Source organism: Anthonomus grandis, chromosome 1, assembly GCF_022605725.1.
Source record: "Anthonomus grandis grandis chromosome 1, icAntGran1.3, whole genome shotgun sequence".
NCBI lineage: Eukaryota > Metazoa > Arthropoda > Insecta > Coleoptera > Curculionidae > Anthonomus > Anthonomus grandis.
In genome coordinates this window covers 18,373,439-18,517,617 of record NC_065546.1, presented here as the reverse complement: position 1 = coordinate 18,517,617, position 144,179 = coordinate 18,373,439, and the positions used below count along the sequence as shown (strand labels likewise).

The window sequence follows — 144,179 nt, the reverse complement described above, 5'->3', positions numbered from 1 at the left end:
TATTACAATAATTCATTTCGTATCAGTAAACGAAGTCGCCTTAACTTTATTCCGGTAAAATACTTTTTGCTCGTTGTACGACTAGGCACATGGTCTACACTTAAAAAATTCGAAAAATTGCAAAAAAGCTGACGTACCGCAACATACAATTGTTAATTAAATAAACCTCTACCAATATACAGGGTGATTGGCGATGGTACGTTAGCCGTATATGGAAAATGAAACGTAGCATTTTGCTGAAAAATTAGTAGCCATTGTAACAGACAATGATCTATTTTTAGCACTGCAGCGTTGCCACTTGTACAGAAAAATGGCAACGGCGTAGATTTTTTGAATGGAACACTATATTTTTTAAAAATTTTGATTCCCTGCTTCATGTTTAATCATACTTTCCTATATCTAGCGGGCTTCAAGAAAAAAATACTTTTGCGTGTTTTTTGTTAAAAACCAACTAATTGTTAATTTCTCAGCTATATAAGTTCCTAAAACCCTCAAATTTTAAACATCATTTTAAAGACCATCTTAATTAACTTGACCAGCCTGATTTAATCAGAAATGATGCTGATTGTATCGGCGTTGTATGGCCCTGTAAGAACAGGGTCGGCGAAAATTAAATTATAATCTTTCGTTTATTAAAATGACGAAAAGTCAATTTTTTTTAAATGGAACAACCTATATTTTATGTTTTATTCCGATGGACAGTTAAAATACGTTTAATTTATTATAACATATTCCTATATCTAAGTGTTTTGGAAATAAATAGTTATTTTCAGGAAATTTCTTAATTTTAAACATTTTTATTTTGTAAATTATTTAGTAAGCCATGAAAATGTCACAATAAATAAATGAGAGTGACAGTTTTAATTATAGTACAGTATAACTTCAGTATAACATCCGGACAATCCAGTGATCCGGACACTTCTATTATTCAGGCAGTTTCTAAATTTTGCCTCTACAATCCGGGCGCAAAAATATGAACGTGTAAAACAATGGAATTTTCTTGTCTGAACAAGTAGGGAAGAACCAGACAACGAGAAGTCCGCGACAACAAGTTAAAACAAAAGTAGCTCCAATAAGTCTGAAGGATTTGGAAAAAATAACAAATTCTTTAAGAGTCATTGATCCAAAAAAAAAATAATTTAAACAGCAAAGACATTACTAAATTGGCTGTGGGGGAACAAGAAATTGTAATAGATTTGGCTGAAGAAGAGCTGGTACAAAATGCCATAGGAAACAATATCGAAAATCAAAACGAATCTTCAGAATCAGATGAGGATGTTAATACACAGAAAGTTAAAAATGCAGATGCGGTTAGAGCGTTATTGTACGTAATTTTTTTTAACTTTAATGTTTTAGTTTTTTTTTTAAATATTTTAAACTCACTCCAGTAATCCGAACGACTCGTTAATCCGGGCATGTAGCGGAACGATATCTGTCCGAACTACTGAAGTTATACTGCACTACCATTATGTTTTATAATAACAATTTAAAAAAAAGGAACATTATTATTAAATACTCAAATGAAGTTATGATTGGACTATTTATTTTCCATAGACAATGTGCTCAAATAATAGGAAGAACATGTAGAAAATTTAGCATTATGCTTATTATTACTAATTATTAGAAATTGTAAGAAGTCTTGTAAGTAATTTATTGGAACATCTGCCATTGCAAGATTTTCATACTTGCAGGTTTTAACTTGACGGAGCCCCGACTCACTGTGGAGACAGTCTAACAAGAGACTTAAACATGTTTGATGATAGATAGTTTAGGCCTATGGAACCATGGGATTGGCCGGCAAGATTGCCACATCTGGCACCCCTTGATTTTTATTTGTGGTGTAATATAAAGGAAAGGGTGTACGAAACACCAGTAAACAGTAAAGAAGACCTAACTCAGTGAGTTATTATCTTCTTTAAAAAATTAGGAGAGCGACGGATATATCGTTAATAATAATAGAGACTAACGATAATAAGTCAGTTAATAAACTTTTTTTTTCTATTGGCTATAAATCTAGATACAATGTGTGAAATTTTATACATGTTCCTGCTATTATTTGAGCAGATTGTTCATGGAAAATAAATAGTCCCATCAAAAGTTTAGTTAACTAAGTCATTTATAAAATAATAATGTTTAAAATTAAGTATCAAATTTCACGAAAATAAAGAAAACAAGGGCACTTAGGTATAGGCATGTGTTATATTAAATTAAAGAAATTTTAACTTTCTATTAGAATAAAAAATAAAATATAGTAGGTTCAATTTAAATAAATGGACTTTTCGCCATTTTAGTAAATGAATATATTAATTTAATTTTCGACGACCCTGTATAATGCTGATTAAATTTGGATATGAAAAGTTCATTAAGATCGTATGTTAAAGCGATGTTTAGAATTTAATAGCCGAGAAATAAACAATTAGTTATGCTTTGGTTTTTAACAAAAAATACGCAATTTCTTTTTTCTTGAAAACCGCTAGAGATAGATATTGGGAAGTATGATTAATTAAAGTCTAAATGAAGCAGGAAATTAAAATAGCTAAAAATATAAAGTGTTCCATTTAGAAAGACAAAAGTGTTGCTATTTTTCTATATAAGCGGCAACGTTGCAGTGTTGAAAATATTTAAGACCGATAGGGCATTAACACTTACCATGACTACAAAATTTTGAGAAAAATACTACGTTTTATTATCCATATACGGCTAACGTGCCATCGGTCGTCAATCGCTCTGTAGAGTTATTTGTCCCAATGCTTCATTCCGAAGAACAAAACCAAGAGTTGTTTGGTATAATTTATTCCTTTTGATATAATTTATACCCGCATTTTATCCCTTGGATTAATGTCGAAATTTCATCCAAAGAAATAACTCTTTAGTTTTTAAAGTTACAAACCGGAAATTTTCCACTCCACCCTTATGCAGGACTGAAAATGGTCTCAGTGTATGTTTATTTTATAAACTATAAACTATATTTATATATTTTATTTAAAATATAAGTTATAGTCTATAAAATAAATATATACTCAAACCATTGACTATGAGTTTTCTTTCCTTCATCCTCTGAAATATTACTAAGAGATTTCTTTGAGGACTTTTTTAAATGGATTACTTTTTTGAATTTGAAAAATGTTCCTTTTTCAATTGATTTCTTTCTTATACAAATTTGCCATGACTTCTTTAAATTTACAAGTTAATTTTTATATTTGTACATTTATGTTTAAAATCATAATGAAAACATCTTTCCTTTTGGGTAAAAATATATAAGGTGTTATCTTAAACAAAAGTAACATTGCTATTATTTTTTGTTTATACGATGCCCATTTTTTTTTGAGAAGTCCAAAAAATAATCGAGGGAAATCAAATCAACTGTGTTTTAAGTGTTTTTTTCTAATAGCTATGGTAACCTCTAGGTAGGCAAGTATAAATAATAACTAGGACATCTCGTGCGTTTGATATAGTCGTACAAATTTTTTTAAAATATTAAAATATAAAAATAATTTTTTTTTTAAATATTAAAACATTATAAAAAAAAACAGTTTATAGCAAAATTAGTAACCGATTGTTACTAAGTTTTTATCAGAATATTGTTAATATAAAAAACTTCATATAAAAGCGGGTTTCTTTATTTTAACAAAAGTTTAAAATTTGACTAGGACACGATTTTAATCGATAATTATTACTAAAATGTCTGTATAAAAGGCATATTTCAAAATACTTGGATATCAACGGAAGTTTTTACGAGAATATAATTTTTGACACAACGGATAAAAACAATACTAAAAAAACTCTAATTTGATTTTTTTTTAATTATGAATTATTTTTATAATGCATGCATACTTAATAATGCAAATGCTTTAGTTTCTGCCATAAACAATTCTTTACATATTGGCATTTTTCCTTCATGTTTAAAACAGGCAGTGGTTATCCCTCTTCATACCACCCTTAGATTTGGATCAGCCTTGTAATTTCCGTCCCATTTCTATTTTGTCTACACTCTCTAAGATAGTTGAAAAACTTGCAAAAAGCAGAATTTTATCCTTTTTACATCATAATGGCATTTTGTCTGCAAATCAGTTTGGATTTCAAGCCGGTAAAGGGACTCATGATGCTGTTTTTAGCTTTTTGGAGAGCGTCTATGTGTCCTTGAATTCTGGAGAGTCATCGGCGGCAGTGTTTTGTGATCTATGCAAAGCATTTGACTGTGTGGATCATGGAATACTGTTATCTGAGCTCGATAAATATGGTTTTAGGGGCGTAGCGTTGCGATGGCTTGAGTCCTATCTATCAAATCGTACACAGAAGGTTACAGTGTCTAGGCGTTTGTCTGCTTCTAGATCCCTGAAATGCGGCGTTCCCCAGGGTTCAGCGTTGGGACCACTGTTATTTTTACTGTACGTGGATGACTTGACTTCATTGAAACTGCAGGGCAAGGTGGTTCAGTTTGCTGATGATACCACCATATTATGGAGCCATAAAAATTCTGATTATATTAAGACTTGTATCCTTGAAGACCTTCAGATTTTATCAGGGTGGTGTGCTTCCAACAGGCTCGTGTTTAATGTAAGAAAGACGTCTATTATGGGGTTTAAGTGCGATGTTCAGGGTCTGATGTTTGACGAAAATTCCCTCTTGCAGAATAAAGAGTGCTGCAAGTTCCTAGGAATTACCATTGATGGTCGCCTTCGGTTTGAGATCTTCTAGAAGTTTTGCAGTAAGAATGGCAAAACAAGAGCTGGGAGGGGTGGTTGCAGGTTCAGTGTACTTTTTACTTATTGAATCTCATATTCGGTATGGCTTGCCTTTTTGGGGTTTAACCAATAAGGGGCTACTTAACATTGTCTTTGTTATTCAAAAAAAGCAGTTAGACCTGTGTTTTGCTAAGTTAAGAGATTCTTGCAACCCCTCTTCATTTCTGAAAAAATCCTAACTCTTTTTTTACTCTTTATCTTAGAAACAGCTGCTCTTATTCACAAAATTCCCAAACTACCCTCTGACACAGGCCATTTGACTCATCGTGTAAATGATGTTCCCCTACCTATTCCTACGTCTTCCCTTACCAAAAACTCATTAATTTACATAAGTAAAAAAATCTACAATCATGTTCCTCTATGTGTTAGACATACAGTCAGTCAAAATGAAACTCGTACACCCCTTACATTTTATTTGTTTACAAAAATCTATTTTATACTTACATAAAAAATAATAATATATACATTTTATATGATGGCCTTTGAAAGACAAAATAAAAATAAAAATATATTTTTCACAAAAAGAAGTTTTAAGAAAAATGATAAAATTAAAATTACATTCGATTTTACAACTCAAAATGAAACTCGTACACCATTAAAAATATACAGGAAAAAAAACATAAAAAAGAGATTAATATTTTGTTGGTAGTCCTTTATTATTTATAACATCTGCCAAACGATTGGGCATTGATCGCACCAATTTTTCACAGTATTGGGGTGATATTTTAGACCATTCTTCTTGAATCACTACTTTCAATTGCTCTTTGTTTGAAATTTCATGGTTTCTTATAGCAACTTTCAAATGTGACCATAAGTTTTCAATGACATTAATATCCGGAGTTTGCGGTGGAGTTTCAAGTACTTTTGGACAGTTATGGAGCAACCAATTCTTTACTTTCTGTGCCTTATGCTTTGGATCATTGTCCTGGTAGAATTTAAATTTTTTTTCAATTCGAAATTTTCGGGCGCTTGCCTTTAAATTCTGCTTAAGTATGTCCAAATACATGTTCTGATCCATTATACCCTCTATAAAATGTAGATTTCCAGGACCTGCAGCTGACATACATCCCTAGACCATGACCGAACCACCTCCGTGCTTTACTGTGGCTCGTAGATTTTGTTCTTTGAGAGATTCATTGGGTTTTTTACACACCCGTTGCTGTCCATCTGATCCGAAAATACAAAATTTACTCTCATCTGTAAAAATTACGTCCTTCCAAAATAAAAAATCTCTGTGTTCTTCAGCAAAGCTTAACTTATTTTATTTACCTTACTGATCCAAGGTTTTCTTCGAGCCACTCTACTATGAATATTATTTGTTTTTAGAAAATTTCTGACTGTTTGAGGATTAACTGTTTTTCGTAAATATTTCTCAATTTTTTTTGCCAACTTCGGTGAAGATATTTTCGGGTTTTCCGCAACCTGAGGATCCAACGTTCGTCGTACGAATTAAACATTTTTCGAGGGCTTTTCCTTACTTTATTTGATATTCTATTTTCACTTTTATAACGATCCACAACTCCTTGCACGGTAGAGTGCGGCCTACAAACCATTTTGGAAATTTGTCGCAATGATTTTCCATCTTTCCAATGTTGTATAATTAATTTGCATTCTACAAGGCTTGTTTGTCCACGCTGACGCCCCATATGGTAAAAGAAGGACAAGAAATTAATTAAACTCAATTAAAAATTACACAGGAGTGTTAAAAGTAACAGATGCTCTTAATACCAAGTGCTAAGTATAAATAATATTAATGTTATTGTAAAGTAAATATGATGTGCGGGTTTCATTTTGACCATAACATTTTCTTATCTCTTATACTTTTTTATGCTCAGCATGCATTCTTTGCATATTTTTGCTCAACAACTTTAACATTTTATGTTGATTGCAGATATATATAGTTGGAAATATTTTGCACGTTATTTGTACAAAATGTAAAAGAAACCTTAGGTGTACGAGTTTCATTTTGACTGACTGTATATCGGATGTTATGAAATTTAAAGACGCTTTTATTGGCTAAGGCATATTATAACCTGGATGAATTTTTTAATGATAGGTTTTAACCTTGGACATATTGGAAAGTTTTTTTTTTCCTTTTTTCTTCTCTAGTTTTGTCAACAAGTTTACCTTTATTTAGTAATTGATTGTTTTATTTAGTTACCTTTAATTCGAGTATGTTCAAAAAGTTTTGTCTTCTTGTGTTTAATTTTGTTCATTGTTTTGTCAATTTTTGAAATTGTATTTTTGTTTTTTTTTTAGCTTGTAGGATGCTTGTACACAAGATTATTCTTACGCAATATAGCACATTTTCTTTCTTTTTTTCATGCTATAATTGCTTATATAGTTGGTATTATAGGAAGACGGAGAGTACTTCGGATACTAACTACATAGGTCGCTGGTTAGGAAGCTTTTTTAATTCGTAAATTGCAGAAACAGTATAGTACTGAGGTGACGGTGATGTTGTTTTTACGGAAAAATATCTTTAATATTAAATGTGTATGGCCACACATACGGCGAAGCGCATGGCGGAAGGAAGCGTACTTGCTACTAGCTGATAGCGTTCAAATTTGTTTGATATTTTTACGTATATTAGGTTATTTCGTATTAATTTGGAGAAGTACACGTGGAAAATTCTAAAACTTTCAATTTTAAATTTACGATTACATACAAACTATTAGCAAGAGATATTTTTCCGTAATAACAACGTCACCGTCATCTGAGTTCTATGCGGTTTATGTAATTTGCGGATTTTAATAAGCTTCCAAACCAGCAACATGTGTAGACAGTATCTGAAGCTTACCAGCTTTATGTGTGGCCCCACACTAATAACTCACCTGTTTTTTGTTTGTCGGCCCATATTCTCACTTCCAATAAAATCTTCATCTGAGGTAAATCGTGTCTAAAGAGCCTACAGCATATATTACATATTGTCATGATGAGATTTGCTTTGAGATTTGGGTTACTTTCTGGTACTGCTTCATAAAGCGGAATAAAATTTTCATGGATTTTAGTGTGTAAAAATTGTACCGGCTGGTATTTTAGGAACAGCGTTATGGTGTAGTCTGACAGCATCGCGGAAGGATTTTCTAAAATAAATAGAATAGTTTTGAGTATGATTTTGGGAAATATGAAGGGGTTGCTTTTATACTCACGAACATAATCCACCAAAATGTCTTTAAAAATATCTTCTGGGTTCCACTTTTCTGTAGGATAATTATAGTATTTAGCAAAAAGATCTCTCAGCGGCATTAAGTTAAAACCTGGCTGAACATCGGTCTTTGTATATGCCAATTGTATAATAACCCTTGCCAATGGGTATTCTAAAAATTTATTTAAAATTAGTTTTTTTATAGAGAAGAACGGTGATTTTTTCTTTTTTTTTTTCACAATAAATTTAATCAAATTGTGTGATATAAAAAGGTACTAGAAGGCTTTGCGAATTTTACAGACTACATCACATATATATATATATATATATATATATATATATATATATATATATAGAATTGATACAAGAAATGATAAACAATAAGTCTATAAAAAAAGTAAAAAATATTACGGTATCTTGTATCAATAGCCATACATATCATAATTATTGATTTAATACATGTCTTTATATGAAACTTTAATTGCTTCTATTTGTAATGTGCGTCGAAATAATGTTTCTAATTCATATACTGTGAAAAGAATAATCAAAAAATTCAAAGGTACTGGTTCGGTTAGTGATGTGAAACACATGATACGAGCTCGTAGAGGTCTATCAGAAAATAACATCAAGGCAGTTTGCGAGAGTGTGACAGAAAGGCCAGAGACTTCAAGTCATCATCGGACACACAAATTAGATATTTCAACAGACACTCTTCAGCGAATTTACAGCTGCATGCCTACAAGATCTAACTGACTTAACAACTTCTGCCAGCAGATCAAGAACAGCGGAGAGAATACACCAATTGGTTCCTTAAGCAACCTACTGCTATGCAATCAAAATCATTTTCAATGATTATATCCATTTTCATCTCGATGGTTTCATTAATAGGCAAACCTATCGCATTCGCATCGTATTGGCCTCCACGCTCTTGCGATTTAACGACTTTAGACCTCTGACTGTGGTGTTATCTGAAGTTACAGGTTCATGCCACTAAGCCTGACTGAGTCCATCGAAGCATTGAAAACCAAAATTATATGCGGTATCAATGAAATATCACCACATATATGCAATAACCTAACTGAAAATTTCTTCAAAAGGGTACGCATATGTCAGTAAAGCCGTGACGGCCATTAACAAGATATTTTGTTTCATACATAATTCCAAAATGTATGTTTTCTAAATCAATAAGCATTTCAATACTTTGCTACAGAAAACAATGTTTTATTGAACATTGAAATCTTTATAACACCCTTGATAATTACTATAATATTAGTATTGAGGAAAATTAAGGCTGGAAAAGAATAATTGATTTTAATAATGTAAGATAACATAAAATATGGTGGCTATTATGTGGATCATAAGAATTTTACATTAAAATTTTCAACCCTGTTAATATTATTTCTGATTTTTTTTTTTTAAAGGATTATATACCCCACTTTGGAAATATATACTACATAATGTACAAAACTGTATGTACCTACTAAAATTAAAAATCTCTGAATCTTATTATATTGAATTAGGTACCTTACAAAAACATTGATTCAGGCATCTACTTAATTTTAGATACCCCTTGCTAGCCTTATATTGTGGAATATCCCGAAAACTTTTCTTTTATGCCCTTTTTTAACTCAAAATTGCATTTTACTTAAGTTATATTTGCGAAATTGCTGGTTTGGGTTTTTCTGTCATTAACTTTTTTAATTCTCTGATTGCAAATTAAAGATTTTTATTTTTGTAAATGGCAAGAAGTATTCATGAGAAAAATAAAACAAGGAAATTAGAATGATATATTTGAACGTTTTTTTTTTAGTTGATGCCTGCCTATCCTGCCTACAAAAAATATTAGATCTTTCTTCAAAAACATCTAAAATTATAGAATAATTTATTTGTACCTTTGTAGACTCTTTTCCCAAAATCTGTTTTTATAGTATATGTTGTATACTTTCGTTAAAACTTTCGCTTTTTTCTATTGCGATTTTCTTTTTAATATTTATTGAGATCAGTTCTTCAGGTGTGCCTGAGTTTTTAAAATTATTTACAAAAAAAGTAACTCTACTTACTATTGAGTTCGTCATTCATAGGTAAAACCTCTGGCCACATAGTGATGACAATAAATAAGATTGGAAGAGCGAAATTTTCGCAAAAGTAAAAACAATCTCCTAAAAATCTTCTTATTTTGCTTATGTTTCTGTTCATCTTACATAACGCTGTATAAACCCTTGTAAGTGGCGATATTATGGGCAGTTCACATGTAGTCCTTTTGAACAGATGTAGTTCTACAGATTTCATAAATTTTTTTATTATACCTGGGTGAGTTACTTTCTCCAATTTTAACAAGAATCCTAAAAAGATAAGAAAATAGACATTAAAATGGCATATTTTAAGCACAAGATATGTAAACTAAATATGATAAAATAGAGAGCCTCTGGAAATATGGCAATATTTGTGAGCTGAAAATATTTAATATACAGTGCATTTTTTTTATTTCGGGTCATAGGGTTTTACGTGTAATATTTTCAACCCCATGTTAGAACCTGTTCTATTTAATCGATAGGATTGAAACTTGGAACAAGTGAAGTTTAAGTTAACAGACTTTAAAAAATCCCATCGTAACCTTCATTACCTTTACACTTCAAAGCAGGTAGACAAATATCTGACAGTGACACAAAATAATTTTTAAATTGCTCCATTGAAATTGTTCAAAAACTCTTTAAAATGTCGATTTACACTACGGAGGGACGCATTGAGATGGTTTCAAACTACATTAGAGGAATGTCGGCGCAAGAAGTGGTAGATAATTTTGCCGTGTCTTATCCTAACCGTCCCGTCCTGTTCAGATCAACTCTACAACGGTTTCATGAAAAATTTATTACGATTGGATGCATCGCCAGTTCTCACTTAAAACGAAAAAGAACCGAAACTGTAGTAGACGAAGAATTTAAAATGGAGGTATGCTTGGCCGTTGAAGAAAATCCAACAAATAGTCTTACTCAGTTTGCTGAAGTTACCGGAAAAAGTAGGAGTAGTTGCTATAAGGCAATCAGAAAAGAAAAATACAGATCTTCTAAAGTTAGAAATGTTCAAGAACTCTTGCCTAATGATTATATTCTTAGAAGGCAGTTTTGTGAACAGTGGATGGAACGAATTAACAATGACCCCACAATTACAAACAAAATACTATTTTCAGACGAAAGTACTTTCTGTACAAATGGTACAGTCAACAAACAAAATACTCGAATATGGGCGCGAGAAAATCCTCACGTCATCCAGGAAACGCATACCCAAACAAGACAGAAACTTAACGTGTGGGCAGGAATTCTTGGAGATCGAATATTTGGACCATTTTTCATAGAGGGTAGCCTGAATACTGCAAAATATTTAGAATTATTTCAGGTGCAGGTCATTCCCGCATTAGGAAACGCTGTTCAAAATGGCAGGATAATTTTTCAACATGATGGAGCCCCCGCTCATAGTGCAGCGACTGTTACCGAGTTTTCGAATGCCACGTTCCCAGGACGCTGGATTGGACGTTTTGGGCCATCTAAATGGCCGGCGCGAAGCCCCGATCTTTCGCCTTTAGATAACTTTTATTGGGGCTATCTATCATCGAAAGTGTTTGATATTGTTAGAGGCAGACCCAACAATATCGAAGAACTTCGTAATAGAATTATCGAGGCTTCGCGTACCATTACTCCCCGGCAGCTCCTAAATGTTAAAAGACATTTCTACAACTGTCTGGGCTTTTGTTTGGCTCAATTTGGAGGTCACTTTGAACAATTTATTTGAAAGGTTTTATTTGTTTATTGTTGATATTTGAAAATATATTTTTGAGATTTTGAGGAAATTATTTTGTGTCACTGTCAGATATTTGTCTTCCTGCTTTGAAGTGTAAAGGTAATGAAGGTTACGAGGTGCAGAAAAAGCAAACTTTTTCATTAGAAAAACGTATTTTAAATAGGTTTCTCGCAAATTTTTTTGCGAAATAATGGGATTTTTTAAAGTCTGTTAACTTAAACTTCACTTGTTCCAAGTTTCAATCCTATCGATTAAATAGAACAGGTTCTAACATGGGGTTGAAAATATTACACGTAAAACCCTATGACCCGAGATAAAAAAAATGCACTGTATAACTGTAGTGGCAGTGGGAATATTAGATTAGGGGTTGCGAAGTTATACCATAAATCGTCAGATCAGGATTCCTCAAAGCAGTATACCAGGCAAACTTTTGTATAATGTAGAGTATCAACATGATGAAATCCCTAAACTCTGGCTGATGATGCCTTCTTTGCTTTTTTGCATTAAAATTTATCGAAAACAGTTGTAGGAAAAACATATAAACTATATTATTAAATTTTATAATTAAATAATAAATCCGGTAAAGTTAAAGGGACGCCTAAAAACCGATTTTGATTGAAAAACATACAAAAATTTGGAAATTATGAGGATTTTTCTACATACGCTAAATACGTAATTATTGCCGGCTTGCACAAGATTTTTTAGCTCTTAGTTTTGCTATATTAATAATATTTTTATTAATAAAACATACATATGAATAACTAACCGCAACCATAAGAACCTATATCCAAAACCATTATCTAATGATTAAGCTATGGAATTAATTTCTAACTATTCATTAATATTAACTGTTATTCTAAATACATGTCTAAAAGAACTAATACGAATTTATTGCAAAATGATGAACAAAACTCCAAAGTAATGAACTAACCTACACCTTACCCTCTAACTTATTAATTTCAAAACTAATTATACCCTACAATAAAATTAAGTAAATCACATAACTTATAAACTATAAAATCAGGATTCACAAAACAAGTAGCAAAGCAGCATTTAAAAAATTGAAAAAGGGTATATTTGAGGACATAACATCTGCCTATTTGCACTGTTAAATTAAAAGTGGCATCTGAAGATGTTCTTCCATATCTCTGAAACCATAAAAATTAGCCAATTAATTCCGCTAAAAATGGAGAACTTATGACGTCGAGTTTACGAAGAAACTTCTTCAGATGCGCCCAAGGTCCCTCTATAAAATTTGGGCAAGCCCCTGTTTGGGGATCTACAAAATTTCTTGTGTGATTGACTGTTTTGTAAACTGTGAAACCCCGCCCAAAGTATGTGGGTGCCGTATCCTCTCCAGCGGTCTGTCCAAATTTCAATACCTGGCTTTACATGCCCTATAATCTCCCGCTCTATCTAATCGATCTAATCGCGAAAGATTTTCTTCGACCTATCATTAATACACACAATATACGATATTTTTGTTTAGGCATGTATCATGCCCAGTACCCACTTTTTACCTCACTAAGCGACTAACTAAATAAAAGCACTAACTCATCTATTTAGACGTATATCCAGAACCTCCTATAAAAAATGTAAATTAGACAAAATTAACAGGGCAACCGCACGCATGTCAAATATATTAGATTGGGATTTGACATACGCAAGGGGCATACGCTTGTATGTACACAAGCATATACATGCGCACGCACACGGGGCTGTCGCCTATTTCCTCAAGCCAATTTCATTTCTTATTTTAAATTTCAAATAGGGCTCAAACGACTACCTAACTCACTACTTGGCGCCAACCCAAGCTTCCAATCCCTTTTTGCGATTACAAATCCACATGTGCGCCAACCACACAGTCCCATGTGCTCCCGCCTTTTATGCGCACACGAGGCTGAATAATAAAATAATATTTGTTGACGAAAGTGACATTTGACAGTCTTTTTTATTTATGAATTTATCCGTATTTACATATTTGATATTCTTGATTTGCCTGTGGAAATTTGTGTTTATAACCTAAAGAAATGATGTAAATCCTTCTTTAAGTTACAGAATTTGGTTACTTAAGGCTTTAAATGTGAATTAATAGAAAATATAATGATCAACGGGATGGCTAGTCGCAAATAGAGTGTAGTTAAGCCAGTTCTAATTGTGAATTATACGTAAGTAGAAAATCCTTTATAATTTTTAAAATTTTGCTTTTTTTTTACTTCATCCTCACTTTTTTATTAATAAAATGTTCGAACTCAACATTCTATGTAAAAATTAAAAAAAAAAAATCGGTTTTTCGTCTTTTAACTTTACCGGACCCAAATATAATTTACTATATTTAAGTGAATTATATTTTATGCTCAAGCTGGTTTATTCGTATAGATATTATCGCAAAAAACTTAAAACCATGTTATGTAAAGCCTAAGTCCTATTTCATTTTATTTTTGCTAATTATTTATATGGCCCAAAAAAAAGCACCAAACTCTTAGATTAATATTTGGTATAAGATGTCGATAAAATATCTCTTATATATATAATATTCACAGCATAAAAACTTTTAATATCCAACATTAAGATGCCATTCAGACATTGCTCTTGATATCCCTTGCATCCAAGAGCTTAGTAATGGTGACATATGTATTACAGACATGTCATGTGACTAGATAAATGGTAGATAAATACTTTTGTGCAAAACTCTCACTTTATAAATTTAAATGCCAAAAATGATAAAAACTGGAAAATTTGAGTTTTTTTTCTTACCGAAAAGTATCCTTTGAACAGTAGTCATAGGCGGACTAGGGGCCAACGTAGTATCCACCTTATTACTAACGTCCAAACATAACTTATTCATAATTATCCTGAAAATTTGATAAGACTTCGTTTGAATATGTTTTAAATGATAAAACGTATTGTATACATACCTAATCATGTAGTCCATCTCCTGAAACGCAAATTCCATAACAACTTCATCTAATATTACTTCTTCGTTTGAATATACTATCATCCTTTGCATCAAACTGACGATTTTACCTAATAATAAATAGATGAAATGAAATATATGTTATACACTTCTTCTTTTAAACACTTACTTGGGGGAAGCTTCTGAGGCTTTGTCAAAGGTATTAATTTCGGTGGGGGATTAGGCTCCACTTCTTTTAAATTAAGATCTGGAGATTTTGGACAATCTTTATATGGGTCTACAAAAATGTCAGGTTCCACATATAAAGCTACATTTTGTTCTTGTGTTGGTACCCTAGGAAGCTGAGGAACGACAACTTTTTTAAGCTGCATCTTTCTGCAGGGTCCTGTTTTAATCATGTCTTTTATTACATTAGAAACCAGATCTACAGGAGCAGTATCAATCTTTAAATTATTATTTATGTTTTTTTTAGCGGTCGTGTTATCACGTGGTACTGTTATCTTGCTGTTATTTCTCAAAGGACGTTTTATTAAAATTTCACTTTTGCTATCTATAGAAAGTTCTCGCTTTTTTGTACATACTTTTTTCTCCGATATTTTTGATACATCTTTCAATCTTTCTTGGGACTTAGATTTAACTATTTTTGGTCTCTGATACATTTGAACTTTGGTCTCTATATTTGTAGTTGTCCCTTTGCTAAGCAAAAGATCTTGTAAGATTATAACATCTTTCTTGGAGGCAGTTGTTTCCGTGTCAGTACCGATTTCCATATCATTTTCAGTATCGCCAAACAATTCTTCATATCGCGTTTGTATGTCTTTAGGTTGTTCAGTAACATCCTCAATTTTCTGAATTTCAAGGGGTTCAGGCTCCGAGTCCGAAACGAATTCTTTACTGCATATTTTTAAGGAGTTTTGCTGTTTGGTTTTGTGGCCTTTAATAGTTATTGATTTTTTTACAGAATTAATTTTTTTTAGTTTCTGTTTATTCAACCCAAGTGTTACTTTCTCCACAGTATTAGTATGATGAGTTTCTAAAATTTCTATATTATTTTTGGTTTCCGGATATTTTTCAGAATCATTCTTGGATTCTTCCAAATCATCCACAGAAGCATCCAGCTTGTTCTTCAAGGGTGAATCAAGTCTCTGCCTAAGTTGAACCATTTTTTGTTCAACATTAGTTGGATTAGGAATTGGCTGAATTTCTTCTTTAACTTTGTTTTCGGTAAGAAAACATGTGTTGTTCGTTTGGCAATTCTTAATTGCATTCATATTTAAAAGTTTCTCAGTTTCTAAGTTTTTATTCCGAGATCTTAATGACATCACAGAGCCAAACTGAGAAACTGATAAAGATTTTACACACTGCTCTTTCTTTTCTACTAACTTTTTATCGTCCGTTTCGTTATCGACTTCTATTTCGTTCCTAAGAATGGGTGCAATTTCAACAGAGACCATAAGAGAAGAACTTTTTCTAGTTTTTGTTTTTTTCTTTGCCGGACTAAACAAACCAATTTCGTCAGCGGTTACACAACATGTACTTCTAGTTCGACGTCTTTCTACAGAACAAGAATTCAAGTTTATTTCTTTACGGCTTTTAGTTTTATCTGCTTCTGCTGCTTCCTTTATGTTATTGTTGTTTCTTACAGACTTATTACAACTATATATGTTGTCCGTACCAGTTGTTGAAAGCTGATTCTCAGTGGACTGTTTAGATGGAGTTGGAATTCTACTTTCCATTTCTACATCTTCCACTTCATACTTAGTCGTGCAAGCAGGTTTAGGAGATAAAAGAAGTGACGACCTTTTCCTAGTGTTTCTTCTTTTTCTGGGTGGACTAAGCAAATCATTTATATCTGAGGTTATAGAATATGTACTTCTAGTTCTGCGCTTATTTACAAGTATTTCTGGATAATTAGCCAAAGTGTTTTCTGCAATTCTATTTGTTTCAGTAACTGAATGCAAAAAAGATGCACTTCTGGTTCTTCGCCTAGTAAAATCAAGCTCAGATTTCTGAAACTCTTTTGCGGTTTTTGAACTTCCTGTAGAATCTATCACAATTTTTTCAAAATTTACTGAAACAGAGCTTCTTCTATTCCTAGTGTCATGAGCCAACTCTTTTAATCCTGTAAACACACTTTCAGTTTTTCTTACAGGAGTCTCACTTTCCTCTTGGTAAAGTGCTATTGAAACATCAGAGGGTTTTTCAGCTAATGCAAGCGTTTCAATTTTAGTCTGACACTCAGCTGGACTAACTGACACATTTTCTACCAACATAACTGGGGTCTCGCTAGTTATCTCTGATTTTTCTTTTGCAACATCTTTTAACTTTGAAAGTTTTTTATTATAATTAATTACAGTAAACTGTCCACCTTCAGCCAGTCCGTCAAAGGTAATTTTTTGACATATTGATGATTTGAGATTAATATTTGCTTTGTCTGGTGGCGATCTTTTAACAGAAGAAGTCATAGGACTAAGCAAGTTGGGACAAAACGGCGGACTCTTATAACCGTCAAAAATGTCTTTTTGCGATGGTACTTTTAATGGGATTTCGTTATCACTGCAGATGCTGCTAGTACTATCTAACTTTGATGAGGCAGTAACCAAACCAGAATCTCCCATAATTTCCGAATCGGATCCGGCAGATTGCTTTTTGGCCGCCTCCAAAAGTCTTTTGTTTCTTTCTAAAACATTTACTCGTTCCTCAAAAAGCTTTTCCAGCTCAGATTCTGTTTCCGACAGAAAATCTGAATTTATTTTATTTTTAAGTTTAAATCTGCAATGTCGCGACAAGTTAGATGGTTTTTTAAAACGATTTGGCATTTTAGTGTGATATTTCATTTCCTTTAAGAGTTCTTGCATCACCAACTTGGGTGGTTGAGGATTTGGCTGATTTGTAATGGTAAAGTTGATGTTGTTTCTTTTTAGCGTTTGTAGTGCCCTCAAGATTGTATCTTTGGTGTTAATTGATTGTTGCCTACAGATTTTCTTGCGTTTGGGTTTGATGAATGGAATCATATATGGCACCCAGAATTTTTTTGGTTTATTTTTTGTAGGAACTTTTAGAGGAGAGTATATTTCAGGCTTGTCAACTAGAATTACTCGCTTTGTCTCTATCTTTGAACGGAAAAGATCTACTATAGGCGATATTGTAGAATAACGTTCAGATTCTGTCTCACTAAAAATGTTTTGTAAAGTTTTCTTCTCACTTTGGTCTACTTCTTTGTCCTCAATAATATTTTCTGTCATATCCATGATCACATCAAAATCATGATCTAATGTACTCAATTGTTTATTTTCATTTGATACACATGCTGTATCTTTTTTATTTCCATAAGGTCCTATCACACTTTCATTAAAGGCTTGTTCGTCTGCAACAGGCTTCATTATTACTTCACTCTTTTCAGCACTTTCCTTAATATTTTCGCTAGATTTCTCTGATACACTTTTTAAGTTACTTTCCTCTATATTTTGTACATTTTCAGTAAAATTATGCTTTCCAGAAAGCAAGGGGTAATGTGCTGTAATGACATCAATATTAGGGGTGGGTGGTGTGATGACTATATTTGGCAAATTCTGTTCTGAATCTGTCATCTGCAATTTATTATTTATGGGTGTATCCGTAGGGTCTTCCAAACATAATAAAGGGCTATCTGAAAGTTAAAAAAAAACTTCAGAACCTTTAGGTAAATATTGAAAAAAAAGTTCTTTTAAATATTGGGTCATAATTTCTGTACCGAGTGACACAGCATCGTTCTTTCTCAGATAAGTGCATTTCATTAAAAAATTATACATGAAATGACAACTTATATGACAAATATATTCACAAAAGCATGACAAACTGTTATCAAGTAGATTCTAAAGTTGGAAGCTGTTTGAAAATAATAAGGTCTATTTCTTACTTTTTATGTAGGTATTAATTCAAAGTCAGATAAAAATCCGGTCGCGCAACCTTCACCATGCAACAGGCAATGCTGATGCCTAAACTACCTGACCTTTTTTTTCTGATGACCTTTTGTCAAAACTTTGTTTCTTGGAAAGTTTGTAATCAATTTTGTTGTTTGACAGCTAATTTTTTTCATATTCTAGAGCACTTTTTAAATAAGAAGCAATTTGTATTTTATTGAATGGTTGGCTTGTTTTTGTCAATTTAATAATATTAGTGTTTTCACTTCTCTTAATCCATTTCTTATCAATAGATCATTAAAAAATAAATATATAATTCATATTCTATAGGGCCAGATTGGTTAGCATGCTTGATGTTGGGTAGGGCTGGTTTTTAATTGTTACGGGTATTTATCTAACAACCGAATCAATTTATCAACAATATCTTGGAGCGGATTTTTTTGTAGCAAATGAGTTAGTTGATCTAAATTATGCACCCAAACTAAGAAAATCCAGGTTCTTCACAAATGAAGTAATAACTAAATAATTAACTAAGCCCTCGTACTAAATTTCGGAAAAAATATGAGCCAGTTTTGAATTAATGAAAGAAGAAACGAGCTTAAACTTGTCATTTCCTTAAAACATTGAAAGGCTAGAATTAGTAAACAACAACTTTATTTGAATTCAGCATGTGGACAGGGGCAAGGGAAGTGTTTTTTGTTTACAAACATATTCATTGATTCTCTGTTGTCAAGTTTACACACATTTTCAAAAGAGGACATTTTAAGCTATATATCAACACATATAATAATGTTAATTTAACTTATTGATGTTAGATTTTGGATTAAAAATGAAAAGTAGAAATAGATATATCTTATTTTAACCGTAAAAATAACATCTTCAAAGCAAAAAAAATTATTAACATTCTTATTCCTAAAACCGCTTGTAAAAATTTGAAATTGCAAACAGCTTTGTGTTTACACTCGGCATTTGTGAAGTTTCGTATTTTTTCTTTAGTTTTTGGTTCAAAAAGAAAAAAGGTTGAGACTTTTAAGTGTTTTGTGAACTGTTACGATAGTATAAACTTGTGCCGTTTGTGCTGCACCATGGGAAAAAGGCGATTCAACCCGATCTATTCACAAGAAGGGTCCGTTAAAGTTGAAGGGACGTCCAAAAACCTATTTTCTTTTGAAAATTTTTACATTGAATGTTGAGTGTGGTCAAAACATTGATAAAAAAGTTAGAATGATTGTAAAAATACAAAACTTTGGCAATTATGAAGATTTTTTTACATAGGTTAAATACGTAATTATTGCCGGCTTGCACAAGGTTTTTTAGCTCTTGATTTTGCTATAATAAAAAAATATACAGTAGTGGCAGAAAGTAGAGCAACTTTTAAAAAAATAAAATTTCTTGACAACTAACAAAGGAATAACAATAATATTTATCCACAATACTTTTGGTCAAGTAGGTAGTCTTAAATCAGATAAGGATTGACCTTCTAAATATTTCTGTTTATTTTTAAACTGATAAGAATTTGTGTACCATTTGTGTGAAAAACACGAATTATAGACTGTCACAAAAATGGTGAAAAACGAATCAATATTGCAAGAAGGTTTAGTTTGAATAAATCTATAGTATCGCGAATAATTTCACGTTATGTGAAGCATGGACATGTTTTACCTAGAAAAAAAACAGGAAGACCAAGAAAAACCGATAAATATCAAGATAAACAAATTTTGAAAATATCTCAGAGTGATCCATTTTTGGGTTCAAGTAAAATAAAGCAGCGTTTATCAGAAGAATTAGGCGTTCAGGTATCTTCAAGGACAATAAGAAGTTAGATTATGCGAGGCCAAATTATTTGCAAGACGTCCAGCAAAAAAGCCCTTATTATCTGCAAAAAACAGACGATCCCGTCTTCTTTTTGCTTGATCTCATTTGCACTGGACTTAATGACTGGAAAAAGATAATATTCAGCGACGAATCAAAGTTTAATTTGTTTCAAAGTGATGGAATAGCATATGTTCGACGTCCTGCAAACCAAAGGTTAAATCCCAGATACACTTGTCCAACAGTAAAACATGGTGGTGGATCAGTTATGGTGTGGGGCTGCTTTTCCGGTTTCGGAATGGGGCCACTTCATAAAATTGATGGGATAATGGATAGATTTATGTACAAAGATATTCTGGAAAATGAAATGGTTCCTATGCAGACGAGAAAATGCCCCTTAGGCACATTTTTCAGCAGGACAATGATCCAAAGCATTCTTCTAAATATGTAAAGGCTTGGTTTAGACAGCAATATATTCAAGTAATGGACTGGCCAAGTCAATCACCAGATTTAAACCCCATCGAGAACCTATGGGAAATTTTGGATAGGAAAATAAGGGGGAAAACTTACAAAAATAAGGACGAATTGTTCAATGCATTACACGAAGCTTGGATTAATATGGACCCAGTAATAATTTCTAGGTTACTGCAATCTATGCGCCACCGTTGTGAGGAAGTTATCAAAAATGATGGATATTTTACAAAATACTAAAATTGTAATTGTATTTCAGTTTTTACTAAAAGAAAAACATCAATTCTTAAAAAGTTGCTCTACTTTTTTCCGCCCCAGAATTAATTTTTGTACATAAAAAATATAAACAAAGAATATTAAGTTAAGTTGTTGATAGATTTATAATGCTTAGATCTTATTGGTATTATATTTCCAATATGATTGTATTTTCTTACTAAATAAAATAGATGTGTTTAAAATAAAGAAGTTGCTCTACTTTCTGCCACTACTGTATATATTGGGGCAATTTTGGAACTTTTTGGGGCCTAAATTTGTAAATGTATAGGATTTTTTATCACTAAAAATAAAACAACCTTATTGACAAAAAAGGAGTGGCTTCACTATGTCCCCAGTAGTATTTTTTGGTTTTGTCTGGAACACTTTTTAGTTGGATGGGTTGGCTGTGGACTCAATTTTAAATGATAAAGGCATAATATAGTTAGAGTTTATATTACATGCACAAAAAAGATTTATCAGGTGTTAAAAAATAGGCATTATTAAATTATTTGATATTTTATTTAATTTAAGATATTTAATTATTAATAGGTAAATAATAACGATCAGGTTTAATGTAAATTAACTTATAGTCAAAACAATAAATATCTTTATTATTAAAACATTGATATAAATAACTAAGCGCAATCATAAGAACTTATATCCAAAACTATAATCTAATGATTAACAGGGCTACCTCCTGCATGTCAAAGATATTAGATTGGGACATGACATGAACATGGGGCGTACGCTTGTATGTACACACGCCTATACAAGCACACCCACACATAATGTATATACAGGGCTGCCGCCCCGTGTTTGTGCCTATAATTCCCATTTTCTAACTGATATCCCATTCCCTAAATAGGGCTCAAACGACTACCTAACTAGGGATGTAAAATGACGGTCATTTATTGGTCATTTTTGTAATTTTTGTCATTTATGGTCATTTATATTTTCTGATTTTCAATATCAGACTAGGTACTTATTATAGCAATAAAAACACACATTTCAAACAAAAAAATATAATACAACGTAAAACAAAACATTAAATTCTCATAATAAAAAATATTTATAAATAAAACAAAGTTGTATTATTAAAAAATAACATAAATATGTAAATTCAAACTAAATGCTTATAAAGGTAGGTAATAAAAGTAATAAAACTGGATTTAACTAAAATTCGTAATTTTCTTCTTCTTCTTCAGTCTCATAATTATAGATATCACTGAAGCTAATATATCAAGTTCATTTTGAGATTTGGAAAGTATACCTTCCAACTCTTCAATAAGACTAATGCTTTCGTCAGTGGTACTACCTTCTTGGTCACTGATACAGCTTACATGTTCATTTCCGTTATCAAGTAAGGTTTTAGAGGTGGAGGTAGAGCGTAATGGTGATTTTGACTGTCCAGACGGTTCCTCAACGGCATCGGGAATAGTTTTTAGAATAATACTGTTTTTTCTATATTTCTTAAAATAAAAATAATAATGTTAATACCTAAACGATTTTGTTCTATCCTAGAATACACATGTCTGACATGTCTCTTCTTGTCAACTAATCCTAATCCGAAACTTATATCTTTGCTCGGTTTAACGCTTTTATGAGGAAATAGTTTTAGATTGTGATGTATATAAGCTAGCATACCAGCTCTTTTTGTTGTTAGACGATTCCTAGTTTTAGAATGTATAAATCCATAAGAACTGAATAGACTAGACACTAATGTTGCACTTGTCTGACTCCAAACGCAAAATCCATTTCTATATTGGTTGTAATAAAGTTAAAAAATGTTCGATTTTCGTCCAGAATATATCATCAAGAATATCATGTTTATTCCTTTTTTCAAGCAATGTCTGATACTCTTCTATGATTGCCATTGCTTGAAGAGTGCTTTTGTTTTTTTGTAGGCTCTCAAAACTTGTAACTATGGAAGCCCATCTTGTTGCTACTAGAAGTTTAAGGGTGCAGAATTCACCTTTTTGCTTTTCCTTTGAAATTCTTTTAAATCCAGAAGTTAAAACCGATTTATTTTTTATTGCCTTTATTATGGACTTCGAGGCATTAAGAAGAGTTTCTGTGGTCTTGAATTTCTTTATATCAGTAACCAATAAATTAAGTGTATGTGCTGCGCAACTGTAAAATGAAATTGGTTTGTCTGGATATCTACTTTGTAGCAAATCCTAAGATTTCTTCATATTAGCGGCATTGTCTGAGCAAAAGCCGATTATTTTGTTAATTCCCACCTCATTGTATACCATTTCTATTTGATCTGCCATGTACTCACCTGTATGTCTACTTTCTTCAGTAGACAATGATTTGTAAAAAACAGCTTGGGGTGTGGTTATAACAAAATTAATTATGCTATCATTCCTTATGTTTCTCCATGCATCGCATTGAATGCCCAGGACTTAAGCATTAGTTAAATTATCTGTCACTTCGATTTCAACTTGATTAAATACAGCATTTAAAAGCGAATTTGATAAAACAAAACGTGAAGGCAACGTCAAGGACGGTCTGATTTTTTTAAAAAGGTCTATCCAATATATATTTTCTGTTATATTTAAGGGCAGACCTGTAGCATAAATTGCCTTTGCTAGCATCAACCAAATTTCATCTTGATCGTCGGGTTTAATGTTGTCAATAAAACTGCTTAGAGTGCTTAGGGTACTAATTGAGCTACATTGACTACGACTACCCATTCTCTGGACTTTAGATGCCGAAGGCCCCGATGCCGATAAACTATTCCTTACCTCTTCTAACTCTGCTTGCTGTTTGATTTTTCTGACTCATTCAGCTTTAGTTCACTTTTTAACATTACTTTAACATTGTCAGGGCACATTTCACATGTAACAAGATGTAAGCCCATTCATGGTGTGCAACCTGTTTTTTACAAAATTTACACTCGTAATATTTCAATTTCTGTCCTGGCTTATTTAGAGTATTAAAGTATTTATATACAATACTTTTAGTTCTACCCATTTTCTTGATGTTTAAAAAACAAAACACAACAAAAAATAAATAGGCACAGGAAAAAACTTTGAAAATATAAAATAGCTCTTATTGTAAAGGTACTAATGCCGCGGAATAACTGAATTGACGCGCCGATCACGAGAAGAAGCAAGCAAGCCTACCAAGCTAATGTAATAAGCAGGTTGCAGCTTGTCTTAAGCAGTAAACATTGAAAATCAGCTGATATTTTTGTGACAGTAATTTATTTTTTGTGACTCATTTTTTTTAATGACGGTCGTTTATTTTTTATGACCGTCATTTATTTTTGCGATAGTAAGATTTTAATTGATTAATTTTAATTTTAAAAAAATAAATGACGATGGTGTCATAAAAATAAATGACGTGACCGTCATTTTCAATATGACCGTGACGTGACCGTGTCAGCAAAATTTGCTCACATCCCTATACCTAACCCACTTATTTAGCGCCAACCCAAAGTTCCAATCCCTTTTTGCAATCCCACACCCGGCCTAACTCCACATGTGCGCCAACCACACGGTCCTTCTAAGTTACAGAATTTAGTTACTTAATGCTTTAAATTAATAGCATATATATTGGTCAACGTGATGGCTAGTCGCAAATAGAGTATAGTTAAGCCGGGTGTAATTGTGAATTATACGTAAGTAGAAAATCCTTTATAATTTTTAAAATTTTGCATTTTTTACTTCATCCTCACTTTGTTATTATTAAAATGTTCAAACTCAACATTCTCTGACCAAATTTTAAAAAAAAATCGGTTTTTAGACGTCTTAATTTTACCGGACCCAATCTATAATACCTAATAAAAAAATATTTAATTTCTATAAAAATGTTTTTTATTAGATAAGTACCTTTACTCTAATAGTACGTTAAAAATACGCATCACGGAGTTAATTTTTTGATGACGTCACTGGTAAAGATTCCTTGTGTCGGTGAAAACAACAATGCGATCGAGCGGCGTTGCGATGTTGTTACCTTTTTCTCTGATATACGTTCTGCATTCATTTAACTTTGAATATTGACTTCTTTATAGAATATCTTATCATGAATATTTTATGAAAAAAAAACTTCATATTAATAAAACTTCATAATAATGCATTTGGCATCATTGTATCAGAAATGTTGCAAGCACACAAACTGCCCATAGTTCCACAGCAATGCTAAGTTTAGCATTTCAATGTTATAAGCTCATCATCCCCATATAAAGTCCAGACTAAGAGATTTTGTACTAAAGTAAGTCTTAAGTCTGCTAGTTTTTGTTTGAAGAATATAAATATGGTAGTTTTTTAAAAACATTTACATCAAAAAAAATCAATTAATCATAGAAAATTTAAAAAAGGATTTAACAAAAATAAAAAAATAGGGTATGCTTATATTTCACACAAGATTCAAAACTTTGAAAAATGCATCTTTGAAAAGACTTTTACAAGATTGCAATCCAAGCAAATATAGACAATAAAATAAAATGAAAAATAGAAATAGTATCAGAATTGGGAATTATAAAAAGAAAAAATATAGTGAATCTGTTATGTGAAACATTTTTTAATTTACTCTATAATTATGAAATAAGAGCTGACAAGGGGTTCAAATGCTATAAACATTTTAAACAGAATATATAAATTTTTACCTGTTATTTTTGATGAATGGATAGGTGACAGCATTGACATAGGTAAAATCATCTCCCTAAAAATTCCAGATAATGAGCTTTCCAGATCTTCCTCCTGATCATACTGTGTTACCTTGGTATCTTCCAAAAATGTGGAAATTTTATTACATAAGCATGAAAAATATTCAAGATCAGTTTGTGTTGAAATGTTACTATGAGCCACACATTGAACTAATTTTACATCACAGGTTTGTGTAAAACAGTTAGCCTTATTAGCTTCTTTAATTTCATTATTTTTTCTTAACAAGTTATATTCATCCTCTACCATTTTCAGCCTCTCGTGGTTAAGTTGCAATTGTGTTATTTGATTTTTTAAAGAATTTACCTCATTTTTCTGATTTGTTACTAAGTTCATATAAAGATTGTTCTGTTCTTTTAAAGATGTTTCAGTGACAGCTAACTGTAAAAGATATAAAACAGAAGAAAATATTTTATGCTTAAAAAAATTATGTTGCTTACCTTTTTTTTTGTGACCCGTAATTCATCATTCAGTTCTGAGTTCTTATTATGTTCCTCCAAATTATGATTTTTTTCCCTTAATTTATTGACTTCTAATATTAACTCATGCTCTTTACCTTTCATATCTGCCACTACTTGTTTTAACTCTTTAATTTTCATTTCCAGTGTGTGTTTTTTTGGTGAGGTAATTTCACTACAAGAACACTTTTTTATCTTTGCTTCTAAATCTGTAATATGCAGTTGAGTTTGTATCAAATGCTCTTGATATTTTTCTTCTAAGCATGCATAATCTGCTTTTACACTATTTAATTCTAGTTCAGTTTGCTCCTTTAATGGCTTTATTTTGGCTAATGTTTCTGCCAGATGCTCATTTGAGAGTTTAAGAGTATTTACTTGTTGTACTGCACTTTCAAAATTACTTTTTAGAGATTTGAATGCCTGCGCAGCCCGGTTCAGTTTTTCAGTCTTTGCTTGATAGAGGTGTAGAATCTCACTAAAAATTAGAATGTAAATAAATATTTGAGAAGAAAATATTTTTTGTAAAATATATTTATACAGGGATACTTTTAATGTTGATATAGTTGAAACAATAATTTTTTTAATTTTGAAAAAATAATTTTTAGAGACCTGAGAATGGTTTTAATATAACATGTGCTACATGAAAAAATTGGATTGATTTGTTTTTTTTTTTTGATGAAAATAATTTATATGACAACCATAACAAAAAAAGAAAGCAACAGCCTAAAATTTGGTTTTTGAGTGGTTCAATGTAACATTCTTAATAATTTTAGTAAAGACCTGCTGCCCTATAATGAAAATATACGTCTTTTCACAAAATTTATAACTAAAGAAAACAGTTAAGAAATAAAGAGCAAAATTATAATTTTTCAGTGTTTTATAATCCTGAATATCTTTAAAACTTTAAGAAAGCTTAGAGGTTGCTAGTTGGTTTATTACAGTTTAAATAAATTGTACTGTAGTTTTTAAATGGTGGTGTTTTTGTTTTGGGATTTATTTATCTGAATTTTTAATAATGCAATTAATATTTTTTATTTAGTTTATTTTCCACATTCACTTTAAATAGTAACTTTTACTTTGATTGAATATTTTATTAAAATATGCTTAGTTTACCAAGGAATCACACAGAAAAATTCTATTCTGATAACAAATATTATTTTGGGAACATCACTAATATCCAGTTTAAAAATTGTAATGTTCTTTTTGCAATAAAGAATTTGTTATTGGAGGTATGTATGAAATTAAGTAATTTTTTTTTGTGATTCTATGGTGCATATTTAGAAGTATAATTAATTAGGCAATGAAATCATGCCCAGATCTAGTAGTTATTAAAAGAAAAGTATTTTTGATAAAAAATCCAGATTTTTAGTTAAAAATGTTATTTTAAACAGATTAATGAACACAGTAATGAACTTAATAAGAAATTGGGAATAACATTGCTAAATAGGATGAATATAATTATTAAGAATCTCAAAAAGCTTCCCCAAGAATCATTTGTTAAGAAGTTACTATTGTAATAGATTAACATCATGTAAATAATTTCAACAGGACACTGATCCAAAAGATACATCTAAGATAGTAAAACAAACCAGACCAAGATACTAAATAATTAGTTTAATAAGAAAAATACAGATGTACATACTTAATCAACCTTCCCAGCCTTAAAGCCCAAGACTTAACCTCCATTTAATATCAATAAATTAAAAAAGTCATAAACAGCACTTAAACCAAATTAAATGAAATAAATTATTTAAAAAAAGAACCTAAAAATATGGCAGCACGTAGCTGCAAGCACAAGCGGCAGTCTTGGATGATAAGGTATTAACTGTCCCTCAGGGTTCAAAGTCTTGGACCCTCTGTTATTTTTGATTCATATTAATAATCTAAAAAATTTAAGGATTCCACAAGATCATTTACTTTACTTGCAGATAACACTTGTATGTTTCAGTATTTGAGCCTCACTTGATTTAGAACTTGGTTTTAGAGTACATCTAGTCAGATCCTACTTAAATTGCTGTTTGTTATGCAGAAAAAAGCAGTTTAATTTATAGAAAATATACTTCCTAGAAAATATTGTGGACCTTATTTTATTTAAAATCATGACTTTGACTGTAATAGTGTTCTCAATTTTATAGAAATACCAAACACATTTCAAATTCCAGGTAGTATTGCAAGACAAAGATCTTTTATGCATAAAAGTCTAAAAATGTTTCATAGGTTGTCTCATCAAATTGAAAGAAACATTGTTTCTGTTTAAAGAGTTTACTAGTTAAAAAACTTTTATTGCTCTAACAACTAATACAAAATTTATTCATTGCCTAATTATATAATTTTTTTACATAAAATAAATGTTCCATATTTATTGCCAAATATTGCCGAAGTAAAAAATCCTTAATGTAGACATGAATCTCAACAAACTAAAAAATATCATTTTGCAGTTTTTAAACCATTATCATTCCCCGAGTCATCTTTCAGTCTAATAGAGCCTTGCCTTATAGGATTAGTTCATAAATCATCCATATACAAGGTGTCCCAAATTCGAGCCTCAAACTAGAAGAGATACGAGGGCGGTTTAATTGACGCAAAGTTGTGCAATTTGGTGCTCATTAAAACGCCCTTTTGAAATTTCAAAAATTCCGAATACTTTTTACGACTCTATTTGAATAGATGTAAGCAGATAATTTAAAACACCCAGTTTATACCACCAAAATGTTAAGTCAGCAGTATGGCCGAGCTAAGGTCAAATGCCATGCCAAAATCAATGGATATATAAAATAAATTACTCATACTCAGTGCTACTTTCTCTATTTTACAAATTGGTGTTGCCAGATTTTCAAACCGACGTTTCGTATTTTAACTGTCATCATCAAGTTTGTTTTTTTAAATACAGTCCTGGATTTTTTAATACAGATTTTAAGAGCCCCTTATGTTCCTAAACCAACAATGTATCGCACTTATTAAAATTTTTTATAATAATGGATATTTCCATAAGGACTCGTGTTAAAGAGAAAGACAAAAATTATATTTGTAATGGTTACAAACAAGCACCTTTTTTTATAATAACGCATTAATAAAAAAAGCTTAAACGCTAACATAAAAAAGAGGTTTAAAAATAACACAATTAATCCGTTTGCTTGGATGCATTTTCTTGTCAGTCATTGAATTTTATGGATCACCGCCGAATAGTCCTTGCGGGGATAGCACTGATCTCCCTTGTTAGGTCTTGACATAAGGCTTCAAGATTATGTGATATTATTACATATAATAATATGAATATAATATGATATGATAAAGACGGTTTAAAAGAAATCCCCAAAGAAAGTAATCTAAAGCGTTTAGGTTGGAGTTCTAGCGGGCTAATGTACGGGTCCTTGGTTTCCAATCCATTTGTTAGGGAACAATTAATTTAATAAATTGGTGATGCATCGTTCATTATGGTGTGGTGCACCATCCTATTGCCACCATAATTGACGTAATACATCCAAAGGTTCTTCCATTAAAGAATCCATTATATTGGTCCTTATTAATTCTGCATATCTTTCGGAAATTAGATTTCCTTCAAAAAAAACGGGCCGATAATTTTATTGTGCAACCCATACATTAAATGATGTCCGTGAGGTCTTACTTCTTGATTCTGCCTTGGGTTTTCTATTGACCAATAGTATTCATTATGTGTATTAAATAGTCCATTTATTGAAAAACTGCATTCATCTGTCACTATAATTTTATTTAGGAAGTCTTTTTTGCCCCCACAAGTGTAGAAGAGCTTAAACAGTTAATGGTTAATATTAAGAATAAGAGTTCATCAGGTTGGGATGGGCTTTCACTTAAAATATTTTCTGCTTTACCTCTTGTTGCTTGCAAGTCTTGGCCGAGTCAATTACCTTTTCATTTATGACTGGAGTTTTCCCAGAGTGCTTAAAAAGAGTAATGATTGTTCCTCTTTACAAGGGTGGCGATCGCGACTGTCCTTCTAACTTTAGACCTATAGCGTTATTGCTTACTTTAGCCAAGATAGGGGAACGGCTCGTTAAGGTGAGGATGGTTTTATTTTTAAATTGGTTTGGCCTATTGAGTCTTCAGCAGTTTGGCTTTCGTGAGTCTGTGAGCACAAATGATGCTATCTTTAGCTTACTAGAGCACCTGTACAACCGACTGAATGTTGGTGAAGTTGCAGCAGCGGTATTCTGTGACTTGTCCAAGGCATTTGACTGCGTGAGTCACAGAGTGCTGCTGATCAAACTGGAGCTCTATGGTTTTAGAGGAACTACCCTTGAGTGGTTTCGTTCCTACTTATCAAATCGTGTCCAGGCTGTCAAATTTAATGGTGGTATCTCTAAGGAACTTAATATAAATGTGGGTGTTCCGCGAGGATCAGTACTTGGTCCTTTATTTTTTCTCATTTATGTGAACGATCTGCCACAACTGCAGGTAACTGGCAAATTTACATTGTTTGCCGATGATACCACCATCCTCTGGCACGACTCTGATGTTTCTCAAATGGAGGCCAATATATGTGCAGATTTGTTAAAAATAACAGACTGGTGTGATGCAAATTTTTTGACATTTAATGTTTCCAAAACAAATATTCTTAATTTTAAACGTAATACAAATGATATATGTTTAAATAATGAAGCCATCACCATGCCACCGTTCAGTAAGTTTTTGGGTCTTTCCATAGACAAGTTCCTTAAATTTGAAGACCATATTGTGAATGTATGTAGAAAAGTGTCATCAGGCTGCTACGCCCTAAGGGTTATTGCCACCAGTCTTAATTTCTCCATCGCCAGATCTGCATACTTCGCGATTATCGAGTCGCACCTTCGATATGGAATTTGCTTTTGGGGTTCATGTTCAAATTCACTTTTTAGTTCAGTGTTTGTACTCCAGAAAAGGGCCATTAGATATCTATGTGGGGCCAAGCCTCGTGACTCATGTCGCCCGCTTTTTGTAAGTCATAATATTTTAACCCTGTATTTTATTTTTATTTTAGAAAATATAAACAGGAACTCCACTTAGGAAGCCACTATATTACGCGACAAAATTATTTGTTGAGGCTACCCATTCCTCATTTTGAACTTGTCCGTAGCTCTATCATATATGGAGGTAGAAAGCTGTTTAATAAAGTTCCACTAGAAATAAGACAACTTCAGACTCAAGAAAGCCTACGTACAAGGACGAAAATATTTCTTGCTAGTAAAGCGTACTATAGTTTAGGTGAATTTTTTAATGATTAGCGTTTAAGTATTTTTCAAAGTTTTATATAATTTTATTTTATTTTAAATTAGTTTCTCGTTTTTATTCCTTTAATGTACAGTCTATTGGCTTTATCTTTTGTCTACAACTTCTATGTTTATATTGACAATAAAGCATTTTTGAGTTTGAATTTGAGCATCTTCATTAACTTTATCTTGCAACCAGTAACAACATTCTAATCATCTCTCAGCATCTCCAGGTCTTAGTGTTTGACTAATATGAATTTTGTAAGGTTTATATCCACGATTATGTAAAGTTCTCCAAACTGTCATACGCGGTAGTGTCACTTCACTTAAGAAAACTCTGATTGAAGCTTGAGGATTATTATTTGCCTTAAAAATTATTTAAAATTATTCATTTTACTTTCTACCAAAGTCCAGTGCTGTATTTAAAGAAACAACTTGATGATGACAGCTAAATTTGAAATTTGGGTTTGATTACCTGATGACACCTATTTATAAAATAGAGAAAGTAGGCACTGAGAATGAGTAATTTATTTTGTTATATCTATTCAAATAGTGTCATAAAAAAATAAAAATAAAATCGCGAATATTCCGTTTTTTCCAAATATCATCAGAAGTATTCACAATTTTTAAAATTTCAAAAAGGCATTTTAATGAGCACCAAAAATTGCGCAACTTTGCCTCAATTTAATTGACCTTGTATCTCTTCTAGTTTAGATCCCAATGGTGAGGCTCCAATTTGGGACCCTGTACATTAAACTAATACAAGTATTGTTAAATGGATATTTATCAGATCTATTTGACTTTTACAATTGACAATCAAAGCTTTGTTGTTGGTTGCATTTATATACCATCTCCATCTCCACTTCAAGCCTATTTAAGCCATTGTGAATCCGTTGAACATCTGTATAGTAGATATTCAAGTAGTTTGTTTGTCTTGGCAGGTGATTACAATTTACCACATGCTAGATGGGAGAATGATGATCTTGGTTTGGTGGTTGGTGGTTGTCTGGAGAATGACAGAGAGTCTGTGCTTTCTCTGGCCAACTGCTTAAGCTTCTATAACTTTTTTCAGGTAAATGGGGTTTTAAATACCAATGGGGTTGCCTTGGATCTTGTATTTAGTAGCTCAGATTAGTGTCGAACATGCAATAGACAAGATTTTTGAGAATAGCTTGCACCATACAGCAATTAGTTTTGACCTTTGTTATGCAGATAATTCTGATGATATGATATATGAGGAATATTTTTATGATTTTGGTAAGGGAGATTACATAGCAATTAACGACTGTCTTGCTGGGATAGACTGGAATCAATTGTTTTTGGGAGACATCTATTGATCTCATAGTTTCAATTTTCTATAATGTGATCTACTCCTCAATGGAAAGGTTTATTCCTCTCAAGAGGTACAAAAGTTCTTCTTTTCTATGTTGGTTTTCTTCAGAGCTTCGCAGTTTGATCATAAGAAACAAATTCACAAAAAGTTTAAAATTGGTGGTCAACAGCAGGAATATGATGAATTTGTATTTTTGAGACATCAATGTGAGTACTTAAGATAGTTGCGCTATCAACAATATATTAATAAGGTGGAAATGAATCTCGCTAGCAATCCAAGGTACTTCTGGTCATATATTCGAAATAAAAGAACTGGTTTTAGCCTTCCCTCCAGAATGACATACAATAACAGGATTAGTATGAATATCTCAGATACTGCAGATATGTTTGCAGAATACTTTTCATCTGTCTATTCGGATGAGCAAGTCAATGACATACCATCTTTTGACTTTGATAAATCTATTTGTCTGAACAATTTGACTCCTCAACACAGGATTTTTATGAGGTTATTACTTCCTCTAAGAATAAGCTCTGCGCTGGACCAGATGGGATTCCGGCATTCTTCCTAAAGAAATGTGTTTGTGTTCTTATGAAACCAATACTGTTCATTTTTAACAAATCTCTAGGTACTGGTTCTTATCCCACTCAGTAGAAATGAAATTTCCAATTATCGGGCTGTGGCCAAAGCTGCTTGACTGCCTGGTCAGTCATAGGATTGCCTGGAGTTTTAAATCTTTATTTAATCCTGAGCAATTTGGATTTATAAAAGGCAGATCTACTGATGCTAATTTGGTGCTGTATATCAACTACCTCTACCTCTGCTTGGAGAAGGGACTTCAGGTTGACTCAATATATACAGATTTTTCCAAGGCTTTTGATAGGGTTAACCATGGGGTACTCTTGCAGAAGCTTAGGGCTTTAGGTATTGTGGGGCCTCTTCTTCAGTGGATCTCGGGATTCATCAGAGATAGAACCCAGATTGTTAATCTTGGAGGTACATGTTCCTCTGAAATTTTGGTGCCATCTGGGGTGCCACAGGGCTCTCACTCAGGCCCTGTTTTGTTTTGCCTCTTTTTGATTGATTTAGTTTGGAAACTTGAAAATTGTCGTGTGCTAATGTTTGCTGATGATGTGAAGCTATTTAGGCCTATCACATCCCTTTCTAATGCTGTGGTCCTGCAAAAAGACCTTAATTGGTTCTTTGATTGGTGCCACTTGAATAGAATGTCCCTTAATATCAATAAGTGCCACAAGATTACTTTTTCTAAGCAAAGAAACCCTATTGCTTTTCTTTATAAAATAAATAATGTAGCAATTGGTGTCAAAACAGAGGTTTCTGACTTAGGAATATTTATTGACTCCAGGTTGTCTTTTAAAAGTCACATCAATCAGGTGACTGGTAGGGCAATGAAAATGCTAGGTTTTATCCAACGGTCTACAACTGATTTGTCTTTGTTTATAAATTTTTAAGGGTGGCTGCTTTTAGATGTGGTTACAGGAGACAGGAGTATTACTATCAGTGGGTCAGAGATAACCTGAACTTACCCACATTAGAGTCACAAAGAACATTACTCGACTTATGTTTTATGCATAAGGTTTTAAATGCTACTATAGATTGTCCCAAGTTATTGTCTCTTTTTAAACTTAGGGTGCCTTCCAAATTGAATAGACAACCAGACATATTTTCAGTCCCATTCTGCCATACCAATTATGGTATTAATGAGCCAATTACATGAATGGCTCGAAGTGCTAATGGTCTGTCAGGACAGATAAGCTTTTTTGACTCTACGATTACATCTTTTAAGGGGCAGTTAAAGAATATTATTTCATAGGGGCTTTAATTAATTAACTCATCTACACCTTTCATTGTTTATAGATAGTTTTGTATCTGAATATATATGTTTGTATGGGTATGCTATGTAACACTTTTGTAAATGGATTCCATAAATAAATATGCCTAAGTCAAATAAACTGATTTTATGATTACTTCTAACAGATATTATAATTAGTGGAATATTTTAGTCATCATTGGGTACATTATAATCTAGCTATTGCATCTGGCTGGCACCACTAAGAAGACACTCCACTTATGAGATGAGCAATTCTCTCAGGAGAGATTATTTAAGTCTTTTCAACCTAGGGCTTTATTGCACATGTGAGCTTCATCTATCATCTTCATCTATTCTCTTCTTTGTAATTTATTTCTTAATTGGGTTTTAAGTTTTGTTTTGTTACAAATATTAAAAAAAAGAAAGAATTTAAAGTTGAAGTTTCTAAGTTGTTTTATTGAAAATGGATTTTGGAATGCACAGCCTAATATTAAATGTCACAGATCAATGCATTCAGCCAAATCTCCATATTGATATGTCGGCGAAACATGGCTCTATATAGGGATGAACAGTTAAAGCCATGCTTCCCAATGATATAATAGGAGATAGTAAAGGTTTCAGATACTTAATAATTATTCACGAAACAATTTGTGACTTCTTTCTATATATTTGTTGGTAAAAGATGTACAATCCTAATGTATTTTCTGTATTTAATAAAAGTATTATACAAAGTTTAGTATTAATAAAAATATAAGGTTACAACTTTAAGACTATCAAGTTTAGACTTGCTTGGTTGATTTTGAAATGTTAAAGTGAGAATTTTGATACGTTAAAAGAGCAAACATTATAAATACTTACTTGGCTTTAATAATCTTTTGTTTCACTACTTCAAAATCCATTTTCTCTACAGTATATTCTTCCATGATGCTTGTGTTAATCACATTAGTTGTGTTCCAGTTAACCTCAAAATCCGGCGTCCTCTTAAATTATCTCGTAATACTTTGTATAGCTTGATTTTAAATATATCTGCGACATTCAGCTATTAATCTATAGACATTAGACAAAATCATTTCTTAAAAAATATATAAAAAAGCAGTGTTTAAAAAAAATTGTGAAATTGTTAAAACATTATTTTGGAACCTCGATAGGATTTTGAAAAATGCGACAGGAGACAGGACAATGTTGACAGAAAGATATATCAAAACTGACATTGACACATGTCAGAATCATCTGAGCTTAAGGAATATTCGAATCTGGGAGCAGAACCTAAATTTAACGTATAAGATAACTACTACTCGTTATATCAAGATTTTAAAATAGCTCTCTAATAATAATTCCTAACCTTTAATTACATAAGAGGCAGAGGCACCACAAATAAGTTACTTTTAGCCCAAATCCAGTTCCAAATTGGTGAAAATGGCCGTAAGTTTTGTTCAAAAGCGTTTTATGTCATCTGGCCTTAAAAGGTTCGCCTACAACCTATCAGGATTTAACAAATATGGACTGTGGAGAGACGACCTTTTGTACGAAAATGCTGACGTTAAAGAAGCCCTAAAGAGATTGCCTCAAAATATTGTGGATGAACGTAACTACAGGTTGCTCAGGGCTGTTCAGTTGAGCATCCAAAAGGATTATTTGCCAAAAGATCAATGGACAAAGCTGGAGGATGATAAGCTGTACCTGACTCCGCTCGTAGAGGATGTTATTAAGGAAAGGGAAGAGAGAGAAGAATGGAACAAGAATTATTAGGATTCTTTTTAAGTAGAACAATTAGTTTTTGTATTATTTACTGTATATGTGTTAAGCATCAAAATAACTTATTCTGCAATTAGGTTTGTTAAGTTCAAAAGTGTTAGCATTTCCTTCTGGATAAATATTGAAGATCGTACATAAATAGTTGTTTTAATCCATTTATTCATAAAACCAATATCATTCAAAAGGAGGCTGGTGGTTGTTCAACGAATAAGTACATTAAACTAAAAATTAACAATACAGAAGTCACAAAAGTGAAATTTGCAAATGGGCTCTGAACTTAATATAATATTATACACTTATATCAATAGACTAAGTCAAAAGATTTTTTAAAAAATTTGAAACGGTTCCATTGTCTTGCCCTACTTCCACTGGAGAATAAATATAGTATAGTTTATTATAATTTACTAAAATACTGTATCTTTAATATGACTAAAATCCCCTTTTTCTTTTTTTGAAAGCAACATTTATCTAATCAATAAATTATGAAATTGAAATTACAATTTATAAAGTTAATACTAATATGTTAAATCAATAACTAAATGAACTTTTAAATTAAAAGCAGTTAAATAATATTGACTTATGAATTAAACTAAGCTTAAGTTACTTTCTAAAGAGATTTTTTTTTAATGTCAATAGACAAATTTCTAAATAAATATTTCTGAAGCTTCTTTAAAGGGATTTATTAAACCTATATTGATTTTTACTGCTTATATTATTTTGTAGGCCTTTTTGACAATTGATTTTGTTACATGCCTAACCCTGTGTGTTTCTATATGTAAAATGCTCCCATAAAAGGAATAATTTTTTCTGTTATATGCTCAATGTGAATTATTCTATTTAAAATTTTCATCCAGTATATATTATTTAAGGATATGTTAATTTGTTCTATTTGTTTTGCTTAAACAATATGTACTTAGTTTCGTCCAAATTTATCTTCAGCTTATTTTCAAGCAACAATTTTACTCAATTGAGAAATTATTGATTCGATTAATTAAAACTTTTAAATTTAAAAAAAATTAAAATAGATGCACTAACTTCCAAGTTATTTGCAAAACGAATTTGTTAAGGATTCCACGCAATGTGAAAATATTCAAGTATTGTCTGCATTAGTTAAAAAGGCATTTGCTCTAGTTTTCACAGACGCACCTTAAATTTAGATAGCAAAACCCAAAATTGTGAAGGCATCTAGCGTTTTTTATTAATTTGAAGCAACTCTTATAAAAAAAAGTCAACAAAAATTAATCATAGTACTATTATTTTTTGTATGCGATTGCACTCACATTTTCTGGATATTGTAATTTCGTATAAGCAAGATCAAATATTTTTTAAATATTCTCGCATTTTAGGACAAACTTCTACACTGCTTGATAATAGGTTTTCAAATATTTTAGCAATAAAAGTTACTTTGGAAGTATGTTTCTCTAATCACAAACCACAATTGGCCTCATTTTTTATTGGCTGATCTGTAGAATCATCCAATTTTAATGTAAAAGATATATCATTCATGTAAATTCCATGAATGTATTTATTTAGTGCTAAAGAGAATTTAATTCGTTAGAATTTTATAGATAATATAAAGAAAAAATCTAAAAACAGAAAAGAGACGTTAAGAAATTAATTTTGAATTAATTAGTTAAGAATGATACATGTAGTAACAATCCACCAAATATTTGTAAAAATATGAGCCAAGAAAATACTGCCGAAGTTCAGAATTATACCAGAAAAGAAATAAATATAGATGTATTCTAGTTAAAATTACATCGAGTGCAGCAGTTTACTTTGCTTTTTTTTAAATTAATTTTAAATAAGCAAAACTTTCAATCGATCTGCGAAGACTTTATTTACATAATGAAGATAACCTTCAGTAACCTCAGTGTGAAACATACACAGACTAGAAACATCATATGTGGTTAAAGATTCCTGAGAAAAGTACCGACAACAATCGAGTGACAATGAAAAAAATTAAACTTATTATGAAATATAAAACTTCTGCTGACTGAGGGAAAGTCATAATTCTGCCAATATTAGACATATCTTATTTATCAAAAGGCTTTTAGTATGTAACAAGAGCCTCGTTTTACATGGAAGAAAGAGCCTGGTAAAACCTTTCGCGGTAGAAGAAAAGTACCGCAATGAAATGAAGATATTATAATTAATTATTTTGAGCCGGGACATCAATATGTCAGCAGACCATTTCCACCATTTAGCGCAGCTATCCTTAAAAGAAACAAGGCTCTCCGGATTTTGTTCATGCTGTAGCCCAAGGATACAGGGTTGCCACCAAAAACTTTCCACTCACAATTTCTCCGAAATTTCGCAAAAAATCAAAAAGCCGTCACACCCGTCAATTATTTTATTTAGGGGTACAAAATAATCTCGCATTTATAAACCTCTCCCAACAAACCCTAAGCTGGCGTTACAGCTAGAGTAGGGGTCGAGTTTTAAAGGTCATTTTATCCTGATTATAATACTTAAGTTTTAACTTGCTACTATCATCCCCTTGAATATGACAGCATGTGAAAATCTTTAACAAGCTACTTTAAACGTTTAAAAGTGACTTAGTGAAGTAAAGCCTGATTTTTTTTATAAAAAAGCCTTTTGAAACCCCCTTCTGATTTTGTAAGAAATGTATGTTAAACAAATTTGTCAATCTTAATTTAATGTACGCAGTACTCATGCTTAATAGTCTTAATACCCAAAATAACACCAAATATTGTTACAATAGTTCTTTGGAATGTTGCCAGGCTGTACAAAATATTGCTAGTTATTAGTCTACGTTTGGTATCGGTTAAACTGACTGTATGACAATTTTAAGTTTTGCCATATTGTCGATTTGCCAAATATTTAATTTAAAATGACTTATACGCTTCAATAGGAAGGTTGAAATGATTTAATTTTTCTTTAGAAATAACGATGGTGCTAGAGCAACTGCATTGTCCTACAATGAATTACATCCAGATCCACACTTATCCCATATGTACGTCACAAACTTAGTGGCAAAATTTCGTGAAACAGGATCAGTTGCAAACAAACCTAGAAATGTAAGAAATCTAGTCCTAAATGAAGCTGCAGAAGTTGTAGTTTTTGGTCATATAGCAATCGAACCCACTAAGTGTACGAGGAAAGTATGTGAAAGACCAAGTGTCTCACGTAGAAGTGTTTAGAGGATTAAAAAAATATCTGAATCGCTCTGGTGCCGGAAATCTGCGTAGGATGTGCTCTGCAGTCTCATCTTCTTCCATGCATAGTCTGCATTCGGCGATTTAAACCAATCCTATTCATGTGGTGACGCAGTCTGCAGTGGCCGGTATACATTCCCATAAGGGCTTTTAGGTTTAACTTCATGTTGAGTTCCCTTATGGTATTTGTTACCTTTCTTGTTATGTCCGCTATGAAAGCCTTCGCATGGTTGTGTCCTGGTAATCTCTCCCAGTAGCACTTTGCTTTGTTGTGAACCAGATGTGAGATTGTGTGTTTTGCCATTTGGAGGCAATGCGTAATGCTGGTTCTGGACCTATCAATATGGATTCTGCTCCTTTTTTGGCTAGCTTATCAGCCGCCTCATTTCCTGTAAGCCTAGCATGTCCCGGAATCCATGTTAGGGTAAATTTGTTCCTTTCCCCAAGCAGTATGAGCTCGTTTTTGCAGCTCCATATTGCTCTAGATGTGCTCTCTAGGAGATTCCAGCGCTTTTAGAGCCGCCTAACTGTCACTGTAGATTCTTGCACAGATTTTAATGGCATGTACTTCTGCCTGAAAAATTGATGAGTGTTTCCCAAGGCAGATAGAAATTTCTGTCCTTGGCTTAGTGCAGTATAATCCAGCTCCTACTGCAAAATTGGTTTTAAAGCCGTCTGAATATTAATTACTTGGATGTCCGCTTTCTCTAGTTCCATCCGTTTCTGATCCCAGTCCGCTCGGTCTGTCATGTTGACCGAGTATGAACTTGTGTTTAGTGTTTTTCTTGGCATTAGGTCTGATAGCATATCGCAAGTGTGCAGTGATTGCATACCTTCTCAACCAGTTCAGTTGATTCCATCTAGACTTTGTTTGCCGAGATGCTCTTTATGACATGGTGCAGCCTGTAAATAGTTCTTATGCCTTTCCCCTGCAGGTATGTCCAGTGGAGTCAGTCCAAGTAGTACTTTCATTGCGGCTGTCGAGGTGGCTCTGATCGCCCCCGTAATGAAGAGATCTACCTTTAAAGGTTGTTAAGTTTTGTTTTTGCCAGTAGTTGTGTGCTTTGCTTTACCACACTACAGAGCCGTAGGATATCGTAGGTCTGATGACCTGTGTGTATAACCACTGCATCAGATTTGGTTTCATTCCCCAGGTTTTCCCGCATACCCTGCGACAGTTCCATAGGGACCGTTTTGCTTTCTTGATTGTTTTGTCGAGACGCGAGTTCAATTAAGCGTCCTATCTAAGGTTACTCCAAGATATTTCGCCTCCGTTGCGTCGTTTGTGTTGGATGGTTTCACCTCTCAGGTTTGGCAGTTTAAGTACGCCCATATTCCTTTTTCTGGTGAATGGCACTATTACCATTTTATGCAGATTAATAGACATTTCCTCCCTCTCGCACCATTTGAGAATGATGTTCAGCACTTCTTATAGTGCTGCTGAGATTGCTTTCTCATTTTTTTCTTTTAACAGGATAACCAGAACTGTCAGGTGGTCGTTACTCTTCTGCCAAACAGCTAACACCCTGTATGTATATCTATCTACATACAGGGTGTTAGCTGTTTGGCAGAAGAATAACGACCACCTGACAGTTCATCTACATACAGGGTGTTACAAAATTCGCTGCATTTGAGCATTATACCCGATTAAACTATCAAAATAGGAAAAACGACGTGTGCTTCTTACAATCTGGAAGGCATTAATGATGTGATGAATGTGATGAAAACCTCGATTGAAGCACTGTCCTTGCATCATATTATATCCCCCCATAAAAAGAATCAAAGGGGTTGCATTCCGGGGTATGTGAGGGCCAAGCTATTGTACCTGTTCACCCATTGGGATAAGTAAGGTCTACATAATTACTCATTGTTATCTGAAAATAAGGGGCAGGGCCCTCATGTATGAGCCACATGTTTTCTCAAACGATTAAAGGCACATTTACCATTAAGTATGTATTTTTGTAAAAAGTCTAAATAAATATCTTCATTTAAAATTCGCCAAAAAAAGAAGGGACCAATTATTTATTCTCCAGCCTTTCCTGTCTAAGCGTATGCTTAGACTAAATTATTGCTGCTAATGTAATTGCCTAATTTCGTGTGGATTTTCGAATGCCCAAACATGTACATTGTGAAAATTCATAACCGTTTCGCTTAAATTGAGCTTCATACGTCAAAAGGTTATGAGACAAAAAAATTAGGATTCCTCATGGATATGTGTGGAAGTGCTTGAATTCAAAGCGTAGCGCAAAATCCTGAGGTACCAAACTTTGGACGCGTTGATGTTGATAAGGTTTCAAGCTATATTGATGCAAAACCCTCCAGACACTTACATGATAAAACACCCAAATCCCGCGCTATTTATGTAAACTCCAGCCAGAAGCGTCATCGGTGGCATTTAAAATATGCTCCTCCGTCGCTGAGTTGCGAACTTCTCGCGGTCTACCGGCATCGCCTCTGGACACTCCCGTATTCCCAGAGGCACCGATGACAATTCGTAACAGTTCGCTTATTGGGGACACGGCGATAAGGAAATCTTATTGCGTACCTTCGTGCTTCCAGCGCACTATCATCAGCAAGATAAACAAAATTAATGTCAACAAGATGTTCAAATATGGTTTAAATTTTATACAACAGAAAATTTAAACTAAAACGAAAAACTTTCAACGGTATCAAAATAATAATAATTAAAAACGCTAGGTATTTACCCTTCGTTTGTTCTAATTTGATAGTTAAATCCGGTTTAATTATGCTCTCCTTAAATTGGATTTACACCATTATTGCGACGGAAAATGAAAAGAACACCTAAAAACCGAAATTTGCAAATTTTTAAGAGATATTATTATTATTTTATTAGATAAAAGCCAAGAATTTACATTCTGTATAGCTCTATGAACTAAGTAGGCATTACATATATTTTAATAAATCTTCAAATGTGAGCTTCCAAATTTAAACACTAAACATGTCCAATTTGTCCAGACGATTCTTAAAACAGTTTACAGAAGGAGCAGTTATGACATCTACGGGTAACGAATTCCACACATGGAACACTCTATTAGGCAAAACCATTTGACGTGTTTTTGTTTTATAAATATGTTTTTTTTAAAATTTCAAAGTGTGACCGTGAAGTCTAATATCCCGATTTCTTTCAAATAGTTCAAACGAACTATTGAACTATACGGGCTGTGATCTGTTTAGATTCAAATAATTATAAAGGATTCTGAATTCAAAAATTAAATCACCACGACGTTTTTCAATAGTTAGCAAGTTTGCATTTGAAAGTTTATTTGAAATTTGAAAGCTAGTCTCTCGCTGTAGGTAGGTCTCAGCTTACGCAAATCATACGTAGAATGATTCTAGATCGTGTTGCGGGTGGCTGCAACAATTCAAGTAAATTTTTGTCGCGCAATATTTTGTGCAGCATATTCAATAATAGGCCGGACAAACGTGGTACAAAACTTCATAAAATTGTAAAATTGAATTTTAACAAAAGCTTTTTGTAGCAAATACAACATAGAATTTGGACGTTTTACAGTTGAGGCAATATGCTGGGACCAAGAGAGATCCTTAGTTACTATTATTCCGAGATCACAATAAGATTCCACTTGTTTAAGTTCAATGTTATTTATTTGGTAGGGTAGCTGGGGACTATTTTTTCCTAAATGTAACACCACACACTTGTCCGCGTTAAGAGAAAGTAACCATTCACTGCACAACTTCCAAATAGTGTCCAGATCGGTTTGCAATTGTTGATGAGAAGTTAGGGGAACTGTATGTATTTTTGTGTCGTCAGCAAACATTGATTGATACCCAATATTTTAGTTCTGAAGGTCAATCACACGTTTAAGCCAGGAACAGGAGAAGGCCGAGGACGGAGTCCTGAGGGACTCCGTTGGATACAATTTTGACATGGTGCCCCCCATTCTCACACTGAACTTTTTGTTTTTTGAAAAGTCTTCAATCCAATTTAACAATTCTCCTCTAATGCCAAGATGTTCTAGCTTATGCAACAATCGTTTCGTGGGAACTCTATCAAATGCCTTAGCAAAGTCGAGGTAGATGACATCTATTGGTTGGTTTTTGTCAAGGCTGTTATCCACTGGTTAAGGCATTGAAGCAGGTTAATAATCGTAGAGCGATCCCTTACAAATCCGTGTTAGATATTGAATATTACATAATTTTCAGTAAAGAATGTTTGCACGTCATCTCGAACAATGGACTCCATAATTTTGCAAACAATCGATACTAGGCTTATCGGCCTATAGTTGCCTGCTGATAACTTGTCGCTTTTTTTTTTAAATTGGCCTAACCGATGCGACTTTCCACTGTTCGGGTAGAGAGATTTTAATCATTTAGTATTTTATTAATTTTGCAAGAAGCGCATCTATCACTTCACTGCAGTTTTTTAGAATAGTTGCCGTTAATTTGTCCAAACCTGCAGACCAATCGTAAAAAACGATTCGTCTGAATCTGATTTTTTAATTTTTTCCTCATTTATATTTATTGTTGTTATTGAGTTTAAGATACGAGGACAGTGTGGGGTAGGTACCACATCTTGTTCAGGCTCTTTAGTGAATGAATGTTCGAAAGTTCTCGCCAACTCTTCCGCGACTTGCATTTCATTTTCACACATGCTGTTGTTGCCCTTTTTGGTAACGGTATTGACACCCTTGATTTAATTAAGGAGCGAATATATTTAAATAGTTTTTTGGGGTTTTTTGTCGTTTGCTAAATTAATTTAAAAATTTTGGCGGGAATTTTTGATTAAGTTTGTAAGCATTTTCAAAAAACTACGATGATTCGTCAGGTCAATGTCATTTCTTGAACGCTTTTATTTTGTCCAGAGATGTTTCTTCCGTTAAACCATGTTAAAAAGATTTTTATTTATCCAAGGTTTCTCTCCTTTTTGTCGCATTGGTTTTTCTTGAGAATTCAAAGTAATCGAGTCGCAAAGAATATTATAAAAAACTGACCACATTTCAGATGAGGATTCACAGGATATAATCATTTGGTCCCAGTCCAACTTTCCTAGATCATTACAGACATGTTCGAAATTTGTCACCAAGTATTTATTTTGACTAGTGCTCTGTTTTCCATTGTAGGATTTTGTAGAGAATTGAAGTTCTGCATTGATTATATTATGATCTGATTTTCCAATAGGGTCCTTGATTTTAATATTGCAAACAAGAGATTCTTCGTTTGTTAGTAATAAGTCAAGGCTCGATGGCTCCTGGTTTTGTCTGTATCTGGTTGGTTCAGTGATGAGTTGGGACAGACAGGAGAGATATTACAATACAATTCATTTTATGAATTCTTTCATCTGTAACAGTAACTTTTCTGTGAGAATAATTACTGATGTCAGACAATTTTAGGTACCGTCACTCTGCCAAATTTATGTGCAAACTTTTATCTTTATATGTTAAAAATACTTTTCTGTCATCCAAATTAGTATTAGCATCTTTAGGTATTAGCAATAGTGGGATAATCAGCGATACACCCTTGATCGAAGGTAGGTCTTCGGTTACGCCTCAACTAGACCAATCTATAGACACCCTTGCTATTGGATCTTCTTTTTTAATAGAAACTCACACCATAATCAAGTTGCCCTAGCATTTCTTAATGTTCAATCTGTGCGTTCAAAAGTTAGCGAATTGGAACTATTTTTAGAATCGGTTAACTTTCCTAGTGTGTTAATTCTTGTTGAACACTGGTTGAGGTCTGACGAGCCTATTGATATCCCTGGTTATGTACTAATTTCCAAATTTTCACGCAATGTGTATATTACATGGTGGTACTCTTATTATGTTAGAGAAAGCTTTTTTAACTAAATTTGTGTTTATTACTATTGACAGATTTGGTCATCTATTGATTGAAAAGGCGTGCGAGTTTTCTATTGTATTTAGCAGTAAGTTAAATTTGTATATTTTAGGATTGTATCGATCTCCATCTGGTAATTTAGATTTGTTTTTAGAAAAGTTGGAGATCCTCTTAAATGAAATTTCGGTTAATGCGATGTTGATTCTGACTGGCGATCTTAATGTAAATTTTTTAGACAAATCTAATGGATCAAATCGAATGCTTTTTAATCTGTTAAACTCATTTAATTTTAAGATGCACGTGGATCAGCCAACCCGGATTTCAGCATTTTCTTCCTCACTGATAGATTACTTCTGTACGAATTTTAACCAACACGAAAATCAGTGTACAACAATCAATGCCGGTTTGTCTGACCATGAGGCAATAGTGGGATTAATAAAGCTTAATAGTGCAGCTAATGAGAATAAGTTTGGACGCGATAGACTTTATACTAGAGCTAATTTCCGCAAATTCTCTTTGCTTTGCAATATGTCAAGTTGGAATAATGTATTGACTACTGTTAACCCACTGCATAGCTTTCATCAAATAGTATTAAACAATTTTAACACTGCTTTTCCTGTTGTCAATATTAAGAAACGAAATGGAAAACCTTGGTATACTAAGGGTTTACGAGTATCTGGGAAAAATATGCGCTCCCTTTTTTACATTAGAAAATACGCTATGAACAATGCAACATTTTTAAATTATTATAACAGATACCGCAAGATTTACAGAAACTCAATCAAAATGGCCAAGTGGACCTACTTTCAAAGGAGGATAAATAATTCCTCCAACAGAGCAAAAGAGTCTTGGAAGATTTTAAATGAGCTAAGGGGCAAAAATAATGTCTTGGTTATTCGAAGTACCTTAGATTCCAATGTCCTCAATTCCTACTACTGTGATATTGTTAGTAACCTTGCAGCCAATCTCTCACAAAAAATAGATCCCAGGAGCTATCTCAGCAATGTGGTAGTAGCCGAATCTTTCTTTTTTTCCCCCACAAGTATAGAAGAGCTTAAACAGTTAATGGTTAATATTAAGAATAAGAGTTCATCAGGTTGGGATGGGCTTTCTCTTAAAATATTTTCTGCTTTACCTCTTGTTGCTTTGCAAGTCTTGGCCGAGTCAAGTAACTTTTCATTTATGTCTGGAGTTTTCCCAGAGTGCTTCAAAAGAGCAATGATTGTTCCTCTTTACAAGGGTGGCGATCGCGACTGTCCTTCTAACTTTAGACCTATAGCGTTATTGCCTACTTTAGCCAAGATAGTGGAACGGCTCGTTAAGGTGAGGATGGTTTCATTTTTAAATAGGCCTATTGAATCTTCAACAATTTGGCTTTCGTGAGTCTGTGAGCACAAATGATGCTATCTTTAACTTTCTAGAGCACCTGTACAACCGACTGAATGTTGGTGAAGTTGCAGCAGCGGTATTCTGTGATTTGTCCAAGGCATTTGACTGCTTGAGTCACAGAGTGCTGCTGATGAAACTGGAGCTCTATGGTTTCAGAGGAACTGCCCTTGAGTGGTTTCGTTCCTACTTATTAAATCGTGCCCAGGCTGTCAAATTTAATGGTGGTATCTCTAAGGAACTTAATATAAATGTGGGTGTTCCGCAAGGATCAGTACTTGGTCCTTTACTTTTTCTCATTCATGTGAACGATCTGCCACAAGTGCAGGTAACTGGCAAATTTACATTGTTTGCCGATGATACCACCATCCTCTGGCACGACTCTGATGTTTCTCAAATGGAGGCCAATATACGTGCAGATTTGTTAAAAATAAAAGACTGGTGTGATGCAAATTTTTTGACATTTAATGTTTCCAAAACAAATATCCTTAATTTTAAATGTAATACAAATGATAGTTCAGTAAGTTTTTGGGTCTTTCCATAGACAAGTTCCTTAAATTTGAAGACCACATTGTGAATATATGTAGAGAAGTCTCATCAGGCTGCTACGCCCTAAGGGTTATTGCCACCAGTCTTAATTTCTCCATCGCCAGATCTGCATACTTCGCGATTATCGAGTCGCACCTTCGATATGGAATTTGCTTTTGGGGTTCATGTTCAAATTCACTTTTTAGTTCAGTGTTTGTACTCCAGAAAAGGGCCATTAAATATCTATGTGGGGCCAAGCCTCGTGACTCATGTCGCCCGCTTTTTGTAAGTCATAATATTTTAACCCTGTGTTGTATTTTTATTTTGGAAACAGTTTGCTTAGTGTTTAGAAAATATAAACAGGAATTCCACTTAGGAAGCCACTATAATACGCGACAAAATTATTTGTTGAGGCTACCCATTCCTCATTTTGAACTTGCTCTATCATATATGGAGCTCTATCATATATGGAGGTAGAAAGCTGTTTAATAAACTTCCACTAGAAATAAGACAACTTAAGACTGAAAAAAGCTTACGTACAAGGACAAAAATATTTCTTGCTAGTAAAGGGTACTATAGTTTAGGTGAATTTTTTAATAATTAGCATTTAAGTATTTTTTAAAGTTTTATATAATTTTATTTTATTTTATTTTAAATTAGTTTCTCGTTTTTATTCCTTTAATGTACAGTCTATTGGCTTTGTCTACAACTTCTATGTTTATATTGACAATAAAGCATTTTTGAGTTTGAATTTGATTATTATTTAATATTAAGTCACTAAAATAGGTTTCAAAATTGTATAGTTTAGGAAATGACGTAAGCGGTCATTTTAAACTAGAAAAATTAAAGTCATTGACTATTACTAAATTTTCACATGGTTTATTTGTTCTATCTTTCCTAAAGATAGTATACGCGGGTAAGTCAACTAAGAAGTCAGGTATTTCATTTGAAAGCCATGTTCCGGTTATAAAAATAAGATTTGGGTTTGTTAGTTGAATTTTGTAGACAAATTCGTTATTCGTAGATATGACATATAACTAGTCAAATGGGTTGCATATAATTGATTTTTTTAAAGCAATTTGCGCAGGTTGTAGCTCTGATGACGGGTATTTTAGGACATCGGAAAAAGTCTTATTTTGACTCTAACAATACGCTCTTAAAATATATGTGCACCGAATTTTGTAACACTCTGTAAGATCTGAATAATTTCTTCAATGTTTTTGTTCCAAAGGCTCTACAGCGTCCTACAATACTGCGTCGGTCTTCCATAAAGCCTAAAAAAAATGGGTTAACATTTTCTAGCCTCTTGAAATTTTTTTGAGACATGATTAGCGCTTGTCTGGAAAATATTTTGAAGTATACATGGTGCTTCAAATAAATGTGGCGATATAAGCGGCATTTTTTTTTAACGGAGTGCCTTTTTTATTTCATTCTTGGGCTCACCTTAGGCTACTTAGTATATGCGCTAAATATGACTACTTTATCATGTGCAATATTTTTTTTTACAAAAAAAAATTAAAAAATCATTACAGTATTTAATTTCATCTTGACATCAGAAATGCTAATTTAATGTCAATATGAGATAATTCGGATTCTAGAAGAAGGATTACTTTGACTTAAATGGTTTCTTTCTGTCATGTGGGCTTTATGGAAGACCGACACACTGTTGAAGGACCTTGTATAAATAGTATAAATAAAAATGATCTATTATAACATTTAAACAAAGAATCAGAAAGCTATTTGCCAATTGATTCTTTTCTTTTCACGTTTGATTCATATTATTGTACACATTTTTATTACTTAATGTAAAAACAATAAGAATAATGGATTCCTAACAAGTTCACACAGTGAAAGAATCACTGAAATCAGAAGGACACAAAGTTTACAATAAATGATTCTTCTTGCATCTTATTAATTGATAGGTCTGCTTTATTGTACACACAATGTGAATAACATAACTTCTAATATTTTTTAGCAATACTTTTATGAACCAACACTATATAAAATATTCACTTCCACAAAAAACGCATTCACACTTCACTTACTACAGCCTTATCTATTCTACCCTTCGTTTCTTAACAATCGATCCCAGCTAAAAACAAAGTAAAAATAATAATTGGAATCAATTTACATAATAAGTAAACTTACAAGATCCGAAATTGCAGGGAGATTATTGGTTTGGTCCTGCATTCCTGTATTATCCAAAACCGTCTTTGATCCTTTGATATTTCTATGTTGTGGAAACGTAGGCATTAACTTAGGGTCACAAGCTATAAAAGAATAAATAAACAGTTAAATAGAAAAATATATATCAAAAAATTTTTAGATCCTTAGCGTTAAATGTAGGCAAAATGTAAAAGGTTTCGAACCTGAAATAAAACTGATTTGATTTCTGAAGAAATACCGACAGTTCAATTTTATTTCAGTTCAAAAAAGGAACTTACGTCCTATATATAGAGATATACAAAAACATTATGAAATCTTATTACATCTATGGTAACAAACACACGTGACAGTAGTCTAGACTATTGCTTTTATTTTTTACAATAAGAAGCTTTTACACTACGATTATGTGTACCTACGATTTGTTTTTGCTATAACCTCGTAATTTTAATTCGAAGAATAATTGAAAACACAAGACTATATGTAATTTGTTTTTCTAGCGTTTGATGCCATACATATAATAAGTTCATAATGTTTTGGCGTAATATATGTTCGAAATATTGACATTTCCTATGGAATGAAATAAATTTTACTTGACGTCACTTTTCCTAACAGAAACCAGTTATACTTTCGCTATCAAAATATAGCTTTTATAATACTAACGTAGAGGAGGTTCTTTGAAGTAACTGCTTTGCAAGCATTCCTCTGCGGTGGCTCTCTTCTTTGGGTCGTACATAAACAAGAAGTTAAGAAGCCTTAGGCCAGCAGCAGACAACCACGGGAATTTCTGTTTAAGATTGTTGTAAGGTTGTTGTTTTAATGAGTAGTTTTGTAAAGCTGGAAGTTGACTGAATCCAGGCCAAATGGCATCTGAAGGTGTACCTAAAAATTTAAATTTAGCTATTATACTTATGTTTATTATTTAATTTTCAAAATTTAGTTTCTTACATTAACAATAAATGTTTTTCAAAAAATCCATTAAAATAAATTAACAACAAAGTCTCAATATCAAGAAAGGTAATAATAAAATATATAATAATAAACATCTTATAAAGCGTTTGCTTTATAATGGGATAAAATCTTTATATACCTTTTTTAATTAGTATTTGTAAACTTAACAGTCTGAATAGTGTAGCTGCATTAACATTCTTTGATAGACGGGTGATTCTATTATTCACGGAACTTTATAAAGGTTCGCTAATTAATCCCTAAACAAAAGGTATTAAAATTATTTTTGAAACTAAATATATTTATCTTATTATCTTTTCTCTGGGCATTGAAAATTATCTAAGTTTAAAAAATATTTCTAGTAGAAATGTGTAAACAAATAGTTAAAATTATCACTTCTCTGTGGGGCGACTGTCTGTAAACCTAGACGTACATTGATATAAAATGATTAAAACTATATTACAGCTAATATATTTACTATTATATAAATAATTCGTACTTTGACTATCATTGTATGGTATTATGACCGTACATAATTTTTTATATCTAAATTTATTATGCTGTAAACGAAATCGACACAAAATATGTATCACTTCCCTGTCACCCGATACTAGATAAAATGTTCACCGAAATTAAATATTTAACGGCGTTGCCGTAATTTAAAATGCAAGTATGAACTAGGCCTAATCTATTATTGAAGTTCTTTTGTTCACATCGTGCACCTGTCAGTGTGTGAAAACATCTTGGTGAGTGCAGACGTATTAATACCAAACAAATTCTCATTTATCTGTCGTCGATTAAAATAGGGTAAGTTTTATTTTATTACCGGTTTAATGATATTAATTCCTTAAGCTGTATTGCATGCGCTTGTTAATCATAAGAGTTATCGATAAAGTTTACATTTATGTGGTGTATTTTAAAAATAACTGCTAAATATCACTTCCCTGCCGTTTTAGAGACAGGGAAGTGATAAAAATATAGAATATCTATAATAATTAATTTAAAAATTATAGAAAATATATTCCTAGTATTTAAACTTTTATGTATTTATACTACATTTGGATATATTTGCCACTTAACTTTTTTTAAAAGTATTTATTGGTAATAATAATATTCTCTTGCAGAATTAAAAATGACCCAGAAAAACTAGCTGCTTTAAAGAAAAAGATAGACAAAAGTATTTAAAAGAAAAAGCTACTGGGGTACGAAAAACCATCTCTGAAATGACTGAGCGTGAAAAGCGGCAATGCAGAAAGTCGTGGCGGGCAAGATCTAGTAAATATTACAAGAAAAAAAGTTCACTTAAAAAAGAGGCTGGGGAATTCATCAGAGCAAATACACCCGTAAGCTTATGTGATGAAGCATTGATTTGTAATTCACCAATCTTACAAATTAATACGGATCAAGATCAAGCGGTTAAGGACTCGCCTAGATTAAATGCGGCTAGACAAAGATCCATTATCCAAAGGAGAAAACGTAATAAAGAAATTAAAGAAAAAGATGAGAAAATTATAAGACTTAAAGCTGAAGTTCGTAAGTATCAAAAAAGAGTTAGCAAATAGCGCAAACAAAAGAAAAGCTTAAAACAAAGTTATCTCCCACATCACAAATGTACAGAATGGCGGACAACCCTTCCACCCGAGACGAAGTTGTTAAAAAGGCGTTATTTGGAGATATTCTTGAACAACAAATTTCAGTTAACCTCAGCAACCTTAAGACTACACAGGAAAAGAAGACCATCAATAAATTGCTTTTAGGCTCTGTGGTAAAGAAAAGAAAAGTTTGGAAAACAAACCAAAGAATTATAACCTATAAAAAAATATGGAATGCGGACCAAGAAAAAAAACAAAACTCAACGACGGCACCTTATGAAGTTAGTTCATACATTCTTAGAAGATGATAAATACAGCAGATTAGGTGCAGGGAAAAGGAATATATCAAGAGAAATAAGGTTAGGAAACAAAAGAGATATAGGCTTGATACTCTTCGAAATTTGCACAATGAATTTTTAAAAACTGGTAAGGCAAAAATCAGTTATTCAATGTTTGCCAGGCTAACACCGTTTTGGATAGTTGCTCTAAAAGTTGCAGATAGGCATACATGTATGTGTACAATGCACAGCAACATACAGTTACTTGTGACAGCTTTAAATAAAGTCAAAGTGCTTAAGGTGCCAACTTATCAAAATTTGCTGATTACACTCTGCTGCGACCGTTATATTGAACGATGTATGGAACGATCATGTGAAAACTGCAACTTGATATCTCTCCCTTTCTGTAAACCAATTGATGAATCAGTTCTTGTAAAATATCAAGAATAGAATACAACTCGTGAAAATATAATTGATCCGAAAACCAAGAAAAACCGTCCAGTTATGAAAACAAAAAAATCAACTTATGAAGCTTTTCTTGGGGAATTAGTTACAAAATTTAAAAACAGCCTGGATAAAATATTTATTCATGAAAGAAATATTGTGCATCAATACCAATTTTTAAAAAAACTGAAAAAGACGCTAACTGAAAAAGATGCGGTCATTCATATGAACTTTGCTGAAAACTATTCAACAAAATACAGTGAAGAGGTGCAGTCTTTTCATTTTAGAGGGTCCCGTCTACAAATCTCACTTCATGATGTCGTGGTGTACTTAAAAAGTTCATCAAGGTGTTATTGCACAGTGTCCAGTAATCTATCCCATAACGTTCCTGCTATATGGGCTCACCTAAAACCAATATTGGCCGGATTACCAACAGAAATTGAAAACGTCCACTTTGTCAGTGATGGTCCGGTAACCCAATACCGTAATAAGCACATGTTTTACGTGTTGGCCTGCAGGTTACCAGATTTAAGTGAAAATTTTTTTACCAACTGATCTTGGAACTACCACGAAGCTGGCCATGACAAGGGTGCGCCAGATGGAGTGGGTGCTACATGTAAACGATCAAGTTGTGGCATTAGGAGGTGATATAACTAATTTATCCCAGTTTTGTAATGCAATTCAAGATCGTTGCCCAAACATTACCCTGTTTTTAATGATCAAGACATTGAAGAAATGGAATGCCTTATTTCCAAAGACCAGCCAAATCTTATTCTGTTTAAGGGTACGTTGCAAATTCATCAAGTACAAGGATGTGCATTTATGATGCACATAAAATATAAAGATATAATGAAATCTCTCAGCTGCTTTTGTAAAAATACATGTAATCATTTCCGATTGGGAGCGATTTTTTAGCGAAGTATTCCTCAGCAGAAAAAGTAAACGTAAATGATGTTTTTGGTGAATCCGACTCATCTAACAATGATGTCACTTTAAATAATACAACTGATTTGACCTTTAACATAGATGATCCTGACGGATTACTTAATATTTCCATTATTGATATAGACCCCAAAGAACTTTTTCCAGAAGACAAAAAAAAATGTAAAAATCAAAAATGCAAAAAAAAATCCGGAATTTCATCAAAATAAAAAGGAGCAAGAAGATGAGTCTAAAAATAACCAAAGAAAATCAAAAGTAAAATTCAAAAGTAAGACTCAAAAAAAGTAAAATAAAGAAAAACAAAAAAGTAGAAAAAGACTCTGATAAAAATTGTTCATGTGTTATTTGTGGTGCTTTGTATCATATTATCATACATCATATTATATGTATACTGGCCAAGATTGGGTTAAATGCCTAAAATGTACTCAATGGGCACAAATAAACTGTATAAAACTAGATCCTAACTTATTTATCTGTTGAAATGTAATTTTGACCAATAATTTTTTTTTTAAGATATTATTTTTTTCTTTTAAATGTTCTATTTTTGTATTATAACACGTAAAAAGCATTTATTTTTTAAACTTTAAAATAGGTACCAATTTCTTTTTTAGTTGATTTAAAATTTTGTTAAATAAAGAGAAATAAAGAATTTCCAAGCACTTTAAGAAATATGTTTTTTTATTCTAATTAATTATAGGTATACCTAATAAAAAAAAAACAATATTTTGTTAAGTAAAAAATTAAAAAAAACTTTATTTGTATTTGTCATTAATAAAATCATAGTAATAATTAGATAAATATTTAATAAACCAAAGAAACCATCACTTTTAGATAAATTATCACTTCCCTGTGGGTCTGCTCACTACCCTGTCCTTTAAAAACAATAAAATGCTTTAAGATAGCTATTTTTTTGTTTATTTATTATATTTTGTTTGGCCGCTTACAAGATAGGGTATTTATGCTGTTTTGTTGATCTTTACATACTATTCATACAAAATATATACAAAAATATGTTTTCACCAAATATTTGCGTTTAATTCCTTTCATTGGTAGAATCACCCAGATAAGTAAGTTTTTAATTAGTATATGCGATTAAGTAAAATGTAGATAAGTTTACATTATTGGACTGATCAATTAATTCATTGAACTGAAGTATGACCAGGTGGCTCAGAATAACAGGAACACTCTATAATTCGTTTCCTTTTTGAGCAGAACAATAAATATGGGTATGTATGTAGGTTACACAGTATTGACAATTCACCTGTTTTCTGTCATTTTAGTTTACCTTTTCGTTCATTTAGATAGAAAATTATCTTTTAAAAATAATTCATAGTAAAATAGTAAATTCACTTGTTTGGGCCTTAACGACCTGGCCCGTCCAATTATTGTGACAAAATAATGACTGCTGGTTCAATGTGTTTCGACAAGATTTATTTTTACGCTTTAAATAAAAGACTAAAGAAATCGTTATGCTAAATGTAATGACACAATGCAGTCAGCACAAGACTGTAAAATGACTGTCAGTGCTACCCTCTCTTTAGTAATTTAGTTAATTATTTTGATTATATTTAAATGAATTCATTGTGCACTTTACTTATGTACTAATTATGTGTTAAATAACAGTAAAGTATTGTAGACCTTGTTTAGTATGTAATATTATATAGTAGCTGCCATAAATCATTCATCTTGAACACCTGCAAAACTCCTGATTTTTACTGGTCACAACTATGGTGCCATCTGCTATTTACATTGTTTTTCAAGTGATCAAAATAAATAATGTGTGGTTGCGACTATACTAGTTCAAACTCATAACATTTAACATGAAACATGGTTTTGTTTATATAATATAAAATTCTAAACATTTAGAGAGATTAGATCATATGCGAGCGTATTAAGGGGAAGCTATACATAAAAACTGAACTATACATAATAACTCTAAAATGCTAATCTAACAGAATTCGTCTGTCAGATACATTAGAGAGGAAATCTGCTACTACAATATTATATATAAATACGCCAAAAGTTGTTTACAGCAAAAACCAAAATATTTAAGATAAAAACAAAACCAATCCTCAAGAACTGTCATGATCTATTTGTGACACAAATATTTAGTAAAAACTGAGATAAATGTAATCACTAAGTATTCATTAGAGTTCATTTATTTCAATTTAAGAAAATTATTAAAAAATCTCTGCTGAAATGAAAAACAAAATCTTATAATATTTACCCTTAAATACTACTCACCTAGTAGATCTACAATTAATTCCAACTGTTGAATTTCAGATCTGCCAGGTAGCAAAGGTTTGTGCCCCAATAATTCACCTAAAATGCATCCTGCGGCCCACATATCAACACTGGTAGTTTGTGTAGGGGCTTGTAATAATAATTCTGGTGACCTATACCAGAGAGTTACAACATGTGGGGTCATGGGTTTTAATGGTGCACCAAACCATCTTGCCAAACCAAAATCAGCTAAAATTGGGAGGTAAAATTACTACTTTTTAAAATTTTTACCTGAACACTTACCAATTTTTACACACCCCTTATCAGTCATAAGCAAATTGGAAACTTTGAGATCCCTGTGAACAACAAAATTATGGTGTAAATACCTTAAGCCCCTAAGAACTTGAAGCATAATACATTTAACTTGGGATTCTGTAAAAGGGGCTTGCATGTTGTCCAACAATGAGGCTAAGTCTTGTTCACAATATTCCATGGCCAAGAATATGCTATAAAGGGAGTTATTTTAGTATTTTACATAGTTTATGGAGGACAAAGTACCTTTCAAGACTTTTTCCAACAACTACTTCCTTTAAGTGGACAATGTTTTCATGCTTGCAGTTGAGCAAGACTTGAATTTCTCTAAGACTGCTTATAGGAATTCCATCCCTCTCTTGGTCCATGCGAACTTTCTTAAGGGCTACAATCTGACCGGAAATTGTGTCTTTTGCTCTATCTAATGAAATATAATAAGTGTGAGTTATCTGGCTATGTCATACAGTGCATTCACGATGAAGGGAAAAAATTCATAATCCTGGTATTTTTTTCTTCTTTTATTTTTTGGACACATCAATTACTATTGTCACATGCGTTATTTAAAATAAGAAATTTCTTTCTATACAGGGTGCCTGAAGTAGAAACCATGGAGTCAACACTCATTTTTAAATACAACACCCTGTATATTTGACGTTTTACAATTTTATTATTGCCGTATTCTACTATTACGCCGTATATATATTCAATGACATCTGGATACCTTTTGTATAATAAACCATATCATCCTAAAGTCAATGGTTTGTCAAATATGATGCCACAGAGTAACACAACATATGAACTCAAAATATAAAAATTTATTCTAGATTTATTGCAAACTAATTTTAGTTGCAGGGTGTCTATTAAATAAAATCAAACTAAGAAATCTGTCTAATTAACTAACTATGACGCCAATCAAACAATGACGCCAACATTAATTTTTTATGTGATTTCTCAGAAAGTAAGTAGACCTTATTATTTTCAAACAGTTTCCAATTTTAAAACCTACTTGATAATGGTTTGTCATGCATTTGTGAGTATAACTGTCATATTAGTGGTCATTTCACTAATAATTTTTATACTTCAATAAAATGCATTTATCTGAGAAATGAAAGAACGAATTGACATACTCATGATGATGAGTTTTGGAGACCGGGTACGTACACAACAAGACCGCTTTTTGGACATTCTACAGTATGAGGTTATCCCTGTCTTAGTTGTTTTATAGCCTGATCCACAAGAGGCTAGTAACGAGATATGCTTTCAATAAGACGAGACACCTTCTCACTTCGCGATCGCCGTTCGACAATTTCTTGATCCAATTTTTCCTAGCAGATGAATTGGATGAGTACCAGTTCAGTGGCCACTAAGGTCACTGGATAGAATCGCATTAGGTTTTTCCTTATTTGAAGTCCAAAGTTTTTGTGAATAGACCAAATAATATTCAAAAACAAGAAATCAGACTTAGCGATCTGCAAGTGATTGAACATGCGCAATTGGGAGTTATTTACCTACCTCGAAAATGCCTTGAAGTAAAGAGGCAACAAATTGAACATTAGTTAATCAGCAATAAATATTGTATACATTTTAATTTTTTAATGTCTTATGTTTCATTAGTCTTTTACGTCAAACTTCACAAATCTCTGACTTTAGGCATATGGTATGCTATACAAAAAGAATTCAGAATATATAGCAGAATTTTAAAATGATTAAACCACAGTTTCTACTTGAGGTACCATGTATAAAAATTTTTTATTGCAAAAAATGCAAAGTGACAATGCTAATCGACGTGTCTGCAAAATAAAAGAAAAAAACACCTGAATTTTAAATGAATTTGATCCTTTTATCGTGAATGCACTGTATGTAGTACCTATTTACGTATTATATTATATTAATATAATGGAAAATCTCAAAAATTTCAGTAATACAGTAGAGTCTCGATAACGTGAACGTCCCATAACGTGAACAGCCTAATTGGTATTCAGTCTATTCTTAAACGTGAACGCCAAAAATATCTCGCCTCTATAACGTGAACAAAAAAATATTTATATCGTTTTACCGTTTTACCTGTAGGCATTAAGCGGCATTTCCTATGTTCCCTTTGTCGGCAACTTTAGTACTAACTTAGTGCTTTTGCATATCGCTGCCAAATTGTATATTTTGTTTGTACATGTTTGGAAGAGATATGAAATTTGCGTCTTATTCAGTGTTTGTTCGTCGATCAATACGAAACAAGCACGATGTCTACTAAGAAAGTAAATTATTTAACTCTGGAAAAAAAAGCCCAACTCTTGTCCGATGTTAGTAGAGGTTGCGGAGTTACCTTTTTAGCAAAAAAGTATGGAATAGCCAAATCCACGGTGTGTGCAATTAAGAAGAAAAAATACCAAATTACTTCAACAGTTGCCTTGACTTTTTCTGGACTAGGTAAACGAAAATCTCAGAGACCTTCTGAATATCCATTAATGGAAAAAGCTTTGTATAAGTGGCTTTTGCGATAACGAGAGAGGAATGCACCAATAAGTGGTTTAATTTTAAAAGAGAAATCCAAGTATTTTCACTAAAAACTGTGCGACAAAAATTCCACTTTTTATGCGAGCTCGGGGTGGTTGCAAAAGTTCAAGAAAAGATTTGGCATACGCTTCCTAACAATAACTGGTGAAAAACTATCTTCTCAGCCCGAGCTGGTTTCACCATTCTTACGTAAACTTGAAGAAAAAATCAAGGACCTAAACTTAGACTATAACCAAGTATACAACGCCGATAAAACCGGCTTGTACTGGAAGCTTTTACCCGGAAAGACTTACGTATCCAGTGAAAAAAAAACTGCCCCTGAAAGAAAAACAGCCAAAGAAAGAATAACGTTTCTAGCATATACAAATGCGACTGGACTACATAAATTGACTCCTTTGGTAATAGAGAAAGCTAAAAAACCACGAAGTTTTAAGAACTCCTACATTCCTGTACACTACAAAAACTCACAATCTGCATGGACGACAGCCGGAATTTTTAAGGAATGGTTCAAAGAAATTTTTGTTCCTGAGGTAAATTTCCTGCCATAGCTATACATTTCAAAATTAAAAGTTTAACTCGAAAAACTCATCCATTATCCCAAAGATGCTGGTCATACACTTTTATAAAAGGTAAAAAACACGAAATCTACAGCATCACAAATACATTTAATAAAATAACGAGGTTACATGTTTCGCTCGACTAGAGCATCATCAGACCTAAACAATAATTAAAATTATGTAACCCGAAAACAGGAGAATTCAACAAAAACTTACCATAACATACACAAAACACCTAATATTTAAGTAAACAAAGATTACAATAAAGTGGCACTATCTATGTACAAAGAACTCAACTAAACAATCAAATCCTTTATACATTTCAGAAATCTAACCATTATTTAAGAGTCTAGAACTACTTGAGGTTATTAAAAACTAGGTGGCCATCAAAATCAAACCTTTCATTAACACAGGACAGATCTGGGCTTTTAAAAGCTTTACTAATCTCCATTGTCTCCAACAAGTCTAGTTTTTTACTTTTGTTGCATTGATGCAGTATTTTTATATTTTGGCTGTCAGGAAAATCATGTCTGGAGTCGAGAAGGTGATTAGCAAAAGCTGATCTGGTCACTGTGATTTCGGTATTTTTAAATTTATTGTATTGGGCCTTGTGTTCACTAATCCTAGTAGAAATCTTCCTACCAGACTGGCCGACGTACACTGCAGGGCACTCTTTACACCTAATCTCATAAACTCCTGGAGAAGATAGCGGGGGTAGTTTATCTTTAGTTTTAATTAGATGTCTATTTAAGGTATTATTGGTTTTAAAAGCTGCGGTTATGCCAAAGGGAGAAAAAAAGCGGGATAATTGTGACGAAATTGGTCCAAAATAAGTAAACGACCTAAAAGTTTTGATATTGTTTGTTTGTTGTCTGATAAAATTAAATGATAATTTATACTTGTTCACATATTGAAAATACATTTTATATATAGGTTTAAGAGGGAAAAAGTTACTGACTGCTAGTTGTTTAATGGTAAGGAATTCTTTTTTAAAAGCTTCACGAGAAAGTGGAATGTTAAAAAGTCTGTAAAATAAAGAATGAAAAGCAGCAAATTTATGTGAGGACGGTGATGTTGAATTATATTGTATAATATTATCTGTTGTTGCTTGTTTACGAAATATTTCAAAGGATATCTTATTTCTTTCCCTCTTAAGTAATAAATCTAAGAATGGTAAGGTGTTGTTCTGTTCCCGTTCAATTGTGAACTCAATTTTAGAGTGAAGAGAGTTGACATAATTATGGAAATTTGTAAGCTCTACCTCACTTCCATTCCAAATCAAACATATATCATCCACATACCGTTTATAAAAAATGATGTTATTTTTAAAATTACTACTCATTATTTTTGTTTCTAAGTTGCTAAGAAATACTTCACTACTTCAAAATACTACACACTTTAGTGAAGTATTTCTTAGCAACTTAGAAACAAAAATAATGAGTAGTAATTTTAAAAATAACATCATTTTTTATAAACGGTATGTGGATGATATATGTTTGATTTGGAATGGAAGTGAGGTAGAGCTTACAAATTTCCATAATTATGTCAACTCTCTTCACTCTAAAATTGAGTTCACAATTGAACGGGAACAGAACAACACCTTACCATTCTTAGATTTATTACTTAAGAGGGAAAGAAATAAGATATCCTTTGAAATATTTCGTAAACAAGCAACAACAGATAATATTATACAATATAATTCAACATCACCGTCCTCACATAAATTTGCTGCTTTTCATTCTTTATTTTACAGACTTTTTAACATTCCACTTTCTCGTGAAGCTTTTAAAAAAGAATTCCTTACCATTAAACAACTAGCAGTCAGTAACTTTTTCCCTCTTAAACCTATATATAAAATGTATTTTCAATATGTGAACAAGTATAAATTATCATTTAATTTTATCAGACAACAAACAAACAATATCAAAACTTTTAGGTCGTTTACTTATTTTGGACCAATTTCGTCACAATTATCCCGCTTTTTTTCTCCCTTTGGCATAACCGCAGCTTTTAAAACCAATAATACCTTAAATAGACATCTAATTAAAACTAAAGATAAACTACCCCCGCTATCTTCTCCAGGAGTTTATGAGATTAGGTGTAAAGAGTGCCCTGCAGTGTACGTCGGCCAGTCTGGTAGGAAGATTTCTACTAGGATTAGTGAACACAAGGCCCAATACAATAAATTTAAAAATACCGAAATCACAGTGACCAGATCAGCTTTTGCTAATCACCTTCTCGACTCCAGACATGATTTTCCTGACAGCCAAAATATAAAAATACTGCATCAATGCAACAAAAGTAAAAAACTAGACTTGTTGGAGACAATGGAGATTAGTAAAGCTTTTAAAAGCCCAGATCTGTCCTGTGTTAATGAAAGGTTTGATTTTGATGGCCACCTAGTTTTTAATAACCTCAAGTAGTTCTAGACTCTTAAATAATGGTTAGATTTCTGAAATGTATAAAGGATTTGATTGTTTAGTTGAGTTCTTTGTACATAGATAGTGCCACTTTATTGTAATCTTTGTTTACTTAAATATTAGGTGTTTTGTGTATGTTATGGTAAGTTTTTGTTGAATTCTCCTGTTTTCGGGTTACATAATTTTAATTATTGTTTAGGTCTGATGATGCTCTAGTCGAGCGAAACATGTAACCTCGTTATTTTATTAAATGTATTTGTGATGCTGTAGATTTCGTGTTTTTTACCTTTTATAAAAAAAAAAAAAAAATTAAAAGTTTGTTTTAATTTTAGGTGAGAAAGTTTCTTAAGAAACAAAGTCTTCCAGAGAAAGCACTTCTTTTATTGGATAATGCCCCCAGTCATCCCCCAGTAGAGGAACTTTTATCTGATGATGGACTAATTCAAGTTATGTATATGCCTCCCAATGTGACACCCTTAATTCAACCTATGGACCAAAACGTTATTAGGTTTACTAACTGCATTATCGCTCCATGTTTTTGGCAATGGTTGTAGCTAATAAATCTAAGGACATGAATGTCATTATCAAACAATACAACCTCAGGGATGCTATTTTAAACTTATCACGAGCATGGAATAAATTAGAACCAGCAACCATTAAAAAGTGTTGGAAAAATATTTTCGAAAGCCAAAGCAATGATGATCGTGAAGACACAATACCCTTGGCAACTCTTCGTCAAGAATTGCTAAGCCTGAATAGCATTGTAGAGACTAACCTCAATTTATTAGAAGAAATTGATCCAGGGCAAGACTTCGAACGTGGAGATATCGAAGAATGGAATAAAGATGACTTCGTTGAACATGATGAGAATTGTACTGCAGTACTAATCTAATGATTCAGAAACTGAACAGGATCAAGATGCAGAGGCTTCTCAGGCTATGGATAAAGTCACTCACAGGCAGTTCGTATATTTAACAGAGGTCTAGAATGGGCGGAGCAAAACAATGCCGACTTCGAGGATATTCAGTCTTTACACAAATTACGTGAATGTGCAACTATTCTTTCAAACAAACAACGTATCCGTCAAACAAAGTTAGATAACTTTTTTCTAAAAACAACGTACATTGTACTTACTTATATACATATACTTACCTATATAATAAATATTTTTTTCTTTATACCATGTATAAACATATACATATACATTTTCAACTATGTATTACCAAAGAAAATAATAGTAAACTATAGAAAATCCATCCCGTGTAAATTTTTTGACCACCTAAAAGGATCCCCGCTTTTCGAGCGAGGATCCATCGGTGAAATTACGCGTTGAAATCTGGCCGATCGCTTGGCTGTGTTGCAAAATTTAATTCGGCTGCTGCGACTCGGCTGAGCAATACAATATTATTTTTATTATTCGCGAACTAGAAGAGAGAATCCTACCTTAAAGATGTTTAAATTTCCTTATAAAAATCCAAGTATTTGCGAAAGTTATAGATTTTAGAGATATAAGATTTTAAATTGCAGTAAGTCCTAGAGTTCTATAAACATACTCAACCTTAACAGTGCCTTAGTAAGTAAGTACAGGGTGTTCCATTTAAGAGGAAAAACGGCATATTTTTTTACTTTCCCGGTATATTTAAAAAAAATTGAAGATAGCCAATCGACGTATTTTAACTCGAAGAATTTCAAAATCGTAATAAGAAAACAATTCCATAAAAAACAAAAAAGACTGACGACATTGTTTTCTTATTACGATTTTCAAATTCTCCGAGTTAAAATACGTCGATTGGCTATCTTCATTTTTGTAAATATACGGAAAAAGTAAAAAATATGCCGTTTTCCTCTTAAATGGAACACCTTGTACCTAAAGTTCGTTTCATGGGTCTTTAACTGTGGCTCCTAGAAGAGCCAGGTATAAATACGTATATTTTTACGCTGAAAGTTACAGCTGAATACCTGTGAAATGAACATCACCTACAATCTATATCTATCTCAAGTTTTAATTGGGAACTATTCGGCAATGAAAATTACAGTTAACCAAAAACTATAATTTTCTGACTTTTAGGTAAATGAAAAATTCTAAGGTGGTAAAACTATGAGGTGATGTACAAAGTTAATTTTTGAATACTGAAAATTAAATTTAAAGAATAAAAATATATAATACCGGTTTAAATAGTCAAATTACAAAACAATAATTAGTTTGAGATAAAACCTTAAAAATAGTACCATAAAAAATAATAATAGTTATTTATTAGAGTAAAATAGGCGTTTTAAAATTACTGCCTTTGCTAAAGCTCGTGTAGTAAACTTCATCATTTTAGTCCCTATTAATCATTTTACTGCCTCATCTGTAAAAGTCAATAAAGTGAACTTTTTGAGTGAAGGCGAAAAATATATTATTTTATTTTATTATACTGAATCTTCTAATCTTGACCAACTTTAAAGTATACAAACTCAAAAATTAGCGAATCGTCGAATTTAGATCATCAGGTTGACAAAAAATATAAGTTACGCTTTTCTTTTTAAATAGGTAGGTATTATATGATACCAATTTTGGGGAAGATTGGGGATCGTTGATATAAATATTTTTGATAGAATTTCTCTTTTGCGCGCCATCGTTTTTTTGTGCTCATGCAGTTTTGTATACTTAGTGTTGCTATTGCTAAGTGGGACACAGGAAATTCCATGTTATTTTTTATAGGGATTGGCTTTCTTTTTTAACTTAGAGAAAAAAGTATTAAAATTTATTAAAGAGCACTAAAATCTACAGCCTATAAAATAGTACAGCAATAAAATAGCACGTCACGCACAGACATTTTTTACTTATTTAAATAGCTTAAATCTCTACCACTTGTTACTTTGATAGTCAAAATACCTTTGACATATATATCAATTCACGCCGGTTCTGTGAGCTTTATTAAGCTTTATAGCCAAAAATATATATAAAAATTAAAAAATTATGTTTTTTTATTGCAATGTATTTACAGGTAACAACCAACATTTTTTTATCTTGACTAGTGGACCGTTAAATAAGTTTGTCATTTTATACATGCCTTCTGTATTGGTAGTAAATACAGTAGTTCAGTCCAAAAGATGTTTATTTTGTCCAAAAAACATTTTATTGAATATAAAATGCAAGATTGTTTGAGTCTCAAAATAAAGAACAAAATTATTGCTCAAAAAGAGATTTCTACTTGGCTAGGAAGTAAGGACGATTCTTGTGACTCACACAAACTTTTTTTAGTGCATCATTTGGTTATCAGTAATATATTTAAATTTTGCAAATGGGACGAGCTTTTAAAAAAAGAACAAAAACAAAAACTAAAAAATTTAAAAAATAAGTAATTTTTTGTATTATTTGTTATTATCAAGCTTTCTTCATTATACAGGGTGTCCCACGAACTGACGCGATCGATATATCGAAAACAATTTTTTCAGTTGGTAACATGATAAGGCTAATGGAGACATATGACTAAAATATGTTCATGATGATGGCATTTCCGGTTATACCATAAGTTTTTGCTAACTTCCTTATTTTAAAAGGCACGCTGTACACTTCATTTAATTTTTTAATTCTACGTTAAATTTAATCTACGAAAAACATTCATGAATGAATGTTTTTTACTATTGAAGGATATTTCCAAACTTTGTGTTCTCAAGGCGCATGCCATTTAGCCAAAATATTTAAAAAATATTCGTATTTGATTAAGAATGTTATTGCGCCTGTTAAAAATTTGACTCCAATTTATTTCAACACCCTGTACCAAATTTGGTACACTTATGTTTTAAGTGGTCCTGAACAATAATCCAGTACCATTTTTCAAAAATAAATATCGCTAATACTACTTCTCGATTTTTCGCACTTCAAACTTGAATAGAGTAGGCCAAGACCTGCTTTCTCTAAATGTCGAACTTGCCATTTTTGACCATCTATCCAACAAAAAAAAGTTTTTGAAAATTGGTCAAGAAATAAAAATTTTTGAGGGGTGGCTAACCTTTAAGTGGGACACACTGTATAGACATAATTTAATATAAGCTAATGAGCATTAACTTCCTGTATAACCGGAAGTGCCACCAGCATAAAAATATTTAAGTCGTATGCCTCCCCATCCCTATCAACCCTATCAAATTGCCAGATTTTATAATTTCTTGTTTTCGAAAACAATTCTTTTGTAAATGGTTTTCGACTACGTTCATCCAGGGACACGCTGTATTAAAAATGTGCATATTTTATTTGCAATTTTTTTGTCAACCGCCCATTTTTTTAACTAGTTTGTGGATTTTTTAGGGAGAAAATTAAGAAAACAATACCCATTAATTGCATCAAAATTTATGTTTTTTTTAATCTGAGACACCCTGTATTCTCATATTTATGAAAAATCCTACAATTTAAGTTTGAACACTTAACTGTATCAATTATATAGCTGTAAATTAAAATAATTTGTATTTCTATTGTATTAGATATATATATATTATATACAGCGTGTACAGGTGTATTAGATGATATATATTATATGTATGTGATGTACATATAAGTATAAGTATTAGAATAATTTTCTTTTTTTTCGTCTAAAAGTGTTAAATATTTGCGAATCCAAGATTTTAGTAATAAATGTTATAAAAATGTAAATATGTACTACCTACATGTATATAAAAATCCAATTTTAGAATAACTTAAGTAGGAAGTATAATATACATATACTTAGTACATATACATATATTATGTAAGTACATACCTATATTATTAAAATTAGAAGTTTTAAAATTTTTGTTATAAAATATAGGCAATTATGCACCAAAATTCAACCCGGCATTCTGTCCTGTTTAATTAGCTTTAAACCATAACTTTAAGTTTTTTTATAAAAATAATATAGGTACTAGTAATGTTTCTTTGATTTTGTTAATTAAAATGTTTGTGAGAATTATTTTTTATTAAAACATATTAAAACATATTCCTCCACTTTGTTCCTAATTAACTTCAAATGTCAACTTTAAAGATTAAGGCCTTATCAATAATAATTCTGCGATGCGGTACAAAGACAAATCAATGCAAAAAATGCCAAAAATTAAGTCTTTATAGATTTGGAATTATTTTATTTTTCTAGGCACGCGCATTTTTTTTAATTTTAGCGTTTGAAATAATAATGGAGAAATTTTAATTTTAATGCGAACAAAACCAAAATGATGACTCAACAATTTTTCGCGATTTTTACAAATTTTTTTAATGCAATAATATGGTAGGTGTAAGATTTTATGTAGTTTTACAGAAGCAAATAATGCAGGCGACAAAACCTCACTATATATTAAGGCCCAAGCAATTTTATCTCAGTGTATCTAAATAAATAAGGTAAAAAACATCACAGTCACAAGTTTCTAATAATAAGTTAAATCAATATGTTAAGAATAAACTAAAAATTAATTAAAACATCCATTTTCCCAAAACTTAATTTTTGCTAATACCTCGTTCTGCCTTTATACGGCGCGGCGCGAGAGAATTAGATAAAATTTAAAATGTTCAGTATCAGTAATGGCAACGTCGCTTCGATTCTTACACGGTTAGCGCATAAAATATTATTATTTAAGGAAGCATTGATGTCTCCTTGTCGGTTCACAGCTTGCCATTTACGTGGGTTATCTATTCGTTAGTATAATTATCTTTGGTATTACTAACTGTATAACATGTTTTTGTTTGATTTTCCAATAAAATATATATTCAAAGTATATATACGTGTTAGTTTATCATGCGATTAACTTTATCCAGTAACATGAACTCCTCGAAAACATGAACACGGTGATCCCAAATTAGTTCACGTTATCGAGACTCTATTGTACTAAAAATTGTGGGTATTTAGTTTGATATTATTCAAAATTGTTCAATTTAATAAAATCATCTTAATTCTCTTGTTCACAATATTCCATGGCCAAATAGTTGTTATAATTTACAATATATTCATAATTTCCCGTCAGAAAGCTCATTCGACAATAATGCTATAATACTATAGAATAATACTATAGAATGAATACAATCATGGTATTAAATGCCTAATGCTGTTTATATAACGAGTTAGAGCGAAGAAAGACAAGGTAATGCAAAATCAGTTGTTGTTTTAGAAAACATTGATGCTGTGCAAGAACCACTAAATAAAAAGATTGAATATAATATATTGATTGATAAGCATATTTGTGGATTACCATGAAAAGCATCATTAAAATATTGCATAAACTTTTTTTTGCATAAGCTATGAAAAAAAATGGCTTCATGTTGCACTTATTATAATTTACCAAGAACTCAAGAAGATGTTCATGTCAATTGGTGATTAAAAATGCTAAAAACTGGAATAGAATAGCCAGAGTATCAAAATCTTGAATCTCAGATAGCTGATCAGGACACAAAATAGTGCCTACCAAGATAAGCTGAATTTAACAAAAATGATTCGTGTACAGAGTACATCTAAGCAAATGACTACTGATTCTTCAAAATAATTGGACATCTGACAACCATTAAGCTAATAAATATTAACCATATAAATAATAAAGTTAAGAGTAAAGTAAAATAGATTCTGAATGGTATACCAGCATTTGTTTGCAGCAAAAGCTTTTTGTAAAATATGGAAAAAGAAACAGCAAGGAAGGATCATGTATCATGACAGTACCTTTCACTCATTAGCTGAAATAACTACTCTAGGTTCCTTGTTATTTCGTGTTATAAAAATTATTTATTATAGATATTTAGGGATAACAATAAATACTTATTTGAAAAGGTGTGACAACATGTGACACATCTTGAAAATAAACAACTATTTAATAGTACTAGTCACAAGTAAATAAATATATTGTTTACAAAATGAGAATATAAAACCATTTTCCTAAATCAATTTAATATGCATGGTTAGAACTTTTTTATATTTATAAAGACTTTGGCCATTTCATTAATTTTTTTTGTTTTTTATTATTTTAATTTCCCTTGGCAACAAATTGTAGAATTTGGATCCCAAGCAGCCTATAAACTTTACATTTATGCTTCTCATGTTTAATGGAAGGGACAAGCAATTAAGATCATTATTTCTAGTGAATTGTGAATGACTAGTAATTCTTTTAGATATATCAAAAGTATGAACAAATAAACACACATGCTGAATATACAGACATCCTACATTGCTTATATTTTCATTATATAAAATTTCAGTGTGATGCATTTTATTTTTTTTTAATAAATGATCTTTAAAACATAATTTTGTACTACATTCAAAGGCTGCAATGTACTTTTGTAGGTACAGCCCCATGCTATGATGCAGTATGTTATTAAAGATTCTACTAAGGACTTATAAATGAGAATACAAAGTTTAGTACTTAAAATTTCTCCTAGTATGTAAAATTTTTGGATAAAATGTCTAATTCTTCCAGCAAAACGATTAATGTTTTCTGCCCATTTGAGTTGTTCTTATGTTAAGACGAAGAACATTTAATAATTTTTTTATTTTTTGAGCTAGTTGATTAAAATCTACTAATTCACCCAACTGTTCTTGTGTATCTGCTGCAATTTGTTCCAGAACCTCTGTCTTCATTATTTGGCAACATTGTGGATTTGGACATATATTTGTGATTGGAGATTTGTGATAAATTAGTTTCTGACCTTATCCGGACTGGTTGGCTTGTACTAGTTTTTCTTATATAAATTTTTCCATTAAAACTATATACAGAATAAAGATTCTTACTTCTTTTGATTTCCCTGGCCTTTTTATATAATAGTTAGGCCTGAGATGTGAAGTCCTCATTGAAAAATATTTTTCCTGTTCCCGGAAGATTACTTGTCCTGGGATTTATTCCCTTAAGTTCTCTACTTTTTTTAAAACACTGATTTTGGAAGATTGATCCATAAGTCTAACCAATGTAGGAGCAGTGTCTTGCTTACCCAGTCAATAGCATTCCTGAATGGTATTGGAAGGTATGTTTAGCTGTACTGATTTAAAAATCTGCTAAATGAATTTTTCAGTTCTTAATTCAGTTTGCTTTTCTACTCCATTTATGATAATATTCTTTTCTTCTTCCTCTTGTAGATTCATCTTGTTTTCCAATATTTAAACTTTTTTTGTTTAACACCCATTTTCCTCCTTGATCCTTTACATGTCCACTGACATATTCTCCATTAAATGTTTCTGATCATCAAAACAGTCGGAAATGTGTTGAATGGATTTTTTAAGCTCACCCATTTCCTTCTCCATTTCCCTCTTGAGAGGACTTAGCTGTTCAGCTAAGAGCTTCTTTATGATTGTTTTCCTCTGCTGCTCATCCAGTTCTGACATTTTGGTGGTTCCACTAGTTAAAGCAGATTGTCAACAATTTACAATCTCTTTTTTATTATCCAGTTTTTTAGTTACTTTTGCTCGACTGGCACAGCTAGGGTGGTAAGCTGCATTACAGTTTTTAAGTATACAAAGACTTCTTCCAAGACTTTACTTATATTATGTAAAAAGTCCAACTAGTCTTGTTGTGTACTCATCTGGTCTCCAAAACCAATCATCATAACTATTTCAATACATTCTTTCTCAGATAAATGCATTTTATTAAAAGATGATTTGTGAAATGACAACTAATATGACAATTATAACAGAACACAGAAAAAATTAATATTGGCATCATAGTTTCTATTTGAGACACCCTGTACCAAAGAAAGCATTTATTAAATTTTTTTCTAAAAATTTTTATGCTTTAATTTTATATGTTCTATTAATTCATATTTGAGTAATGATTGACTTAAGCCATATGGTTTGCTATTCAAAATGTATTTACAATATACCATATAATTCTAAAAAATCATTATATAGAGGGTGTTCTATAAAAAAAAAACTGAATGGTGGTTTTGAATGAATAAAGGTTTATTTTCTACTTAAGGAAGGCAGCCTGTATAGAAATTTTTTATTTAGAAAAGAACAAGTAACAATATAAATTGATGTGCCTCAAAATTAAAGAAAGAAAAAATACTTGAATTTTAAATGAATTTGCTCTTTTCATCATGAATGCACTGTATATATGTATATTTTGAAAATGATATAAATGTGTGTAATCGAAATAATTATTTATGTAACAACTGTATAAAATTAACCTTTTTTTATGAATGGGAAAATTGGTGTATGGGCCAAAGGCAAATACAACAATTTAAGATAATGTAACATACAAAATTTACTACCCAAGAAAACATAAAAAGAAATGAAAAATACTTAAATACTATATGCACATAAAAAAACTACTTTATGCACTAGTGAGTAAAAAAAACATCAAAAATTAATATTAATTAAGTAATTAAAAATTAAGTAAATATTAATTACTCAATGTAGTGTTTTGGCACTAGTGTGCAAGAAGTGAAACTTTACAAACCCTGGGAAGTGCTTACTTTCCACATGGTAGTAGAAAAATAAATATTTTTAATAATTAATAAAAATTTTCAAGAATTTATATTATGGTGAAAAATGTACACATATTTATAAATGACATAGAAATATTTCCCGACATGTTATTGTCAAAACTGGACTGTATTTTCTCATAAGTGAGGTTTTCAGAAAAGTTGGGTTGGGTTTATGGGCCACTTACAAACTTGAAAATTCACTGCTCTGCCATTCGAATATTGTTTCTGGTGAAAAATTACAAACATTTTAAGCCTTTTCCCATAATTTTAGATGAGATTTTCAGCAAAATAGAAGCAAGATTGTACCAAATATTTTAATAAAAAAAAAATACATACACACAATTCCATAGGTTCCTTCTCCAATTCTGTTAAGCTTTTCAAACTCTGACACAAATCGGCATCTACCAAGCTGGAACCAAACCACATAGGATAATAATTAATTTAAAAAAATAACAATATTCATGTGCTTACAACATCATTATCAGGTATATTCATCGCTTTGCCATTCAGGAAGGAGGTTAATATCCCCTTTTTGGTAATGGGAGCAGAAGGTTCAGCACCATTTTCAATTTCTTTTGGTTTAGATTCAGCTGAAAAAGAATAATTTGTTGGGATGGCTCCATAACTGAATGTAAAATACTTACATGGTTTCGTTTGTCTTAAAATATCCACACTCATGGTAAGGAACCGTTCTTGTTTTTCGCCGAAAACTGTATCTGAGGAACAATCAGAATTAGACAATATAAAAATTACTTGATTACATGAAAACCACAAGTTCAAACAGCCGGAGTCAAACAAACAAAAATAACTGTCAAAATGTCAAATCTATTATGTCTGATCATTGACAATATTGACATCTGAGTCTGTCATGACATATGAGCCTGTCCAAGCGAGGGGTAGTTAAAACCAAAATGCCGCTTCACAAGCGACATTTGAGCCATATTTTAGCGAGTATAAGGCAAGGCGCAAATTGAGACGCGTATAGCGCGTGTGCCGCGACGCAGCACAGCACGTATTTTTGTAGCCTGGTGAATATTATGAAACAGCGCAAATTGGTGACGCGACGCGACATGTCGCGACTCGCGTCTACGTGCAGTCGCGTGGTGCAGTGATTGAAACGCAGTTTCTCGCGCGTGAGCGTGCCTGGCTGTATTGACAGGAGTTCATTGGCAATTTGTCTTTATATTTACAATGGGTTCGGAAGAGTAGCTAATAGAGGTAGTCAGAAAACACAAAGAACCTTATGATACAAAACATCCGAACTACATGAAAACCAAATTAAAGACTAGGATTTGGGGTGAAGTTGCAAAGGAGTTAAAGTTTAAAGACGGTAAGTAACAATATTTACATAAATAAAAGAGTAACTAACATAGTACATAGTTTTAGTAATTTCTACTCATAACCGTTTGGTATTGCCATGGAACACTTCCCCAATTATTGAAATATTCTGTGAATTTTGCTCTCACTGTAAAAGCATGTACCGAATTCCTCGTCTGATTACCATGTAATGGAACTAACTGATTCGCTGGCAATTTTTCAATGTCCTCTAACTCCCCATTAAGTGTTGATTCGGTCGTCCTTAAGTAATTATGCAGCACGCAAGCTGCCTTTGTAATATCTCTCACCGTATCAACTTTATTTTCGAAAGGTCTCCTAAATACACGCCATCGCGAAGCTAATATACCAAAAGAGCATTCCACGGTTTGTCCCGCTCTAGACAGTCGAGCATTAAAAACTTGCTTTTCATAAGTCCCCGTTACGTGTCTTCTTGGATACGGCCTCATAAGGTTTTCAGACAAAGGGATTCATCTCCCATAAAAACGTATGGCATCGCTGCTACATGCTAAATATCTGAAACAAACAAAGTTATATAATAAGATATTTTAAGTGTTCTAAAACATATACTGATAGATCATACTAAATTAATTATACTTTACTAAGAAAATATATTCTAAAAATGCTTAAAGTGCTATCTAATTGTTAAAGTTGTAATTTTGTTTCAGGGGAGGAGGCAAAAAATGTATGGTTGAAATTAAGAGCTATAGGGATGCACGTCGACGACAACAAAAATGCCTGAGAAGTGGAGCCGCTCCAGAAAACATCAAGCTCTGGAGGTTTCAAAAGCAAATGTCATTTCTCGATCCCTTTCCTCCCATCTGACCGACCATATTCTGCAATCTCTTTTCACGATTCCTCTTCACGTAGCAATACATCAAACCCTTCTTATGCAATTTCACCCCATTATCAGCTTCTGGAACCAGTCCATACCAGTTTCCCTAATGATCAGGAAGGACATTTAGAAAATGAGCAAACAAGCCATCAACTGGATCAATCCGGAAGTTCGCTGGTTAATTTCATAGAGCGATTTCAATAAACTTTCACACTTAAAACTTATCTAAATTTGTTAATATAAATTCTCCAACACAGTTGCCATGTAGGCCAAATTCACCTGTTGATAATCGACCTAATCTTCTTTTTGTGGGTGGAAATTGTAGTAGAGTGTTCCTGAAGAAATTGCGTCTGAAGTTTGAAGCTAACTACAAAGTGTTGTCCAGTGTTTCCTGAAGCCAGGAAGTACAAACAATGAACTGATTTATACTGCATCATCTATGGTTAAGGAATTTACAGAAAATGATATCTTGATTTTAATGTTAAATGGTATTTGCTCATCATTCGATAATTTAAAAAAAAATTATACATTTACACAGCAATAGTTTAGTGATGACAAGCCCTTACATGCAACCAAACCATAATGTAATTTATAATAGCAATAAGGCTCTCTATAGAATATTTCATGCAAATAATATTAATCTAAATTTATGAATCTTAGAGTCTAATCATGCCAGCAACTTTGGATCAGATTTGGCATCATTACTGTATACCCATATTTTAAAACATTTCAAAAGTAGCATTTCATCAAAAAATGTGTCCACAATAAAACCAAGTAATCAACCTGGACTTCTAGATACTGACTGTGATAGGGATTCTTTTTTATAGATAAATATACAGAAGATGAAGCTCACTCACATTCTATAAATAACATTGAAAATAAGCATGCGAAAAGTTTCAGTAGTTTTATTTTAAATATACAGTCTCTAAGAAATAAAATGGACGAGCTTCATCTTTTACTTGATTCATGTGATTTTCCTGATATTGTATTACTAACTGAGCACTGGTTAAAGCCTAACGACTGTTTCTTAATATCTGATTATATTCCTATATCAATTTTTTGTCGGCAACACTCCATACATGAAGGAACAGCTATTTTAGTTAAATAAACAATTGAAGCTTTTTTCTGTAAAATTAATAAGTATGATAGCTTTCTGTTGGAGAAGGTTTTTGAATTCTCCCTTTGTTTTTGTAAGCGATTTAATTTATATGTTCTTTGTGTTTATAGACCACCCACAGGAGATATTGGTATGTTCCTGGACAAACTTGATTCTCTATTATCCCAATTGTCTCTACACTCCATAGTTATATTGGCTGGTGACCTTAATATTAACTTCACTGATGTAAGCTTGCCATCATATCATACATCCCTTTTAAGTATATTGGAATCTTATGACTTGAAGATGCATGTTCTTTCACCCACACGTATAACATCCTCATCTGCAACTACTATTGATTATTTGTGTCAAATTTAATGACAAATTTAAATGATGTGTCATGTAGAGTACTCTCATCTGGTATTTCTGACCATGAAGCCATTCTCGCTAGGATTCCATGCAACACTGTATTTCCTTCATCTCATTATATAGGAAGAATTTTTTTTCTTCTACTACAGCTTTGGTTAATTGGAATGCAGTTGAAATGGCTTCTGACCCGTTTACTTTGTTATTTCATGTGCTATGTGACAAGATCAATCAGTGTTTTCTTAAAAAGAGGCTTAAAATGAAAAATAGAAAACCATGGGTCACAGCAGGCCTCAGAACATCAGCTAAAAACCTCCGTTTTTTGGCTAAGTTGTGCAAGTTTACAACTAATGCAAACATTATTCTTTATCATCAGAAATATCGTAGTCTATACAGAAAGACGATAAAAGCAGCAAAGGTTAAATATTATAGTGACCGCTTGAATATGTCCTCAAATGGGCAGAGAGAATGTTGGTCAATTATAAATGACTTCAGGCATTCTCACAAGAAAGTTTCAGAACTAGAAGTAAGACCAAATAGTTTAAATGATTATTACTGTAATATTCCTCATTTATTGCTCAAGGATGTGAATACTAATATTGATCCTTTGCATTATATTCAACAAGTGTCAGTTCAAAATTCTCTTTTCTTTTATCCTGTTAGCCTTACTGACGTTAGAGATGCAATTAAAAGATTAAAAAACCATAAATCAGCTGGAGCTGATGGGATATCATCAAAATTACTACTCCTTTTGCCTGACTCAGCATTGAATGCCTTAGCTTCTGCCATAAACATTTTTCATAATGGCATCTTTCCAGCATGTTTGAAGGAGGCAGTGGTTATTCCTCTTTATAAGGGTGGAGATTTGAGTGAGCCTTGTAATTTCCGTCCAATTTCTATATTATCTACCCTCTGCAAGATAGTTGAAAAATTTGCAAAAATCAGAACTTTATCTTTTTTGCAACATAATTGCATTTTATCTGCAAATCAGTTTGGATCTCAAACGGGAAAAGGGACTCATGACGCTGTTTTCGGCTTGTTGGAGAGTGTCTGTGTCCTTAAATTCTGGAGAGTCCGCGGCGGCAGTGTTTTGCGATTTATCCAAGGCATTTGATTGTGTAGATCATGGAATACTGCTGTCTAGGCTCAATAATTATGGCTTTAGAGGTGTGGCATTGCAATGCCTGGAATCCTATCTGTCTAATCGTACCCAAAGAGTTGCAGTATCTGGATGTTTATCCGATTCCAGATCCCTTAAAACTGGAGTACCTCAGGGTTCAGTGTTAGGACCACTATTATTTTTGCTCTATGTAAATGATTTGGGGATGTAAATAGCTCCGCACGGAACACTCCTCCGTGCGGAGCTATTTACATCTGTGCTTATACCCTTCTTTATACCTAACACGGGGGAAATATAAAATTATATTCAAATGTATACAACCATCATGCTACCTCTGGAGCACACGATACTAGTGAGTTAAAAAATAGGAGCTCAACTGTTCTCTAAACAAATACAACCTAAATCCTGACTTAAACTTAGTTAAACTATGAAGTAGTAAATCATTGTTTGGCAAGGAGTTACATGTTTTAATTGCTGAAATATAAGTAAAAGACTTCTTGTATGTTCTATGTCGAGGAATAATATATTTAAATTTGTTTCTGGTATTTATATTATGGACGCTCAAATTGGTTTTAAATTTATTTTTTAGAGATTTAGATATGTATTTTGAATTAATTATTAAACCATGCATAAAAACACCCAAATGTTGACTTCTACGATTTGACATATTTAACCAGTTCAAATCATTACGTCTAAAAATTAGACGAATACATGTATTCTTGAGAGATCTTTTAGGTTGTTTCATGATTATGTTTATTATAAGTAACAAAGCCTTTTGAAGAGAAGTGATAGTAAATCTGGGTATAGTCAGCAAAAGCTTGTATCTTTCCGACATGAAGAGAGCTTATAAGTTCAGACAAGTCTATGAGTACATCCGGCTGTATAAAATTCTCTCCATTATTTTCGAAATGGCAGGTAAAAAAGCAGGTTAACTTTTGGGTTACTAGCCGATAGTTGATAGCTGTTGTCAAAGCAATATAGCACTTCTACAAGTACCTTTGTGGGAGAAAGTTCCTGATACGAAGTGATCATGAAGCAAAAACCCTGTGAAAAGGTAGGGAAAGATTTTACTGGGTCAATAGTAAAGCAGACGTAAGGAATTGGTGCAGCAAATGGACTGGTGCACAACGCTTTAAGAAAAAAATTATGAAACGCTTGACCGTCGGAAGTCCCTTTGAAAGGATTGCCATAGCTAGCCGATTCAGAAATCAGAAGCAAGGAACAGGCACATTGTGGTCGTGATGGACTACTTCAGCAAATGGGTTGAGGCATATTCTCTACCAAACCAGGAAGCCTCTATTATCGCTGACGTCTTAATAAAAGAGCGGTTCTGCCGATTTTGTGTACCTTTGGAGCTATACAGGATGTCCGAAAATTGCGCGTTAAGATTTCGGTGAGCGATTCTACATGAAAAATTAAAGTAACAAACTTTTATACAATTTTTTTCGAAAACTCAAAATTAAAGAAAATACAGGGTGTAAAAAAATATTTTTTTTTTCTTATTTTTTTTAATAATTTTTTTTCTAATGTACTTATTGTCGCCAAATTTTGCATGTATGTTACTTATGTTTCTTTATATGTACCCTATTTGACGCTAGTCGTCATTGACAAAAGGCTTAAGCTTAGACATTACACTTAGGCTTACACCTTAGGAAAATGACTTTTTAAAGTAATACTTTCATAAAAAAATGTCGATATATTGCCGTTCCATTTCACTATATAAATTAATTCTTCTTTGGAAGTTTCAAAGAATCCTAGAAAATATGCCTTCCTTCGGTTTAATTATTTCACAATTGTCAATTATCCGTTGTCTCAGCTCTTCACGGTTATTTACAGGAACCTAACGAGAGATTTTAGGTAACCCCAAAAGAAAAAATCCATAGCGTTTAGATCTGGCAGACCAGATCTGGGAGACCATTGCACAAACCCACCGCGTCCAATCCATCATTCAGGGAAATTTTGATATAAATGTTCTCTCACTCCTCCATTAAAATGGGTTAAAAAAAAAAATAATAAAATAACATCTTGTATCTTTCTTAATTTTGAGTTTTCAAAAAAATTGTATAGAAGTTTGTTGCATTAATTTTTCATGTAGAATCGCCCACCGAAATCCTGACGCGTAATTTCCGGACACCCTGTATTAAGACCAAGGACGAAATTTTGAATCCAGCTAATTCCAGAATATCTATAAGACGCTTGCAATCAAGAAGACGAGAACTACTGCATTAAATCCGCAGTCAGATGTCATGGTGGAACGAATGAATAGGACCATTTATGGGTATTTGCCCAAAGTCAACTTTATCAGATTTGTCTCTAGTCAACAAAGAGACTGGGATAGGTTTCTTCATTCGTTTCTACTGGCATATTTATCGACTACCGATGAAAGCCGTAGCCGATCGATAGTTCTAGCCTGGACACTTATCCCCGCTTCCATCGATACCTCACAACAGAAGCCGAAATCATGCGAGGCGACGACCGCATCGCGATGGCAAAAATTCCGCGCAAAATATGTGCCCTATATTTTGCGTTGATTCGAAATAATATTTTACTGCAGTTATTATTGTAGTTTATAGTAAGATTACGCATTTAAAATTTTAAACTACAAAACTCTTTTGATACTCGCTTTGAGTTTTAAAAAGAATAAAAATTCGGTATTTAAATTAAGTGAGTAAGTTAACAATTTTATTTTTAACTTACATTTTACAATCTTAATTTTATTTAGAATAATGCCTACCTCTTGCTGCATTCCTGTTTAAGCTCAGAAAAAATTAAAGTGGATTTAAAATTTTTTTTTTGTTTTTTTTTTGATTATCTTCGGAATCATTCAAATTTTCGATTTTTTAAATAAGCAACAAAAAATTGGCGCAGGTACCTACCTAATTTTGTTTTCGGCATTAACATTTCTACGAAAAAGTAATACAGCAATGTAAAAACTTTCCCATAGCAACCAAGATAACCCACAAAAGTGTCAAGAATAAGTTTTTGAAAATTTGTTTTTTTTTTCGATAATCTTCAAAATCACATAAAATATAATATATATATTTTTTTATATGGCATATTCTTTTACAAGTAAATAATGTGCAACTTTGAGGTAAATTATCCATTTTCGTATTTTGGGGGACGAATTTGAAACACCGTTTATGTATATTTTTCCAATAAAATAAATAATAAAAAATATTTAAAACATTTATCATATACCTAAACATACGTAATAATAAAAAAAATATATTATCTTGCAAAATGTAAAATATTAGGTCCCGCGGTATCTCCACTTAGTCGTTCCACTGTACGGCGTGCGCCACCAAATCTCGGCTTCAATTTTGACGCCACGAAACCAGTGTCACGGCTAGAACTCTCGATCGGCTACGTGAAAGCCCAAGCGAGTTTCCGGAGGACTACATCCGTGAGCTACGTAGGAGAATAGATCAAATTCCTAATCAAGTGCGCATTTAAGATGCGAGCGATCGGATGAAAGTATATATTAATTAGAAGAGGGGGGGTGGGGGGGGGGAGGGGGGGGATCCACCCGCCACCCCAATAATTTGAGCTGTTGGCATGTTGGCAAAAATTACATTTAGAACATTTTTGGTTTTGCCAACTTTTAGGCAATAATAAGTGTTGTTTCAGTGTATTATTAATTTTATCTACTCGAGGTAACTTATTTCTAAAAAAAGTGTGTAATGTTCTTCTAATTGCGGCTTTATCAAAGTCGGCAACAAATACTTTTTTTCGTTTCGGATATAGTTTAATAGTTTAAGAATTTTTTTTTCATTTAAAGTAAAATTACTGTTTTACCGGTTTTTTAGGTTGAGTATAAATAATATCTACTACCGGGTCTGCAGGTTGTCTCCGTATCAGAACTGTAAAAGATTTTAAAATTTATAAAAAGGAATAAAAATCAGAAATCATATTAAAAAAAAAATACAGAAAAGCTATCCTCTAAAGGCCCCGATATAAAATTCGGCAAACTATTGTCAATAATATCGACCATTTACTTAAAATTATAAGTAAGACCGGCTCTGTGCGAGACCTACGTATCAATTTCAACCCAGATGACATCAGATGATAGCAGCGCGGTCCGCGCTTTTGTCTAACGATTTTCTCTCGAACAGTCGTTTTTGACCAATAATATGCACGGGGTTTCCCCGGTCGACTCCGTTTAGGATAGGCTATTAGGCACGTGGTAAACGTGGTGTATCGCGCGGTGATCTGTGGTCTGATCATTGTTTGAGTTTTGAGTTCACTTCGCGCTTTGCCCTTATTCTGGTTATTCTGTTTGTTGCCAGTTGCCATATTGGTCTGATTCGTCTGATACTTAAGTAATGAACAATACTGTTACAATTGCTAGTGGTAATATGAATCCGTGCCAGTATCGCCGATATAAAGTCAAATGTGATTTGTGCGGAGATGTGTTTAACAACGACTATAAAACCATACATGAAAATAAACATCACCCGGGCAAAATAGTGAGAGTTCGCATTGTTGGAGCTCCAGAAAATCCTTTTGAGGCGGCAAAGAGCAAAAATATATACAAAGATTCACGTTTAGAAGGTACGAAATTTCATGGTTGGTGGTTGATTTTATAGAAATATAAAATTACTATTGTGTTGGTTATTTTAGAAAATGACTCAAGAGACGTAGCTCTAGAAATTAATGAACCATCAACCTCTTCTAAATGTATTTTTCCTGTCCAGCTTGTTCTCATGGAAGTCGTTGAAAGTAAGTATATGTTAAGAAGTTTTAAGCTACCTATGATTTTAATTCTATATAGTTTAAAAAAATAATAATAATAATGATATAAGGTAGTAAATTTAAAAAGAAAAAATAATTCAATTATTTAAATAACCATAAGAAAACTAAAATTTATCTTACTGATTAAGTCAGTTGTATTTTATTAAATCATATTTTAATTTTTAACTAAGAGTCGACAAATTCCGGTAATGCTGAATGTAATAACCCTGCAAAGAAAATGAAAACTGTCGGCGCCTTGGTTGTGTCACTTCCTGAGAGAATTTCGGAAGGATCTGATGAAGGTACGGTAGTCAATATTTCTCAATGTTGTTATTTTTGATTTGGTATAATTTCATTTTAGCCATATCCCAAAATAAAAACATCGAATCTGACTCAATTGGTAAAAACTCTGTCTCAGATGTCAGGGAAGATGATGATGCATCTGACCATAACTTAGTATTAAATAATGGCGGCTACAACAATGTATGGACGGAATGTTTGGGAAAGTTACAGTTCTTATTGGATTTGTTTCCTCTGCTAAAACAAGTCTCAAAAGGTGTTGAAAATACTGATGTTGTAGATCAATATTTAGTTGCATTAAATATCAAAGAAAAAGTGACGATGTTACAAGATGCGTGTAAGAATGTTATAGAAACATGTAATAATTCCATTTTAATAACCGAAGCAAATCGAAAAAACACAAAAATTGAGGAAAAAATAATATAGTTCCGCATGATCCTGGTTTAAGAGAACGGAATATAACTGATTCGCAAAGATCTTACTTAATAGAATTAGGTCCTCATCAACCAGTCTTATCAAAATTCCCAAGTGATGGAAAGAATAGGTTTAATTCACAGTGGTACAAACAATTTCCATTTTTAGAATACAGCACCGTGAAAGATGCGGCTTATTGTTTTGTATGTTATCTTTTTGCAGCGGGGATAGGAAGGGAGAAATCGGATTTGGCCTGGATCAGTACGGGTGTCAAAAATTGGGGAAAGATAAAAAATTCATGTTCTATAAAAGAGGGTAAACTGCCTCAACATTTCAACTCCACTTCTCACAAAAGTGCTTTATATGATTATGGTAATTTTTTGGTAAAGTCTAAACATATTGATATACTCATCGATAAAAATAAAAGAAACCTCTTAACAGAAGAAAGCCGCATACTTTCACATAATACGATTACAGTAAAAATCTTATTTGATGTAGCGAGAACACTTGCAAGGCAAGGTCTTGGATTTCGAGGAAATGAATCAGAAGATGATACCTTCTATCAGGTTGTATGCCTTATTGCTCTTCATAACAGTATTATGCAGAAATGGTTAGAAAACCAACATTTTCATTCCTATCATACTACGTATACAAGTTACCGATCTCAAAATGAATTTATTCAACTGTTAGGTGATGAGGTGAGAGCAAAATTTGTCACGAAGACCAACAAATCTAATTTTTTCACTATAATGGCAGATCATACCCCCGACTGTTCAAATAAAGACATTCTTTCTGTAGCCGTAAGAACGGTTGGTATCAACGGCATTCCAAAGGAAAGGCTTCTTTCGATAAGCGAGGCACATGACAAGACTGGAATTGGCATAGCCAATGAAATTTTAAATATTTTACAGAATTTAAAAATAGACACTTGGAAGTTAGCATTTTAGTCCTATGACTTTGCGTCAGCGATGTCGGGTAAATTTAATGGATGCCAGCAGAAAATGTCTGAACTAGTAGGTCATAATATACCATACATACCCTACCAAGTACATAGAGTAAACACTGCTGTTGAACACTCTTGCAAGGCAAGTCTACTAGTGTCAGATATGTTTAACATATTGGAAGAAATCTATGTGTTTTTTACATCTAGTGCAAAAAGATGCCAGACATTAAAATCACAACTGGAGCAAGTGGATAACGCCCTTTTTTTTAAAAAAATCTTTAAAGAACTCGGTGGAGAGCTAGAGCAGAAAGCTTACAAGCAATAAATAGATCATACGAAATTATTTTAGAGACTCTGGAAGACATATCTACAATCGTCAAAGTTGATAATAAAACCAAAGGCAAAGCACATGGTCTCTATAAACGTATGCTATCTTTTGATTTTATCTCGAGTTTAATATTTTTAAAAACAATATTTTACAAACTGAAAATAGTTATAGAATTGCTTGAATCGGAGAGGCTTAACGTTGTAGATTCTGTAGAAGAAATTAAAAGCACTGCCAATATTCTCCAAAGAATCCGGAACAATGATAAATAGTTACGTGACCTGATTGACGCAGCGAAACAATTCGCATGTAAAGCGAACATTTCACCCGAAGTTGATTTCAAAAAACATCATAGGCGGCGAGTTATACCAAAAAAAATCGATGAAAACAATCAAAACACAACGTCTTTTGATATGTACGGATATTTTAAAAAAGAATTTATTTGTGTTTTGGATGTTTTAATCACATTTTTACAAACAAATTTAAATGATGTCATAGAAAACCTTCGTCCAATAATAAAACTATTTTCTTTGCCATTGTCTAATGAAAATCTTTCTAGGGAACACATGAATTTAGTTCTAGCAATGTATCCTTGCAACAAGCCAGACTCTTATGCACTGCAGGGCGAGCTCGAAATTTTTTTTGAGTTATGCAGACAAAAAAATGTAAGCTCTATGCATGACATTATGGAAGTCGCAGTACAACGGAAGGACTTATTAATATTAACCTTCCAGTTATGTCAATTTATTTATACTGCTGGATTTTCAGTTGCAAAAAATAAACGTTCCAATAGTTCATTAAAATTTGTAAAAAATGCTCTACGGACTCAAATGGGAAACGAACGGCTTAACTCTTTGATGGCCCTTAAATGCGAAAAAGATATTACAGACAATATCAATATATCTAAAATTATGTCAGCATGGTGCAAGCTCAAAAACCGTAGAATAAGAGTTACGCAAATTAATGTTTAAAGTATTATAATTTTAATTTCTATTGTACTACTGTATAATAACTAGGCAAGACGTTTATTTTAGTATAAATGATTACATTATTCTATTTTTAAAATTTTTGTTATAAATCCTATATTTTAAAACGTAATGTCCAATAAATGACTTAAGACAATCTTTTTTTGTTGGCAAAATTTTATTATATCCCCCCCCCCCAATAATTTTGCTTCGATCCGTCCATGGATGTCAGTGCCAAAGACCAGATAACGGTGTTGCGGTAGCTACTTGGTTTGGCTTTATGACCCTAAAAGGCAAAAGAGTCTCTCACCAAAACTTGAGACATCCAGGAATGAGTCATACAAAGTGCTGGAAGCCATCAACGATGCTCTTTAGAAAAAGAACGCTGACGGGTTCCGAAAAATTTAAGAGCTGCATTTGTGTAACCCCAGAGGCCGGCAAGCACTCAACATAACCGATAAAGAGACTGGTAGAAAGATCTTGATTATCAAAGAGGTTCCGTCGTCAGTTTACACTTGATAACGGTTGGAGATACTTACCAACCGAAACGTCGTGTTACATTAAATAAATAAGACAATGCAAGTCCGACAAGATGTTATCAAAGAGGCGTCACACCAAAAGCCAAATTATAAGGATATTTGGGATGCTTTGTAATCTCTAATGAGCCAGTTTCTTGCCGAGAATCTGAGAACTCTAGTGATTCCCAAACTCGCAAGCGGATTCGATAACCTGGACTGGAGGATGATTCGCAGCATGTTAAAAGTGGTTTTCAGGTCTAGACATGCAGGTTCTGGTTCTGGTTTAAAAATCATAAATAGACAAATCCATAGATACCAGATAATCTGAACTTGAATGTTCCAATAAAATATTATAGGATAATTAAAAATGTTGTCACAGATCATTGCTGACATGCCTTCTTGGATGTTCCTGTTAGGAACGCTAAAATAAAGTGATTTATATTTTGTCTTTTCCTAATAAAAAACTTCCTAAGCCTTTTAAATTATCCGATAATCGCATAATTTATTTGAGGAAAAAGTCCGTTCTTGCACGATGTGCTATATCCTGCTTATACATGCGCACTGGCTATAGATGATTCTACGTCCGCTCGCTCAACTCGACATTTAGGAATTCCTGCTGCCGTCTCGTTGTTGGGTGTGACTTTTACCGATTTCTTGTTTCGAGTGGCAAGTGAGTACTTTACATTTATATTTACCGCTTAAACTTATCAGTAATATTGCTTATTGTTGTATTCTATAATATGTTTACTTTAACAATGATTTTGTTTTATCGGAATAATTTTATTTGCCGGTTGAATGGCACTATGACTCATGGTCTTGTGGTTAATTATTGGAATTTTAACCAGTTTGACCTACATCGGGCATATTCCTGCATTTTTTCCTTATTGAAAGATTATAAACTAAAAATCATATGTCATAGAGAAAAAGTTAAAATGCAGAATAAAAAAACATCTGGCGGCATAAATTTTTGTTGTTTTTGTATAATAGTATTTATCGATAAATATAAAAATAGATTTCCTAAGCCATCACGGTTAAATTTAGCTCGTAGGTTACTCCTATATGGGTGATAATGTTTTTAAATTTGAATAAATATTTATAGGTTGTTTTTTTTAAAGAGTTTTGTCCCTAGGTGGATTTGTTAATTAGGAATGGTCTATGAGAGTTTGAAAATGTTTTATTGTTAAAAATCTGTCTATAATTTTACTATAATAGGTAAATGATGACTTAATATGTGGATCGAAGGTTTGGCAATTTGTTCAAAATGCAGAAAATTACAAGAAAAGTTCTCCCACCAAAAATGACCTACTTAAAAAATATTTTTTATGCTTTTAAGTTATGCTCAAAAGCTTCCTCTAATGAATAAACGTGTTTCGAGTAATAGTTTTTAATTATAATAAAAAATCACATGGTAAAGGGCTAATTCTCAATTTTAACTTAATTAATACTATGTGGTACCACTGTTGTAATGGAATGAATGATTTTTAGTTGCACCCTAGCATAATTTAAGTGGAAAGAAAATGCACATATCAATAAATCATTTGTCCTTTTCATACATTACTTACATATAGGTAATTTAATTTGTTAATTTTAAGTAAATATTTGTTTTATTTTTAATAGCACCAAATGGAGTGTTTGTAGTTCTAAGTTTTTATTTATAAACAAATTTTATTTGGTGTTATGCATGATATTAAATCTAACAATATCTTTTTTAAAAACTTAACTTTTTTTAGAATATTTTCAATAAAAAAATATATTTTAATAACTAAGTTAAGTTAATTCTTAAAATTTCCATATTTATGATTGCCTTAAATAATTTTTAACTGGATTTTATTTAAAGTATTTTTTATGTATACATATACTGGGTGAAATAGGAAACCCTCGATAACTTTTTCACTTTTAGAAGATAAACAAATGATAGAATAGATATAAGAAAATTTTTTGATATATTCTGTTGTTTTCCTTCACTTTTTTACGGTTGTTTTCCTTCACGTTTTTAACAGAACTTTTTTATTTTAAATGGGATAATTGGTATATTGTTACGTATTTTGATTGAAAGCATTTACTACTTTTTGTTTTACCCTCATAGAAAAAAATCCAATTTTTTTAGATTTTAAATAGTGTGCCATGAATGCGCGAATCACGGAGAAATAATATTCATTGTATTTTATTATTTGAATCTTTTACAGGCCTATTTAGAAATTCCAAATCAGTATTTTTGGCATTTACATAATTTTTTTAAATAGCACGTTATTGGGAACAACTGCTTTTGAAATATTTCTTTTTAAACTAAGATGACATCATATTTTGTCAAACGTCATAATACTGTTTCAGAATAAAAGAACAAATTGTTTAATGCATTATTTTTTTGCAACTTAATAATTACTACACATTTTATTTAACATTTATCTAACATAACATAGGTACACACAAACCATAAACAAACTTGAAAAAAAAATAGTTTTTTCAATTATTCTAATATAAAACTTTTTACATCTATGGTTCGAAATGACCACTTTCAGGGCCGAGCCTAAGTTATTTGCCGCCCGGGTCAAGACCCAATTTTGCCGCCCCTTCTGCAGTGATTTTTATAAAGTGTTTTAAAAAATGCTCTTACCAAAGTACAACGTTTAAAAAAAAGGGTGTAATAAAAAAATCAAATTGAATTAAATTCCAAACACACATATATTAATCAAGATATCAATATTATCTATACAAAAAATATACATAAAAGCATATATTATTTACTTATATAAGTATTTCTATATTAATATGTAATTACATCGATATAAACACCTAAAGAAAATATATTTTACTTACATACTAATTTAAAGAAATAAAAAAAAAAGTAATTAGAACCCTGGTTACATTTTTACCCCATTTACTTTTTTTGACTTTTTATATGCAAATTCCCTAATTAGGTCGGTAACATCTAAATTAGAAACAATGTCTTCCTCAATACTTATTATTGATAAATTTGATAGTCTTGATTGGCTCATTGTGGATCTTAAGTAGTTTTTTATTAATTTTAGTTTGGAAAATGAGCGTTCCCCATGAGCTACAGTGACTGGCATTGTTGAAAATATTCTTAAAGCTACAAATAAATTTGAAAATATGCCTTTCAAATCGTTAGCAACCAGATATATTAATATTTCTTTGGCCGAGAAAATATTTCTATCATTAATGTAAATTGATAATATGTCGATTTCATTATAGAGGTCCAATCCATTTATGTCCATATTTTTTGTTTCAGGGTCAGTTAATTTAGCTTCTAAATTCTTACAATAGGTCATTATTTCGGGTTTGGAAAATGCTTTCAAATTGTTTAAAAAACCAAATAATTCAATATGTTTTTGTAAATCGTGAAATCTCTCATCCAATTTTGAGGTTGAAATATCGAGAATATTAAAAAAAAAAATTACTTTAAAATTTATTTCTGGAGATTGGATTGGCTCATCCTTGTGTTCATAATCAAAAAACGTTTTTTTTTTCCTTGGTCTTATTGAGTGAATGGCTTGAAAGGAAATTTCGGCGTCTACTTCTTCCGCAATTTTCTTAGATTCATTTATCATGTCTAAAAACCCGTTTTCCGATCTCATTTGTGTCAAAAATAATTTCATTTCTTTTAGCATCTGTACAGCTTCTGGTAAAATAACATTAGCCGTTTGCAGTGTTTTGCTTACTATATTAATTTTTGCCAAAATGTTGTACCAAATAACTAACGAACAAATAAATTTAAATGATTTTATTTTATTTATTAGGAACATTGCAATATTCTTTGTTTCATTATCTCTGCTTTCATCATTAAAATGCGTAAACAGAGCATCATACACTTTTTCTAACTCAAATCTAAGAGTTTTTATTGCCTCAATACGGCTTTCCCAGCGGGTATCCGATAAAGGGCTTTAGTGTTAGCCTGGGCAGCTCTTTTAAGAGAGCATTCCATCTGTAAGTTGAGGCCGAAAAAAAGACATATATTTCGTGAATAATGCTAAATTAGTTACTTCTAGAGAGCTTTTTGCTGCATCATTATAACTACTAAATTTAAACTATGGGCGGCACAGGGTACAAAAAAGGCTTTAGGATTAATATTTAAAGTTTTTTTTTGTAGGCCATTGTGTTTGCCTTTCATGTTTGTTCCGTTGTCATAGCCCTAACCTCTCATATCGGCAATATCAATATCCAGTTCTTTTAAATAATTTAATAAAAAATCTGTTAGTAGACCCTGACCAGTAGTGTTTGTAACTTTACAAAATCCTAAAAAATGTTCTCGAATTTCTAAATTTTTAGAACAATCATCAATAAAAACGAATCTAACAATAATCGTAATTTGTTCTTGGTGACTAACGTCAGGTGTACAGTCAAGAATGATTGAGAAATATTTGCATAATTTTAAACATTCAACAATACACTTTTTTACTTTTTCTCCTATTAAAAAAATCAATTCATTTTGTATTTTATCTCCCAAATAATGCGGCATTTTGTTCTTATCTTTTTGGACTCTTATCAATATGTTCGGCCATTACAGAATCAAATTTTGCAATCGTCTCAATTAATTTCAGAAAATTACCGTTGCCCTTATCAAATAGTTTTTGACTATTACCCCTAAAAGCTAAATTTTGTCCAGCTAAAAACTGGATAACAGATATTATTCTCTATAAAATGGAAGTCCATCTTTTTTTTTCATTTGAAATAAATTTTGATTGATAGAGTCCACAGTTAAACCTTTTTCTATTGATTTTTTTAATTCAAGCCATTTCCTAACACTTTCAAAATGCCCCTTACTGGTTTCGTGTCTAAAGTCCGAGATAATTGTCGCCAGTCACTATAGCCATTCCCCTCATTAAAACTATTATCAGAAACTTTAAAAAATTTAGAAGGAAAACAGTTCACTGAATCTTTAGATTTTAAGTAAATAAGCCAGGTTCTGAAACTTTTTCATTGTTAGTTAATTTTTTTTCAAAGTAAGCAGCGCTAAAACATTATTTAAATTATTAATGGGGTAATTAATATTTGTAATTTGAACAGGTCCTATTCCTAAAATCAATAATCTAATATTATCCGTTAATATTTCGGGCCAATATGCTGGATCTTTAAATCGTTCTTCATTTACCTGAATAGCTTTAATGTTCTCAGTTTGCGTATTTGCTGGCGTATTCGTCGAGTGATCATCTTGTTTCAGTTCATCTCCTGATGGTTGTTGATCTCCATCATTTGGTTCTTCTACATCGGCATCGGCTTCAGTTGACGTCAAAGGTTGAACATTCGGCCTTTGGCTTGTTAAAGGTTGAGGTTGTGCCGGTTGTGGGTTCGTTGATGACGCAAAAAACTTTCTTAACGAACCTGCTAACCGCCTGTCATCTTCTTCCTTTTCTAGCTTCCTTTTTCGGTATTGGGAACCAGAAAGCCTCTTTCGACCATCAGCCATCTAAATCAACAAATATTTTTTTTAGAATTGGCACAAAAATCAGACATTACTTTTTTCAATGAAAAATTGCTTAAGGCATGAAGTTCTAAATATTTGGAAGATATTAATAACATATTTTAAACTTACCGTTAACAACACAAACACAATTTTTATATAAAATGTATTAAAAATAAACACTTATCGACAAGTCGCTTTAAAACTCGCAAATTAAAATGAATTAAAAACAAAAGGGTGGGAATTTCTAAACATTACACCCCCGCTTATTTCTGCAGCTCCAAAATACATATTATTTATTACCCAAAAGTATTGAAATTCCGCAAGAAATAAATTTCGAGGAATTACTATTGGTGGTACTTTACGCGGCTCTTTTAATTACGCCGCCCTTATAACATCATCAGCACCGGCGGCGGCGCCGCCCTGGCTGAACCCACCATAATTGCGGTACTATTGTTTTTATTACCTGGTCCTGGTACCTATTTATTTATCTATATAGATTATTATTATTATAGCAACGATTCGGGGAACAATGCTCGGTTTCAGTAAACATTGTATTCTGTTGGCGCCTTAATTATAAGTTTTAAATTTTATAAATTTTTGTTATTCATAATTTTTTTTTCATTACTTGGCGCTTTTTTATTTTATTTTTGGGATATTTTGCTGCCCCAAATGAGCGCCGTCCGGGTGCGGCGCACCCCTTGCACCCCCGGCACGGCTCGGCCCTGGATGCCGTAAGTGTTAGTGACTTTTCTTTTAAAATTATAGGGGGAGGGCGCACCGTTCTGCTAAAAATACATATTTCTAACCGCTAGAGAAAGAAGTTTTAAATATTGTTCACTTTCATTTCTTAGTATTCCGAACCGTTCTTGAAACCGCCCAAGATGAATATGTCTTTTTTTCGATTTTCTTGAGACCCATATCTATTATTTAGTCGATTAAACATAACATTGCTTGAAAATCGGGACTTATCAGTATGCAAAATAAATGAAACAAAGATATTATTTTTTGATACTTGTTCAGGATTTCGCATTTTCCGCTCCAATCTTTGAAAGTATGGATACGCGGAAATATAACGTTTCGGGTAACGCGATGCAATCAATTCCCGAGCTTCGCGCAAATTTTTTCGAAATAACCTCTTTACTAAAAGCATATCAACTTTTTCTTTATTGGTAAACATGTCCAGAATTAGCAAACACTAAAATAATTCTTTCAAAAAAGTGCGGCAAATTTATTTGAATAACCCATATTAATTGGTTATTCAAATAGATGATATTGCTTGACAAGATGTCATGTAATAAGTTATCAACTGAAAAATAATAGAACTCAAAACGCAGCCTTCTATTCAAGAAATCATTCTAATCATGCTATTTGTATTAACTACTTATGTAAATGAGTTTATTTATGTCACTTAGTCTTTTTCTTCTTAAAGGCTTATTTATCAACCGATTTACAAAATAATCATATTAAATTATTGGGAAAAAAACGCATTTTAAAAACGATTGTTCCCAATAACGTACTATTTAAAAAATAAAGTAATGACAAAATTACTGGTTTGGACATTTTAAATAAGGGTGTAAAAGATTTAAGTAATAAAATGCAATGAAAACTATTTTTCTGTGATCACTTGATTAAAAATTTAAACATAGGATCTGCAGTAGTAAAAAATAGCAAATTCAGTATCATTGTTCTCAGAATATTATTTTCTATCGAAATACGTAAAATAAATACCAGGTGTCCCATTTAAAATGAAAAAGTTGTCACTTTCGGTTAAACAGGAAATGACGGAAAACAACTAAATAGGTATGTCAAAAGATGCTCTTATAACAACTCCATCGATATATCAATTTTCATTTGTTTATCTTGAAGAGTAAAATAGTTATTAAGTGTTCTCTTTCTCCTGTGTCACCGGTATATTAGCCAATGCAAAAAAATTATAATATTTATTTTTAAGCCCTATGCTTGAAATCTTTGGTGACATTCATATCACAAAACAGTTTTACCATTACTCAAAACTCTTTACTTCAATCTCGACACGTGTTCCGCTAACGATGTCAGCATCTTCGGCAGAAGATTAAAACTAAACTAAAAGTAAAAAAACTAAATTTACAAGTGGCCTTATATACCTACTATTAGTTAGATCTTTATAGAGTAAAATTAGAGTAAAAACTCAGCTGCAGAAGCTAGTAAAACGTAGCAAACCTAAAAACATATAGGTTTACCGAAGTGCGCAAAATTGATCATGGTTTTGGATGGTATTCAGATAATTTAAAAAAAAAACTTGTTTTTTTTTTTAATTCAAGTCTTAACAAATTTCTTCTTAAAATAGATATTATCCTTATAAAGTTAAAACAAAATTTATAGCTGATAAGAAATCCAAATATACTCATTTTATATCAAATACAATTATAATTTACAATAATAATCAGCCAACTTCTTCGAAAATTTAAAAACACGTACCGCAAATGTTATTCATTGGTGCCGCAAGGTAATGTTTATTTATACCGGTGATGTCACTGCGCGAGTTGTTAATGCATAAAGTATATTTATTCTGGAAACAGGAGGTCCGCCGACCAGTTTTCGTTACTAAGCGGTCTGTGACGCTCGATAGAAGTACCTGTTTCTTATAAGTTAAAAATAATATTTTTGTTTTTCTGTTTTATAGTTGTTAAACAGTTCGAGGAGCAATCATCATGAGCAACCAACAGTATTATCCATTCAAAGTAAGTATCTTTTACTCATATTTTACAAGTATTTTTGAAATTTATCCTAGTGTCATTTTTATATGGGTAGGTCCTTTTTACACCTTCTTTAATTTTCGCACAAATTTACGTATAATTTATTGTGTGAGCAAACGAGAATAGAATTTGAATTTAAAATATATTATGTATTTTTCAATAATTGTGGGAGATCTACCTGCGCAAACACCCAAACCACTTAATCATTAACGTTTTCTATTACGACTTAAATGTCAGTTAGATTGACCCTAAAATGCTTCTGGTGATTATTATTTCCCAATTTCCTAATGATAGGAGGTAGAAATAGTTATATATTAGTTGTAAAATAATGTGAGTGTACAATCCTATATTGGTAATTTAGATTTATATATTTTAGGAATTTATACTTACTATACTATCTATATGACATTAACAAAAATATTTTGAAAATATATTATTCCTGGTTAAATAAAAATAAGTTTAAAATTAAATATTTTTTTTATAGTAATTATACGGTTCAGGTAAATCATATTTCGAAATGTAATCATTTTAATGGACCTCTTTAAACAAGCTTATCCTTATTCTTAATTTTAATGCCATCAGTATAATAAAAGAGATTTTTATAGTTAGTCCATTCAATATACGTTAATTTGCTAGAAATTTGATTAAAAAAAAAAGAAAAGCATAAGTTAGGACTGCTGAATTCATAAGAAAAAGCACTGATGCTCATAAAACTCATTTAAAAAGTGACACATAATATAAATCTTACATAATATAAACAGCATACTAAATGAATTAAGTCTAAAATCGTATTATAACAGTTTACAAAAATGTTAATTATATTTGTGACCGGATAATAATATGGAAAGTTATCTTGTTTATCTTGAGCTATTAAGGCTAATTATATCTCATTTGTCACGCCGTGAATGAAATCATCAGTTGGGTATAGTGATTCTGAATGGTAAACGTAACATACGCAAACAATCATTTAACCTTTTAATAGTTCATGCAAAAACTGCAAGAAACCATCACCTACATAAAGTTTATACAATATACACATATTGATCCCACTCGCTAAACTTGGGTTGGGACTTAGTGGCGCCTCTTTCTATCGCGTTTCTTCGGCAAATGGGTGGCCAATATAGTTATTTTTATGAGAAAAGTGCGTGCTTTTCTCCCCAAACAAATGATACTGAACTGACACCCTTTTTATGATAAAATCGACCATAACAAATAATAATCGTCCGGTGTTTTTTTTACAATAACAATCTTCAATGCCAAACAAAACTTAATTTCCATTACTATTCAGTGATGTGATTCAATTGAGGTCACGGGAAACCGGTACTATTTTTAGAATGTTACTCAAGAGTAGTATAAAATTCTTGATTTGTTGCGTCGGTACTCTTATTAAAGTTGTTTTATCATGACGTTTTTTAATACAGACCCACCAACACTTTTCAAGGCACTAAAAATGATCATAAATATTACGTCATTTGTTGTGTGTCATTTTCTTATAGTCATATATTCCTAGAATTTTTATCTTATGGTAAATCTTTTCCGGTGAAATATGCCAATTGCAAACAAGATTTTTCAATCTCAATAATTGGCATAGGGAAGTCATTTTCAGAAAATTCTGTTATTCAGATTTTAACATTTACATAATTGCTGTGGGCATTTAGTCACATTCAAAAAATGTTTTATTGTATAAGGAATATTAGATGGTGTATCTAATATATGTGTATTATTGTTATTCAACTCATATTACTACTGCTTTTAAAAATGTATCAAGAAGGGTCAAGTATGTAAAGAAATGATACTAGAATTGCTGTTACTAACAATGCTTGCCAGATTGCGAATTGTTTTTTTTTAAGATATGGTAGATATGATGTGATATGAGGTGAAATTAACTATCAACCCAAATGCCTAAAAACTTTGAAGACTCTAAAATTCTGTAAACATCTATAAACAGTATTATCAAAAAGGGAGACAATTACAAACAAATGCAAGAATTAAATTTAAATTTTATTTTTATCTATATACTTTCATTTGTTAATCTCCTAACCCTGGTAAAGCAATCTTTTTGACTAAAAACTTTGGAAATTGGCTGAAAATACTCTGTTTATGTTTCTTTAACGAGACATTTCTTTTTATCACATGAATTTTTTGTAGAAGAAATTTTTAGTTTCAACAATTTAAATTGTATATCTTCTAAATTTATTTGTTCTAAATTTATACAGGGTGTTTCAGAACTATGGGATCAAACTTCTGGGGGTTGTTCAGTGCAACAGAAGAATCCATTTGAGTATAGGAACCCATGTTCGGAAATGCGTCACTACGCCACTACGGCCCTAAGACGCGTTAAAATTTATAAAAAACATTAATTACCTAAATAGGATCTGCTGCATTTATTTTTACCTTTTGTACATGATACCATAACAACAATTGTTTAAAATCAACGCTTATCAATGTCATGTTTCAAAATTTTATAGCTTACAATTTTTAAACATTTATTGCTAATGGAAAACTTTACCAATCAAGAATTGGCGGATATGCATTTGGCATACGGAGCAACAAACTGCAATGCACGAGCAGCATCGCGGTTGTATCATGAACATTATCCCGAACGACAGCATCCTGGATACAAAAAGTTTATTGCGGTTCATCGGCGGCTCGCTGAGACAGGCATGTTTAAGACCAAGATGCATTATACTGGTGTTGCTCGAACCGTAAGAACGGTCGAATTTGAAGAAGAGGTGCTTCAGCGAGTTGCCGATGAACCATCAAATAGCACACGTGACGTCGCTAAGAATATGAATACGAGTAACGCTTCTGTCTGGCGGGTACTACACGAGCAACAACTCCATCCTTACCACTTCCAGAAAGTTCAAGGTATGACTGCAGCCGATTATCATCCTAAAGTTCAATTTTGTCGATGGCTTCTGGATCACATCATTGCACAACCAAATTTTTTATGATATGTTTTGTGGACCGATGAAGCCTCTTTCACAAGAGACGGTATTTTTAATGGTAGGAATAGCCATGTTTGGGACGAAGAAAATCCTAATGCAATTTTTCCAAGAAAATATCAGAATCGTTGGTCCTGCAACGTATGGGCAGGCATTGTTGATGATTATTTAGTTGGGCCATACCTTCTACCGGAACGGTTAACAGGACCTATTTATCAGCATGTTTCAACATGATGGAGCTCCGGCTCACTTTGCTGTACAAGTACGCGAGTATTTGGCTCAGCGGTTTGGGCACCGTTGGATTGCCAGAGGGGGAGCAGTTTCTTGGCCTCCTAGGTCACCTGATTTAACGTCGCTCGATTTTTTCTTGTGGGGACATGTAAAGTCTTTAGTCTACGAAACTCCAGTAGAATCAGAGCTAGACTTAATTGGACGAATAACAGCAGCATTTGAAATCATTCAAAACGAGGATCAAATTTTTAGTGTAGTCCGCCGAAATCATGTGCGGCGTTTAAATCGGTGTCTTGAGGTTGGAGGAAGACATTTTGAACAATTGTTGTGATGGTATCATATACAAAAGGTAAAAATAAATGCATCATACTATTTAGGTAATTAATATTTTTTCTAAATTAATATTTTAAATTAATTAATTTTAATTAATATTTTTTCTTAATTAATATTTTTTCTAAATTTAAACGCGTCTTAGGGCCGTAGTGGCGTAGTGACGCATTTCCGGACATATTCGGGGTTCCTATACTTAAATGGATTCTACTGTTGCACTGCCCCTAGAAGTTTGATCCCATAGTTCTGAAACACCCTACATGTATATAAGTCCTCATGGCCTCTTGATGAACGCAGAAGTTCTCTCTAGATCTCCCACACTTCTGTTACTTTATTTGTGTTATTAAAAGCAGTAAATAATATCGGTTGTATTACCTATTGGTTGGACTAATAAGTTCCTAATTTATTCCTGGTTTTCTGTTAGGAAATATTGTAGCAAATATTAACTTATTGGAAATACTTTTCGCAGTCTTCTTTATGCTGCATAGATAATTTAATTGGTTAGATTTTAAACTAACTTTTGAAGTTTCACCTTTTTTTCCAATATATTTAATTTCTTTTCATGCTTTATTATGGCTTATGGCAACAAATTTATATTTATTCTATCTTCTACAAATTTCCAATTTTTTCAGCCAGGTTTGGTAAAAAAGTTTAAAAAATGCCAATAATTTTCAAGCAATTTGTGCTTTAAATATCTTAAATGTACAAAATTAAAAGATTTAATTGCTTCCAATCTATAGCAAGTACGATTGAAATTTCTTTCTTGAAAGATTAATGTTGGTTAAAAAAAATTAGTAATTAATAAAAATATATTTTCTCTATAATATAACACCCTAAGCATCTAACGGAGTTAAAATATAAGTTTCTATAATTTTTTGTCATTTAGCAGTGATTTTGTTTTGGGAAAAGAAATAATTGACATAACCTATTAATTTTTATTTTTAATTTGTTCAATGTATACTAATTCAATTTAAAGAAACTTTTGTTTATTTTATAATTACTATTTTGTAATTTGTTTTGTGTTAATATTTTGATTATAATATGTATGAGTAAATATAGTACGTATTAAAATTAAGGATAATAGTTATAAGGATATTAATAACATTCTTATTAAACTTTAAAAATCATGTTTATCATTTCTTGTTTTTGTATGAACAATAAAAAGTGCAATATTAAAATTAATCCTTTTTTTGACACCGCAATAATATATTTTAGTGCAGAAAAAGTCTTTAAGATATTCATGTATTCATGTCTGTAAGATATTCAATAAGGGTCTTCTGAGGCTTTTTAAAAATTTCTCTTTGTTATATGGAGAACTTCCATCCATTTTTGGTGTCTTTTTCATATTAAGATATACAAAATATATTTTTCAAACACCCTATATTATAGATTAGATAAAGTCTGTCTCATTCACTGGATGACTTCATCTAGATGGCATTTGGACATGCTATTTTATATATCCCTTTGCATTATTTGTCCAATGGACATTTTTATTCAATGGTCCTATGGCGGTCTACTTTTGTGACATTTGTATCATCCTATGGACATCCATTGGCTTTTTTGACGGATGACCTTTATATTTTCAAAAAGAGGACACATTTGTTCTGTTTGTTTGTTAAAACGTTATCATCAACTTGTTACCAATTACAGTTTAATCATAAATAAGTTACATACAAAATTTTCCTATATGATTCTAGATTATCTCATTATTTATTTATATTAAAATTAACCAACATATTAACATGTTGGTTAATTTCAAACGAACATGTACACATCAGTGCTCACATGATTCATTGCTGTGAAGGTTAAATGCCATACTTTAAATTTAATTCTTATTTGGGTGATTAACCTAGAAAAATACTTCTAAATAATTTTTAGCCGTGATAAAAGTGGGAAACTATATTTTTAGACGAGCACAGGTATAATATTATACCATGAACTTTTTTCCAAGGTCTGGGTTGGTCCAAATGTAAATCATGATGAACTTAAAATTCTGCTTAAATAAGGAGTCATGTGTGCATTCAAGGCTTTGCCCACCTGGAGTTGGTTCTTATTTGTTATTAGTTAGTAGTTGTAGTTCTTATTTTTCTTACTCTTGTAATAATTTTAAGAACTTTTTTGTTTTCTTTTTAAGTATTTTTAATAAATACTTTTTCACTATTAAAACTATTGATGGATATAGCAGATCCTTATTAGATTTTGCAAATACTCTAGGGCCTTATATCAGTGCCAATTAAATTCTAGTTGTAAAATTTTGTAATGTTTTTTTTATGCACTTCATTAAGGAACTTCTTTCAATTAAGCCCAGTTGCAGTTCTTTATATCCAGATTTAAACAAATTGACCAGGCACCACACCAACAAAATTTTAAATTTCTTGACTTAGATGTGGAAGCTCATGGAACATTTTTTTTTGCTAATTTCGTTTAATTCATCGTTTAGGCAGAATTTCAGTATTCTTGAAACTATTTTCATGAAATAATTACAATATTTATATTCTCTTGCTAATGAAAGAGGACTTCTTACTTAACTATTTCATAAAAAGACTTTTCTTGTACTCCAACCGTTTTTGAGTTTAATATATGGGATGCGCCTGCCAGAGCATCGCATATTTAAGCGCCCCATATTTATTCCTTACTTAGTTTGGATTGATTGCGGTGTATAGATAAATTAATAGTTTTGTATCGTGACACGAATTACATTAATATTGATTAGGCTTATCAATTGAACTGAAAACGGTATTCAATATTCATGCGATTTTTCTGCAGTCGGCAGCTGCAGTGGCAGAATACTCGTCATTCGTACGGTTTATACAGAAATCAATTCGCGTTTTTGTAATATTAAAATAAATTTTCTAAGGATCTTATTATAGAAAAAGCAAACATGTTTCAAAATATTCGTAGACCGTTCCTATTATATAATCATTATATGGTGTTATTGCATATCAACCAATTAAAAAATACATAAAATGGTGAAAAAGAATATTTCTCTCTTGTCTTTTACGCCGTGTAAAGTAAATCGGACAAAAAAATCTTGCTTTTGATTACATTGCAAGGTGGACTATTTACACCATTTATTATATTCGGTATATTTTATTCGACTTTTTTCTCATATATTTTGTTCAGCTTTTTTCTTTATTAATTAATAATAAATAGGTTTTTCAATCAATTAATAAAATTTACAAGATTTTTTTTGTATTGAATTTCTATTTTGTTTAAAACATTCCTGATAAATCAACTACATGTTGAGAATAATTTATAACCCAACGATTTTTTTATTCAGTGTACCCCCACCGTTTACCCAGCCGATCCCTTCGACCCTGTGGCTGATGCGGCCACCCTTAAAAAAGCCATGAAAGGCTTTGGGGCCGACGAAAAAGCCATCATCGATGTCTTGGCCAGAAGGGGTATTGTCCAGAGGTTGGAAATCGCCGAAACATTCAAAGTAAATTGAAAGATTATTGTTTGCTTACTTATTCTAATGTCTTTTTTTTGTTAAGACTTCTTACGGTAAAGACCTCGTGTCAGAACTGAAATCCGAATTGGGTGGTAAGTTCGAGGACGTCATTGTCGCCCTTATGACTCCCCTCCCACAATTTTACGCCAAAGAGCTCCACGATGCTGTTGCTGGTGCCGGTACTGATGAGGAGGCCATCATTGAAATTCTGTGTACCCTTTCCAACTATGGTATTAGAACCATTGCACAGTTTTATGAGCAATGTAAGTATTAAACTCAAATGATTAGTCAGCCAAAATAGATTAAAATTAATACAGTATCTAAATAAAACAACACAGCAAAAAAGATAAATTAAGTAAGATGTTGTAAAACGGACCTTGTAAGTAGTAAAACAAAAAAAAATATAGAAATTAAAAAAAAATATTACAGAAAAATTTTATTCAAAAAAAAAAAACGCTGCATACGTGAAATAGTGGAAAAAAGCATGGAAACTTTTGAAGATGATTAATATATTTGGTTTCTGCCTATTAGCTCAGCAAATCTCTGGAAAATGTGTTAAAGATTTTTGCTTTCAAATAATACGGAATTTTCAAGTAAAGGTTCGAAATAAGCATGGAAACTTTTATTAATCTATAGAAAAGAAGTTATTAACATAATAATAAACATGTATTTTTATCATTATGTTTATGATAAAAATAATTCTTTAGTATTTTGTAGAATATCCTTCAGTATCTAAGACTGGCTGGCATTTTTTAGGCATATAGTCGACCAGTTTTTGAAAGCTTTTAGGAGAATTTGCGGCCACTATAATTTTTTGATATTAAACAGTTGCTGTTGATTTTTAGTATCAGAATGAGTTTGAGTCCGACAATCTAAGACATCTCAAAGATGTTCAGTGAGATTTAAGTCTGAGGATTGATAAGTCGTTTAAGTATTGTTATGTTTTTTTCGTGAATTCAATCTTTTACTATCTTGGAAGAATGTTCCGGTGAATGAATCATTTTCTGTGGAAAAATCCTCCGCAACGGCCTATTCTATTCTGCAGCATTGTATTTTTCAATATTTCGTTGTATTGAAAGCGGTTCATTTTATTCTGCACTTAAATGAAAAAAAAACAAGTTTGGTACGTTGCTTTAAATTTTGCACTTTTTGGTTGCTTTACATATTTCCTGCCATCAGATCCAAACAGTAAAAATTTGTTTCCATCACTCTACAGAACGGTACTCCATTTTTCTTGAGACCAAGTAAGATGAGCTTGAGCAAACTCTATCCAGGTCGTTTTGATATCCATAAAATAATTTTGCCAATGCGAGAACTGGTAAGAAGTGTATGCATTTATAAGTATTTTTCGATAGCGGCAGAATATAATATATAAGGAACAGAATCACCTCAGATCCAAATCTAAGTAGTGAACTGAATCTATACTTTCTTTCCTGTATCACGACAAGAAAATAAAAAAAAGCGAAAAAATACAAAGGCAGTATCTCCGGATTGTATGCACATCAATAAACGTGGTTGCTGATTCCATCTCTGAGCTTATAAGTACCCTAATTATTCTTATAGAAATAGAAAATTTGTTTGCTTTCAAAGTAGTAAAAGTGATAACCTTTATTTAAGAAATATGATAGATGTAATATAGAGAATTTTTAGCTAATCTTCATCGACAGTGCATTTTCCAAGAACTTTTAAAGGACTATATATGACAGGATAGGCGATTTTTTCCATAAATACAAGATTATTGATTATAGCCCGCATGGCTTCAGAGCGAAAAGATCCACTAACGAGGCTGCAGTAGTGCTATTGCTATTGTATTTAGGAAAAAATTGATCTGTTGTAGTGATTTTTTTACTGGTCTTCGACGCTTTTCACACACTTAATTTGGATTTCGCGCAGAGAAAAAATTTTCTGGGGTTCTGGGTTTTTTATAATGTTTGTAAATGATTACTGCTGTTGAAATTTCGGGCCCTGATGAAAACATTTCAGACCTAACTTAATAGAGTATGTATGTATATGTATGTATGTATAGTATGTATAGAATGAAAGAGTGGTGTTGGGGATTCATGCTTATTCCCAAAAACGATGTGTTATTCCCTTATAAGATAAGGCAATAAAACATATATTTTGTAATACTATCCTCAAAGGTAGCATTATATAGCTCTAGTAAAGTGAAGTTCTTCGGTGTCTTATAGATCGGATGATGAGATTGGATTGGTCTAATTGACCGCATCGGTCAGAGATAAGCAATAATTTTTCTTATGCAATCCTGTTTATTTTGGTGATTTGCATTATGCTAAGTTAAGAATGCTTGAACCGAGTCTCCTTCAGAAGCCTCTTGACTGCTGTTACATACTCTACTTCTTTTTTTACTGTTCTTGAAATTGTGTGCCATAACCCGAGTGTTTTTGAGCTGTATACGGGGGGCGTACGTAATATATTTGATATTACTCTGAAACTTGTTAGCCCACTCGTCACTTTTCTCATTCATAAATATCGCGGAATGATCATATGTAATGTGGCAATATTTCCTAATAATGGTTTCTTCTGTAAGACTCCCTGGAGTTTAAAAATATTATGACGGATCCAGTTCAGCTGCTGAATTTCTATTCTTTCTTATAATATTGAAATATCATCAAAAAAAAAGCTAGATCTTATACCTAAATGTTTCGTTAAAACTTCTCGTTAAAAAACATTTATAATTTACAAATATTGTTAATAATTTGCTTATCGTCCTTTAAACACCTTTATCGTTTAAATTTCATTATTCACGTTTCATATTATATACATTATTCTTCTACTGAGATCATCGCCCTAAACATATATTTTTAAATTACTTTTTATTCTTTTAGTATAAACTAAATGCTTCGAGTCTGATTATTTTGAATTTTTCATCGACGACGTCATAATATAAAGTATATATCTTTATTATACATATATTAACGTGAGTTCTCTAAACTCAATTTTGGTATTTCGTGTTATTTTAAAATTTTATAATTATCATTTTATTAGGTGTAAGTACAAATATTTGTTTTTATTCGTCATGAATGAGTATTTACAGCTTGTTTGAATATTATCTACATGATAAAACATTTTTATTGTGGAATTGTAATATGATATTTTGTGGTATAAAAATATTCTAAAATTTTGAGAATTTTAAGCCATTGCCATTAAAAATCTTAATAATCATAATGAGTTGAAATTAGAGACCTGCCAAAGAATAAAGAATGTCTAATAATAGTTTAAAGTTAAAATTAAAAATTGCCAAAACAAACTTTTCTGCATAACATACATATTTTCTGTTATCATTTGCATAGAAAGAGTAAGTTTACTCCAATATAAAAAAATACTAGATTTAAAGAGAGAGACTTCATATTCTAAGTATTAAACCCCAAAAAAAGTGAAAATATACGTTTTGTGGAAAGAGAAAAACTTCAAATCTTGTCCTTCATAGAGTACTATAGTATAGTATATTCTGTAAACTTTGGTACTACTTAGAGCGATTTGGGAATAAATCGATGGGTAAATAAAGAAAAAAGTATCTGATTTGTCTGGGTATTATTCAGATGGTACATTTACTCGTTCTATGTCAAATGATATACATGGTTCAAATTTATTTGAAATAAAACATATATAAAATGTTCTAGTTTAGAAACAAAGAACATATAGATTGAGGCAATGCTAATCCACTGCTAAAAATTGATTGTCAGAGTCCAGATATAAACATAACGCGTTCAATCAATTCCGATCGAGCCAATGTCTACAGCGAAGAGCGTGTATGGGTTTGTTTACGTCTGGCCTCTTGGATGTGAATATATATGCCCGATATAACTTGTTGCACTCTCTTTAATTCTCGAAGGTCTTCAGGAGACTGATTAATAGTGAAACACTTAGGAACGTCTTGGAATAATTTTTCCTGCGACTTCTTTTAAAACCGCCACTGACTGCAATTCGACTTCACCAAACTTTAGTTAATATTTTACACTGTTTGAGTCATTCTGGTAAGAAACTTGGACAAGTTATTTATATGTGACTCTCAGGCACAATGTGATTTTTTAAAATGCAAAAAAATTAGTTCCTGAATTTGAATATTTCATGTTTCTTCTGGTTATCCAAGTTATTCTTATTGTTCTAGATGACTTAGTATATTTTGGTCAATATATTTTGCAATTTTAAGTAGACTTCAAGAAAATTAATCACGGGATACTTACAATATTATATAGGATAAGGACTAAATTGCCAGTAAAAACTTTAATTTCCAAAAAAATGGTAATTTCAGAGTATGGAAGATTTTCCTCTGCAAGTCTTGCCCCTTAGAAATATTTTAAAAACAGTTACAAACTAATTCGATTCTAATCCTATCTGATTTTTTCTAGTATATGGAAAACCATTAGAAAAAGACTTAAAGGACGACACATCCGGCCATTTCAAAAGACTGTGCGTTTCCCTCTGCCAAGTAAGTATACATACATATACAATAGACATTTAGACACTAATAATGAATGCTGAGAAAAATAGTCTTAACTGGAAACCCTCCATAGGCCAACAGAGATGAAAACCAAGGAGTGAACGAGCAACAAGCTGAGGCCGACGCTCAAGCCATCATCGAAGCCGGAGAGTCCAAATGGGGCACGGAAGAGTCGATCTTCAACCAGATCCTGATCACCAGAAGCTACCAGCAATTGAGAGCCACTTTTGCCGAATACGAAAGACTGACCGGCAAAGATCTCGAACAGACCATCAAGAAAGAATTCTCAGGCGATATCAAGAAGGGATTGCTAGGAATCATTAAATGCGTGAAGAGTAAAGTCGGTTACTTTGCGGAACGTCTCCACGATGCCATGGAGGGGCTTGGAACCAAAGATAAGACTTTGATTAGAATTATCGTTTCCAGATCTGAAATTGACTTGGCTGATATAAAGCAAGCTTTCTTGGATAAATATGGAAAGACCTTGGAGAGTTGGATCCAGGTATGTTCACAATGGGTTATATTTATATGGGTTATATAGTTATTAGTTTGGTTTTGTTATCGCTTCTATTATGCACTCTTTTTTAATTAAATCAGCTAATCTAGTCAGTTATACTTTATTAAATAAAAATATTTGTAGTAGTAATAGTATTAACAAAGCGGTTTTTAATAATTGGTAAAATTTAATAACTGATAAAAAATAAACTTAACTGATAAAGCAAGAATTTTAAACAGCAGGGTTTTTAATTTACTATGGTCTCATCTAAAAATTGTTCTTTGGATGGTTTCCTAAATAAAAAATTACCCATGACCAGAAAATTCCCACATGAGTAGGAAATACAACAGTACCAAGTTTTTTACTTTCATGGTTCATGATCTAATAAAACTTTTACATAAAATGAATTTCGCACATGGGATATATTTTTCAATGCATGGGTAGAAAATAAATAATAAAATTTAACAATAACCCGCAAGTACAGCGGAGTGTACATAATACGCGAGAAACCGACTTAAAATTGTTATTTGATTTTAAATCGCACTCTTGTAAAATTTGTCTTTTTGTGCCATTGATTAGTAAATATGTAAATAAAATATTGTATGGCAACTCTATGGTGATCTACATTATAACTTATTATACATATACATATGCATGATTCTATCATTTCAGATACATGTATGGCTTATGGTTCAGGGTCGATGTGGATATTTCATTAGTGCATGATATGTATTAGAATAGTTTATACAGGGTGATAAAAGATTTTTAGTTAGTTATTTAGGCGTTTCCCGATGTTAAAAACATTTAATAAAAAAAAGAGTATTTTAAAGCTGGTTTGGATTGATTTTGTGACAAACTGCATGGGTAAACTATATAAACAGTTTATACATAGTAAAAATAAACAGTAAATACAAATACTGGAATAATATATATACTAGGAGAATCAATTTTCCGTCCGGAAGAAAAACAACCTTAGTCCAATCTCCATAAATTTTTTTAAATTATTTATTGCTCAATGATTTTATAAAGATTTTTTGTGTAAAGTCGAGATATAATTAAAAATGTATTTTTACTCTCGAAATAAATTTTATTAAAAACAATAAAATCATTTAATTTATAATTTTTTTAAAAACTCAAAACCATTTCAAATTGAAACTATTATTTTTTCTATTTCATTAAGAGATTAACTAATTGTGTGGCTTGAAATACCTTGATTATAAAATAGTTATATATATTTTTAATTCATATTACTTGGATATCTGGGGATATATTTGTGCTCTTTTATAGTAATTTCGAAAGAGCTATAAAAGATATAATTTTAAAACCAAACTCAAAAATTTAAATCAGAAAATACGTTTCTAGACTTTCTGAGATGTCTTATAGAACGCCTGTGGAAATTATTCTTACTACCAATCCAATTCATATCCATAATTTTTTAAAAATCCACACATTATTGAAACTGATGAAATGTGGTACCCTAGTGCTAGAATTACTTGTGCCTACGTTGAAAAAATAGTGGTTCTATAAAAAACTTCCACGGTAATATTTAAAGGTTCCCTTTTTCTTTAATGTCAGTCTTGTCCTCAAAAATAAGATTACTAAATTACTCATCCATTGGTAAAAATAATTTTAGTAATGATGTACTTCTCCTAGTATCCTGTATTTAGGTTCTACCCCCTGCCTCAAATGACATTCAATATGGTTCAAGATAAAATGACCGCTCTTAAAAATACCAAGCGTAAAGACTGTTAATTGCTAATTGACTGACCGAGGAAAGCTAGTCAAGCACCTTCTCTAAAACAATAATGATAGTTCGTAAAGAGAATCTTATGACCGATGCAATCGAAAGCTTTTCATAGGTCACAGAAAACCATTATATACATTTGTGCATTATTTATGGAAATCATATAATCGACTACATCTGCTCTGGACTATCCAAGTTCTATTATACTCTTCTGAAAATTAAATATTTAGTTTAAACTTTGTTCACTCTCTTTCTTGCAATATCATGACAGCAGCTTAGTTTGGCCCAGGTTTAAACACGGACAATTACAGTCGAATTATTCTCTAATGCTACGATTTTTTGAGGTTCCAGGCACTGGTGTGTACAGCGGTTATGGGTGTTCTTCCACGGTCCGGAACGTCTAGGATTGCTAGTGGGTTTTCGTTTTCGATTTTTGGTCTTCCTTTTTTAAATTTTTCTTGAAGTGTGGGTTCTTGGTGCCTGGATCAACTGGGCCCAATGGCCTTAGAGAAACCGATAAGGCTCTCTGGTTTGAAGGACTTAAAGTCACTCGGTGCACTGAAAGTGTTACGTGAGTATTGGGCACTCCCCGACTACATGGTCAACGGTTTCATCCTCTTCACAGCACCACCGGCATACCGGCTTGTCCGCAATACCGATAGTATGGAGATGGCTTCTTAAGTGCCAGTGACCGGTTAAAAGACCTGTCACTAGCCGAATTTCGCGTCTTTTTAGGCGTAGTAGATTTTTGGTGAGACAGGCAGAGGGCCCACCTATGTGCGCTTTGGCTTGTCTCGTACCAGGGGACTCGGTCCATCTTCAGTGGGTCCACTTGTCCAGCAGGCAGACCCTTCATTGACGCGACCGCTACGCATTTCGCGATACCAATTATGGGTTCCGGTCCCATCGGCACATTCGCGGATCCCAGTCTGGCAAGAGAGTCCGCTTCCTCATTACCTGCGTGGCCAGGTATCCAGACGAGCTGGACCCTGCAGCCAACCTGCACCAGTTTTTTCAGGACTTTTATGCACTCTAGTACAAGATTGGAGCTTACCTTTGCGGCCGTGATAGCCTTTAGACAGCTCTGCTGTCCTAGCATATTGATACGACTGTATTGCAATGTCCGCAGTTTAGGATTTTCTGTCCGCATTTTAATACAGCGAATACTTCGGCCTGGAAGACAGTGGCGTGCTTCCCCAGCGAGTATGCCCTACTGGTATGTGGGATCCCACCACAAAGCCCTGATCCAGCGATCCTGTTTATTTTGGCGATTTGCATCATGTTAAGTTAAGAATGCTTGAACAGATCCTCCTTCAGAAGGCTTCTGACTGCTGTTACATAGTCTACATCTTTTTTCTATTGTTCTTGAAATTGTGTGCCATAACATGAGTGTTCTTGAGCTCTATAGGGGGCGTACGTAATATATGTGACATTACTCTGAAACTTGTTAGCCAAGTCGCCTTTCCTAAAACAATAATGATAGTAATAGAATCCTATGACCAAAGCAATCGAATACTAGGGCCCTACAAATAAAAAAAACTAAACAACATAAGATAATAAAAAAAACTAAGAAGATTTGTAAACCATTGGAAGAGAAAAAGTATTCTCGCACTTATTTTGGAATAAGTATCTGGCTTTAAAACATTTCAATCTGAATTAAAAAAACAAAAAACATTGAAACGATCCTAAATTGTCAATGTGGAATTTAAAATCTTATATTTCCGTGTTTATTTTTCTTTCATTTCACACTTGTTATAGAAAATACTATTTTAGAACTGAAAAATACGCCTAAAAACTAAATTTTGATGTTTAATTCTAAATATTTTTATCACCTTGTAAAACGTTTTGAAGTGCCTTTTACTAATAAACCCTTCCTGTTTGCAGGGCGATACTTCGGGCGACTACAAACGGGTCCTCTTGGCCATCCTCGACTAACTCACCATCCTCAAAACATGTTCAATGTAAAACGCACTCCAAAAACTCACCCAATATTAATAATGTTGAAACAATTTGTGGTTGTATAAGTGTACTTTATAGCTTTCTCATTCAACTGCCACTAGTCAATAATTCATGTTATATAACTGTTAAAACGTAGTTAAAAAATGCTTTATATGGGCGAAATAAATGGATAGGTTAATCAATTGGCTAGTACATTTTCAGGGATTAAGTGAAATTTAAATTAATAAAACTAAAACTATCCGTTTAAGTTAGTGGTACTAGAATTTTATAGTCACGTTTAAGAGTATTTTTCTATTTCTTTTCCAGGATGACGTTGGTAGTGATATCCAGTACGTTCTAGTGACCTTATCTTCTTATTAAATTGTCTCAGGTCACTGATAAATAAAGTTTACTTATGAAGTATTTAATGCAGAGTTCACGTATTTACCTGATGTGTTTAGTGGCCTTATTAAAAAAGCAAATTTCATATTTATCTATTTGCTTATATAAATTTAATGAACATAAGATATATTTATTTAATTATAATTTTTACTTTTTCATTTTGATTATAGTATAATGGTAAGGTTCACTCTTATATATTCCTTCATATTATGGAGTGCATATATTTAAGTTTTTTCTGGTTTATATTGTTTTTATCTCAACAAATGTTTTGTTTGTTTTCTTTTTATTAAAATATTATATTCTTCTATTTTTATGAATATTTGTATATGTGCTTATGGTGCTTTCAATAAACAAATGTTAAATATATTTGATTTTTTTTAGCCATGTATACGTAGATTTTTATCTAATAAACTATAATAAAATTGAGAGTTCGTTACTTCTTGCTATTAACAGAATTTCCATTGCCATTTCAGTTTTTCAGATACTGGGCAACTTTGACTCCATGAGATAAATTGTTCAGAAAAATCAGAGCTACCTTTTCTTCCACAGATTTAGAGGGTGTAAAAAGGGAGTGAAGTTTTGAAAAATTGGTTTTAAGTTAATAACTTTCTTGGAAAAAATCGCACGAATTTTGTTCAAATAGCCAAAGTTAAAGCTCTCGAAAAGACGCGTACATTGATATATATATCGACTATGCAAAACATTTTTCACACCTCCAAAAAAAATATCAAAAAATCCAAAAAATTTTCATTTTGAAATAACTCGAAAACTATACATCAAAGAAACAAGTGTTGGATACATCAAGGAAACAAGTGGAGGGTGAAAATTTTGAAAACCTTTTTTGGCGAAACTATCGACTGTACGATGCTGCTTCTACACAACAAATTGAAGCAAAAAGTCTAAGCTATCATTTCTTCCACAGCAAAGAGGTGATAAATTGCATTTTAAGGGCTGTAAAATTAAGGGGCGCATATTAGAAGCCAGTTTTTTCGAGTAACATTAAAGAAATATTAGTCACCGAATTTCAAATTAACAGATTAAGGATCAGTTACAAATTCCAAACCGGAAGGAAAAAAACCTTAAAAAATTATCTAAAGTGACCATTACGGGATATATTACTTTAAAAAGATTGAAACAAAAATTTCTGGATCATACATATTTTGAAAGTTGGTAGTTGCCATGTGATAATGAGAAAGGGATGGAACACCCCGAGACATAGACCTGACAAGGTTAATTGATAGATTGTTACCTATTATGGGTTGAGTGGGGTTGGGTTGATCCACAACAATTAAATCGGTGCTTTTAGAAGTTCAGATTGTCAAATCCTCTAGGAAATCTAACCTCCGACTGAATAAGGCCGTGATTGCTCTTTCCGATTTATTGGAAAATGGAAATCTACCAACTTTTTAATAATCTAAACAGCCTTTTTAAATTTTTATGAAACACAATAATCATAAAATTCTTTCCCTTGTCAATTTACAAAAATATTGATTGATTAATCTAATTTTTTTAACAGCCTTAAGTAGGACGGATTCTCAGAAACTCACATAGTAAAAGACAATAATGCTTTACGGCTAGTACACCATATGGTTTGTTGGGCTCTAATTAATCTTTTTTAAGTAAGTAAATGCAGTGTCGTCCAACAGGGTAGTTAATTTTTTACTGACTAAGTTGAAACTCACCCACCTTTGTACCAAGAGACCATATACTACTCTCTAACATCTCGTATAACAATTATTGGAAATACAATTATTGGAAAACAACATCTCGATAATAAGCAGAACCGTATAACTGATTTCTGATTCATTAATTTGAATTTTACTTACCTAGTCCAGTTAAAATTCAATATTGCTCTCATTACCATTTTTTTATTATAGAAGAATATCTTGACGGCCAGAAAAATACTTCTAAAATATAATATTCCTATTCTTACCCTTCTATCCATTCAACAAATTGAAACATAATATTTTTTGACCAATTTCCACACCAGAGAGCCAAGGCCAAGTATCTATCTTTCGACAGTAAGAACCATTTAACTCATATATTCACATCGATTTACAATATCTGTAGTATCCCATGCTACACTCATTAGGGTGTTTATGTCTTCACGTCACTGATACTGATTCCTTATGTCCCTGGCATCAACAATGGGATCGAGCGGCATTGCATGACTTCATTAAAGAGTATCGTAGCGTGGATTGAATATTTGGGATATAATATTCAATCAGCGATCGTAGTTTATTGAAAAAAAAAGATATTTTATTAAGGGGAAATAGTATTATTGTTTTGTGTCTGTCAAAATTCTACATAAGCATTGTCAGCTTGACAGTTTCACGGGACTTTAGACATTATATTTATAATATTAGCTTAAGATTTACCAATCAAAATTGATTGCTTGGAACCTTCTACGGATCGATGATGTCCTTAAAATTCTAGACATAAACCTAATAAAAATAAATATATTTTAATGACAGAAAAGAATGTTGTTATTTAGTGCAGTTATTTCTCAACAGTGTAAACTTTATCATTTTGTCAGCCTTTAAACTATAAACAGTATTAAGAAATAAATAATATTAATATTTTTTAATTCTTATAAATAAAAGGCCCAAAATAGTTCCTTGTGTGTCTTAATTCCATACATTTAAACACGCATATGATTTACCCGCTCAGATACGTGTGGTTGTTGCAACATTATAAACTTAGGAAAGAAATAAAATGCAGTTATAAAGCAAGAAAGGCACTTATGTATACTATATAAAATCTACCAATGTTTATTTCAGTACCCCATTTATTTTTATTTAGCTACAACAGAATACACGAAAAAAAATAAAATATTTTATATTTTATAAAAAATTTTATACAAAACTGAAAAATGTTAGATTATTTTTACGGTATAAAAATAAATAAATTAGTAACAAAACAAACTACAATATCTCATAATGCTGTTAATAATACTAAAGTTAGTAAAGAATAATTCGTAAAGTATCTTACAGAATAACACCTCAATATACTGCTATGATATAAAATATATTACAATTAACTTAAATAATTTGTGTTAAATCAATATTGTACTTTAAAATAACTTGTTATCATGAAAAAAACTCTTTTAGATATTATTGTTGGGTCTAGGATGAGGCCTTTTTCCCATCAAGCTGCATATCTTGAACAGACAGGGTCCTGGAACAAATAAAAATATTGTTTAGTTGATACACTCGTATGTGGTAAGTTTTATAATATGCTAAGAAACGTGGAAATTACTGGAAATGACAAGGTGACGCAATGCTATGCTGTAAATAACTGATTGTCTCATATAATAGCTAGTCTTAAAATTATATTGGTGGGTTTACATATATTCATGGATATTGTTTTTGCATGAGTTCGTGTATAGTTGATGAAATTGATTGAATGATATTAAGAACATTCTTATTTTCAAGCACCACTACTTAAAATATAGAAAAAATAGTTTTAAAACAGGAAACAAGTATATTCTTATAGACGTAAATACTCAGACAATATGCAGGGTGGTTATTCGAACACGACAGAAATTGAATTTTAAGCACTGCATTTTCGAAAAAATGCATCATCATCGACGAGCTTATCGACAGTATATTTTGGTGTTGATCCAAGGATTTCGGAAACGGGGTGTCATAGTCAAAAAAATGCATATCTCGATAAGGGCTGAAGTTGAAGAAGATGTTATATATAAAGTATGCGCAGACAGTTCAATCCTTTCACAAAGATCAGTCTAAGTATGTGGTAATAAAATATGCATCCAATGTTATCCAGACCGCAAAACTAAGAAGAGATTACCTCTTTTTAAATAAGGTCGGCCTTTTTCTTGACGGTATATCTATCTATCTCCACATAATAAACTTCTTAAAAAAACCATTTCTTTAAATCTCTTATATAAGAAGCTTAAGGTCTAATACTCAAGATTTCAAATATAATTTATTTTCGAATAACTTTAATTGTATTTTTCTGACAAACACCTGGTTGAATGGTGGTGTTTTTGATTTGGAACGATTCGATGGTTACCAAGTTTTTGGACGAGACCTAAAACAGACTGAGAGAATAAAAAGTGATGGAGGTGGATATTAAAGTGCTGTGTGTTAGAAGAATATACTTTTGTAAGACGTTCAGAGTAGAAAAGTGATGCAAAGGATGCCTGGATTACGATTTACTTTAAGAATGCGGTAAAGCCCATTTTTGTTGCGTTTCAATTCCACCAGGTAATGATCGTGCGATAACCTGCTTTTTGGATGAGCTTTATAGCATATCAAATTATATATTGGGTGAGAAAATTTTAATTTTACAATTAAAATTTATAGATTATAAATTTTATTTAGATATTTTATTTAGAAGTTCGTTGATTTAAATTTCGCTATGTAGCTGAAAATCATAACCCTTGATTTACTACTTTTTTATGACATGCTTAACTTTTTTGGTCTGGTTCAGGTGAATAGTTTGAAAAACCAGAATAACCGAATACTTGTATGATGTAATTTTAATGAACGATTTACTGTTTTGCCAAGATATTAAGTACCGAGGGTCTGAGAGAATTCTAATCATAAATATATATAATTTGCTATTTGCCTCTTACCTGTGGATAAACTTAATTGCAAGAATAATACTAGTGTTGATAATTTTAAAAAAGGTGATTACGATGGGCTAAATTTGCATTTTAATAATTTTGATTTGAAGATTGAAGACATTTTAAAAGATAATAATATAAATTCATGTAAAAATAAGTTTTATGAGACTGTAAACCATGCAATAAATAATTTTGTACCTTTAAGCCAAATTAATAAAAATCTTTCACTTTATTTTAGTAGAAAAACTATTGATAACATTTTGAAAAATTATGGAGTTCATAAAAAATGGAAAATATCAAACTCCGAATGTTCATTATGACTTATTTAGAATTCAAAGCAAAACAATGATACATTTTGATTAAGTTAATTTATGTGAAGTCTGTTAATAATTACATTTCAAAGAATAAAAAGAAATTCGGGCAATTCATCTCTGGTAACAATAAACGTAGTACCCAATTCAGTACCCAAGTCTGACTTTGAAGAGAACAAGGGTGGCGGCCTTATGCCCGCAATAACAGCAAAAAATAACAATGGACTGCTAGTGAAGCATTCATATATAATGTTAATAGGTAAAAATGTAATCAAAGCATTTTAAGGAGGAATACACCACAGTAAGATGCCAGGCCTGGTGAGACTAGGAAAGAAATAATATTTTTGATGTATTAATAGTCTTTCAAATGGCTTGTAAAATATACGGCACCTAGAAGTCCATTAACTCAAAATAATCTTAACTATTAGAAACAGTCCGAACGCCTTGTAAAGGTTTGCGTAAATAGTATTAATTTGCCAACACCTCTCCAAGCCTTTCTATAGAAAAGCGTCAAGATTCAATATGATAACATCGCGATTGCTATTATAAGAATGATACTAGGTGAGGAAAATAAAAAATGAAACGAGAACGGTGACAATTTTACAATGAAAAACTCTTGGCTTACTATAACACTAAGTAACCATAATAAACTGTTATATAGTTTTTCGATTAGTTAGTGTTCGTCATTTTAATAACACAAACTAGTAGAGTCAATTCAGGTCATTGGAGGCCTAAAGTGAAATTGCTAATCTATTTCAAGCTAGTTAAATCATATACTAAAACTGTAAAGTCTTCAGCTAAAATAATCTGTTGCCGAAATCAAGCATGAGATAAGTGGAAGATTCCTAAAATTAAAAAATCCAGTACTATTACACCATCAGCACTATTATTGATGTAAAAAGATACAAAAAATTGGTATACATATAATAAATATATGCAGAAATATGAATAATGGAATTTCATATTTCATGAATTTATGATTAATGAAAATATATGAAAGGGTATTAATAAAAAATAAATTAATTTTTTTGACCATAATCTAGAGAGATATGTATGAAGAAGAATGTGTAAATGTCTTCATACTTACTAATGATAACTTACTTGGTCTCTGAGAAATATATCGTTTTCCCCTAGGGCTGCCTTTTAGTACATGCATTGCACCTTCAAGATCTCGTGATATTTTACCTAAATGACTTGTAGACTGATACTCAGAATCCTGAAATAGCCTGTCCATGTTGAATGGGTTGATTTTACCAATATTTTCTGTGTTCTGAAAAAAAATATTCCTTAATAATTACTCTATCTATAAAAATATTGAATTAAAATTTAAAGTTGTAATCAGAATAATTAAAGCTGATAAATCAGGCAATTAAAAATTAATATGCGACCAGCTGTCTTGTTTTGTATATTTTCTTATCTTTTGTTTAATAAAATGTTATCAATTTTTTTGAATATTTAATGCGAGACAACAGATTGATCCTTTGACATGTTTTGATTAAATAAGACAGTTATGTGCCAAAGGAAAAATTTACTCCGTATGTGACTATCGAGTTCGAAGACTTTTTTTCATACATTAGTTTCTTTTTAAAAGTGCCAGAAATTATTTTGATTTATATATTATTTTATTTATTGATATATTCTTGTTTTCATGATGTAGTTGTGTATACTATATTCCAAGGTCATAAGCTTAATTAAATAAAGGGGTAAGACAATGAAAAAGAGAGATACAAATATGAATAGTACTATTAATATGCTACAAAAGAAGAAGTTTAATTATTAATTGAACTTTTTGGAATTGGAAAGTGTGAAAGTTTGCCTTAAGGGGCTTTTACATGAAAAAAGCATACTGGAAATGCAAACATTCCACTCCTATATATAACGATGTTGGTACCATAAATCTTTTTTGATCAATACAACATAGAATCTATTAGTCAAACATTGGGGTTGTTGGTTGATAAAACGAACTTGCTGACCGAAAAATGGATATACTTTTAAAGGAGAATGAAGAGCGAAGAGCTAAAAAAGAAAATAATTGGTTTAAAAAATCGTCAAGCTTGATCACCTTTAACTTTAGAGTCAAACCTATTCAAATGTTCTAAAAAAAATAGTAACATGCTTGTAGTACAACAAAAAGGTGAAGGATGCAAAAAAGATTAAAGAGAATTTAAGAAAAAAAGTTCATCCTGCTGACATGGAATTGCAATTGGAAGAAATACTAAAAATGGAGGTAGGATTCTTGATTGCGGAGAAGAAATGGAAATACACAGGGTGCAGTCAACTATTCAGAGTAAACTGGGAGAAAACTATACTGTGGTTAAACCAACTATAACGGAGAACATGATAAAAGTAGTCGGGGTGGATGAAAGTGAGCTAAATAGCGGGGATGAAGAAATTATTAATAAGGTAATTAGGCAAAATAAACTTAAATCTATGTACAAGCAAAAACTTCAAAATGAGATTTGTTCGTAAAACGAAACCTTTAATGTACTGGTAACCATGATATTAAAGATTGTTTGGAAGGTAAACCTAAGTGTAATAATTCTGTTAACGAAAATCAAAAATGTGGTTTGAAAGTTGAGGTTGACCATGTGGTTTGGGATGTTAAGAGGGTGTGCGACATATCAAAGACTCGAAGATCTTTAAAGGGGCAAATATTTGAAGTAGCAATTAGAAAAAGATGTTGGTAAAAATTCGAATGTGGTTTATCTAAAATGTCAGGCGTATCTTAATAACAAAGATAATATAGTTTTATTAATAAATTGTTGTAAACCAAGAATTTTGCTATTATCTAAAACTCATGTGTCTTCTGTAGAAGAAATGTGTGAACTGGAGGTGGATGGGTATTATTTAGAACAATGCACCACAAATAATAGAAGAACGGCTGGTGTAATGATCTTAATAAGGAAAGATATCAAATATAAGCGAGTAACATTAGAATGTGTGGAGAAGTTTGCATAGAATGTTAGTGTAGAAATATTTCTTAATGGATCCAAATATCTTCGTAGTGTATTGTATCATCCCCTTAACAATAGAGATGCTGAAGTATCTCTTTAAGTTAGAAGAAGTTTATTGAATATTTATCAAACTATTTGGACCAAGTAAGTAGCACTGACGGCATAAATATTAAAGCCGGTGATTTTAATTTTGATTTAACAAAATACTCCTTTTAAGGTAAAAAATATTAAACAGTATATATGGTTCTGTATTCACTCAACTAGTCAATAGTCCTACAAGAATAACAAACAATAGAAGCACATTAATTGACTTTATTATATCAAATGATAAAAATCTATTAGTTCAGGTTCATCATTCTCCAAAAACTAGTGATCACTCCATTGTGTCTGTATGCCTTCCAAAAGTAGATGATGATAAATAAAAAATTACCTACTGCCATCGGTCAATGACTATAATTCTGAAACTTCTTATCTGACAGGTCATGGAACAATAATTTAACAGATGTAAATATATTGGCAATTTTTTTTTATTTTAGATTTAGAACAAATTTTCAAATATAATGTGTCCAAAGTTAAAAATATCTGTTAGGCTAAAAGATAAAAATAAAAAATGGATAACTGATGATATTTTACAGTTAATGGAAGAGAACAAGTTATATGTAAGGGCAATTCATGAGGGCACTCCAGATCTATGGAATAGCTATAAAAGGGTTAGAAACCAAATAGTTAAGAAAATAAGAATAGAAAAAGATAAATATTTTCGAGAAGCTATCGATAACAATAGAAATAATTCAGCAGACCTTTGGAAAAATCCTAAATCACTTCTACCGGGTAAAAATTTCATTTTACCAAACGAGGTTGTATATGTGAGGGGCAGACATCTACTAATGAGTTTTATATAGTAGATAAATTTAATAAATATTTTATTAATAGTATAGATCAAATTATAGATATTTTACCCAAATTTTCAGGGTTAAATAATACAATTCATAATATATGGGATAAATTTGAAAATACTACTATGAGTGATACAAGATCTCTGTTTAAAAATATGAAAAATGGTAAAGGAGGAGAAAGTGGTATTTCAAAAAAGTGCTTGTAGATGTGTATGAGGTTGTGGGTAACCATGTGTTAGACTAATACATGCTTTTAATATGGTGAATTCCCAGAAAATGGGAAGGTCTCTTACCGGTTCTCTTAAGGTCTTACCGGTTCCTAAAGTCTCAAACACAATGGTCACACGCTGGCGAGTGAGTTTGTGCTTTTTAATACTGTACCAGTTTACGAAAAATTATTTCTAAAATTAACTGTAAAAACCTAACTTCAAACTTACTGTGATAAAAGTAATATTTTAACAACAAATCAGTCAGGGTTTAGACCTCATCATTCTTGCGAAATTGTGATAGTTAACATCTGTGATTTAATATAGAAATTTAATAGAGAAATAGATATGGGTAATTTTGTTTGGGCAATTTTCTTGGATTTTAGAAGTGCCTTTGAGACGGTAAATCGCAATATTTTACTTCTTAAAATGGAAAAATGAGGATAGGAGGTACAGCTCTGAGTTGGTTTAAATCTTATTTGCATAACAGAAAGCAAGTGGTCAAATTTGAAAATAAATTATCTGCTGCTGAAGATATTAATCATGGTGTTCCCAAAGGTATTGTGTTGAGCCCAATTCTGTTCCTTGGATATTAATGATATTGTCAAAGTAATTAGTAGAAGTAATTCAGCATTATTTGCAGATGACACTATGCTGTATATTGTGGGAAAAGATATTGAAAAGATGCAAGAAGATCTAAACTTTGATTTGGATAATATACACAAATGGCTGTGTGATAATAACTTGAGTATTAATGCAGCTAAAATAAAATTTTGTCTGTTTGGGAGTAAAACTAGGTTAAACGAAGTAAATTTGGATGTAATAAAAAAAAAGATAAATAATGAAACAATATCCTACCCGCAAGAAATTAAATATTTGGGTATTGTTTGATTCTCATATTGACAGCATAATACGCAAAAAAAGTTGAAGAGAATTGGCAGAAACCTCTCTTTAAAAACAAAATTGCTAATTTATAATAGTATTATTTTGCCGAATTTGGACTTTTGTTTTACACTTTTGCTTGGTATTCCGGATTACAGGGCCAATGGATTTTATATCATATAGAACAGAGCCATGAGAATAATGCTAAAATGTAATAGATATACACCGGTAGATAATAATATGTTAAAGGTACTAAATATATTAGGAATAAAACAATAGTATATTGTATACCTAGTAGGAAACGCTTAACATTCCCAGGCGATCGTAAAAATTAAGGAGATTTAATACGGAGTCCGGGAATGTGGCTTTTCCTACGAGGTCTACATACTATTTTTCCGAAAATCGGGATTCATTAAAATTACGGTAAATTATTACTAATTATGTTAAAAATTTCAAATCAACATTATTATTTTTCCCTTAAATAAAAGAAGCCATGAAACATTGTTTCGTAACTACAGAAACGAAGTACATAATTTTAAATTGTCAAACTTGACGAGTGAAAAGTTTATTTGTGGCGTCTTTCCAAAGAGTTGATTTTTTAACGTTTTAAAAAGCCAAAGTAACGTATAAAATGATGAGTGATGATGACTGTTCCATTTCTGGAACCCCTCCAGAACTCACGGAGGCAGTGAATGCTGCATCATTGCAATTGTTACTAGTAAAATCTAGAAATAAGTATAACTATGCATACAACCGCTTCATGGACTACCGTACGAATAAAAATGTAACTTCTTTCTCGGAAAATGTTGTAATGGCATACTTCTTGGAGCTTGGTTCCAATATGAAATCTTCAACTTTATGGGCCAATTATTCAATGCTGAAGGCAACCCTTGCAATTAGACATGATGTGGATATACCTAAATATTCAAAACTTCGGGCATTCCTGAAACGGCAAGCACATGCCTATAAGCCAAAAAAATCCAAGATTTTAACTAAAGAAGAAATAAACAAATTTATTCAGGAAGCTCCAGATAAGGAATATTTAATGATTAAGGTAACTTACAAAACTTCAAATTATATTTGGATTCTTTACATGCTTATTTATTGTTGTAGGTAGCTGTAATATTTGGAATTTCCGGAGCTTGCAGAATGGCAGTTAAAATGACTGTACAAGATATACAAGACCTACTATCTAAACTTTTAGTTACTATACCGGATTCAAAAACCAATACATCAAGATCATTTATAGTAAACGAAATGTACTTAAATCTATACCGCAAGTATGTCTCTTTAAGAGAGATTCAAGAGACATGAATACCACTGGGTTTTTTTTTAAGTACCAAAATGAAAAAGGTTGTAGACAAGTACTAGGAATTCACCAATTTAGAAACATGCCTAAAATAGTGGCCAGTTATTTGAATTTGCCAAACTTGAAAGAATGTACCGGCCACTGTTTTCGTCGGTCTTCTGCCACAATGCTTGTTGATTCTGGTGGAGATATTACTAGTTTAAAGAGACTGGATGGATGAAAATCAACAAACGTCGCTGACGGATATATAGAAGAGTCTCTCTTACTAATAAGGAAAAAGTGTCAAATAAAATTTTCACAGCAGAAAAAAATCAAGAAAGTAAATCTAATATTTCTAATACTGCAGTAACGCCCAATATTAGTTATTGTCATACAAATAAAATTATTAGTTTGGAAAATATTCAACAGAATAATGCTATTAGTTCTCAAGTTCTTCCAGTTTTCAATACTTGTACTAATTGTCAAATAACAGTAAATATAACAAATAATAAGTAATAATTTTAAAATATGTTAACCTTGTTTGTGCTAAAAGTTTTAAAAATAAAATTGTTTAGGAAAAAACCTGTTCGCATTTATGTTCTAAAGTTTACTGTATGGAAATACCAGTTCCTTATAGTACAGAAATGAATATTTCCTTACTGTTATTTTCGATTGCCAGGCAACAATCAAGTTGGAGGAAATATTGACTTTTTCTTTCAAATATGTTGTCAAAAATGTTATTATTTCTTTCTATCGATTTTCGGAAAAAAATATTATTTAGTAACTTTATTTTTATTTTTAAATTAAAAAATAAATTGCTACTAAACTATATTTGTAAAAAGATTACAGTCTTTACTAATCTGCATAGCTATGCCACCAGACAGCAGGCGGTTTTTGTATTGATGGGTAGACATACTTCAAACAGAATGACAACCACTATTCTTCATAAAGGTCTTAAATATTTTAATGAAATATCAATTAATTTAAAGAACTATAAAACCTTAATTTTATTTAGAAAAACATTAAAAAGACATTTATATACATATGTATGTAAGTGTTTTAAATTTTAGTTGTCTTTCTTTGTGCTTTTATTTTTACACTTTTTTACACACTAGTTTTAGGTTATATATTGTTAATTATGTTGTAGTTGTAGTTTCTTGAATCTTGCCTTGTTACCATGTATGTAGCTAATATACTAAATAAGCAAATTATTATTATTATTATTAATATTATAATTAAGAAATTATTAATTATTTTTTAGATAATTTGAATATTTCTAAAGTTTTAATAGAAATTCGGCAATAAATATACAAACGTATCACTAAAATTGAATGAAGTCATCCTCAAAATTAAACGCGGTTTTGAAAGATATGTTTGAAATCAACACATATTGAATGATTAGGTTTAACATTTAACCTTTGCTTTTAAAGCCATTAAACTTGTCTTGTATCACGTACAAAAATATATAAGAAAATGATATTAATTGTTCGATAATAATTTCATTTTGGTTCTTTTAACTCATTCGCGAAATCCCAGTATTAAGACTATAAAATTATGACATATGAGAGTTTATTAACTATTGAATCAAGTAATAAGATCAAAGAAATCAAAATATACTGGTGGAAGTATATTTTGAAGTAAAGTACGTACTCATACTTTATTATTTTTTTATACTTTTCTTAAAAATTTTTTTTAATATTTTACTATTTTTTTTTTAAACTAATTAAATTTATGTCGCATACTATGCAGCACTGGCTTCTGGTAATGTAGAAACGAGAAAATTGGTTCATATGCCAGCTCCAATCTGACATTAATTCAAAACTATTACCCTAATTGTACTTAAGGATACTACTAAATAATTTGTTGTTTACAATACATAAATATATAAAATCATTTTATATATTTATTTAATGATTTTCATTTATTATAATAATTAAGGCTAGATATTTTCTGCAAGGTCTAAAGATCACCTGAGATCCTGAAAACTAGGATTGAGTTAATTATCTCCATGTGACACTTGACTCTATGTGATAGTCAATACGTCTAAAAAGGCGATAGATGGTAAATTTTGTAGTGAGTATATTTTTGTGTTCTGTGGTGAATACTTTGCATCTTGTATAAACGTATCACAAATTATTAATCATAATCATAAATTAATACATAAGCAAAATTTTCTATTGAAAAGTGCGTAGTTTATTGATAGTTATAACATATGTATAGAAATTTGTGAGAAATTATCAATATTTAACGATTTCTGAAAAAAGTAATGATGTGATTAATGTTATTTAACAATCGGGGTGTTTTTGTTTACTTATTCGCTCGAGTACTCGACACCTTTTGACAGCGAGTTATCGGAAATTATTACTGGTTTTGCGATAAACCGAACTGACCACCGCGTAATTTGTGTTATAATATATTTTCATTTAATAAGTATGTACATTTAAGTTAATGTATTTAATCTTCTTTTATAGAAACCATGCTTAGCTACTAAAATATTTTTTTTAGTAACCAAGCAAGCAAATTTGTAGCAAATTTTGACCCAATTTATTTATCTCGAATATTTTATTATTTTATAGTTAAAGCTTTGATAAAATTATTATCGTTGACATAAATGTAGATACATTTACTATTCAAGATTTTTAGTACTTACTGTTTGCATTCAGGTCATTTAAAAAATCAGGTCATTGCTAGGTCTTGAGATCACGTACATATTATTTTTTAGCGAAGATAATATTTTCAATGATACAGGCAAATAATAACTTTTAAAACTTTCAACACATCAATATATATTTAATGACGTTATTTAATTTCCAGATAAAGCCAAAAGTTTTAACATGTTTTGATTGCTTAAAAAAGTATAAAAAGTTGGTCATACATTAGGGAATATATGAAAAATGTTTTATCACTGTTTAAATGTTTCGAATTTTCAGCTGACTAGCCACCATGTGTTGTAGGATAAAAATTTAATTGTGAGCTTATATTACTTAGGGCATCTAATGTTGGTTATTCTTAAAAAATTGTAATCGCAAAAAATAAATCAATACATGCCTGAACAATAAAAAAATTTTAGTTAGAAGCAAACAACAACACATTTGGAAAACATCAATTATAGAATTATCATATCTTAGACACAGCCGACTTTACTCAAGCCCCGAAATGATCATTGATCATTGCCGATGTTCAGACTTTCAGATCCGTTTTCATTTCAGTTCTCACGGGTCTGACACGGAATGGGGATTGTTTGAATTCCTCTTTTAAATTTGAGTTTTTAAGTGAAATTTCGGAAAGGAAAGTGAATGTAGTTATTATTAACAACTTACTAAGTCTTAACATCTAAATGGTTATAAAGACAAACACCTTGTTTGTAAACAGAAACAGGTGAAGTCTCAATACTCTGTGATTTGTGCCAAGCATTTTGACCCAAATGATATTTTCTGTGAAGATGATTATCTTTTACCTGATGGCACACTCACTAAGATTAGAGTTAAAGCAAGATGAGTTTGTTCAGCAGTGCCTCAAATTTTTCCTAATTTAGCTGCATATTTAACAAAAACAGTGCCTCTTTCAAGAAAAAGTCCAGACAAAAGAAATATTGAAAAACAAAAACGTAATCAACTTGCCAATAAAGCCTTTGAGCAGCTTGATTTCATAACAAATTTTCAAGATCTTATGAGTAATAATGACCTAAAATGGATTTTATCTTTCGAATTGAAATTAAGTAGGTGGTCTCAACTCAAAAATCTATTAACTAGATAAGTCTTCTGATTATTGTGCTCTTAATAAACCATACTCTTCATCTCTAGAGAAGTTTCATGACTTCATTAGCCAAACTTTAGATTTTTTAAACAGTATTTCCAAATATTTTAGAAGTTCAAAAAGTTTGCAGATAATATTTTTCATTATTCAACGATTTCAACCTTAAAAGAATTTAGCTTTAACGACACTGCTGACTTTTTAAAAATGATCAGGCATTGGTGGGATATAGTAAATAATACTAGTGTCTCAAAAGCAAATATTAAAAGAAATAAATGGTGTACACCAATGAAAGGACCAAATGATAAAGCTGCCCAATTTAAAAAAAAATATTTCCTGGCATCTAGCATGGCAAAAACTAGAAAATAATAATGATTACAACTTACAACTGATTCTCATTCCGCCATGCGACACAGTATATCTGTTTTTATTGAAATCATCAATTACTCGTTTGAAAAATTTACAATTTCATACATTATGTTTACAGCAGTAAAATTTAAAAAAAGATTTGGTAAGTATAGACTAGTAGAGAATGCAATTATAACGTCAGTTATGATGATATTATTAATGCTGAGAAAAAAATTCGACTCAAACATATCTTTAGAAAAGTCTCTGGAAGTACTTTTTCTATTTTAAATATTAAAAATCATTTTTTTTTAATAAACTTTATTACTGAAATTAAAACAGTTTACAAAACTGATAACAAGTCCTTCATTAGGAATATGTTAACATTTAAATTAAATAGCCAGTTAAGTATACATGATAATATAAGCTAAGATAAACTATAAAAAAAAATGAACACTTTCAATATTTATCCCTTTAACCCACAAATCAACCCCAGAACAAAAAATACCAAAACTATAATAAATTTTCTTCAATATAAAACCTTAGTTTCAACAAAATAGGTCATTCAGACACAGCATTTAATTCCGCCAAATGTTTTTTTAGTTTTTTTATAAACACTTTAGTTTTTTTTATATTCACAATAAATGGAGGAAGTTCGTTATAGCACCTTATTGACTGGCTAATTACACCGTTTCTCCGCTTGTCAATCCTTGATCTGGTTAGATAAACACATTGTCTTGCCCTCGTTAAATAATTGTGAAAGTCACTACTCTTATTTGAAGTTACCTTAGTTTTAAGTTCATTCTTTATAATTTTTTTTAATAACTTACATCGCTCCATACTTATTATCTGTTCAACTTTTAAAAATTGGTATGTATTATATAATTGAGCAGTAGGAAACAACCTAGGTAAATTATAAAGGTATTTTATAGCCCGATTTTGTAGTCTTTGAAGCTTCTTTACCAGAGTTTTTGTTGTTGATCCCCAAATAGTACCTATGTATTGCAGATGTGATTTAAACAACGCATTATACACCGCTCTTTTCATTTCATCAGACAAATAACTCGCATATCTTTTGATAGCACCACAAGGACTGGACAGTTTCTTCTGTACATGACAGACGTGATTTTTGTAATTTAATTCTTCATCAATATACAGTCCACGGTATTTGTAGTAGTCAACTTTTTTAATTAGATTATTGTTTATTTTAATATCTGTTTCACTTATTTTTTTATTTTTATTCCTAAACACCATATATACAGTTTTGTTTACATTTATTTTTAAATTATTTCTTAATAACCATTTGTGATATCTGGCTAGACACACATTTGTTTCCTTGACTAATGTTTTGAGGCACTCACCGACAAACAGCAAAACGGTATCATCAGCAAAAGTTATGTATCTACAGTTAAGGGTGGCTTTTGACAGACTGTGCACGTAAATAAGGTAGAGCAGCGGACCTAGGACAGATCCCTGTGGTACACCCATGATAGTCTCTTTGATTTTACTTTCTTTGTTGTTCACACTTGTATACTGTTTATGTTTCACCAGATAAGATTCTATTAATTTATAGACAACGCCTCTAAAGCCCATTGACAACAGTTTCTTAAGCAGTATCTTAATATTAACCGTGTCGAAAGCTTTTTGAAGATCAATGAACACTACTAACACATGGCATTTCTCATCCAGAGCTTTTGTTATATGATCCTGTAGTTCAATCACTGCCGCCTCCGTATTGCTAGATTTCTGGAATCCATATTGTTGTGGATCAAATTTAAACGTTTTTTCTATAAATTTTATTATCCTTCTTTTGATTAGGTTCTCGGCAATTTTAGATAGTGCTGAAATAAGAGCTATAGGCCTTTTATTTGTTGGTTCATATTGATTTTCTGCTTTATGAATGGGTATGATTTTTGTTACCTTTAAACACTCTGGATAACATCCATTACTAAGCATCTCATTCAACAAGCGAACCAGGATAGGTATTACCAAGGTCTTTACATTTATTATATCAGAGGTTGTAATTTCATCACTCCCAGGAGCTGCATTTTTTTTTAGTTCATTTATAATTTCATTGATTTCTTCATCTGTACATGGTGTTAAAAAGATAGTTTTGTCTTGAGTGTCCTCCTCAAATATAGTGTCCAATCCTACCGCCATTCTTTCTTGTTCAACTTTTTTCCCTATTTCTTTTCCAACGTTGTTTTAGAAAGTAATCATTTAAGGTATCAGCAATTTCCTGGCTATCATATATTTTTTCATTGTTTATTTGTATGTATTTAATATCATTGTTCTCACTTCTGTTATATTTATTGTGTATAGTATTATTTATGGCTTGCCATGTTTTTCTTTTATCTCCACTTGCCTGTTCAATCTGGTCATTTACAAATTTATTTTTTAATTTTTTTTTTGAGGGATTCACACTGATTTTTCAAATTTCTAAATTCCTGCCTTATATTTATGTTGTTAGGATTTTTTGTGCCTATACGTATTTTTTATCTCTCTGCTTAAATAATCGTAGAAATTCTTCATTCATCCAACATTTATTTCTACTTCCTTTATTGTTTTTATTACAGTTGATTCTTTTTTGGCTTCTTGTATTATTTTAATTAATGTTTCAAAATTATTTATTTCACTATTTTCTATTTTTTCTGTTAATAATATTTTAAAACGCTCAGACTTTACATGTTTAATTTCAATTTTTTGCTTTTGCGTATTATTTGTTGCTGCCATGTCAAGCTCTATTTTTTGTATATTGTGATCCGTCATGGTATGCATAAAGTATTCGACATTGCTATTTAAATTTAATATGTTGGTTATAGTGTGATCAATGAGTATTGCAATATTTACAGTTTCTCTTGTTGTTTCTGTACGGTTCATAAACTCAAAAGCATTGCCAATTACCATGGCCTCATAATCCTTTTTTAAGTCACTGTCACCAAAAAGGTTAATGTTCATATCACCCACTATTATTGTCTTCTCTTTAACATCATTCATCATTTGGTCCAGATCATTGATGAACAATCTAGCGTCGGATGAGGGGGGCCGATAAACACTAATTATTTTAATTTTAGGATTTACTAATTTTATTGTCAACCAGTCACGGCCATTCAAGGATTTATTTATTTCTACTTCATAATTTATGTTTGATTTAATATAAACCGATATACCTCCACCCCTTCTTTCTCTACAATTATGTTCTGGTTTATATCCATTAAGGTTGTAAAAGTGAACTTCATTTTCATAAATCCAGTTCTCGGTAAATACTAATACATCTGGTTCCATATGTAATTTGACTAATGCTTCTATCTCCTCAAGTTTATTTCTAAGGGTTCTGATGTTTACATAGAGAATTTTTAAACCAAGTTCTGTAGACCAAGCAATTACATCTTTCTTATATTATATACATACATAGTACTTTTGTAAGTAAATAAATCTATTTACATATTTAACTCCTCTTTACAAAATATTCTTATTGGTTTGTCTACATCACTTTTTTTGATAAATATCTTAACAGTCAAGCAGTATGCAGCTTTAAAATTTTTTCTTTTCTTATATTCCCTGGCCGCTTTAAATAGTTCTTGATTATATTTTGTCAGTTCATCATTAAAATAAATTTGTTTATTTGACCCTCCAAATTTTCAATTTTTTGTATATATAGTTTTAATAGCCTTTCTTTGCTGAAAAACTTTACGTTTACTTCCCTCGATTTACATTTTATTATAATAGGATTTTCGTCGTTTCGTGTTTTTATTCGATATGAAGTAACAATATATTCAGGGCTTAAGTTTAGTCCCATAGAACTTAACAGAATTTGGGTAATTTCATTCACTGATATATTTTCCTGCACTTGAATTCCGGTCACTACAATGTTATTTTCTTTTTTATTTTGCTCAGAATTATTAATTTTATTTTCTAAGTACTTAATTTTATTGCATAAGTCCGTATTTTGCTCAACAATTTTCCTATTTTCTCCATGCAATTGTCGTACAAAATCCTTTGCTCCTCATACTTTTGTGAATTAAAGTCAATGCTTGTCTTAAGTTCACTCATCTGTTGTTCGTATTTTTGTAATACTTTTTCCTCAAAAGATTTGAATTCCTTTTGGAATAAAGAATTCATCTCCTCCTTCAATTGTTTATCCATTTTTTCTCTAGTGTCTTGAGTCTCCTCCACGCAACAAACAACCGTATTTTCCCCAGAAACAACCCTTGCCTGCACTCCACAACTTCTATGAAATGTTGATAAGCACTTTTCACACTTTAGGCAGTTACTCGAAGGTTTTTTACAATATTTACACCTTTCCTTCTCCATTTGTTTACCAAAACATAACTAGGCTGTACTACGTTTAATACGTATATTCTAATAGCAACTGATCGCTACTAGAAGAAATTATGTATATTATTCTGTTATTCTGAACGCTCCAAACACTATTCCAGTCAATTAACGTTAACGTTAATTTTATTTCCTCTTGATCTGATTCTTAAAATGTATGAGATCGGATTTAGATAGTTTAGTATTTAGACTAAAAACGTTTTGAAAACTTAGACAAATGGGTGTTTTCATGGTTTAGGTCAGTCTCCAAAGCGAATGCAATACCGATGAAAGATATAGCTAAAATTTACTAATATTGAGACTCTGACAGCTGTTAGACATGACGTCATTCGAGCGCAACCATATGATGACGTAACGCTTAAGACATTGGGTATGTACCGTTTTCAACTGTCAGTACAGGATTGTACTGTGCTGATTTTACTGTAATTTGTCGTTCCGATTTTATACAGCGTGCTGTTTTGCTACAAAAAAGGAACAGTTTTCAGCACTGTTTTCACAACCACAACATAACGTATAAAACCAAATTACCTGTTTCTGTTTTGTTTTCCGGTACGGTATTTTGCTTTATTAAAACCAGACCACATTTGTTAATAAAATAAATATGACTGAAAAAGCAAGATGGTAAGAATAATAGACGCAGAAAATAATTTTTGAATACCACATTGAAGTTACACCGGAAGAATACGAAAGAGCGCAAACAGGTTAGTGCGTTGTATGAGAGCTTTTTAAGTGGTAAATTTTATTATTGTTAAACATTTTAAAACCACAATTATTATTTCAGACATGATCTTTGCAACCAAACTGCTTGAAACTAATTCCCACAACGTAAACAAGAAGATTCAAGAAATCAACATCAACAACACTTCTGACGGTTTTGACATTCCCCCACTATTTTACTGTACCTACAGTAGCTTTTATCCCCAGTCAATCCAGTAAAGATTAATGACGTCACTGACGCATTTATGACGTCATTCAGTACTGAATCAGTAAACTGAAAGAAATATCGGAACGACGTCCAGTAAATTCAGTACTGACAGTTGATAATGACATTGTAAGGCAACCGAGTAAGACGCTTACTCGCCAAAATATGGCTTTAACTTCTTTCCTTTGTTTGATTACGATGAGTGCTTTTGTTATTATTATTTTTCCTTGTTACAAGAAAACCACTGTGAATTACGTCGCGTAAACTTTACAACTCTGTAGATGATGATTTAACAACATTTTCTATACCCAACACAACTATGTAAACTATGTTGGTTTTATTTAACACACGCAAAGTCGCAAATTGCACAGAAATACAAAACACGTCAGACGAATAATTAAAGTGTAATGTGTAAAATACTTCCTGTAATGACTCTGGCCTACAGCTGACTGATTGAACTACTGATATACCTCTAAATGTGACCCAGAACATGAATTGTGACAAATTTTTATTTTTACTTAACACTGATTTTTGTGTGAATATGACATTAATGAGTCTGCGGAAATTTACATATCTTATTATGCTGCACATAAAATATCACAAAAAATTGCCTGTAATATTTGTACTGGCTTGGTTGTTAAAAGTAAAGGTAATTTTACTGAAAATGACTACTTTAACCACCTGCTGAGGGGAGGTTTGAGTGTCCCAATGATATAAATAAAGGTATATTATTTCATATACAGAAGAAATATTCAATGATACCTCCACTGAATATGACTTTCTCCAGTTAACTAACCAGAAAACGATATTAAATAATTTAACTGATAAAAACATTAAACAGCATCTATTTTTTAAAGATTTTTTTCTCAATGTATTTGTGGTAGAGAATATATGACACTCTTTATGTTCTATATTTTCGAATATTTTATTAAATGATTATGTAAAAATGAAAAACAATCAGTTTGCTGTAGAAAAGAGTTTATCAAAAGATAAAAACAAAAAGAGGAAATTAGAAACATTTGCGAAATAATTCTTTTAATTAATATAAATAAATAGGTTTAAAACTCTGCTTAAAAAGTAACTTTTTAAAAAAGTACCACTTATTATAGGTACCTACTAAGTTTAGTCTTTATCTGTCTATATTTTTTGACATCAGAATTATGTGTTATTTATGTGCTTCATTATTATATAAATTTGACATTTAGGAATATCATGTGCTAATAGTAGGCTATTAAAAAGTGATTAAAATGTTCTAGTCTTTCCCTTTATCAAAATGTCTAACATCAATAACCAATCGTTTTAAATATGATGTTTATTTCGTGGCCTTTAAGAAGAGAATTTTTCCTTTAAAATGTGACATGAATGCATATGAGAGGAAAGATGACAGGATTGCTTTTGTGTTAGTGTAGGTAGGTACCTAATTGAGAAAAAAAATATAAACTATAAATATCTCATTGTATACTAAAAAAATAAAAAATTAATTTATTAATTAATTTTTTGCAGAGTTTGTAAAAATATATATATATTATATAATATATTAATAGTAAAAATTGTAAATTTATTTTATCTGGAGGTTGTAAAGGTATAATGTTAAAAAAACTTACTTACTTTTACCCCCTGTATAATGCCAATTAATTTTAGTTTAAATAAAATGGTCTAATGGGGATATTCTAGAATAAATTTGCTATTTAGCACTTAAAAAATAGTACCTAGTTATTAATTTTTTTAAAGAAATTTAACCTCAAAATCAACCCAAAAAAGACTATTGAATCTTCCTTTAATCTGTTTTTGTTCCAGTTTAAATAATGCATTTATATAATTATTAACGGCGCCTATCGTAGCCGATCGAGAGTTCGAGCCGTGACACTGGTTTCGTGGTGTCAAAATTGAAGCCGAGATTTGGTGGCGCACGCCGTACAGTGGAACGACTAAGTGGAGATACCGCGGGACCTAATATTTTACATTTTTCAAGATAATATATTTTTTTTATTATTACGTATTTTTAGGTATATGATAAATGTTTTAAATATTTGTTATTATTTATTTTATTGGAAAAATATACATAAACGGTGTTTCAAATTCTTCTACCCTCAAAATACGAAAATGGATAATTTACCCCAAAGTTGCACATTATTTACTTGTAAAATAATATGCCATATAAAAAAAATATATATATTATATTTTATGTGGTTTTGAAGATTATTGGAAAAAAAACAATTTTTCAAAAACTTATTCTTGACACTTTTGTGGGTTATCTTGGTTGTTATGAGAAAGTTTTTGCATTGCTGTATTACTTTTTCGTAAAAATGTTAATGCCGAAAACAAAATTAGGTAGGTACCTACGCCAAATTTTTGTTGCTTATTTAAAAAATCGAAAATTTGAATGATTCCGAAGATAATCAAAAAAAACCAAAAAAAAAAATTTAAATCCATTTTAATTTTTTCTGAGCTTAAACAGGAATGCTGCAAGAGGTAGGCATTATTCTAAATAAAATTAAGATTGTAAAATGTAAGTTAAAAATAAACTGGTTAATTTATACACCTAATTTAAATACCGAATTTTTATTCTTTTTAAAACTCAAAGCGAGTATCAAAATAGTTTGGTAGTTTAAAATTTTAAATGCGTAATCTTACTATAAACTACAATAATAACTGCTGTAAAATATTATTTCGAATTAACGCAAAATATGTGCCCCAGCGCGGAATTTTTGCCATCGCGATGCGGTCGTCGCCTCGCATGATTTCGGCTTCTGTTGTGAGGTATCGATGGAAGCGGGGATAAGTGTCCAGGCTAGAACTATCGATCGGCTACGCGCCTATACATATTTGAAACAATAAATCAATCACATATAGTCACATATATAATGACATAAAAGATTCTTATTTGTAAATAAAGCAAAATCAAAATTGAACGTCCATGTCTTCAAATGCTTTCAAAGCGTAAACGGATCCACTAAAACGGATCCGAATCTCCCACGTGGTGCGACGTTGTCAACTGTTATTTCGCGGCTTGAGTAAAGGCGGCTGTGTCTTAGTGCCTTTACATGAGAAACTAATGTTAATTAGTAGAGTTAAACTAATGTTCTGTAAATTCTATAAATGTTTGTCACGGATAATTTCAAGTAAAATCTGTATTGTCGTGACGAATTCATAATGGGTTACTTATCTTCTTGGGTATTAGGTTACTGTTATAGTAAAAATCTTAATTAGGACTTTTAACTCTTGATCTCACGGTAATTTTATTATGAGCTAATCCCAACAATCGATGTGTCATAGTTTTTTGACAAGTTGTGTCTTCTATTTAACTTTTTAGTTGAGAGATGTGGTTTAAAAAAAAAGTGTATTAAAAAGATCGAAAATTTTCTCTATTATCTATAAAATCTTCTTTCGAAAAAAATGCAAAATACTTAATTTTTTCTTCTTTAGCATTATATTTTGTCAAATAATTTTATATTAAAGAAACTCTTCATTATTTTACTATATATAAAAGTTTTATACCTCGAAATATTAAAGTAATTAATAAAATAGAAGCTGATGAAAGGGCAATTTATCATTTCTCAGTATAGCCATAGCTTCCAAGAAACAATAGTTATATAAATAATGTTTACGTAACTTCAAAGTAAAATATATTTAGAGTGAATTATTGAATATCAAAGGAAATGAAGAAACCATTTTCGTCATATTGTAGTTTAATTTTGCATAAATAGTATCAGCTTTCGTAATCTAGCTTATGTTTCTTGAAGTTATAAGGTAAAAATACTTATTACTTAGCTATCGATAATAAGTTCTTACTGTATGGTTTTCAGTATGAATCTTTGATTTGATTAGTTATATCAGTCTTTTAATAGTGCATATTTCATTTATCTGATAATTTTGTGCGGAAAAATGGTTCACGTTTAGGAAATCAATGAACTAGTGGACATAATACTTACCTATGAAGAATGCCAGCAAAATATGTCCGCAGCATGCAGGTGCCATTAAAAAATTACCGGGCTCCGCGTTTGTTTGTAAATGTATTTTGTAATGAAATCTAATAACTAATTAGACTTCGTGATAGAGGGTATTTAAAAGAACAACGAGAAGGCCATGCTGGAAGCTTCTCAACCTGAGATGTTACAAATTGAGTAAGACATTCTAGAAATGGTCTAAGACGGCTAAACAATGAATACCTACTTTGGCTCTAATAGCACGGGTACAAGCGTTACAACCTAAAAATCATCTTAAAAGAGATGTAATTTGCCCGTGGCTTTTAAAATAGTTTGACAGAAATAAAGATTTTATTAATGTTGTATACAGACGAGGCTATATTAACGCGAGACGGAATGCAAAATTGCCAAACAATTATGTTTGGGCAGTAGAAAATTTATATGCTGTAAAAAGATCTAATTTTCAAGATTTTCATTAAATGTCTGGACTGTCGTGATAAATGGCATACTTATTGGCCCCTACTTTTTTCGATCTCGACTAACCAGTTAAAATGATTTATGTTTTCTTTGACACAATTTGCCATAATTATTAGAAAATGTTTCTCTAAATGTGAGACAGAATATATGATTTTTATATAATGGGTAATGGGAATCCATCACATTTTAGACGATGTTCATGAATATCTATCTAAATAATGAGTTTCTGAATAAATGGATAGAGCGCAATGGACCGATTCCTTGGCCTCCTCGCTCCCTACACTTGACGCCTTGCAATTTTTTTTTGTGGGGCTATTTCAAACTTTTGGTGTAATATGATAAAGAAGTCAATACTCTGGAAGAACTTCAAGAGCACATTACAAATTCTTATGATTTATTTCGTGGACACCAGGATTTTATTTTCGAAGCTTGTAAAGAGTTGTGGATTCGTCGAGCAAGATTTTGTGTTAACCCACAAATGAGGACAAGCTTGAACCATTTTTGCAACAACCATTTAACTTAATAGAGATTTAAAAAAAATAATGTTCAATAATGTGAAGTAACTCTCTTATTATGCAAAGTTTATGTGGGTCATTTATCATATATCAACTTTATAAAATTATATCTATGTTTCATTTACCTTTTACATATCAAAAATGTAAACAATACATGTTCTTAAAAACAAAGAAATTTAAAAAATTGATTTAAAAAAATGTAAGGTTTAAATTTAGTTCTAATATGCTTTAATTATTCTAGTGTTGACTAGCTTAAGAACAGTGTTACCTTATTGTTTTATGTTAATAAATTAGCACATTGTGACATTTCTTAAGTTTCTTAACTTCCAATACAACTTTAGAACAATTACCCTTATTTTTAAGTTTTTTTATAGTAAAAATCAATTTAGAAAATATCTCACACGCTCAAAAAATTGAAAAGAAGAAGAAAATGGGCTTATTCACATATTTAAAAGAAATATAATATTTAATGAATTTAATTTTATAATCTTTAATGATACCTTTCGTTATACTTAATTTAATTTAAGTTCAAGAAGTTTTAAATAATAATAATAAACGACTTTTATTAATTATTTAAAAAATTACAAAAATCAAAATATTGATAAGTTAACATAAAAGAATATTTGTGTGCCTTTAATAAGCGAAGTCTAGCAAATTTTGCTATTCGCACTTAACCATCTCAAATTCCACATAATTTTATAAATTTTGACTAGTAACGCATTTCTATAAAAGCTATCCACATAAAAAAATCATATGACATAAATATTATAATTTAATAAGATACCCACCATTTTCCCAACTCCTGGCTATATATTGCTGTTCTAAGGGAAGAAAAGGAGTAAAATGACCAACGATATTAAATGAATTAAATTAACAGGTCGAAATGTCCATAAAAAACTGTCGCGACTTAAATTTAAATTGGTTGATATTAAAGGTTTTAAAATTATCCGGTATTTTATATGTTGATAGCGTTATATATAAATGATCTTTCAAATATTACTTACTTTATTTACGTTACTTTCAGATATTAAGTGTAAAACATGGCCATATTTGCGAATTCCATAAATAACTCTGCAGCATGCGTTTTGTACCTTTTGTATTTTATATTTGTCAATAGTGGTTAAGCAGAGGCCATAAAGAAAATCGCAATAGTTAAAGTTAGATAGAACAAGACTATCACATAGCATTTTTTTTAAAGAAAAATTTAAAATATGCCTACTATTATATATTAATTTTAGGGCAAAAATCCCTTTCTAATAATATATTGTACGTGTTCATGAAACCTAAGATCCTCGCCAATTGTTACGCTCAGATTCTTTGCAGTAGGCACAAAAGACAAACTTGAGCCATTATTATTTAAATTTAAAGTGTCTTTGACAAATTCTCTCTTAGCTTTATTCCCAAAACATAATAGTTTCGTTTGTTCACTATTTAATTTAAGATTATGCTGAAAAGAGAGTAAATTGATTTTGTTAAGTTATAAATCCTTGTTTATCTCTTGCGCCGCCTCCTGTATATTTTCCTGATTAAAAGACAAGTAGATTTGCGTATCATCAGAGACAGAATGGCTCTTTGAGGAACTCCCGACTTAATTGATATGCAGCTGGAAGCCGAGTCATGCAGGCTGACCTTCTGAGATCTATCTCTGAAGAAAGATTCGACAAGTTTGATCGCTTTGGTGTCAAAGCTGTAGTATTTGGGTTTAGCCAATTTTTAGTAAAAGTTTGTGATCTGAAGTATCGAATGCCTTAGAAAAATTAAGCATAATCAATAAGAAGACCTTCATCGAACGCTTTTATAATATGGTCAAGAACGGATGCCAACGCTGAGGCGATGCTAAAACCTTTTCTAAATCCGTATTGAAAATCTGGAATTATTTTATTTTCCATAAAATGCAAAAAAAAGTTGATTATAGTTGAGATTTTTTCCATAACTTTTGACAGTGTTTGCAATATACTGATTAACCTTAGATCAGAAAAGTCCATTGGGTTATTGAATTTAGGGAGTGGAATACCAATTGCAGTTTTCCAAAGAGTTTGAATATCACCAGTCTCAATTATATAATTTATAATATGCATAATAATAGTATCTATAAAAGGGCTACATATTTGCAACATTTTTAATTTTATTGAATCAACGCCCATTGCATTAGATTTAATTGTGTGTGAGATAGTATGAATTTCCTCCGGTATGGTCATTAAAAAACTAAACTGAATTTCAGGACTAAAATGATTATCATTATAAAATTGTATTGTATAATTGTAAAAACAATAATTTACTTGAGGTATAATAGATTTTTTTTTAAAAACCCAGGAGCTGAGGTTAAATCTACTAATCTCTGAGATTGTTTCTTCTTTTTAATATCGTACCTAACTTTGTTATGAATATTAAAATTGAAAACGATAAAAACAACGAGTAGACCTACTTTTTTAATAAAAATATCAAATTTGAACCAACGTTTCGGTAGTTATATCTATTACCGTTATCAAGGTAAATAAAGTTAAATTAAATTAAATTAAAAATATAAACAAAATATACTTATCTTTGAAATTTCTCTTCCTTCAAAACTCCTTTCTAACTCGACAATACTTGAAATACTTTTTTCTACTACCGTGCGTAAAGCGCTCACTTTACACACTTCCTTTATTGATTGCATTGATTTGAAATTTCGCACTAGCTGATTATGTATTTTTACTATCTGTACATGTTTAGGTATACTGCTTTGTGTAGCTATTTTAGGATTTTTTATAATTTTTTACTTTTTTAAACATTTTTTTTAACGTAGAGAGATTTTTTAATGATCTTTTTTTTTGACATTGTATACATTAAATTGTATATTTTATAATAATATTTTTGACTACTTACAATTTTTAAATTGTATTAATCTGTATATATTGTAGATAATCTATTCTATTTATTTATTTATTTTTTTTTTAATTTTGTTTTGTTTTTCTTTTTTTTAATTGTGTTTTGTTTGTATTTTTGTGTCTTTTTTGTTTTACAGCTTTGTCTACAAATTGTAACAATTTCTGACAATAAAGCATTGATTGATTGATTGATTGATTCCCAGGGTGTGCAAAGTTTCACTTTTTACACACTAGTGCCCAAAAAAAGTCTTTTTAAGTAGTAAAGTCGTTTAAGTGCGTAAAGTAATTTGATATTTTTTATTTTTTTGATTTTTTTTCGGTAAAATTTTGTATGTTACACGTATGAAAAATCCCCTTTTTTTATTTATGAGAATTGTCGCATTCGTCAAAAAAGGATCATTTTACACATTTGTTACATAAATAATTATTCTTATACAATTTCACGGTTGATTAAGAGCTTGACAAACTGTTTTGAAAGATAACAAATAATTCAAAGGTTACTTCTTTTACAATTAAAAGGGTGTTATCTTAATGTAATTTAATGATAGAAAATTTATGAATATCATATATTTTAAATTATTAATTAATTTTAAGAATGTCCTGTTGTATTTTTTTTTAACAAAAGTAGTTAATAATTTATCTTAATTTAACATTATAATTGCGCTTTTTTTCATTATTTTTTTTGGTAATGACCTACAGGTTTCACCTATGTAAAATTTACCACAAGTACAAGGAATTTTATATATTATATTTTCATTGAAAGGTTTAGTTTTTGTTAATAAATATCGTAATGTGTTTTGCGATTTAAAAATAGTTCCTATGTTACATTTTTTAGCGATTCTTTTTATCTTATCATAAAAACCTGGAATAAATAAGATTTGTCGTAAAAATTGGTTGATTCAATTTTATACGTAGATTATCAAACTCTTTAAAGCAATTTTCCAAAAATTCTTTGGGATAATTATTTTATATTAAGATATTTTTAACAAAATCTTTTTCATTTGTTAAATATTCATTATTACAAATAATGTTTGCACGATAATAAAAACTTTTTACCACTCCTGTTTTTACTATTATTGGATGATTATAATTGAAATTAAGATATCTATTAGTACGAGTTGGTTTGCGGTTAATTCTAGTTTCAAAATTTTGTAAATCTTTTTTAATTGAACTATCAAGAAAATGAAGCTGACCATCAGCCTCCTTTACAAGAGTAAATTTTATAGTAGATTCTTTGTAGTTAATGTAATTAAAAAAATGTATAAGATATATTTCGTTATGATGATATATTGTAAAAATATCATCAATATATCTTCATCATATTTTAGGTTTTTTATCAAATGTATTAATAATTAGAGATTCAAAATTTTCCATATATATATTACTTAAAATTGGTGAAAGAGGAGAACCCATAGCCATATCAAAGTTTTGTTGATAAAGTTCATTATTGTCTTGGAAATAAGTAGTTTTTACGCAATACGTTAAAACTTTTAAAATTGTACTAAGGCTTAGTGTTATACGTTCTCCTAAATTATTATCATTCTCTAATTTATTTTTAACAATATTTAGAGTTCTGTCAACTGGAACATTAGTAAAAAGTCTTAGAACGTCAAAACTTACCAATAGATCCTAAGGGTTAAAAGGAATTGCGTTTGTGAAAAGTTTGTCTAACAAGTGTTGAGAATTGTTTATGTAAGAATCAGAATTATTAGTGTATGGAGTTAAGATATTTAAAAGATATTTTGCAAGAGGGTGAGTAGGTGAATTTATGATACTAACTATAGGTCTTAAAGGAATATTTATTTTATGTATTTTTGGTAAACTTTAAAAATGTGGTGTTTTACTATTATGTGGAGTTACTTTAAATCTATCAATATCAGAAAATTGGTTTTTATGTTTATTAAGTAAATTATAAATTTGTCTTTCAATTTTTTCTGTAGGATCTTTAGATAATTTAGAATAATTACCATAATTAATTAATGAATTTAATTTATTTTCATAAGTTTAATATTTAAAAGAACAGTAGCATTACCTTTATCAACTGGAAGTACTTTAATAGTGTTATAGGATTTAAATGTCTTTAAAGCTTTTAATTCTAAAGAATTTAAATATTGTTTAATTTTAATTGGTTTTTCAATTTCTATCTTTGTCCTAATTCTAAATTCATCTTGTTGATCCAAGTATCATAAGTAACTCATTATGAATTCGTCACAACAATACAGATTTTATTTATACCCTTATTTTCATTACTTAATATAATTAAATTATAAAAATAGATGATTTTCATTAAAAAAAAGTCACATTACACGGTTTATTATTTTATTTTCATGTTCATCTTTTTTGAACATCCTGACATTCATTTATTTCATTATAGAAAGTTTATATAAAATCTATTAAAATTGGTTCCTTTACATAAGGAACCCAACCGAAATATAATGAAAAAGGTTTCCTTTTAGGAAAAATCGGTAATTATTGTAGGGTCTGTAAATGCGATTTTTGACACAAAAACTTAAGTATATCAAAAACTGTAAGACTTAGATATAGGATATAAAAAGTAGTTAGATTCTGCGATGTAGAATTCAAAAATATAATAATTTATCGATTTTTGTAATACCAGACTACTATTTGTTACGATTGTATTCAAAAAGTGTAAAAAAAATAAATATATAAATAAATTTTATGTTAAAATATTTCTTATTTTTTTTTGTTGATAATTTTATATCAATATCTTAGATATCAAGATATCTAAGATATTGATAATTTAGGTCTTAGAAAGCCAACATAATAAGCACATACTTAATATCAATGATTGTATTGTTGGTTGATATATTTATAGCAAGAAACTAAAGTTATGCTTTGTGATACACTTGTTTTATTATTTTTGAACTCTGCTGATATTAAATCGAAATATCCTCTATGTATCTTAACCATGAAATGTGCATGAAACATCGCACTGTAGCATTTTATATAATGAAATATTTGATTATTTCTAGGCAATTTAAGACCATTGTGGCCGCAAAAGTGATGCCGAGCTTGTTGGATACTGAGGATAGTTCGAGTTATAACTATTTTTATTTACTTGTACTAAACCGTACAAATTCAGTACATTCAAATATATGTAACAACAAACACCCCGCTAGTAAGGCTACTGTAGTCAGATTGCTTTCTAGACAGTTTATATACTGCTCTCGACTTGACATATAAGATGACAATAAATTTCAAGAGCGACCTCTTGTACCGTCATAAACTTTTTTAAAAGTAAGTCATGGGAGACACAGTCCAAGGCCTTACTTCAGGTCACACAAATTTATTCCAACATTCCTCTTTCTCAATAATCTTGACCACATCGGCTACATCATCTAGAACTGCTGTAACTGTAGATTTGCCAGGTCTTCAGCTAATTAATATTTTTAACATTACTTTGAATACTTTACCCAAGACTAATATAATTAAAATACGTTAAAGGTATGTAAATAAATAACTACAATTATCCTGATCTTTCTTTTTGACGATATGGATAACTTTTTTTTGAAGAAGCTTGGAAATTTTCCGGAGCAAATACATATATTTAAAAAGGAATGGTAGGGGTTTGCCAAGAAATTCTTTATAAGATATTATAATTTTACTGTTGATGTTAAAGCCGTTCATAGAATTTTATATAATCAATAGCTAGACAAACTTCGTCTTCTATTATTGGTTCTTAAAAGGTTTTGTCAGATACGGAAATGTGATTTAGTATTTCAATTTGTAGATTCTTGTCGGCACGAGATCATTGACAAAATATGAGGCATCAGATGCAAATTATTAAGGAATAACAAAGCGGTTTTGATTTGTGTTAAATGTAGTTTAACATATTTAGTTAGATTTTGTGTTTCTTCCCTTTTTTATTCTCTGCGAATTTCCCTATTTATTATATCTGAGAAGTCATGCCTCTCCCTGGAGGCAAGCTTATGTAGTTCTAGTATAGTGTCTTTTCATTCCAAATTGTTTATAAATTATAAATTATTTCATTTTGATGATGATTTTTGTTAAAGTTTTTCCTTTAATATTGTAATAATTATTACGGAAAGTAATAGTTTTGGATAGTTTAGGTTTGATAATCTAAACAAACTAGATTTAAGTAGAAGTAGTACTTTAAAGAATGATATTTGAAGCTCTTGAGTACATACTGATCTAACTATAATATTTCTGTTTTTTTCTAATAACGCATTAACATTTTACCGAGGAATGTTATTACAGGATTATAGTATTCCGGAACATTGTGAAGAATATCGACTGTAATTTGCTGGCGACTTTTTACGACTGCTGTTCATTTTATGAATGACTGAGAAGGAAAGAAAGAAAACCCGTTAATTTGTCAAAAAAAATGTAAGACTACAATATTCGACATAATTTAATTGTATAAAAGACGCAAATAGGAATGCATCTCGATTATAAGAAAACGATTTCCACAGTAACGTCTTATCCTTGCCTGTATCCTTAAAATGAGTACTTGTAAGTAAGACATCAGGACACGACGGCTTGATATGTCTAATAAACTAAATTAATTTTATGAAATAATTTAGTAGTTCATTTTTATGTAATATAACGTAAAAACATGTCTAAATATTGCAAAAGTTTAATAGATCTGAATTGTTGTAATTCTGCATCTAAGTTTTGTAAGCTACCTGTATTATAAAGTTACTTTATAATAAAACTTAATTTTTAATTTAAGACTGTCAGCAAAAAGTGACTAGACGTGAAAACCTTACATATATTATTGTCTTAATCTAAAGGACTAGACAAATATTTTATCGGTTAGTCTCTGATTTATTGAAAACTTTTTAATGTTTTCCGAGCCTTATTTTTTTCAATATACATTTTCTGGAATATCCCATTGCCAATGTCTAGGAAAATTAGAACTTTTTATTGAAAATACAGATATTCCCATGATGACGTTTAAAACGACTAATGACGTTATAAAAAATATTTCACTAAAACTATACATCTTTTTGATTTAATACTTTCTGATCTATACCCCTTTTCTAGGATCTAAGATCCTATAAAAGGGGTTACTGATAAAAGTATTTAAATGTTGGTTTAGCTCAATCAAATTTGACAAAGTCGTCTCGTTTAAGGTTCGTTAATTAAAAAGAAATAATTGTACATTGAATTGTGGTTGAAGTTATGGTCCATGTTAAAAATCTCTGAAATATTTTTTTTTGTACTTTTCATAAAAGTTGATTTTTAATTGTTTTAATATTGTTAATTCTTTTGACCACTCAATTAATATAATCGATTTTTTTCGCAAAGCTACTGATTTATTTAATTATGTAGTGAGATAAGTTTTTATAAAATTAATTATTTTTGATTGAAAACAAATTCTGTTTAATATTAGAAGGCGTCACTGGAGAAATATTTTTAAAAATTCATAATATTGTTACATGTAGAATGTCCAGTAAAAAAGAAACAGAGAAATTTTGGGTTTAAAAAAATCTTCACAAATATTATACACATTTTGTTTTTCAAAGAGGCACTCATTAATTAACAAGTTAATAGCAAATGTTAATTTAATAATAAATGTTTATTTTTTTCTTAATACATGTTTAATAATTTTTGTCTAGAAACGTAAAAATTTTATCTTTTAGGGTTGGAATATCATAGATTCATAATTTTTTTTATAATTATAAATTTAATTTCATAACGAACCTCCTTTCTGTTTTATTGCTTTAATCATAAGAAATCGTTTTATTCTTTTAAATATTTTTTGTTAGTAACAAAATTCGTTATTTAGTAAAGGAAAATAAAGTTTTATTAATAATTTATTTAAAAAATTAATTATTTAATTAAATAAAAAACTATATCAAACTATTTTTTAAATAATAAGTTAAGAGATCACTTACCAAAAATGCAACTTTTACCATTTTATCGCTAGCTGTAGCAGATTTTACTAGAGATTCCCGGATCACTAGATACTCTGGAGCAAACTTGAAAGTCCCAGACATTGGTTTTGCAAGTGCTCCTTTAAAATACCCCAAAGACGAAAATGCTATCAAGAGCATAACCACTTCTTTCGTAAAAACAATCATCGAAGTACTTTCTATTATTTGAAATAAAAAAAATATAAAAGTAAAGCTTAGAAAAAATGCCACCAACTTTGATTGAACTGTAAATTATTCTCTCGGGAACTTATTAGCATCTTTCGTCACAAAACTGCTTTAAGGTATATTAATATCGAATAATTTTAATCAGATTTAAGTTTTGTATTTATAATGTCGCCATTAATTCCCCCACCATGCGGGCTTTTCTCGCGTCTGACATATCAAATCTGGAAATGTTTCGTAAGAATTTGTTAGATGTGTGGATTGGTTATTGTGGAGGAGGTGTGGCTTATTCATTCAAAGATTAAATTTAATGAAATGTATATAGGCTGTATATTGATTTAATTTATAAGTGATATTTTAATAATGTTGGAAAAACCGATAAAGTAATTTATCGGAAATCTGTGAAAAATATGTATATATAATAAAAAGTATTTTGTTCTTGTCAATTTTTTGTAACAAAAAATAAACTACAGGTGCACTTCTTGAAAAATAATAACTACAATATACATGATGAGAAACTTTTTTAATGGAATTTAACTCTAATTATATACTTTACACGTCTTTCTTAAATGCATTTAAAAACTTAAACAAGTATACTACATCCATGAGAAAGCTAACAGTGGCGCAATGAAAACGAAACGGAGACTATTATGTCAAATTCCTTTATTGATTTTTAGAATTGCTTAGGCACATCAATTTTGTTTCTGAGGGAGACGTTTAATAAAACTCATAATTAAATGATCTAAACAGTCTACATGTTAATCTAGCACCTATTAGAAATGTTCACTATTATTCTCCATTCGACGTTTTTTAAGAGGTTGAATAGAAGACAAATTCTGCAAATCTTCTATAAATCTGATTAAAAGTAGCATACATTTCACTTTTTAAGTGATCTTATAAAAAAATAAGAATCATAAAAGACATAAAACTAATCCAGAAAGAGAGCAGAGTATCTTAACTATTCAAAGCTTCCATGTCGAATCAACCTAAGCTATTTCATGTATGTATCCAATACTGAACAGACAATGCCAAGTAACACTACGTACTTACCGGCTAATCCAATGTTATATCTTTAAAAAAAGGTCTCTTTAAAAAAAGAGTATTTTATAATTAATGATACTGGATGGCGGTAAGAAAAATAATCCCACAAGCCTCGCGGAAGTTTTTTCAAGATCTTTTCAGTCACATTGATCAGGAGGGTTTCAGGACAATACATAAAATGGCTCAAGTTATACGTTACAGATCGCAGATAATAAGCAAAATTGGATAATAATAAATAAATAATAAAAAAAAAATTATTAAAAGAAAAATATTACTAAGTTACCATTAAATAGGTAAATGACATAAACAGATAGGCACTGAAGGAACATAGACGCCGCTTGTTAGTGTTTTAGTAGTTGTATCCCGTTATAAAAGTCTATTTAGGGTTATAAAGTCAATTCCAGGGTCACGATACAATTAGCATTAAGTCACTAACGATTTTTTACACAAAACAATTTTTCCTATTACTTAAATAAGCTAACCTACCTACGATTTAAGTACCTACTCTTATTTTCTTTAATACTCATGATCTTTAAAAAAAAACATGAATATGTTGTCTGGTTAATTGGAATAGACACATTTTAATATATATCGAAATGTCTTTTTATAAACAACATCTTTTAAATCATTTGGCAAGGAATTAAAGAATCTTGGCGCCAAATAGTT

General features: G+C 31.3%; 4 protein-coding genes and 1 long non-coding RNA gene across 8 annotated transcripts in view; 2 read left to right on the top strand and 3 right to left on the bottom strand.

Annotated features, from left to right (window-relative positions):
- Positions 1-35,715, bottom strand: part of LOC126735446 (synaptonemal complex protein 1-like) — a 36,474-nt gene extending 759 nt beyond the window's left edge. The window contains exons 1-10 of one of the 3 annotated variants that reach the window (XM_050439447.1): positions 35,415-35,715; positions 26,156-26,648; positions 25,770-26,096; positions 25,658-25,713; positions 14,775-18,254; positions 14,607-14,715; positions 14,446-14,543; positions 9,954-10,235; positions 7,898-8,065; positions 7,580-7,831 (exon numbers count right to left, since the gene is read on the bottom strand). In XM_050439447.1, the coding sequence (XP_050295404.1) occupies positions 7,580-7,831; positions 7,898-8,065; positions 9,954-10,235; positions 14,446-14,543; positions 14,607-14,715; positions 14,775-18,254; positions 25,658-25,709 (4,441 nt within the window). In that variant the 5' untranslated portion in view covers positions 25,710-25,713; positions 25,770-26,096; positions 26,156-26,648; positions 35,415-35,715. Of the gene's footprint in view, positions 1-7,579; positions 7,832-7,897; positions 8,066-9,953; positions 10,236-14,445; positions 14,544-14,606; positions 14,716-14,774; positions 18,255-25,657; positions 26,097-26,155; positions 26,649-35,414 lie in introns of those variants that run through there. The other 2 variants (XM_050439441.1, XM_050439453.1) reach the window with 2 other exon arrangements.
- Positions 35,716-35,831: 116 nt separating this feature from the next.
- Positions 35,832-36,450, top strand: LOC126735551 (cytochrome b-c1 complex subunit 7-like). The gene has a single exon (XM_050439588.1). It carries the CDS (start codon positions 35,973-35,975, stop codon positions 36,303-36,305), a length of 333 nt encoding a protein of 110 aa, XP_050295545.1. The 5' UTR covers positions 35,832-35,972; the 3' UTR covers positions 36,306-36,450.
- A 12,674-nt stretch (positions 36,451-49,124) lies between these two features.
- LOC126735496 (cyclin-dependent kinase 10) lies at positions 49,125-71,825 on the bottom strand. The gene is made up of 9 exons (XM_050439506.1): positions 71,659-71,825; positions 71,486-71,604; positions 71,351-71,423; positions 56,367-56,541; positions 56,112-56,314; positions 55,830-56,057; positions 50,045-50,263; positions 49,367-49,488; positions 49,125-49,310 (listed from the first exon to the last, which is right to left on the bottom strand). Exons 1-9 carry the CDS (start codon positions 71,690-71,692, stop codon positions 49,275-49,277), a joined length of 1,209 nt encoding a protein of 402 aa, XP_050295463.1. The 5' UTR covers positions 71,693-71,825; the 3' UTR covers positions 49,125-49,274.
- A 12,702-nt stretch (positions 71,826-84,527) lies between these two features.
- LOC126735509 (annexin B9) lies at positions 84,528-108,485 on the top strand. 2 transcript variants are annotated; one of them, XM_050439541.1, is made up of 7 exons: positions 84,528-84,632; positions 92,047-92,104; positions 98,906-99,067; positions 99,123-99,342; positions 103,450-103,529; positions 103,615-104,043; positions 108,047-108,485. In XM_050439541.1, the coding sequence occupies exons 2-7, from the start codon at positions 92,075-92,077 to the stop codon at positions 108,098-108,100; spliced, it is 975 nt and encodes a 324-aa protein (XP_050295498.1). In that variant the 5' UTR covers positions 84,528-84,632; positions 92,047-92,074; the 3' UTR covers positions 108,101-108,485. The 2 variants fall into 2 exon arrangements, with proteins under 2 accessions (XP_050295498.1, XP_050295507.1); XM_050439550.1 differs by lacking the exon at positions 84,528-84,632 and having other exon boundaries at positions 91,939-92,104; positions 107,666-108,485.
- A 2,458-nt stretch (positions 108,486-110,943) lies between these two features.
- Positions 110,944-142,594, bottom strand: LOC126735561 (uncharacterized). The gene is made up of 3 exons (XR_007660442.1): positions 142,272-142,594; positions 114,125-114,293; positions 110,944-111,298 (listed from the first exon to the last, which is right to left on the bottom strand). It is a non-coding gene; the product is annotated as an uncharacterized LOC126735561 (long non-coding RNA).
- Between the last annotated feature and the right edge of the window lie 1,585 nt (positions 142,595-144,179).

Bases quoted from the DNA above. Each gene is read 5' to 3' on its own strand.
- LOC126735551 (XM_050439588.1), top strand. From the start codon at position 35,973: ATGGCCGTAAGTTTTGTTCAAAAGCGTTTTATGTCATCTGGCCTTAAA.
- LOC126735496 (XM_050439506.1), bottom strand. From the start codon at position 71,692: ATGAGTGTGGATATTTTAAGACAAACGAAACCAT. The intron at 50,264-55,829 runs GTGAGTAGTATT...TTAAATTTTTAG, and splicing joins ATTAATTGTAGATCTACTAG to GTACACCTTCAGATGCCATT. The intron at 49,489-50,044 runs GTTAGTATTATA...ATTCTTTTATAG, and splicing joins CTTCAAAGAACCTCCTCTAC to CTTGTGACCCTAAGTTAATG.
- LOC126735509 (XM_050439541.1), top strand. From the start codon at position 92,075: ATGAGCAACCAACAGTATTATCCATTCAAA. The intron at 92,105-98,905 runs GTAAGTATCTTT...TTTTTTATTCAG, and splicing joins AACAGTATTATCCATTCAAA to TGTACCCCCACCGTTTACCC. The intron at 99,068-99,122 runs GTAAATTGAAAG...TTTTTTGTTAAG, and splicing joins AAATCGCCGAAACATTCAAA to ACTTCTTACGGTAAAGACCT.